This window comes from Euprymna scolopes, chromosome 33, assembly GCF_053919585.1.
Source record: "Euprymna scolopes isolate OS-2025 chromosome 33, ASM5391958v1, whole genome shotgun sequence".
In the NCBI taxonomy this organism is placed as follows: Eukaryota; Metazoa; Mollusca; class Cephalopoda; order Sepiida; family Sepiolidae; genus Euprymna; species Euprymna scolopes.
Window position 1 is genome coordinate 49,147,845 of NC_136514.1, and position 144,179 is coordinate 49,292,023.

The following is a 144,179-nucleotide window of genomic DNA, read 5'->3' on the forward strand; positions in this document are numbered from 1 at the left end:
ATCTCGTGAAAATCTGTCGAAAGTTTTAGGCAGACATACAAACATACATAATTGTGCTTTAAACAGAAATATTAATTTCGAATGCACCCCTGTCATAACAAAGAGCCTACTGTTCATTTTATATGTCCGGGCTTTTGGCTTGTGTGGTAATAAAACTTCTCAAATGCACTTGAGATGTTAGGCTGTGTAAATTGTTAACTTCGGTCAAAATTGCCTATTCTTTCTTTCATCGGATTATTTTGATTACCGATGTTCATGGAAGAGATTCCAATACAAAACCTATCTAAGAACACTGCCAGGCACATAAAGTACTTTCATATGAAATTTCATAAAAATCGGCCCAGCCATTTTCAAGTCCATAGGGAATGAACTCACACACAGACAAAGTCTCTTTTTTCTAAGAATAGAGAAAAGATAAATGGATTTTAAAAAGTGCATTATTCAATTGCAAACCTTTTTTATTGAATAAACCTTCTACTTTTTTTGTTTTATTGCAGGCCCCCTTTTACCAAATTCTGACACAAGTGATAAAAGTTGGCTGTAAAGGAGCAATTTGGTTATCTGAAAGAATCTAAATTTTTCTAAGAAAACAAAAGAGAAAGGTGAAAACTTATAAAAAATTTGTTCTGAATAAAAAAAAATCTGAAAAAAAATTTTTTTTCTCTTTTGATTTTTCCTTTTTTTTTCTCTTTTTTTTTCTGCTCTTTTATTTAAAATTAATTAAAACAAATATTTGACGAAAATTTCATGAAAAATTAAATTAATTTTCCTATAAAATGTTGTAAAACTTTCTTTTAAGTGTTTATAATAATAATAATAATAATAATAATAATAATAACAAAAACAAAAAACAACACATAAATTCAATTTGAAATAATTAAATAAATCAACCCCAATAAATAAATAATACAAATTAAATTAAATAAATAATTTAGCAATATTGTTAAAGTCAAGATTGTCTATTCATTTTGAGTTCCGGTTTCTGCGGAGCAGGTGAATCATCGGTGACCAATCAAATATATTTTTTTTATCTTTTTATTCAGTTTTCTCTTTTTGTTTGTCTTTTGTCTTTCTTTTAAATTTAAAAAGGATTATTTTAAAATTTGATCTGTCATCACTGGAAATGCCTGATTGGCACAGATCATAGCAAATGGTCCAGAACTGTCTGTTATGTTCACTGCATTTCTTCTATTTTCCCACCCGGTGCTACAAGATCAGGCTGTCTGGAGATATCAGTTTCCCAACCTAAAATGCACCAAACATTAATGTTGTTTTTTTTTTTTTCTTTATGTTTGCAAAACTCAATCATGCTTTGCAAAGTCAAAAACAAAAACAACAATTTTCTTTTACAACTCAGAATAAATATTTAAATATGACTGGATTGGATATGAAATAACTAAAAAGGATTGATATGCCATAAAACAAAACAACTATTTCCACAGATTCTTTTACATAAACTTGAAGAAATTTTTTATTGTGTGTATTCCAATTTGATATATCATAAACCAATTCAGAATGGTGTTTACAACTGTTTCAATGCACTAAAAAAAGAGTTTTGCATCAATCACTCCCGAATCAAATTGGAAGTCAGCTAAATGAACAGCAGCAAGAGAAAGTCATCCAAAACGATCAAAGATGCAAACATCAGCAGGTAAGGTTTTAGCCGCTGTATTTTGGGATGCGCAAGGTATTTTGTTCATCTGTTGCCTTGAAAAAGGAAAAATCATTAATAGCAAATATATATTTTTATTCAATTCAATTTAATTTATTCGGCATAAGGTAAAACATTACATGTTTTGTCGCTGTTAAGAAGGGTATGGAAAGAGGAAGAAAAAAGTGAACAGAGAGGGAGGGACGCTGTGAATTTAGACGATCGGAAATACAGTTAACTAGGATTTATCCAATTTCGCTTGAATTAATCTATTGTTTGTGTGGTGACAACCTCTAGTGGCAATCTATTCCAGGGAGCCGATATACGGATGAAAATATGGCTTTGGTTCAATTTAGCCGAAATCTCCAATGAAATAGCTTCAGGTCATGTCATCTCAGACCACATTCGAGTGCCGGAGTGAAGAGAAGATCCAGAGGGAGGTTGTAATGGTCATGAAGAAGGTTATAGGCCAAAATTAGGTCATTTCTCAGTCTTTGGTGCTCCAGCAAAAAAAAGGTTCAGCTGTTGCAAACAGATCTTGTAAGGAAGGTTACGAAAACCTCACACCGACCACGTCGCCAGCTTCTACACTTTATTATTTATTAGTGTGTTTGAAGGAAGAAATCCCTATAAATAGTAATAAAAAAAAAAAATGTGCCCTTTCACCAAGACAATGCACCGTGTCACAAGACGATTGCAAAACTACACAAATTGTACTTCGAACTTCTTCCACATCCACTCTATCCTCCAGATCAGACTTCAGCATCTACTAGCTTTTTATAGACATTAAAAGAATCCATAGCCCTTGAGCCCCTGGAGGGGCATAAGCTATCTACAATTTTTGTAGATGTTTTTGTAGCGAGGAGTTCTTTTTACAGGGTGAGGGTGCTGGCCCCACGCCCAACCTTCCCAGAAGGTACATACAGCGCCTAGCCTTCCCAAATGATCACCCATCTGGTACTGGCCAGGCTCAACGTTGCTTAACTTCGGTGATCTGGTGAGAACTGGTGTGTCAACGTGATTGTGCCGTACACCTTAAAAGAATGCTACAAGGAAAAAGATAGAGCTCCATTTCAATTAAAAAAAAAATAATAAAAAAAGTGATATCAGAAACTGAGGCACATTTAGAGGTCAAACACAAATCTTTCTACAAAAGAAGCCATTGAATTGTTAGAGAAGCGTTGGAATCGATGTTGATGAATGAAATCGAATTTTGCATAAAAATTGTTTTATTACTAAATAGCAGAACTACCCGGCATTACCCAGGGCAAAAGTGTAACATAACTTTTACTCCTTTTTATTTCCCCCACACTTGTTTTTCCCCTCCTATCTTTTTTCTTTACCTAGCCCATTTCTCTCTCTGGACATACACAGACACACACACATAATTTGAGGCAGCATAATGGAAATAACTGTGAAAACTGGAAAGAAACTCAATGCCTACTAGACACTATCCTCGGGTGTCTTCCGTCTCTCTGTAAAAGGGGCTTGTCAGAGCCCTGACATGAGGATACTTCTCATTGGAAGTGAACCCCTGACCAAATATTCAAATAAAACATGGTGTGCTGTCTCCTCAAGCTATCTAGTACGTTCCTTAGGTTGCGAATGGAGACATCTCCTGTACTAACAGAGGGCAGCTTCTAATACCAAATCAGAAGTGGACAATGAGGAATTAATAAAAAATGAATAAAAATAAATTTACATACTGGCAGGCTGGCACCCATGATAAAAAGGGACCCTTAACCTGTTTATACACCAGATGGGAAGAGGTAAGTAATGGTGTAAACCTTCTCCTCTGGAAATGGCACTATAGCCATGACAAAGGCCAACCAGGGTCAGTCATTAGGCCTTGATATAAGAAATCTTAGGCCATACTGCCACCATCTGTACTCACACCACTACCTCAGGAATTTCTAGAACTGGATGATAAGCAGTTGGCGTTGAAAGAAAAGCTATGTAAAACCATTGAGTAGGTTCAGAGAATGGGGCTGGAGGAAAGACCGAAGCTACCAAAAGTATAATGAAAGCTATAACGGCAGCAATAAAAAGGGTGAATGTTGTTCTCCAGGAACCTGTGCCATATAACACATCTCTCATGGAGTTGAACTGTATATTTTATGCTGTAGGAATCCACATTATAAAAAAACGGTCCCTAATTTCCAACAGCTAAAATAATGAGAGCTCAGAGCAAAAAAAACAAAAAAAAAACAAAAAAACACCATGCTGGAAACAGAAGCTTCAGAATCATCTGAACAGTTGCAGAAAGAAATTGTCTGAAATAAAACAATTACTTGTCGCCCCTGCAGTGCAGGGGCGGTTGGAAAACGCAACCTACAGTCTCAGTGAAAAATATGGCAAAAAGGTGTCTGAAATAGAATTCCTTTTCTCAGAAAAGGGTTTTCTTGTTCTTGTTCTGCTTTTTCTTCTTTGAAGTATAGAGTGTCTGAAATAAAATTGCTTTTCTCACAAAAGGTTGTCAGCTTTCTTCTTCTTCTTCTTCTTCTTCTTCTTCTTCTTCTTCTTCTTCCTTCTGAAATAATATTCCTTTTTTCTGAAAAAGGGACGAAGAAAATATATCAAAGTTGACGAGTCTCTCGTTCAACAGCTTAAAATAATAATGGTGACAGGCTCTGCCACAGTATTTTTTTCTTTAAATGGTGTATTTTGGAACACCAATTTCAATCGCTCCAATTTACGTCGGTTCATCGACGGAGCCTGGAAAACGAGTCTTTCTTGGAATAAATATTTTCCGGAACTGATTTGAAAAAGGGCGCAAGAACCATCAAGCAATGATGATGGATACTACTAAAAGACACCAAACAAAGAGAGAGAGAAAGAGAGAAAGAAATGTCTGCAAGGACTTATATGACAAAAAGAGAGAGAGAGAGAGAGTGACGCATGCACGCACACACACATTCGCCAGCTGAAAAGGGCCCCTCTGTACGTACGACTACTGGACAACAGGGCCAAGATGAGAAGGTAGGGGGTAAAATGAATGCTATAGCTAACCAAAAATGCTGACACCCACTTCCTTTTGCATCGATAAAGGCTACTATGACTACATCGATAAAAAAATAAAGTTCCGACAACATTTGTATATAGTGTCCAGACAACCAGTTTTGTTGCTCCAAGATGAATTTTGCTTAGGGCTTTTTTTTTTTTTTTTTTTTTTTTTTAATTACATTTTCACCCCAAACAAGGCAAATTGCCACTTTGGTGTAGGGGGCTGCTATCAGGGGCAACAATTACTGGGGTACTATGTAGGGATTTGGGCAGCAAGATGTTGGTTCACGTTACACTTGAACTTCTGCACGTCAGTACTGTTGGGGAAGCAGGGACCTGGAATGGAATTCCAGAGTCTAGCGGTTCTGAGGAAGAAACTATTGGAGTAAAAAGATCTTTTACATCTAGGGATCTCTACAGTGTGGGGGTGGGATTTAGCAGCCTGTCGGATTTGTCGAGGGTGCTCACGTCGTGGGGCACAAGTGATTGCAGTTCGTCAGAGCATTCACCACTAAAATACTTGTAGAAAAGGCAGAGGGATGCAACATTTCGTCGATGGGACAGAGGTTGAAGCTTAGATGCCAGTTCAGGGCCTATCAGGTTTGCAACTCTCTTTTGAACCTTGTCAAGGAGCGAGAGACTAGTAGCAGACGCACCAGCCCAGATGTGACAGCAATACTCCAGACATGGGCGAATGGTTGCCTTATAGAGATACAGGATACTTTCGGGTGTTAGTAGTTTTCTAGCACGGTAGAGAGAGCCCACCTTTCTTGCAGCGGCCCTGGCAATGCCTTCAATGTAATTGTTCCAACTCATGTTTCCTGTGAACGTTAGGCCAAGGAGTTTGAAAGATGTACTCTCAGATAAAGAGTCGTTGGCCATTGCTATAGGTGGTAGAGAGGGTTTCTTGTAATTATTGAATGAAACTAGTTTAGTCTTGGCAGCATTGAACGCGACCAACCACTTTTGTCCCCATTCCACCACAGATTGGAGGTCTTCCTCTAGTGTTTCTGTCATTTCTTTAGAAATGTGTTCATTCGTCTTCCTGTCGTGCCTGCCATAGAGTGTAGTGTCATCAGCATATATACCCATCTCAGAGGCAATTTTGTCGGGGAGGTCATTTATGAATATCAGGAACAAAAGAGGTCCAAGGATAGAACCCTGGGGCACCCCCGCATTTATATCATATTGTTTAGATGTATGACCGTCGAGGACAACCTGGACTTTTCTCTTATCTAAGAAGGATTTAATTATGTTAAGTATTCTACCAGTGATACCGTATGATCTAATTTTCCTGAGGAGACCCTCATGCCATACCCTGTCAAAAGCCTTAGATATATCTAGAGCTACTGCTCTGCTCTGCCCTCCCCTGCTTTGTCCAGTGAATGGTATATACGTTCAGAGATCACAGTTAGGATGTCTGCTGTGGAACGGGCTTGTCTAAATCCATATTGTTTGTCAGTCAGAAGTTTAGCATCTGTAAGATGATGGACTAGGGCATGGTTAATTAAGGTCTCAAATATTTTGGCAAAAAGTGGGAGGAGGCTAATGGGGCGATAATTTGATGGGTCAGTCCTTTTGTCAGAATTCTTGATTACTGGTACAACAGAAGCAGTTTTCCAACAGCCCGGAAAGCAAGCTTCATTAAGGCATTTGTTGTAGAGTTTGAAGAGAACTAGAGCTACTTCGGCTAAGCACTTTTTTAATAGCACAGCTGGGATGAGATCGAGTCCACATGCTTTTGAAGTGTCAAGGTTTTTATGATAGCATGCACCTGAGCAGGGGTGGTTTTCAGACCGTCTAGTGTGGCGTCTGTCTGCATAGGAAAGTCAGGTAGGGGGTGGTTGAAAGGGTCCAGTGTGGAGTTTGAGGCAAACCGACTGGCAAGCATGTTAGCCTTGTCGGTTGCTGAGGAGACAACCTCGTGATTGTTGGTTAGTGGGGGAATTGTTGATTGCCCATTATTTACTACACTGTTGTAGATTTTCCAGAAGTCTCGAGTTCCTAGTTTTTGTGCTTCGATGCGCTTTTTAGTGGTTTCCGTAAATTCTCTCTTAGCTGTCGCTATTTCTTTCTTAACGTTATTTCTAGCTTCTATATACTTCAGTCTATTTGAACTGGACTTATGTCGGTTAAACCTACGGTATGCATGCTGCTGTTGAGCAATGGCAGTTGCACAAGTCGACGTAACCATTGGGGAGAGTGGGGCTTACTATAAAATTTCCGCATGGGAACATGCGCTTCGATTGCAGTTTTGAACCAGTTAGTGGTCTCGTTTGCACATTGTTCAGCAGGGAGAGAAAAAATATTTCTCCATGGGGCATCTCTAATTAGTTCCCTGATGGCTTCCCAGTCAGCCTTTTTATAGTAGCTTGTTGTTTTGAGCACTGGCTCTTCAGTTTTGGCTCTAGAGTTTAGGGCGATTTCAATCATTATCACTGCATGATCAGCGTTCCCGAGTGAGCTGTGGGCCTTCGTTATGCAATCATCGGGAACTGTGGTCAAAAAATGATCTAGAAGTGATGCGTGTTGTTCTTCCTGGTCAGGGAAACGTAACAATTTGTGATAGGGATTGAGATATAGTGAAGCTATGAGTTGTGCTGCCTGCTGCATCTGTGTAAGTAGATAATCCAAGCCAGTTTTTGTGGTGGACATTAAAGTCACCAAATACATGTATTTGTGCGCTAGTGTCGAGGGACAGTGTTTTGCTTGGTTGTCTTCCTTGTAGCCTTGCCAGACCACGTATTTATAAACTTTTTCATTTGAAAGAAGGCAAATTTCCACTGAGATGTAAAGGGTTGACTAATTAGGGTTCCGATTTAGAGAGGGCAACCTAAGTGGGAACTGTTGGTCCAATTATGTTTGATAAAATTTAATTTTTGTATATTTCATTTGTTCTGGATTTCTCAGTGTTTAGCATGAATACTAAAGAAATTACTGTTTAATTATGAGCAGACAATTCTTTTTTTTCTAAATCCTGTTTAGAAATTAATTTTCTAAATTTCGTGCATGGTCGATTATTCTACGCTTAAATGCAGTTTTACTATTTGTGTTCGACAAATTACGTCATGACAAATGTATGACAAAGCACGGCTGATATTCTGTATTCATATGATATTTAGGCATGGAAAATCAAGGCATGACAAACTGCACGCCTGTGGAACTCTGTTCCATCTGCCTGCTTCCCACCGGACTACAACTTGGATGTCTTCAAGTCCAACGTTAACAAATTTCTAATGAACCGCCCCCTTAAGTAAACACTTCATCAAATCTCCATACTAACGTAATGTACTTGCAATAACCCTTATCCCTGAGTGGCTTCCCGGCCTTGATAAGTGGTGATCACTGTGTAAAAAAAAAAAAAAAAAAAATTGTTTATGCTTTTTTTTATTTTTGCTAAAAGTTTTTTTTTTTTTTTTTTTTTTTCAGATAAAACAAAATGGTGTGTGCTTCTAACAGTAAATGTTAGTGATATTTATTGGGGTGTGCTTCTAACCCCAATAAATATCACTAACATTTACTGGGTGGGTTTCGTACACCATTTTGTGTTATTTCTTATTTTGAAGTGATTATCAAGTTTTCAAAGACATCGCAGCCATCTTTTCTTGTTCACTGGCAGCCTTCAACGTTACTCGTTTTTCGGACCAAATAAACATTTTACATTAAATAAAAACACTAAACACTTATCCAGCTAGGTAGAAAATAACTTCTTTTGCCTTTGATAACATTTATTTGTTATAAATTGTTTTTTTTGACAACTTTTTTGAATCTTTGTGTATAGTAAAACAAACCCAATTCTCCCATATCATCAGTCTGCAAAAAAGTTGTTTATTTTTTTTTACAAAGATTTTTAACGTAACAAACAAAAAATAATAAAAATAGGATACCAGTCCGTCCAAATTTAAATCGGTCGCTTCTTGGTGTTTTTGAATAAAGAATCTCAGGTTGCTTGAATGACGTGCTTAAATATAACACGAATAGAGATTCAGCAGAAGCCATTTGTCGCGCCTTAATTATTAATAAATGATTAGTAAAAACTTAGTTAAATGTTAGAAAACAGTAAAAACAACTTCAAAAATTGAACAGTAATTTAAAATATTTAGTAATAATCTAAGAATTTGATGTTCAAACAATAAACATTTTACATTGTGAGGAAGGGAATGTGCCATATCGTACAACAAGAAAAATATAAAATTTGACCAATGGCGCTAAAGTTTAAAAAATCGTTGGCGCAAACACAATTTGCAAAAACAACCATGATTAATGATGGAACCATATCCGGTTTCCTAACTAATCCGGTTTTGTCCGATGAAACCGGGTAGGAAGTAAAGTTGCTCTTTTATTTAAAATTAATCAAAACAAATATTTGACGAAAATTTCATGAAAAATTAAATTAATTTTCCTATAAAATGTTGTAAAACTTTCTTTTAAGTGTTTTTATTTTATTAATAATAATAATGATAATAATAATAATAAAAACAAAAACAACAACAAAAAAAAACAACAACACATAAATTCCATTTGAAATAATTAAATAAATTAACCCCAATAATATAAATTAAATTAAATAAATAATTTAGCAATATTGTTAAAGTCAAGCTTGTCTATTCATTTTGAGTTCCGGTTTCTGCGGAGCAGGTGAATCATTGGTGACCACCCAAATATAGTTCCTTCTAATTCGTGATTATTTTCCTTAATGTTTTTAATTTTTATAATAATTGAAAGTAGGCGAAGTTTTGACGCAAATACTCAAACTATTTTATCTGTTTTTTTCCAGAATGGCTTCATTTTTTTTTATGTTAATATTTTAAAAAAACAAATTTCCTGTTATTATAACATTTTATTATAAATAAAAATTCCATCAAAGAGACGGACTTATTTGAATAGTTGATTGAAAAAAAAAAATAATCTCACATTTTCAATTATAAAATAAATATTTATAATCATAAAAAATACGGTTATGATAAAGATTAATTAGTAGGAAACATTTGACTTGACACCGGTGTCTCATCTACTCCGCAGAAACCGGAACTCAAAATAGCTAACTTTAAAAATATTTTATATACATACAAAAAAAAAAAAAAAAAAATCAATATTGATATTATCTTTGTATTAAAAATTATTGCATATAAATAGCTTTCAAAACCTTCACTCTTGATATGAATTTTCTAAAAATTTTCAAGCCAGTTTAAATTTTTCAGATTTGATTATTTTTTTTACATTCGCTTAATTTTACAGTATTGCATTTTAAAAGAATAAATTTTTTTTTTTTTAAACCACGTAGAGACGAGAGACGCGCATTTCCTAGAATTGTCTTGAAGACCCCCCCCCCTCCAATAACATTAACAAAGAAAAAAGGAAAAACGCTTTCGCCATTTTGTAACCCGGTTTGGGGAGACCGGAAGTTCCGGTCAGGTCCTCTTGTTTGCTATAACACATAGTACATCACCATTGTAACCTTGGAAAGAAGGAAATACAAAAGAAGATGGGATTTACACTATTGCATCGGCCTTTAAAAATCAACCAAAAAAAGAAAACATCAACTTAAATTTAATTTTTTAAAATTTTCTTTAAATTTGTATTATTTTTCAAAATACCCACTCAAATCCGTCAGAAACTGAATAACTAAAAAACAAAACAAATTGGCGGTGTTCAAAAAATATCAACGAATACCACTACTACTAATAATAATCGTCATTGTTATTAGTAAATATTAAATAAAAACTCCATCATTCATAATTATTTATTGCTTGATTATTTATTATCTTAATTTAATTTAATTTATTTAAAATCCAAACAATCTTAGATTATTTATTATTTCTATATAAAAAAAAATAAGTTGAAAACTGTCAAAGGTCACACAAAAAGCGGGAGATATTTTATCGTTTTTGTGGCGCTTTTTTCTTTTTTTGAATTATTTCTCTTTTATTATTAAATGCATGTTTATTTTTCTTTCTTTTGCTGTCAAAAGTTAAGAATTTCAAGTTATAAAAGTACTTAAAAAGTGTGGAAACAAAAAGAAATAATATAAAGCAATCTAATTCCTGTTTTGATATTTTTTGTGTGTAACTAAATGGAATCGACCGATTTGAAGAAGATGACTTAAAATTGGTGAGTATAAAAAGTTTTCATTTCATTTTCATGAACTTTATAATTAATATGTTATTAATTTCAAATCAAATGCATCAATAATATATATATATATATATATATATATATATATATATATATATATATATAATAGTAATAATAATTTACGCTTTGTTTTATTTTTATTTTTGATGTTAAATATAAAGGTGTTAATGCACTTACTGATCCGCGCTATATTTAAAATCGTATTTCCAACTTTAATTAAAGTTTTATGCTATGTTTTTTTTTTTATTTTTTTTATTTAATTGTAAGGTTAAAGTACAGAATAGGTACAAAACACCCTCCCCATGTTAAGAACGGCTTTTAAAATAACGTTATTATTTCAGCACGGATCAATAAGTGCACTAGTACCGATATAAAGATACTGTAAAAAAAAAATGTTGTTATCTTGAACTTTTTAACTTTAAGATGGCTGCCATTAAAACAGCATTATCTTAACAAAATTAGTTCTAGTTTTATAAAAGTTTGGTTTGATTAATACGTTAATAACCAAACATTACCTTAAATTATAAAACTAGAGCTAAAGCAATTCTACAGAATACAGATCGTGCTGAAATGGTAACAGTATTTATTTAGAAATCTATTCGTAACATGAGGGGGGGGGCAAGCGTTTTTGAACTATTCTAACAATTTAATAAATAAAAGATACCGTAATCCGGGCATTTTGCATTATAGACAACAAAACAGGCATAAACAAATAAATGTCACGGTGACATTTATTGGGTGGACTGGATTTCTATCGATATATATATATTGTTTTTATTTTAGATTTTTAAACAATTATCGAGATATTCATGATGATCGTCTTAAATCAGCCATTTTAGTATTTGTTAATATACAGTTGACAAATCGATTGGGTTTGTATTACTGTACACATAGATTCGAAAAAGTTGTTAAAAAACAAAGTACTACTTATTGATCCGTGCTGAAATAACGTTATTATTTAAAAAGCCATTCTTAACATGGGGAGGGGAAGGTGTTTTGTACCTATTCTATAATTTAACCTGATAATTGAATAAAGAGAAACATTAAAAAAAAAAACTTGAATTAAACTTGGAAATACGATTTAAAAAATAGCGCCGATCAGTAAGTGCACTAACTTTTCGAATCTGTACAGTAATACAAACCCCAAACCCCAAATTTATTACTATTTAAAAAGTAATTTTACAGAAAATTGGGTAAAATCGCATTTTTCTAAGACGAGGCTTGGTTCTTTTCTGTTGTTCTTGCCCTTCGGACTAAGATACAAGTCTTATTATCTGTTTTTCAAATGTAGCGCCGCTGGCGCTACACTTTTTTGGTCTCGTAGTGTTTGTCGGTATATTTGAAAAGGGCAAATGGCGGCGAGCTCGGTGTTGGATGCGTCAAGTTTGTGAAAATTAGTTAAAACTAAAAAACTGTACAAAATACTGTTAGAAACTCAATATATGCTATCGTGACATAGGCTGACAGATATTCGGTGGATTTCTAAACTCATTTTCCCAAAATTAACGTATCCAACAGCGAGCTCGCCACCATTTGTCTTTTTCAAATATACCGATAAACACTGCATGTTTTTTTTTTTTTTTTTTTTTTTTTTTTTTTTTTTTTTTTTTTTTTTTTTCGAACGGATTAAACATTTTTCATTAAACGAAAATTTAAGTAAATATTACCTTACGCTATAACAGAACACCGACCACGCTATTTTTTTTATTTATTTTATTTTTTTTTTTGTTTACGTTTGCATGGCATGAGACCCTGGACCTTGGGGCTATATTGTGCCATTTCACCGCCTTCGGCAGTGTTTTTCTTTTATGATACGCTCGCGTGCGAACGGGCGTAGTGAAGTGTCTTATCATATCGCATAGGAATCTTGGCATGCCGGAATCTTCAAGCGGTCATTTCAAATTAAAAAAGAAAAAAGTGGTTTATTTATATTTTTTTTTTTTTTTTTTTTTTTTTAGATTAGGTCCACCTCCGCAATTTTCTTTTAAATGACAACTTGGAGAAGTTTTCTACTATGCTGAATACGGAAATCGCATTGAAATTTTGCAGAATTAAGTAGTTATCGAGATATAAAAAGTTGTGTTATGCATTGTATTCTTTGGCAGCCATCGTTTTTACGCGCGGGCGCGTGCTCCATAAACAAATCTACTTGCGTAACAAAGATGGCCGCCAAATAATACAATGCATAATACAACTTTTTATATCTCGATAACTAATTATTTCTGCAAGGTTTCAAGGCGATTTTCGTATTCAGCATGGCCGAAAACCTATAAAAGTCGTCATTTAAAAGAAAATTGTGCAGGTGGTGAGGTGGACCTAATCTGAAAATTTACCTTTATTTTGTCTTAATTGATCTAAAAAGAAAAAAAAAGTATTAACGAGAGGTTTACAAAAACATAACCACCAGACATTTTTATATTTTTCGGTACTTGCTTGTACAGTTTAGTCAAGACATTAAAAAATGGAGATATCGGAAAAAGGTTATATTGTACGTATCTGTTTTGGACTGAAGATCTCCGAAAAAATTTTTAATTTGATCAAGTAGTTTTTATTTTACAGCAGAAAAACACGTTTTTATGGGAGCGCGTTGAGGGAGGCGGAGGCGCTTATACAGTTTAGTCAAGACATTAAAAAATGAAAATATTAAAAAAAAAAGTTATATATTGTACGTACTCGTTATAGTCTGAAGTTCTCTGAAAAAAAATTTCACTTAATTTTCATCAAGTAGTTTTTATTTTACAGTGAAAAAACAATTTGTTATGATAGCGAGCAAAAGGTTCGATTTTTAGGAGAAAAGCTAGTATTAAAGATGGGGAGGGAGTGTCGGCGCTTTAAATGGAATTATCTCCCTTTGGCGTGTTCAACAAATTTCGGGGGTTGTATTACTGTACACATAGATTCGAAAAAGTTGTCAAAAAACAAATATATAACAAATAAATGTTATCAAAGGCAAGATAAGTTACTTTTCTACCTAACTGGATATATTTCATGTTTTTATTCAATGTAACATGTTTATTCAGCTCGAAAAGCATACAGTCTTTACCGATGTATTGGAAAATTCAAAATGGCACCCGACCCGACACACTCTTTAACACTGTAAGTTCAGGAAAAGATGTTATAAATAATAAACTAGACAAAATACTGTTAGAAATTCGCTCATTATATGTTACCGTGACATGAGTTGACATATATTCGGTGTTTTCTTGATAGTATTTTGTCTAGTTTATTATTTATAGCACCTTTTCCCAAACTTACCATGTTAAAGAGAGTGTCGGGCGCCATTTTGAATTTTCCAATACATCGGTAAACGCTGCATGTTTTTCGAGCTGAATAAACATGTTACATTGAATAAAAACAAAAAAATGTATCCAGTTTGGTAGAAAAGTAACTTATTTTGCTTTTAATAACATTTATTTGTTATATATTTGTTTTTCGACAAATTTTTCGAATCTACGTGTACAGTAATACAAACCTTGTCTTGATTAAACAGTACAAGTGCCGAAGATTTCATGAAAAACTTTACCGTTTTCATTAATTAAATCAAAACATGCCCAATTAAACAATTATGTATATATGTTCTCTTTCACTTTCTTTATTTACTTTTTTCATGGGTCTTTCCGAAAGTTTATCTGGTTTAATCTTTTTGTTATTTATTTCTAACTTCGGTCAGAGTTTAAAATACTGATTTCTCCCTTGCATTTTAATGGCAGGTGCGTGAAATAAAATAGCGTCTCCAGTTTCGGTGATAAAGTGTAGAACTACCATTTTTTTTTTTATTCAAAAATAGAAAATAAAAATTTCAATTGTTCCAAAAACTTTTTTCCCAAAGCTTAATGGAAATTTTTATAATTACCATATTTTTCATGATCATTAGGCATCTCCAAAAGTCACCACAGAATTAACCCTCCTATAGGTGTGTATCAGAAAGTGGCCATTAAAAATTATGATCAGAAATTTAATAATCCAACTTACTATTTTTCGAAGTTTATAACTAATTGAAAAATGTAATTATAACCCTAACTTTTTTTCAATTAAAGGAGCAAAGACCAAAATTTTAAAAAATAACAGGTTTAATAGCAAATTATGCAATATTTGTTTTTTAAAGCGGTTTTAAAAAAAAAATATTAAAAAAACAATCAACATATTTTGACTTGCTTATAAATATATATATATATATATAATTGCCAAAAAATCACTTACTTAAAAAAATATACTATTAAATGGGTAGTTCCATTCTTCATTGAGAATTTATCCATATTTATATTTTAAATTCCATGTATTTTTGAAACAAAACGATTTTTTAAAGCGAGGGTCGTAGAAAATCGCATTTTCGCAACATGTTTTGCGCAAAGCTGTAAAGAGCTGCTGCTGCTAAGATGAAATTTATGAAATACGGATTCGTCCAAGGGACATGTATCTTTTTTATTGCGTGTGTTAACCAAAATTAGTATTTTTCATCATGCATAGTTAAAAAGGAAACGCAAGTTTTTTTCCCTAGAACGAAAAATCTGCTTCATCGATTTTTAAAATTCTTTTAATGAAATATACAAGTTTTTGATTGATATATTTTAATACTTCTTTATCACTAAATTTTTTATTTTTAAATATCTAAAAAAAGAAAACAATCAATGAAATAGAAATATTTGCTGTCAGCGTCTGGTATTTACTTGATGTAAGCATAGCATGAGCTTTCATTTAAAAAAAAAAAAATTGTGTTTTTTTAAAAAAAAAAAATGGTTTTACACTTTGGACTTTTTAAATTTCCAAAAAACTATTTTTTTTAATTTTTTTTTTTTTTAAATTAAAAAATCAATAAAGAAAATATTCTATCTTCAATTTGTGATATATAAAACTTTGGTACATAAATTATTAAAATTTTAATAGATGTTTCAAAATGAGGGGGTGAATTGAAAAAAATAAAACGTTTCTCTAAAATATTATATTTGGTTTATTGGAAAGAGCATAAAATTTCACATTGGCCCTGAAAATATTGTAAAAATTTGAACCAATAGAAAAATTTTGATAGATTTTTAAAGTCTAAAAATTGAAAAATATTTAACTCGTAAAATTCTATTGATTTTATTACGTAAAAAAATGTCTGCATGAAAGCACGCCGGCATTTTGTAAACACTTTTTAAAAAAAATATTTCTATTATTTTTAAAACAACTTTAATAGTTTATTTTGGAGGTATATTCTATACAGAAAATAAACAACCCACTTTAAAAAGAGAAATTACAAGTTTTTTATATTTTATTCACAGTTTTCTGTTAGGGGTGTCAAAAATTCCTCCAAATCTCCTATATGTAAAACAGTGTAACGTTTATTAATAAATGAATATTATCAGTATAACGTTTATACCATTTAAAAGAAGGGCAAAATAACGTAGTAATAATTAAAAAAAATTTTTTTTCATCCTACGAAAATAATGAAATTGCGAGACGAAAATCGTGTTTACATAATTGGCGCTTTAAAATAACGTCCCCATGTACGAGGGGCGTGCAATAAGTAATGCCCCTGACCCACTTCCCATAGCAGTAGAGCAACGAAACTTGGCACAGTTATTAGTCTTTCTCTACATAGGAACCGCCCAGAGTTGTGTATTTCTCCCATTGTTTGATCCAGCTCTGGAGACTGTTTTTGTAGAACATCCCAGGTTGGTCCTCCAACCACGACGTGACTTCAGAAATCAAGGCTGCATCATCTGGGAAACGCTTTACGTTCAAAAACAACTTCATGGTTGGGGAAGAGGTGAAAGTCAGAGGGTGCAAGGTCAGAAGAGTAGGGAGGATTTCATAACCACATGCCTGTGCTTCTGATCTGGCGACCTGCGAGTTGTGGACCGGAGTGTTGTCCTGAAGGAGGAGGGTACCTTTGCTGATCTTGCCCCGCCTTTTGATTTTGATAGCTTCCCTTAATTTCCTCAAAAGTGAAACATAATAGGCTCCTGTAATTGTGGTACCTTTTGCCAGGAAATCTGTCATAACTACTCCGTCCTGGTCCCAGAAGACTGTGAGCATGACCTTGCCAGCGGAAGGCTGCACCCTTGTCTTCTTTGGAGGTGGTGAGTCTAAGTGCTTCCACTGCATTGACTGGGCTTTGTTCTCTGGATCATAGTGATGGACCCAGGTTTCATCCTGTGTAATCAGTCTTTTGAAAAACTTTGACTCATCTTCTTGGCACATCTCCAAATTCATCCTCGAGTACTTGACGCGTTCTCACTTCTGGAATGGTGTGAGCAATCTGGAAATCCATCTGGCAGACACCTTATGCAAATGGGCATGAATGATAGTTTCCACAGACCCTGTATTAATCTTGACATCTTGGGCTATTTGGCGAATAGTAATGCACCGATCTTCCAAAATGGTAGCCTCAACTTGGACAGATGCCTCATCAATGGCAGAAGGGGGAGGCGACCAGGTCTTGGAGCTATTTCCACAAACTTCCGACCATGTTTGAATTCACGATGCCAGCGTTTTACAAGGTCATATGATGGGGCATTATCACCATAAGTTTCTTTCATTTCATCAAAAGTCTCCTGTGGTGTGCGTCCTTTCAAATACAAAAACCAGATCACTGCTCGACATTCAACAGGCTCCATTTCACACCTTACTCAGTTCAAACACCTGTAAAACAGAAACCACAATTAGTTCAGAGCTGTAATTTGCCACATAACTCGTAGAGATATAAATCCTTGCACATGCAAAATTTCAGCTAAATCAGACAACTGGAAGTGGGTCAGGGGCATTACTTATTGCACACCCCTCGTAGTAAGCATTTCGAACATGAAAACATAGCCGTGTTTAATAAATCTAGAAAAAATCAACTAATGGTCAGATTTTCGATACATATCCATTTTAGAATGCAATTTCATGCAGTTTCCGTAAAATATATGAGAGGAAATTTTTTTTTTTTTTTTTTTTTTTTAGTGCATGCCCCCCTTCCCATATTTATTTTTTTCGAAATTTGAACAAAATATATTTAAATCTATTGAAATTTGTATTTATGACACACAAGAGTTCAAATAAGTAAAGCATTTATTTTAAAAAATTTAAATACACATATTGAACAAAAACTTACCTTGAAGTTGCAATTAAAAGAATGATATAAATTTAATATTGTTTTTTTTTTTTTTTAATAGCGATTTTTCTAATTAATATATACTATAATCAGTTTAATTGCCAAGAAAAAGGAACTTCCTAAAAATTAATTAATTTTTGAAAGATTAAAACGATTAAAATTCCATTATTTAAAAATGTTCCGTTAATTGTGTTTAAATTTCTTTTTTAAGTGTAAAGTTTTAATTTAAAGATGACTCTTGTCTGCTATTTTATTGCCAGATTAAAACCGATTTGAAAATATTATTGCACAAATATTAAGCATTTTGTAGCCCCCCCCCTCATATTTTGTTTGTCTCTTTTTTACCTAACAAAATATGGAAGCCGGTAGTTAACCGAATGAACATTCAGTAAAACCGTATTTCATATTTAATATACAAATGTTTAATATTATTAATCATTAAACTGTAAATCTTAAAACTTAACAAAATTATAACAAAGATTAATTACAGCTTGAAGATAAACAAGTTTAAAAAAAATGATTTTAGAATATAAATATGGATAAATTCTGAACAATGAAGAATGGAACGAAACATTCAATAGTATTTTTCATAGGTAAGTGATTTTTTTTATAACCGAAGTAAAATTTCGTTGATTTTCTTCAAATCTTTTTTAAAGAAAACCAATTAAAAAAAATCAAATTGCATAATTGGCTATTAAACCTGTTATTTTTTTTTAAATTTGGTCTTTGCTCCTTTAATTGAAAAAAAAATTAGGGTTTGAATTACATTTTTCAAGTAGTTATAAGTTTGTAAAAAATAGGAGGTCGAATTATTCAATTTGTTTTTCATGCATTCTTAAGATCGGTTTCTGACATTGCTAGTATCTTGGTGGCCATGGTTACATGGGAGGAGAGGAGGGTTAAAACTGTGGCGCGAATGTTGGAATTTTTAGTGAATTTTTGACACCCCTAACACAAAATTGTGAATAAAATATAAAAAAAAAATTGTAATTTCTCTTTTTAAAGTGGGTTGTTTAGTTTCTTTATAGAATATACTTCCCAAATAAATTATTAAAGTTGTTTAATAAATAATAGAAATATTATTTTTTATTTTTTTAAAAAAGTGTTTACAAAGTGCCTGCGTGCATTCATGCAGCCATATTTTTTTTTTTTTACGTAATGAACCAATTTAATTTTACCAGTTAAATGTTTTTCAATTTTTAAACTTAAAAAATCTATCAAAATTGTTCAATTTTTACGATATCTTCAGGTTCAGTGTGAAGTTTTATGCTCTTTCCAATAAACCGAATATAATATTCTAGACAAGCGTTTTCTTTTAAAACTCAACCCCCTCCCCCCATTTTGAAATGTCTATTCAAATGAAAATAATTAATTTTCTCACCTCAAATTTATATATCACAAATTGAAGATAAAAGATCAATAAATAAAATAAGCTAGTTTAAAACAAAACAAAAAAAAGTTATTTGCAAATTTACCTGTAAAGTCCAAAGTTTAAAACCTTTTTTAAAAACCACGTGGAATTTTTTTTTTTTTTAAAGTGAAACCTTATAATCTTGTTATATTGTCCAGAAAATTTCATACAATTATGACAATTTTTTCTATTTCATTCAATGGTTTTTTTAGTTATTTAAAAAAAAAAAAAATTCACTCCATAAAGAAGAAATAAAATGTATTAAATCAAAAACTCTTGTATTTCTTTGAGAGAAGAAAACAATCAAATTCGTCAAGTGTTTTTTTTTTTTTTTTTTTAAGGCAAAAACTGATAAGTAAAATGTTATAAGTTTTCAACTACGGTGACATTTTTTCACGCACAAGGCCTGACGGCCCACAAATATGTGTTGTTTTTACGTTTTATAGCCCTTTTATCCATCCGTATTTCAAAACGGGAAGAAAGGCAAGAAAACACCGGCTTATTAACACTGGTTAATGCTTACGTAATGGCGGTCTTTTCAAATAGCTGTTTGAAAAAATTCTTTTATTTAAAAAAATACATGAAATATAAAATATAAATATGGATAAATTCTCATAAATGAAGAATGGAAGCATCCATTGATTAGTATTTCATGTAGGTAAGTGATTTTTTTTTTTTGAATTTATATTTATTATATTTAGATTAAGTTAAAATTTGTTGAATTTCATAAAATCTTTACAGAAAACCGATACAAAAATAAAAATATTGTATAATTTTCAATAAAACCTTTTATTATTTAAAAGTTTGGTTTTTGCTCCTTTTATTGGGAAAAAATTAGGGTTTAAATTACATTATTCATCTTATTATAAGCTTCGAAAAATAGCGAGTCTAATTAATCACTTCTTTTTTAATGGCGACTTCCACGTTGTAGGTACCTAGAGCACATTGACCAGATTTTTCAAAAACTTGATTATTTAATGACTTTTAACGTGGGATCACTTTTAAATTATAACGTTTTATTAAATTGATACCCAACTTTTTGGCCAATAAGCGGGCGCCGCCACAACAACTTTCGCCCCGCCACCGCCTAAATCTAAACATCTTTTTATCTTTTACAAAAACATTTGAATTCTTTCATTTTCTTTTCGTTATTCCTTATAAATTTTTCTTTTACACCAAACAAAAAAAAAATAGCTTTTCCTTGTTTTAAGTCTCATTAGAAAAATATAAATTTCTTTGCAATCCATTTTTTTACAGAGTATTTTTCACCGTGTCACGTGACACCTTAATAAGGAGAGTTTTGTTGTTGATTGATGAAAAGTGGGGCATCAATTTAATAGAACGTTATAATTTAAAAGTGATCCCTCATGTTAAAAGTCATTAAATAAACTAAAAAAAAAATTGTTTCTGCTAATATGAAAGTTAAGTCTGTTATTGACGATAATCTGCAGAAAAAATAAAACGTGAAAAGGAATTAATTTTACGGCAGGGGAGAAAGCTCGTTCAGGTCTGCCAAATAAACATTTATTTTGGTGCTTTTACACTAGGAGAACAAAATTTTGTAGTCGATAAATGGAGTCTTTTAGATAAAAAAAACAATGGTTTCTACTGATTTTTGGTCAATTCTAATAAATTATGATGTTAGCTTCCAAATTATGCTGTCGAAATTACCTGAATATTACTAATTTTCTACCTTATCGATTTTCGTAATTTTTGGCTATAATCATCTTAAAAATACGAGGAATACGTAGATATCATTGTTTTCATGTGAAATTCAGTTTTATGATTTCTGAAATTTTGTTCTGATAGTGTAGAAGCGCCTTTATTTTTTGTATATTTGATTTTTATTTTGACATTGTTTTTCTGCTTATTGGCTTCACTGCACAATCCTCCAAATCCAATTATCTCCTTTAAGTTATACAGGAAAAATATAGTTGCTGTCTTTATAAACAACCTGAGAAAGGCTAACCTACAAAAGAAAGATAACTCCAGTTCCAAATTTTCTTATTTGGTTTTCTTCAAGATCAGCATCCCCTGTGTTTGTGATACTACCAAGCTCACGGTTGGTGAAAATGGGAAATCTGGGTAACCAAGAGAAAAGACTGGAGTGCTGCAAAGTACAATGTCCCTTGGATGGTACATAATTCTTTTCTGCACTTGTTGTAAAACCTGGATCGGGCAAAAATAATTTTCTAACCATCTTTGCAACTAACTGGGGAATTAGTGGAACAGGAGCAGTATTTTTGAAGCAGGAGATACCCTGTCCCCCTCTCTACTCCAATCAGGTTGGATGATCAAACGCAGTCTTTTACTGAATCAACAAGGACTTTCTTTGAAGCTGCAAAAAGGGTGGAAAGGTGTGAGTCTTAGTAAAACTTTTGGTGTGGTTTGATCAACTCGCAACATGGTTGCATCACAGGGCTCACGGCACACGCCCAGCCAAGTTGGTTTAGTAAGTCAAGCCATGACAGCACGCTAGAGAGGTCAGTTGGTTGTAGAAAATTCTCGACAGCGGACAGAATTTTGTTGGATGGTGCCACACGAGTAGGCGTGATCATTAGGCCAATGAACTCAACTGTGTCTTTGCAAAATGGAAATTTTTCATTCACAACAATTGCTTTCAAAGCGCACAATGACAAGAAGTCTCAAACATGAAAGAAATGTTCTTCAATGGTATCGTCATTCAGGAGAGTATCATCAACAATTTTAACCTTGCAGTGAACTTCTTCAATGATTGCATAACGTCTGGTATATGCATTACCGAACGCAAAAAAAACCCTGTGGCATGCAGCAATACATGTACCTGCCCCACTCTGTAATGAATGTTGGTGAGGAGTCATAATTCAGGTTGTAAGTCAACAGTGAAAGCCATCAACAGCATCAATGGCTGACTTCTTTGTACCAGGTGGTACTTGAGAGGCTAGCTGAAATGGAGAAGCAATGTAGTAAGTTTCTCCAAGGCATTGCTCATTCAGACGCTGGAAATCAAGTCTTATGAGGAGTTCCATCAGTCTTGGACACAACAACCATAGGGCTACACCACGTCACTTTGGGGTATGCTGAAAACGAATATCACATTTTAGTTTGGCACAAACAAGTGGTTGTTTGTCCACATATTAAGCAATGTAATTCTTTATTTTATCAGTGGTGACCATTTCTGTACATGCATACTTTTTTAATTAAAAAATATGCGTGAGCTTGCATGTACACCACTGATAACATATTACATTGCTTAATATCCAGAAAACTACTTGTTTGCAGCAAAAATATGTGCGCAATTGCGTGTATAGAAATGGTCCCCACTGATAACATAAGGAATTACATTGCTTAATAATCGGAAAACTACTTATTTGCGGCAAAAAATATGTACGCTTACACACGTGCAGAATTGGTCACCATTAATAACAAGGAATTACGCATATCTGTATATATATTTTTCTTTATTTTTGTTCTTCAATGTCCGTGTGTCTTTATTGAAAGATGAAAGCAGAAAGAAACAAACAAAAAAAAAAACTTTTAGCCCAAAAGCAAACAATATGCACCCACCCCCTCACTGCGTGGCTAGAAAGTGGGTTCTCATTTTAAGTTAAATTTATATGGAAAAGTGATCAATCACATTTTGAAAAGTAATTTCTTCATATCATAAAAACTATTTCTCTGTGACGGAAACGATTAGCAGATTCGTTTTTAGCGCAACAAAATCTACAAGAAAAATATATTTTCATCTTCTAGGGTAGGACGGAAAATTTTACCAAAAAAACAAAAAAAAAAACCACCTTGTTTGTACAGAAAATAGTTTTAATTAAACTATTTTCTGCCAAAAGCTAGAGTTTAACTGATCCAGCTTTGCATAATCAAAACAAGTGAAAAGGTGTCACGCAAAAGTTCTATGGAAGCTGAAAATGTCAGAAAGTCAATTTTATTTTAAAATTTATTGAGGAATTGAAAGATTATACCTTAATTTTTGTATTTTTAAAGATTATAAAAAAATATTGATTAATTTAGGTAATCATATTTGTTGTAATAAAAAAAGAAGTGGGTGTTTAATTAGAATATTTATTTACTTTTTTACAAGATGACTCGATTTATTCTCAAACATGTTGTAATGAACAATTAAGGTAAAAGTGCATTTAAGTGTGAAAAAAAAATCAAATTACTGATTACACTGACAATTTATTCATTGAAAAAATAAACAAAAACAATTTATTAATAAAGAGAATACAGTGAGTAGTATGCAAATTCTGTTTCCTTTTTATTCATTTTTTTAATTTTATTTAGAATTTCCCCATCTGTATTTGTCTAAAATCAGTCATGATTGAAAATAATACTAGTTTTTAAAATTATTTTTTTAGTGATCCTCGATTTCAATGAAAATTTTTTTTTTAGTATTATAAAAAAAAAATTTCTGGCGCTGATGCTTACACCATCATGCATACAAGAAAAATATATTACATTTTGTGAGAATTGTTATTAAAATAAAAAATATTTTCAATTATATCTATCTATCTATCTATCTATATATATATATATATATATATATATATATATATACTAGCATTTCAGCCCGGCATTGCCCGAGTGTCTGGAGGTGTATGTTGAGCAAAAAAAAAAAAAGTGGTAGCAGGAAGGCAGGCTCGAACCCATACTGCGAAGAAGGAAAAAAACGTGACGTCTTTGCTGTAATGACCGCCGTCAAACCGGAACTGATGTAGGTTTAAATTAAGGCTAGACAATCGAAAAGAGAGGATGACTTTCGACAATATCGGCGAAAAGCGACCGCTTCCTGTAGAAAAGTGCCCACTTCAAGGTGAAGAAATTAATGTTTTTAGCCATTTTTTTTGATATTTGTCGCCTGAAGGGTCGAGCTTAAAAACGATACTGATCTTGTGAAAATCCGTCACCTCTGTCGAAAGTTTTAGGCACACATACATACATTTATATCTTAGTAGCTCAAATTTTCGACTCAAACCGATTAAAAAGTTTGCCCTATCTCTGAATACCTTTTATATAAAACTTCAAATGTTTAGACCAGAAATTGTCTGAGTAATTTGGTAGAGACCGCAGCAGTCAATTTAAAAAAAACAAACTTTGACCCCTATTATGACCCCTTAACATTTATTGTTTTGGGCTCAAACCAAGTTATTAAGTTAGATCCATGTCCAAGGAACCTATATCTAAAATTTCAATTTTTTCGACCCAAAATTGTCGGAGGAGTTTGGTAGAGTTCTGAAAGGTCAAATTGTTGAACTTTAACCTCTTAACAGCCAAATTTCTGGCCGAAAACCAGATTACAAAGATTTTTCCAAATCTCCATACCCTGTATTTCGAGTCTGTAGACTGAAAATTGACAGAGTTATTGTGTCGGGAAATGTAGAGAGACAGACACACACACTTTTATAGATATATAGATTATAACAATAAGAAATGTTTGTATTCAAAATTGAGAATTGAATTTATTTTATTTACTATTTTAACTGCATTTCATTTGTCTATTCTGGTTCGCATTTTTGATTTCTAGTCTTCTTACACTGTCAACAGGAAAACGAGGCTATAAACAGGGAGACAAAAGGCCCATCATTTTTTTCTTACAGGGCTCTACATTGCGAGTGAAGCAGTCGCACTTGCGACTGATTTTTCATAGTGGCGACTAGAAATAATGAAACGCTTATCTTTTGGCGATTGTATTTCTTTCACTGACAATCTTCCAAAGCTCACTGATGAGTGCAAAAATCTTTTGAACCTTTTTTTTATTTAATAAAACAAAGTTAACTTATTTAAAAGTTTAATAGAACAATATGCTCTTAACGAAGGCTTTTTAAAAAAATATCTGAAGAAATTAGAATGTTTATACCTTCAAGTATCAACATAAAATTTGTTGGAAATTTAGAATTTACACTTATTAAAAAATATACAGAAAAATCTTTATTGATGTACATACTCGTCACGGAACAAAGATGTCATATTCTAAAAATCATGTGGTTTGGCTAGTAAACAAAAATATTTAGTTGTCAAAGGTCAACTAAAAATAAACTTGTCCATAGAGACCTGTCTTACAATTGCTTGAATTTTTTGAGAAAAATTACAATATCATTGCATTTTACAATTTCTTTCTGTTTGTTATTGATGTTATAAAACTTTGTTATTGAAGGCACCTTGTAACAAAGTTTTATAACATTAATAACAAACAGAAAGAAATTGTAAAATGCGATATTGTAATTTTTCTCAAACAAAACATTCAAGTAATTGTAAGACATGTACATCAATAAAGATTTTTCTGTATATTTTTTAATAAGTGTAAATTCTAAATCTACAACAAATTTTATGTTGATACTTGAAGGTATAAACATTCTGATTTCTTCAGATATTTTTTTAAAAAGCCTTCGTTAAGAGCATATTGTTCTATTAAACTTTTAAATAAAAAAAAAGGTTCAAAAGATTTTTGCACTCATCGGTGAGCTTTGGAAGATTGTCAGTGAAAGAAATACAATCGCCAAAAGATAAGCGTTTCATTATTTCTAGTCGCCACTTTGAAAAATCAGTCGCAAGTGCGACTGCTTCACTCGCAATGTAGAGCCCTGTAAGAAAAAAATGATGGGCCTTTTGTCTCCCTGTTTATAGCCTCGTTTTCCTGTTGACAGTGTAAGAAGACTAGAAATCAAAAATGCGAACCAGAACTGACAAATGAAATGCAGTTTAAATAGTAAATAAAATAAATTCAATTCTCAATTTTGAATACAAACATTTCTTATTGTTATAATCTATATATCTATAAAAGTGTGTGTGTGTGTCTGTCTGTGTACATTTCCCGACACAATAACTCTGTCAATTTTCAGTCTACAGACTCGAAATTTGATATACAGGGTATGGAGATTTGGGAAAATCTTTGTAATCGGGTTTTGGCCAGAAATTTGGCTAAGGGGTTGAAGTTCAACAATTTGACCTTTCAGAACTCTACCAAACTCCTCCGACAATTTTGGGTCGAAACAATTGAAATTTTAGATATAGGTTTCTTAGACATGGATCTAACTTAATAACTTGATTTGAGCCCAAAACAATAAATGTTAAGGGGTCATAGTTAAAAAAAATTTGACCTCTGCAGTCTCTACCAAATTACTCAGACAATTTCTGGTCTAAACATTTGAAATTTTATATAAAGCGTATTTAGAGATAGGGCGAGCTTTTTAATCGGTTTGAGTCGAAAATTTGAGCTACCAATATATAAATGTATGTATGTATGTTTGCATGTCTGCCTAAAACTTTCGACAGAGGTGACCTAATTTTACAAGATCAGTATCGTTTTTAAGCTCGACCTTTCAGACGACGAATATTGAAAAATTGGCTAAAAACATTAATTTCTTCACCTTGAAGTGGGCACTTTTCTACAGGGAGTGGTTGCTTTTTTAGCCGATATTGTCGAAAGTCATCCCCTCTTTTCGATTGTCTAGCCTTAATTTAAACCTACGTCACTTCTGGTTTGGCGGTGGTCGTAACAGCAAAGACGTTACGTTTTTTTCCCATTCTTTTCCTCCTTCGCGGAATGGGTTTGAGCTTGCCTTCCTACTACCACTTTTTTTTTTTTTGCTAAAGATACTCCTCCAAATAGCCGGGCAACGCCAGGCTGAAATGCTAGTTTTGAATAAATTCACAAATTAAATTTAAAGTGTTATAATTAATAAAAGAAATCAGTCTTATTTTCTTTTGGTTGTGCTTTTTTTTTTTTTTAATACTAAATAATCTCATGTGTAATTATTAAAACCAAAAAAACTATAAATTCATGTATAATTAAATGTGTGAGGAGGGGCGGAGGTATATGGAGTTTGTCCCAGAAATTTAAGATATTAAAACTCACTTTATACATATTTTTTCGGAAATTAAACTTATTGATCAAAGGGAGGTAATGTATTTTACTATCACAATTGTGAAATTAGTCAAAATTTAAGGTATAAAACACAAATGAAATAGTATTTTTTAAAAGTATTTACACATGAATTCATAGTTTTTTTTTTTCTGTAGTAATTACTTGTGAAATTATTAAAATTGAAAAAAAAAGCGCAACTGAAAGAAAATAAAACAAAACAGCAGCAATAATAATAATTATAATAATAATAATAATAATCCTTTTGAAATAATGTTACTACTTATTCTAATAATTGTCATTGCAAGCTAAATTTTCCATGCTTTTTGGGTATTACCTATCATTTCTTGTGGCATTTTTTTTACAATTTTTTTTTTTGTCTATAAAATTACTAGAGAATTATATAAAAGGAACTTTGTATATGCGTTTGTTCCCTATGGACTACTAAGTGGTTGGGCTCTTTTTTTTTTTTTTTTTTTTAGATTTCACACAAATGTACTTTATATGCCTGGCTGTGTTCTTAGATAGGTTTTACATTGGTATGTTTTAAATAAGTATCAATGATGGGGAAAACCTGATGAAAGACGGAATAAGCAATTTTTTTTTTTTTTTTTTGACTTAAGTTAACGCCTTATAGATCTTAACATTACAAATGCATTTGAGAAGTTTTATTTCCGCAGAAGGAAGAATGAGTGTTTCTGTTTAGAGCACAACTGAACCATAATACTTGACTTTTGTATTTTAGACTTTAATTCAAGCCATTATCATCACAAGTAGAAAGGGCTAGCACATAGAATCAACAGTAGGTTCTTTGATATGACGGGTGCGTTTGAAATGAATGTTTCTGTTTAGAGCACAATGGAACCATAATACTTGACTTTTGCATTTTAAACTTTAATTCAAGCCATTATATAAAATAATTTTATAAAATCAACATTAGGTTCTCTACAGTGCAATTACAATCTATTGTGAACTAAGTCACTGAGGGGAGGCATGTGAAGCTTCCTCCAGTTGCACCATGGTGGGTCGCCAATTAGAGGAGGTAATCGAGCGATTTGATTGAAAAGTGGGTAATTTCACTGATTTTGATGATAAAATATGGTGGGGCTCAACATTTCTTGAGCATTCAATACTGGGCAATGTCGGGTCTTGTTGCTAGTACAGGGTGGGCCAAAATAAGGGTCCTATCTTTAAATATAATCATTTATATATATATGTATATATATAGGACCCCTATTTTGGCCCACCCTGTATATAATATAAATATTTTAGCGTTGGATCATTTTCTCATATAAATTTAATGTAAAATTATCACCACAGGTAAATGTAAAGTTTAGGTGACTTTTTGGTACTTGTCTGGTTCAAAAACCAGACAAGATTTTCAGCCTTTTCCAACTGTTTATATGAACAGCCAAAAGATGCAGAAGTGTCTATCCAATCACGAGGAGAATAAGCCAGACAAGTTAAATTTTAAATTGATTAAATCGTGTCAATGATTTCTAACAGAAGAAAGAATGAAAAATATAAGGGATTTTGTTATGTAATTCTCTGTTGACATTGACAAAAGTCTGTTTTGTCTGGTTCAAAAGCGCTACTACTAGTGCCCCCTCCCTTTTTTTTGTTTTCATTTTTATTTTTTTATGGGGAAGCATTATTTACAATAGCCAACAACAACAACAATAAAAAAAAAAGCAGTAAAGAAGTAAATATACAACAAATAAATGTTACCAAAGGCAAACTAAGTTACTCTTCTGCTTATATAGATAAGTTTTTTTTTGTGTTTAACTTATTTTAAAGTGTTATTTTTACTTAAAAACAAAGGTAGTGTAAAGTCTGTTGACTTTGAAAAAAAAAAAAAAAATTTGAAGAATTGGATTCACTCTAAACTTATGCTGAAAAGTAAAGAAAGTTTAAAGTAGATATCTCTGATTAGATTTGGACAGATTGAAAGATTGTGACTTTAAACTATTCATGGAGCATTTTTTAACAACCTAGACCTAATCAAGATTTCCTGATTCTATTTGTTTTCAATTCAGTTCAGCCTTAACTATAGTAACGACGATGCTGTTTCGTCTCTACTGCCTGATTTAATTTAGTTTCTAATATCACTTTCACTGTATTAGATTTTAGGTTGAGTCGCACTAAAGGTTATATGGCCCCAACACGAATTCCCAATTATAGAACCCATCATTTCTTCATATTATTTGGATTCTTCGGACTACTGTTCTCATCTTCATATGCTGGATGACAATCACTTACTAGGTAAACCAAATATAATGGTAATGATGATTTGACAGAGCAGGGCTTTACATTGCGAGTGAAACAGTCGCATTTGCGAGTGATTTTTCAAAGTGGCGACTAGAAATAATAAAACGCTTATCTTTTGGCGATTGCATTTCTTTCACTGACAATCTTCCAAAGCTCACTACTCAGTCAGGGCTCTATGAAAAAACTTATCTTTAGTTGACCTTTGACAACTAAATATTTTCGTTTACTAGCCAAACCTACATGATTTTTAGAATATGACATGTTCGATCTGTGACAAGTATGTACATTATAAAGATTTTTTTTGCGTATTTTTTTAACAAGTGTGATTCTAAATATACAACAAATTTTATGTGGATGCTTGAAGGTATGAACATTCTAATTTCTTCAGATATATTTTTAACAGCCTTCGTTAATAATAAAAAAGTGTTTTGTTTTATTAAACTTTTATTGTTTAAATAATTTAACTTTGTTCGTTTTATATATTAAAAAAGAAGCTGGAAGATTTTTAGTGAAAAAAAAACAATCGCCAAAAGATCAGTGTTTCATTATTTCTAATCGCCACTTTTAAAATCACTCGTAAATGCAACTATTTCACTCGCAATGTAGAGCCCTGTGTGTGAAAATATCTTTTCAACCTTTTTTTTTTTTTTTTTTAATAAAACGAAAAAAGTTGAATTTAAACAGTAAAAGTTTAATAGAACAATATAGTCTTTTTTAACGATGGCTGTTTAAAAAATATCTGAAGAAATTAGAATGTTTATACCTTCAAGTATCAACATAAAATTTGTTGTATATTTAGAATTACACTTATTAAAAAAAAAAAATACAAAAAAATATTTATGATGTACATACTTGTCACAGAACAAAGATGTCATATTCTAAAAATCATGTAGGTTTGGCTAGTAAACGAAAATATTTAGTTGTCAAAGGTCAACTAAAAATAAATTTGTCCATAGAGCCTTGCAGAGGGTTATTATATTGGCAACTATTGTAATATATGCATGTGTTCTACTTTCAACGACGTTATTGTAGATTGAAGTAGTGGTAGAATAGGAACCATTATTCTTTTAGGGTTTGTTTTTGTGGATTATATATCAATCCCCAAATTTTTGCTATATATGGAAATGCCCACCATTTTGTAAACAGATGTTGAACTGAAGATAATGCTGATGATAGATGAAAGATTTCCCGAAATATTACAATACGGATCTTCCTTCTGACCATGCTGACACAAGTAAGAACATAATACATGTAAAATAATATTTATATCATACGTATAAAGGTAAATCGGCAAAGCTTGTTCCACCGTTATCTTGCTTTATTTCAGTTTGGGTTTATCCGTTACACCTCTGCACTGTATTGCCGTCTATAAATTTAAATTTCCTTTTAAATGAAAGGTTTGTCTCTCTTCTAATTTGATAATTGAAAAAATTAATCACAGCAAAATAGACCCCCACCCACAGATGGTGTCATTAAGAACTGAATAACTCCCCCCCCCCCCCGGGACAATTATCATCACTTATTTCTTGGAAATCCCCTCTGACTAGCCTTTATAAAGTTATATTCTTCTTCAATGCCCATTGCAATTCCTTTGGTCTCTTGTCTTTGATTACTTCTCCTAAAGAAACCTTACCAAAACATTTAAAGCCACTTAATCTACTCTTTAGACTACTTGACCCCTCTTGAATGCGGGTTCCGTATTTCTTGTGATAACAAGCTACCAATTAAAATAACTTGACATTGTCCGTTTATAGTAGTCATAAAAATCCTATATTTTTTTTTCATACTGTAACATATTCTAATGGATGCTTAGAGCTGAATTATCCTGAATCTTAGACTTTATATATTTCAGCTTATTTATTTTTGGTTAAATCTTCCATGGAGAATTTCTCAAAATTGCATTTTATCTGTTCTAATCAAGTTTTTTTATTTAAAAATTTTTTTTTTTTTAAACAACTCTTTTATTCTTTTTGCTTATTAGTTGTCATATTTTAAATCTTTTGGTAAAATTCCAGGTGTTGCTTACCATATACAAGAACTGATGTAATTATGTCTTTAAAGAAGTCATGTTTTTTTTATCTTCAACAAAGTGAATAATATAATGAATGTTTATGAATAGACTCTCATTCATGTGGCAGTTTTAAAAAACTTTGAAGTTTACACATCTTAAAGATCAAGTAATTCATTAAATGTGACTGCATAATCAGAAAGAGCACATCATCTTTCATAAGAGCATTAAGTTTTATGAGAATAATTTTAAAAATAAGTGAATGGTGGAGGAATTACCAAATTTCGTTGTCCCACTTTTTAAAAGGAAAAATCTTCATGTAAAACACAAATTTTGGCGGTTTAAATTCTTATAACTTGTGAATCACTAATGGAAGTTGTAAAATTCCAACAAGTTTCGGTTTTTATCCTGCTCTTGTCACTCAAGTTGATAAAATAACAATTAGCGAAAAAAGAAAATCAACTTGTAATGCTACTTAAAGTCAGGCTTAGACCTAATGACCACAGGGAAATTCAATTTAAACGGTATTTTTGCACTTTGCACACTGGATTTCTGTAAATGTTGGCTCGGGCTTGACCGGCAGCTGACATAAGCTGGTAGAATATGCAGAGTACTGATCAAATTGATCAGCCAATGAAAAGGCAATAAAAGCATGCTTAACCGATAAAAATTTAGAACAGACGACTTTTAATAAATTGGAAGAAAAATATTTAGTTTTTAATCATGCACAAATTTAATCAATCCAACCCTAACCATAAAAAAAAATAACAATGTTTCTATTTTATTTAAAACAAAAAAAGTTTTAAAAAATATTTATTTTGAAACTTCCAGTAGGTAGTATTTTAATTTGTTTTTCCATTTAAAAAAAAAAAAAAAAAAAAAAAAAAAACATTATTGTAATTAATCTGATAAATATTTACTTTTTGTTTCCTAGTTTTTTAAATTTGATCAATGCTCGGCATATTCTGGCAACTGCTGGTCGAGCCTGAACCAACATCATGGAAATCCAGTGCGTAAAGTGCAAAAGTACCTTGAAGAGTATAGAGAGATGCATGCAAAACAGGGGTTTTTGATCGTATGGCCACGTTAAAAGAATGGATGAGTGTTTCTGTGTTAGTAGATAAAGAACAATTTATGTCGGATGCTTAGTTGACACAAAACCCAGAAAGACATGAGAGGAAGTAATAAAGATGGACTTGAAAGAAAGAGGGATAAAAACCTGGGCAAAATAAATTAATTTGAAAATTTATAAAAGCCATTCAATACATGCCAGCTTTTAAAATGGTTGTTAAATTGAATAGGATGATGATTATGCTAGTCTTTTTTGTACGTTAAAAAAAGTACTCTTCCCCTTCAAATTATTGACAATGTATTTTATTTAACAATTTTTTTTTATGGAAATTACACTAGACAATGCATGAAACCACTATATATAATATATATATATATATATATATATATATATATATATATATATATATATATATACACATGCAGAAAAGCTTTGGGAGGGGGGAATTTACTAATCAAGGAAAAAGCAAATTCCGAAATCAAATATAAATATTGTTATTTAATCCCAAGCAATTTTATTTTAATGTTGAACTCTGTATGAACTGTCTGCATGAGCTATTTTCCATATTTATATCATGTTTTTTTTTTAAATTTTGTGACTACAAATCAAAACTTTCTGTTTCGTCCGATATAGCAATTTTTTTAGCGTGACTTTTGGATTATTTTGCTAACAGTTTTTCCTCTGACGAGAAGAATTTGCATTCTTTGAAACTCCACGGATTAAGGAGCACCAAGCTACCAGCTTTGGAGTATTCTGCCGGATAATAAAAACTATTTGTAAATTTTTACTTTACATCTCTGTTCTTCTTCTTATACACACACACAAAGCACTTTGTCATGTGTAATTCATTCCCTATGGACTCCAAAATGGCTGGCCAATTTTTTTATGAAATTTAACACAAATATACTTTAGTCTGGAAGTGTTCTTAAATAGGGTTTGTATCAGAATGTCTCTGATTAGCATGGAAAACTGATAATCGAAAAATCTTATTGGAGAAAGAACAGACCGATGGTGAACAAAGTTAACACCTTATAAAGCCTAACTCATTTGTATGTATTTGTGAAGTTTTATCACTGCACAAGCAGAAAAGCCCAGTGTATAAAATCAACACTATATTCTTTGATAAGACAGAAGTGCATTGACTTTTGACTTTGAAATGTTAATTTAAGTCATTATGTAAAAAATAATTTTATAAAATCAACAGAAGCTTCTCTACAGTGCAATGAAGACGACCATATGTTATGTACATGTAAGTCACTATGGGAAGGCATATGAAGTTTCCTCTCAGTTCATTGCAGTGGATCCCGAACTAGAACAGATAACAGGGTTTTACATTGCAAGTGATTTTTCAAAGTGGCGACTAGAAATAATGAAATGCTTATCTTTTGGCAATTGTATTTCTTTTACTGACAATCTTCCAAAGCTCATTACTGAATGAAAAATATCTTTTCAACTTTTTTTTTTTTTTTGTTTATATAAAACGAACAAAGTTAAATTATTTAAACAATAAAAGTTTAATAGAAATTTTTTTTTTTTTTTTTTTTTTAACAAAGGCTGTTTAAAAAATATCTGAAGAAATTAGAATGTCTATACATCCAAGTTCCAACATAAAATTTGTTGTTTATTTAGAATTACACTTATTAAAAGAAAACACAGAAAAATCTTTATGATGTACGTACTCGTCACAGAACTAGAATGTCATATTCTAAAAATCATGTGGGTTTGGCTATAATTTTCTATTTGGCTAGTAAACAAAAATATTTAGTCATCAAAGGTCAATTAAAGATAAGTTTGTTCATAGAGCTCTGGACAATTAATGTATTTGATTGAAAAATGTGCAATTTTACCAATTTTGACAGTATGGAAGGTATTGTATGGGAAACATTTGTTGGTCCGCATTCAATCCCGGGCAACATTGGGTTTACCTGCTAGTGTGTATCTTAGCCTTCAGGCCACAATCATGGTGTATCTGTTCTTATACTAAGCTTCACCTTTTCTGTCTCCAGTCAGTGGCGGAGAAATCCTTCATGATTGAGACAATTCTTTTGTTTCTATCCAGAGTACCCCCCCCCCTTTTTTTTTTTTTTTTTTGAGATGGATTTTCCCCACATTAAAAACCGACCTTGTGTCTAATTCTGCTTTTGTGGGGAGGCAAGTAAATAGTAATATATATATATTAGCGATGAGAAGATTCCAATATTTTTCCCGATTTTGTACTAAATTCCTGGTTCTGATACAATTACTGGTTCCGATTCTTTATAAATCTCTAAATATTTAACTATATAATGGTTATTTTTCCCTCCGATTAATGTAAAAGCACATGTTAAATGTGCAGATATTTTCTCAAACGTAAAAATACTCTTGTTAGGGGTTGAACTATAGATTTTAGTTTTACTAGTAAAAATCAAATTAAAATTAAAAGAATCGTTTTTGGCATTGGAAAATAGGCACAAATTTTTTCAATACTTATTCTGGTACCCTCAAAGTTGCGATTTATACAATCCCCGATTACGGTTAATCATCCCAATACTTATATATTTCAAGATCCCGAACTAGCCAACAAGTATTAAATGGATAGATTCAGGCCTAGAAAACAATTCTTCCACCTTTTATCGGAAACATTGCTCATGAAATGTGAGGATTAAAGGATAAAATAATAGAAGCAAGAGTTATAAGGCTGCCAAAAGTAAATTTAAGGTCAACTTTATCTTTAACTGACCCTAGATCCCCCCCCCCGTTTTTCTCTTTGATGTACACATTTTATTTTTACTTCCAGATCTAAAATGAAAGGTCTTGAAAGTCCTGTGAAAAAGCGGGCTCGCTTGTCCCTAAAGAAGCGCGAGTCTATTTCTGATTCATCACTAAGGAGCTCCAGTGTTTCTTCAACTGCGTTGAGTCCCGTTTCCAATTCGTCGCTAACCCCAAATGTCTCGTGTACACCAGATTCTACAAATTCCTTTGCTGCCTTCAATAATATAAATGCTGCCACGACAACCACCACTCCAACCTCCTCCTCCTCGTCTGTTGACATCACAACTCCGGCGACATCTTCTGTTTTGACGACAACCTCGACGACTTCTACACCAGTTGCGACTTTAGCGTCCCAACAGACTGAAACTCCGAAGAAAACGTAAGTTTATAAATTGTACTCTATAAAATTTACTGTTCGATCCATCGGGTTAAATACGGGCTTTTTGTATAGTAAGGTGAAATACTCGGACTCTGACTCTGTCATCATCGTATTGTGTGAATCCGAAGATTCTATTGTTAGCATTGGTTTCCCCGATATTTTTCTATTAAGAATTCTTTCTAGAAAGACATTGGGTATTTATGGGAGGGAGCATGTGAAGATTGCTGACATCCTAAGTGAAAATTATTCTTGTGGTACGAGCTGGATTTGAACTTGGAACAACCAGCTTGCCAGTCTGTGCCGTTAACCACTTGATCACCGTCACCTCTCTCTGACTAGTAGGTAAAAGATAAATAAACAAATAACCTGTTGTTGAGTCCTTACGTCTATTGTTGTTGTTGTGAATTCAAACAGTTTTAATTTTTGTTTACCATGTTTATTTATTTTGGAACATGCGTATATTTACATGTAATTACTTGACTGTTTAAATGCGTTGGCCACCTGTTCACGATGTGAACATACACGTGTATTTATCATCTGTGATCGTTCCCTACATGTTGTTCTGGCCTAAGGCAGCCTATCAATTCTCCAATGAAAATCTATCAAAAGTTCTCCATCCTAAACAAAAGAACACTTATTTTTATTAGAATCTTTTGAGTTGAGTAATTATTGTATTCACTCTTTTTTTTTTTTACTGTTATCTTCATAGTTGTTGTTGTTTCATCATGTTCTGGCCAACTCATCCTCTAGCCTTCTATGGTTCCAGGTGAGCATTGTCTGAAGATAGCGGTTTCAATCCTACCCAAAGTCGGCCAGAGGCTTACTTGGCCAAAAACGTGGTAAGACAACAGCAACTATCGAAGGCAGTGGTTACTGTGAATATAGTTACAAGACTCAGCATTCCTGCCCTGCCGCGATTAATCACCTGGAGAAGGCCAGAGGATGACTTGGCCAAAACGTGAAACAACAACTATGAAGATGAGGATAACAATCCGCAAAAAAAAAGTGAATGCAAAAGAACACGCGTCCAATTGATTAACAATAATTTTTATTATTTTTAAAAAACCACCTGCCTGACCACTCTCTGGAAAACCAACTGCCTGCTCTTCAAATGTTCCACGCCCCAATTTCAGAGGAGGTGGCTGGCTATAACAGCCTCTCTTTCTATTCTCCTGAAATCTCATCACCTTTGACTGGTTCTGGCCCTTTATTAGTGGTCACTGTTTGTTTTCCCCGGAGTTAACTGTTCCAGACATCTACTGAAGATAATATCTAAGACTGCCTCCATCCCTGGGGCTTATGTGCAAATAACTCTGGATATTATTTTTCTCACAAAGGCGATCCGATCCCATTCACTGAAATACTTATTTTTCAGACAAAGAATATCCTTTTGGGTGTCTTGCTGATCAGAGATATTTACAGTTTTCTGCATTCTCCTTTTCCTCTGGTCAAGCATCTATCATTGCAACATACACATGCACCAGCAAAAAATGCGATACACATTTTTGCATCAGTCTTTGACATGTACTGCCTTGCACACGTCTCTCTGACCAAATCTCAAACCTAACCATCCATGTAAGATGCAAGACCACCAGCATCACAAAGACTCTTCTGGAACGGAAACTTTGTTGGTTTAGTCACGTTCCCTGATGCTTTGAAGAGGAATTATCTGCAAGTTGGTAGCCCAATCATACTGTTAGCTGGAATAAGCACAGAGGCAGTCAAATTGAGACCTGAATTGAAGACAGTTATGGAGCTAGTGGTTGGCCCTTGCATTTTTTTTTTGTCTTTGTCACTGGAACCAGGAATACCTGATCCCAATTGAAATGAATGATTCTCGTCTTGCGGAAGTACCCTACTTTGACAAGCTTCTGGGACTGACCTTCACTCCAGATCTGAAATAAAGACTTGCATCAAATCTGTTTCCAAGGTTGCTGGTTGGATCATTCTATCACTCCAGAAGGTATTGCACTCCTGGTCCAACCCTCTACCGGTATAAGAGCCAAATATGTCCTAAGATGGAGTAATGTTGCCACATCTGGGAAGGAGCTGCTCAGAATCCTTTTCTGCCTGGACAGGGTATAAAACAGACTTCAAAATCTGGTGGGCAGTATCCTTTTCTCCTCCCTGCTACCTCTTTCTCATAGAAGAAACTTTAATATAGTCAGTTATTTCATATTATATTGTACCAATTATATGGTCATGATTTCAAAAGTAAAAAGGTAATCTCCAAAAATACCGTTAGGGCTTACAACATGGCCGCCAGAAGAGTCACGTGATCCGGTTGATCCAAAACATGAATCGCCGTATTACGAAACCGGAAAACGCAAATTTAAAGCAAACTTTGACAAACAAGCATAATAATTAAGTACAAAAACAGTTTTTCAATATCATAATAATAAATAATTTATTTAGAACGGTCATTTAATTTTTTGTTGAGAAACAATCACAGTTTGTTTGTTTTTTAAATGTTTACAAAATGTCTACGAACGTGCGTAGACATTTTGTAAACATTGTTTTTAAAAAATAAAAAATAATACTTCTATTATGTTTTAAACGACTGTAATAGTTTATTTTGGAAGTATATTTCATAAAGAAAATTGACAACCCACTTTAAAAACAGAAATTACGAGTTTTATATATTTTATTCACAGTTTTTTGTTGGGGGTGTCAAAAATTCCGCCTAAAATTCTGATACACCTAGTTGACCACTTGTTTGTTCTGAATAAAATACTTTTTATAAACACTGTTTTAACTAAAAACAACCTAAGATTGTTTCTCAAAGTTTGCCTATTTTTATAACAACATTATATCAACAAAAAATTAAATACAAACAAATTGTGATTGTTTGTCAAAGTTTGCCTTCAAGGCTGCGTTTTCCATTTGCACGATTCATGTTTTGGATCAACCGGATTACGTGACTCTTCTGGCGGCCATGTTGTAAGTCCTAACAGTATTTTTGGAGATTACCAGTAAAAAATATATTTGATTTGAGTGCCATCAGATAGAATCGAAACCAAAGCACAAGACAGTTTCATGGTTGAAACCGTCTCCAAGTTAAGCAAAGACTGAAGTTTATTTATACCCAATATGGTTGGGTTGTGGAAAGGAGTGTGAATTTTATTAAATACAAGCTAATTTCCATGGTAACATTTCTGTCTGCCTGTTGTAGATTTGTTGGTCTGTCACAATTATGTAAAAAAAACAAAACAAACATTTTAGTTGATCATTTTAGTTAGAAGGGGCAATCCCCTTGCTAAACACGCATATTTATTGGACGCAACTTATTTTAGACTCGCTCAAATATCTGTTTAAGAACCCTTTTTAGTTTCTGCTAATCTTTTGTTTGAAATAACGTTGTTGTCGTCTGTCACGCTTACGTCCTACCTCAACAGGGTACAAAACCAACTTCGAAATATAGTGGTCATTGTCCTTTTCTCCTCCTTACTACCTCTTTCTCATACAAAAAACTTTGCGAATTTATCTCTGCATTATCATTTTCATGGCAGATGTTCACTGAGCTTCATTCTATGGTTTCTGTCCTCTAAGGAATTCACGGCAAACACTCGACTAGCTACAACCACTCAGCAATTTTAATCTATATTTGTGCCAAGAAGTAAACGAAAATTCTATGAACAAAGTTTTTTTTTCTCCAGAACTGTTAAACACAATTCTGCGGAGCTACTTCCCAACTGACTATAACATGGTTGTTTTAAAGTCCAACATGAACAGGTTCTTGATGAGCCATCCGCTAAAATAAATGAACTCCTCCAATTTCCACCACCAACGATCCTCATGGTGTTGTTTTACCTAATACCCAACTCTCGACTGACTGACTGATAATCCCCATGTACGTTTCTATTTATATCAGGGTGTATGTGTGGGGGCTGTAATTCCCGTTAACTGCTCGCATCCAAAATACACTCCCTGACCTCTTGCAACGCAGATGCACGCTCTGTCAACAGAAGTACTGAGTTTGATCTATGTCATTGGCAACCTTTATTGACCCCTTTGCACTTCCTGGCACAAACATGTTGCGTTCAACTCAGTATCACATTAATCGCTCTATTCATGTCATGGATTCCATAACACTATTGATGTAGAACATCAACACACACTAACAGCAATATATTTTGAGGATTGCTCAAATCTTAAAAGGTAAAATATAAAAACTAATAATAATTATACAGTTACTTTTTTTTTTTTTTTTTGTAGTGAAAACAACTCAACAAAAAAAAACACCTAGCAAGTGTAGCGTACAAAATAATCAACTGATAATATTAGTCTGTGTCCTCTTTGTTGAACTATGCAAACTTTAAAGTTTTATATTATTATTTTTATATATATATATATATATATATATATATATATACACCATTCGGTGCGGACCCGACCATGGAAGATCAAATAATAAACATAAATTTATAACCAAAAGATTCGACCTTGATCGCCCTTTGGGGCCCGTGGTGCAGTTGATAGGCGTTGAATCTCTATGGTTCCAGGTGAGAATTGTTTGAAGATAGCGGTTTCAATCCTACCCAAAGCCGGCCGAAGGCTTACTTGGCCAAAACGTGGTGAGACGACAACTACTATGGAATGCAGTTAGGAGATTCGAAGTTCCTTTCCGTCGTTACCACCTGACGAAGGCCAGAGGAATAGTTGGCCGAAATGTTGTGAAACAACTATTTAAAGTTTTAAAATAATAATATTACCTGTAGTGCTATCAAAATGTGACTTTGGATTAGCTTAAAATAAAATAACTAAAAAATAACTCCCTTCTGATGTAAACTGAAGCTGCCCCCCCCCCCCAAAAAAAATACATGTACAATTATTATTAGTTTTTATATCTTATCTTTTAAGATTTGAGCAATCCCCAAAATATATCGCTGTTAATGTGTGTTGATGGTCTACACCACTAGTGCTATGGAGATTTTATTTTAAAAATCTTTTTAAAGCTTAACCCTATCCAAACTTCTCGACTTCAAACACTTATGTATTGGATTAGGATTTTAACTTTTTTTTCTACTTTTTTTTTTTTCTCAGAGATTCATTACGAGGCAAAGATAATGACACTGGCTTTGAGAATGATGTCATTAGTATAAATTCCGATGATGTTTATGAATCTATGCCAATTGTCGCAGCTTTGGAAAACTTGGGTAAGTATAATGTTTTTTTTTTTTTTCCTTACTAATCTAAGGACATTATATAATTCCACATTTAATAGCTGTTTTTTAAGACATAAACCAGTTTTATTATCCAATAAGTAAAAAAAAAATAAAAATAAAACTATATAGATATATAAATCTATATTGAATTGATTTGAAGTCATGTAACATGCCTATAAAATCGAAAATAGATTTTTTTCCAAAACTTCTTTTTAAAACAGTTGAATCATTATGGAAGGAAACACAAGTTATTGTTTCAAAATATAATCTTTATTTACAGTGAAAGAAATGCATGTAGACGGTGGTGTGTGTGTGTGGAGGGGGGCACATTTTGGTGTGTAATACTAAGTATCCCAAACCCAAATTTTATTTGTTTATTTGGATTGTTCAGACTACTATTCTCATTTTGAGTGTTATACGCACTATATTTCAGTAGATGTAACGTCTGACTTTCTGCAGGTGTATCTTGTCGAACTTGGGAATGTTTGCCTGAGAGACTTTTGTTTTGAATGCCATGTCTTTTGTGTGTATTTTGTTGGTGGAAAAAGAAGAAAGAACTGCTGCTTATGTGAAGAGTGAACGTCTTCATCGTTAGTGAGAACAAAATAATCCGACTTGAGTGTGTTCTTTCAACTCAAATTGATTTACGTGACTAAAATAATAATTTATTACCTAAATACATCTTTCAATCGTGCAAATTATAAATATATATTTTTAAAAAATATCTTAATAGGATGTAATTGTTTTTTATCGTTAACATTTTAATCATTTGAAATATATTTAGATTTAAAAATGAAAGTAATTAACGCTTCGTGAGTACAGCTTCTTTCATGTATGGTTATTTTTGATTTTCTATTTTTCTATTCGCCTACAAGGCATGCTGAGACGTAAGGGGCTACTATGAATTAAGTCAAATTTATCAAGGCATCCTAAGGTGGGAAGTTGTGCAGCAAGATGCTTGTTCACAATACACTTTAAATGTCTGCATTTATGAGAGGGAAAACAGAGCAGGAAAAGAATTCCCAAGTTTGACCAGAATCTAATTCACCTTATGTCATGAACTTGCTGATCTCTCGACGTAATGGGGTTAAAAAGGTTACTTTTTTGCTTCTCTTCCTTCAAAATATGTCTTAAAACAATGAAACCATCCATCATTTGTTGAATATGTATCAAGATAATCTTATTGATGGCAATGAGGATGAAGTAAGCAGAATATTTTATCTAGATGCCTATAGACAAATGTTACCTATATGACCAGAAGAATAACATCCTACACCTTTTTTTTTTTTTTTCTTTTTCTTTTAATCCTCCCGACAAAAGGAGAATGGACCTGTAAATTCACCCTTGTCCGTTCGTTTGTCCGCACTTTTTTCAATAACTACGTCTTGGAATTTTTAAAAAATTTTGCACAAACATTAAACATGATATGAGTAAAATAGTAACAGAACAGATTTTCCGGAAAAGCTTTGGCGGCCCAGCACGCTTCCGCTGCGTTTTATTATTTCTAGTTGGCACTTAGAAAAATTACTCACATATGTGATTGTTTCACTTGCAACGTAAAGCCTTGCATATTGTTATAAGCTTCCTACAACAGATTTCGGGTTTGTATTACTGTACACATAGATTCGAAAAAGTTGTCAAAAAACAAATATATAACAAATAAATGTTATCAAAGGCAAGATAAGTTACTTTTCTACCAAACTGGATATATTTTTGGTGTTTTTATTCAATGTAACATGTTTATTCAGCTCGAAAACCATACAGTGTTTACCGATGTATTGGAACATTCAAGATGGCGTCTTATTCTCTCTTTAACACGGTAAGTGTGGGATAAGATGATATAAATAAAAAACCTGATAAAATACTGTTAGAAAATCGCTCAATATATGTTACCGTGACATAGGTTGACATATATTCGGCGGGTTTTTAATAGTATTTTGTATAGTTTTTTATTTATAACACCTTTTTCCATACTTACCGTGTTAAAGAGGGTGTGAGACGCCATCTTGAATTTTCGAATACATCGGTAAACACTATGTTTTTCGAGCTGAATAAATATGTTACATTGAATAAAAACACGAAAAATATATCCAGTTTGGTAGAAAAGTAACTTATCTTGCCTTTGATAACATTTATTTATTATATATTTGTTTTTTGACAACTTTTTCGAATCTATGTGTACAGTAATACAAACCCCGAATTTTTTTTAAAGGATTTTATATCTTGGCCTCTCGTATAATTCAAGTAGATATAATGATGGACACAAAAATGGTCAAATTCTTTTGTTGAGATTTGAACTTTTTGAAGGCCATTCGTTTGACTACTCGGTGACTGGCTCTGAGTTGGACAACAGTATCTGTGGATGAATGGGCTTTTATGATCCATATACCATAATCATTCATTTCTCCCTCTTGTTTAGTGCCGTAGAACATTCAGGTGCTTGTTTACATTCGTGATCAAACCAATGCAATCCAGGTGAAAACATTAGGAAGTACTTGCATGGCATGTCGAAATTATGACGCCCAAAAATTATGGAAAATGAATCCATAGAAAAACAATTATAAGAAAATATAAGGTGCTTGTGTAGACTGGTGATCTTTTTAAACTAACACATTTCAGGTGAAAACATTATTACCTACTTAATGTGTCATGGTGAAATTAGTATAAACTCTAAAAATTACAAAAAATGATCACAACTAAAAATAGAATTTATCAAGTTTTATCGTGGAAATATTGTGTGATTTAAATCATTCGCAGATGCGATTGTTTCACTCACAACGTAAAGCTTTGTTTATTTTTGTCCCCCCCCTCCCCCATCCTAGATAACACGTGTTTTCTGAATAGTGTGCTGCAGATCTTGGAGGTACATGCCAAGATTTATTCAGGGACTCGATGAATTGTGCTATAAGGTTTCAAGTGTATTTCAAGAGATAACCTTCGACTTAAATTGACAAATTAAGGATCCGCTAGTTTTGAATCAATGGATTTCAGAATGTAATTGTAGCTTTTTTTTTTTTTTTTTAACCTATATCTTACGCATTTTCTGTCGGATCATTTTTTTTGTAATTTTTGGAATTTATACTAATTTCGACATAACGCATAAGTATGTAATGTTTTCACTTGAAATGCCTTCATTTAAAAGATCACCAATATGAACAAGCACCTACATTTGTATCTGATAAAAGGCATGTTGGTGTAAACCTAAGCTTTCTGTGGTTTGTGTGGAAAATCCTGATGACGTGTAGGAGTCGGGTCATATTGTTTATCAGGGCTCTATGGACAAATTTATCTTTAGCTGGCCTTTGACAACTAAATATTTTTGTTTACTAACCAAATAGAAAAGTTACTAGCCAAACCTGTATGATTTTTGGAATATGACATCTTAGTTTCATGACAAGTATGTACATAAGTTTTTCTGTATTTTTTTTTTTTAATAAGTGCAATTCTAAATATGCACCAAATTTAATGATGAGATTTGTATAAACATTCTTCTTCAGATGTTTTTAAGAAGCCTTCGTTAAAAAAAACAAAGTGTATTCTATTAAAGCTTTTATTGTTTAAATAATTTGTTTTTGCTTGTTTTATTAAAAAAAGTTGAATAGATATTTTTTAACTCGGTAATAAGCTTTGGAAGATTGTTGGAGAAAGAAATACAATTACCAAAAGATAAGCGTTTTATTATTTCTAGTTGGAAAAATCATTTGCAAATGTGATTGTTTCACTCGCAACGTAAAACCTTGTTTATTTTTGTCTCTTTTTTTCCCCCCTTCTAGATAACACCTGTTTTCTGAACAGTGTGCTGCAGATCTTGAGGTACACGCCAAGGTTTATTCATGGACTCGATGAATTGTGCTATAAGGTTTCAAGTGTCAAGAAAGGTAGACAGGTGGAAAGTACCAGATCCTGCAGTGAGGTCAGTTTATCATGTCATTGTGAGCTTTCTGGGCACTTATTCAATTTTACCCCAATTATTAAAAAGTTTATAAAAATAAATTAAAAAAAAAAGACACAAAAATTTTATTCTGTACTTGCATGTTAGATTAAAAAAAAAAAGAAAAATTTATTAAGTATCCCCCCCCCCCCCTACACACGTTAACAGTGAAATGTCTCTTCCGTCATTTTCAGCTTACATTAAGGTCAATGTCCAGGGGGACATAATTCAAAGTTTAAATATGCAGTTATGATTATGGCTATGACAGCAGAATATTCTTTCCATTGTTTTAGCTCTCGAGTATATATCAGACACAGTAAGACACAGTTAATCATCCAAGAACTACATTACTTTATATAAAAGCATATAAGATATCAACGGATACACACAGGAGAGTCAAAACAATGAAAAGAATATGCTGTTGTCCTAGCCCTAGTTATGATAATAGCGGCTAGAAATTCTTATCATAGTCAGCTAATGTACAAGGCAAATCAGTTCCTTCACTTTTATTGTTCTTTAGTATTTCTGTTTTGAAACGATTTATTGAATTCAAATATAAGAAAAGGACATTATTGAAAAGTATACAATAAAATTAACAAAATTATAAAAAGATAAAAATGATGAGAATAATCGAAATAGTATTTCGACAAGATAGAGATGAAAAAGGAACAAACCAGGTTATGTCTATCAATGTTTCGTCTTTATTGTAAGACTTCTTCTGGATGAATAAATTGAAGAAAATAAAATACCAGTACAATATTTGAAAATATATTTGTTGTAAGAAGGATGACTTTATTCAATTTTAGAACAGATAAAAATAACACAATTAGTCTTTATTTGCACTTTTTGTTAAAAAATAAAAAATTAAAGTTTTTTTGTTGAAATTTTATAAGAAATATGTTTTATGAAATTATAAAAATAAGTTTTTTTTTTCTTTAATTCTATTTTGTTTTTGTTTTCTTTTTTAGGAAGGAACCATTTCTTGTCAAGTCTGGGAAATGACACTTGCCATCTCTGAAGTAAGTACACATGCATCTAATGATTTCAGGTTATCTTGCGCTTACTAATATTTGCCTGGTGTAATATCATGTGGATTCAATATGTGTAAACTTAATGTTAGAATGATAAATTTCCACCTAAGGTTAAAAATTGATAGTGTGGAAGTTTTACAATTAGAATTCAAGCAAGAGCTACGTATTTTGACAGTAATGTCACAGTCAAAAATCCACTAGTCTTAACATGGAGAAACAGCAAAAAAAAAAAATATCTAAGCTTCATCCTGAACCATCTTAGGCTTATTTGCTACGATGAAGTAAAGCTTATCTCGATCCTAGTCTAACATAGCCGGGGTGTTCTTAAATTCTCAGTTTGTATGTGTCCTTGCTAACCTAGCTGCTCTCTCTCCCTCTCTCTGCCTATTCAGTTGTAAGAAAAAGATATGGTTCCTTTTCTGATGCACTATGTAAAACTGAATAAGCAGAGAGAAAGAGTGAGCGAGCACAGTTAGGTTATAATGGCTGCAGCTCCCCGCTTTTGAGTTAATACTTTGAAAACATTGACAACTTAGATTCTTTGTTCTCCCCAAGGCCACCTCGATATATGACAACTTTACTGTTGATATTTTGCAAAATGCATTTCGAGTTTCTTACAGAGGATTCTGGGCAAGTTTGAACTCCTAAAATGTAAGATTCTGTATTAAACTGTTTTTCTGATTTCAAATTATATACAAAGTAAAGCTGTAGACCACATTTCAGCACACAAACTACTATAATACTATGAACCACTGTGTGTACTTTCCATAGCCTGAACTACATGACACATTAACCCCCCCCCCAAGACTGGAGACCTCACATCGTAACAAAAGGGAGATAAATCTTTTCTGAAAACTGAAAATCTTTGCCATTTAGCAAGACTAATTGTTTTCAGAAATTGTTTTCATTAACAAATTCTGGTGCTACCAGATCAGGCTGTCTGAAGATATTGGCTTCCTGAGACGAAACGCACCTAACATTGATGCGTTTTGTTTATCTACTTCCTTTTGCAAAACTTAATTATGTTCTGCACCCCCCCCCCCCCCTCCCATCTTTCTTTTTCTATTTCCCCTTTCTCTTATCTTCCCTACTTCCTGACTGGTTTCCCAACTCAAACTGTACCAAACATTAATACTGTAACCCTTTTTCCCTCTCACATAGCAAAACTCATTCATATTCTGCTGGGCAGAGAACAAAACGATAAAATCCACTATAAAACCACCAAACCAAATGCTAAAACTAGTGATTGAAGATATTAGTTTGGCACGAAAACAATATTTTCTCACATGTTACATATATAATGACTATCCTGGGTGTCCGAGTGTTTGGAGGTGTGTATTGAGCAAAAAAAAAAAAAGAGTGCTAGTAGGCAGGCAGGTTTGAACCCGTACCGTGAAGGAGAAAAAGAATGTGACCCCCCCCCCCCAAAAAAAAAAAAAAAACGTGTTTTCTTTGCCGCTGCATCCATTGCTAAACTGGAAGTGACGTTTGTCAAAATTAAGGCTAGTCAATCGAAAAGAGTAGATGACTTTTGAAAATATCGGTAAAAAAAGTGACCCTCTCCTTGTAGAAAAGTGCCCAGTCGAGGGTGAAGGAATTAATGTTTTTGGCCAATTTTTCGATATTTGTTGTCTGAGACGTCGAACTTCAAAATGATACTGATATTGTGAAAATCCATTGCCTCTGTTGAAAGTTTAAGGCAGACATACAAATATACATACATACATTTAAATTGACAGTTAAGATTTATATTATAGATTTCTGAATTCATTGAGATATATATATATATATAGCCATGTTTATCATTTTGAAGCGCGTTTTTTGCTCTATCGAATGGTGCTATTCGTTATCGTCAATCTCGTCCTTCACTTTTTGTAGGCTTTTTGACAGCATGGACAAAATTCAAATCCACATGACTTTCTTGTTCCAGTTCAAACTAGGGCGAAAAGCTGGTGAGACAGCCTGTGATATCAATGATGCGTTTCGCCCAGGAACCACTAATGAACCTGTCGTTCAAGGAATTTTGCAATAGTGACAAAAGCCTCAAAGATGAAGACGTCTAGGCTGGCCAACTGCGGTTGATAACAAACATTTGAAAGCCTTAATTGAAGCCAATCCTTGCAAAACCACACAAGAAGTTGCTGTTGAACTTGAGGTCAACCACTCAACTGTCGTTCGCCATTTAAAGCAAGTAGGGAAGTCAAAAAAGTTGGATAAATGGGCGCCACATGAATTGAACAATTATCAAAAAAAAATCATCATTTTAAGGAATCATCTATGTTCTTCTGTGCAACAAAAACGATCCATTTCTTGAGCAGATTGTGAGGTGTGATAAGAAGTGGATCCTCTATGACAAACGATGATGTTCGGTGCAGTGGTTGGATGCCGAAGAAGCTCTACAACACTTCCTGGAGCTGAAATTGCACCAAAAAAAGGTTATCGTGACTGTTTGGTGATCTGCAGCCGGTCTCCTCCATCACAGCTTCTTGAATCCGGGCAAAATGATTACAGCAGAGAAGTACTGCTGACAAATTGATGAAATGCACCAGGAGCTCTAACATATGTGCCCGAGATTGGTTAATATGAAGGGACCAATTCTCCTCTATGACAACGCTTGCCTGCATGTTGCTCAACTGAACCTGCAGAAGCTGAATAAGCTGGTCTACGAGACTCTTTCAACCACCAAATTTATAAAATCTATATTCGGATCATCAGCAAGTTATATTGACTGTCCTACTGGCATAGCAGACCAGGAACAGGCTCATGACATTACTTTTGATAATGGGAGATGAGTCAGTTGTAGAATCATGTCTGTTTATGGTAATATCTGCTATGGTGTGTTAATAAACCAAAGCAGTTGAAATACCATGTGGCAAGAACAATAACTCCTAAATATCTCCATGGCGATTGTTGGAATATGAATCTCTCAAGAAGTTGGAAATATTTTGATCGCTTGTGGTTCCCGCACTGATGCTGCTAGATGACCAGAGTTTATTGCCGATTCTGTCACTGATAAGGGCATAAAATTGTTGACACAAATATTAGCATTTGAAAAGGAAATATAAGGAAGTGTTTCTTGTGTAATCAGTTTAAACTAAATAGGACCATAACATTAAAAAGATTCAGCTAGGTTTAAAGACGAGTAAAAAAAAAAAAAAAAAGAAAGAAAAACTATCTTTCATGGTCATAATCAAATTATACTTTTAAAAGCATTTCTTTTTTTTTTTAATTCATGCATCACAACTAGAATATTTTCAAATTTATAACAAAGAATACAAGAATCATTAAAGATGAATTAACTGTTAGGATCAATCTAAGAACAATTATTTCCCTTGGACGGAATAAGAGTGATCGCCCTTGGTTGGAGCGGTGAAAGGGAATCTGCCATGACACCTTGAGACACACACAGCTTTAACTCGAGACACTGCCATTGCACATCCAGTGTTTAAAAGTATAATTTCCATCTTAACTTGTTAAATAAATCAATTAATCGTTCCATATTGTTGTTACAATTTTTATGTGACATGACAAAATCTCTAAGTGGAAATTCCACAGCGAACTCTCTCATAAGTAATATATTGATGTTGGCATTCTGTGGATGTTCAATGTAAATGGAGACGTCCTGATAGTATTGTACCTCTTTTATTAAAACTTCAAAAGTATTTATCGAGGGACGGCTGGCGTAGCTCTGTCGTAAAATACGCTTAATATGATGTTTAAATTTATGCAGATTTCCTATATATTATTATAGTCAATTTTCTATCGATTCTTATATATTATAAAGTTGTGATTGCAAAAGTAAAAAAAATATATCCATATAACTTGGGTGTATCAGCTTGAACCAAAACTTATGAAGAAAAAAAAGAATATATATATATATATATATATATATATATATATATATAAACTTCCTTAGGCTATAATTGAAACAGAATCTAATACTTATGAGGAATTCTCGATAGAATTATTTATAAAAAAATAAAAAAAAATAGATGACTTGAGTGCCATCAGCTATAACCAAAACCTATGAAGAAAAAAAAAAAAAGAATATATATATATATATATATATATAAACTTCCTTTGGCTATAATTGAAACAGAATCCAATACTTATGAGGAATTCTTGATAGAATTATTTATAAAAAAAAAAAAAAAAAAAAAAAGAAATAGATGACTTGAGTGCCATCAGCTATAACCGAAACCAAAACTTATGAAGAATTCTTGGTAAAATTATTTATAACAACTGTCATTCGAAAGAAAAAGATGTAAGTGTGACACACAAAATAACACATACGCACACACGATCGTATTAATATAGAGTAACAAAGTCTTCGTGTTAAGTCATTTTAAAACATCTTTTATGCATCACAACTAAAAAATGTTTTCATGTTTATAACAAAATTCATTTTTTTTTTTTAATGTCTTTATTAAGTCTTGCTGTCAAGTTTTTTTAAAAAAATTTTTTACATGAGGGTCACCACTTATCAAGGCCCGAAGGCCACTCAGGGATAACGGTTATTGCGTGTACAGTAATCAATGAGATAGTATTGTAGTAATCATTAGTATTGGGGGTTTTGATTGTGTCTTACTTAAGGGAGCAGTTTGTCAGGAGTTTGTTTATGTTGGACTTGAAGACGTCTAAGTTGTAGCATTTATATTTTATTTAAAAACTAGTAGAGTGACCCGATGTTTGCTGGGATTGAACGATGGTCAACAAATGTTTCACAGTCCCATATTTTTATTTTCACTGAAATCAGTGAAATTGCCCATTTTTTTCAATCAAATTGATTGCTTGCTCTAGTTGGGGACCCATCACAGTGCACTAGGAGGAAGCTTAACATGCTTCCTGGCAGTGACTTAGTTCACAATACATTGTAGTCTACATTGCACTGTAGAGAACCCACTGTTGATTTTATAAAATTTTTTTTATATATAATGGCTTGAATTAAAGTTTAAAATGCAAAAGTCAAGCAACATGGTTCAATTGTGCTCTAAACAGAAACATTAATTTTGAACGTGCCCCTGTTATATGAAAGAAACTACGTTTAATTTTATATGCCTACCTTATTGTTTGTGCAGTGATAATGGCTTGAATTTAAGCTTAAAATGAAAAAGTCAAGTATCATGGTGCCATTGTGCTTTAAACAGAAATCTTCATTTCGATCGCATCTTTGTCAAATTGGAGAACCTACTGTTGATTTTATATGCTGGACCTCTCTGTGTGATTATAAAATTTCTCAAATGCACTTTTGACATTAGGCTGTGTAAGGCGTTAACTTTCGTCAAAATCGCCTATGACTTTCATCAGATTTTTTTCGACTACCGATACTTATCAAAGGCATTCTGATAAGAACACTGCCATGCACATAAAGTACCTTCGTGTGAAATTTGAAAAATCAGCCCAGCCATTTTTGAATCCAAAGGAAACGAACTTGCACACAAAGTTCCTTTTATATATTAGTAGAGAAGAAATAGATACTAGCTTTCTGTGGCATTTTTGCTAGGAGCAAACCATGGTGTCTATTCTTGTGCTATGCTTCAATTTTTATGTCCAAAGTTAGTGAAGTTTGAGGCAATCCCAAGTACTTCTCTTTGTGTCTAACTCTGCCCTTGTGGGTAGGCAATATATACAGACAAGCTACACACTTGCGCTGCATTGTTTAGGAGACCTCCTGATGCAATATTTTACCTGTATAAGAGCCAAATATGTCCTAAAATGGAGTACTGTTGCCGTATCTGAACAGCTGCTCTAAGTACCTATCCTGCCTTGATAGTTCACAACTGGCTCCGAAATTTAGTAGATGATGTTCGTCTAGCTACAACCACTATCAACAATTTCTCCCATTCTCTATCTATGCCTAAATCTAAACACAGACTCCATGAACAAAGCTTTTTTTTTTTCTCTATAACTGCTTATTTGTGGAACTCTTTTTCGCTGGACTGTTTTCCAACTGACTACAATATGGTTGTCTTCAAGTCCAATGTAAACAAGTTTTTGTTTAATCATCTCCTTAATCAAATTCTACCCAATTTCCACTACTAACGATCACTACACTGTTGTCTCAGTGACCACCATACACTCATTAACTCTTATTCTTGAGTGGCCTTCAGGCCTTGATAAGTGATGACTCCCTTAAAAAAAAATAGTTAACATTAATGTATTATTTTATAATTTTCAAGTTTTATATTTAAGTTTTTTGCAAAGTTTTAACTTTTCTTTTTTGCTTTGACAGATGTTTAAACAGATGAGTGCACTTGAGAAAAAGATGCAAGGTCTGTCCAATGTTTCATCCACAAATATTGCTCTGAAACCCGAGAAACTTCAGCAAGTTGTTCGGTAAGTTGTCAATTTTCACTTCAGATTGTATGAAGAGTATTAGAAATTTATGTTTCTGAATTTTTTTGAGATGACGATTGGTAATTTTTATTTGGATTATTCAGACTACTGTTCTCATCTTTATTGTTATACTAGTATTTCAGCCCGGCGTTGCCTGCGTGTTTGGATTTTTTTTTTTTTTTTTTGTAAATTTTTTTTTTACAAGGTGGTCACCACTTATCAAGGCCCGGAAGGCACTCAGGGATAAGGGTTATTACGTGTACAGTACATTAGTGTTGAGATTTGATAAAGTGGGTGGTTCATCAGGAATTTGTTTATGTTAGACTTGAAGACATCCAGGTTGTAGTCAGGTGGGAAACAGGTAGACTGAACAGAGTTTCACAGGCGTACACTTCTAAGAAAGAAGCTTTGTTCATGGAATCTACGTTTTGGTTTTGGCACAGATAAAGAGTGGGGAAAAGTTTTTACAGTGGTTTCAGCTAGACGGGTGTTTTTTGTCAAAGATCGGTGGGGGATGACCAGGGATTGGAGCTCAGACGAGCGTATGTTGAGCAAAAAAAAAAAAAAAAGGAAAAAAGCGGTCAATTTTTTAAACTTTGACCCCTATTATGACCCCTTAACATTTATTGTTTTGGGCTCAAATCAAGTTATTAAGTTAGATCTGCTAGTTCACTAATAAGAGCCATTGTCATGATACATAAGAAGTCTGGAGAGGTTATATTAGCTGAAACATCGAAAGAATAACAATAAAAAAAAAGATTAGTTTGAAGAATTCAAATAAAACATTAAAAAATTCCTTTATTTTTGTTGTTGGCATAAAATAATTTTGAATAGGATTTTATGTCTTCAAATTTCCGTTGCTTATTTTAATTATTCAGACTATATTCACAGTGTCTCATGTGATGTAATACTCCATCTTCTTAAATTGCATCTTTTTAAACTCTGGAACTGCAACAGAATTTTAAGGGTTATTCCAGCCCAATTCATCCAGCCCCGACACACCCCCTCTTGGATTTTTTTCATATTTACACCATACAAACTTTGGGTTAAAACTAAGAGAAATCTGCAATTTCAGCCCAGTTGGATTTCAGGAACATATTTTTTTTCACAGTTGGTTTCGGCCTGGAAATCAAAAATTGCTATCTCATGACGTAGAATTTTCGACTCCCGGCGTTTTACAAAATTTGCATTTTTGTTGCAAAAAATAAAGCTCTGGAGCTAAATATTCACACATATAAGGTTTTGAGGGCAAGGAATCCAAAAATCATGGTTAGAAAGATGGCAAATGAGAGGAAGTACCTTATTTTTACCATTTTAGGTGGTGCCGCAGCACTTTTTTAGAGCTTGTTTGGGGCGATATTTTATTGAGAAAAAAACATAACTGTGGTGCTTTGCCAGACTTCTCCTTTGGATTTTTAAAGTGACAATGGGTTGGAAATTACAAAAATCAAATAAAACCTTTCGGCATATTTGACATTTCCAGACACTAAAGCCTCAAAATTGGCATTTTTATAAAAATTTAAGGATTTTTTGGTGAATTTGGCAACAATCTAATCTTAAGTTATGATCAATATCTAGAGCTGAAAAAAGACTTGGATCGGCTCATTATAGCCCATTTTCATAATATAATGTCAAATTACATCATATAAAAGGATATGGACCCCTACTTCACAGTCAAAATGGACAAAAAAATAGTCGAAAATAAAAGACTGATGCATAATCTAGTTTATCATAAGAAAAACTGTCAAACAAATATAAAACAGACATTTGTTATAACTCCAACTATCGACTTAATCTGTCAAAATAGTTCTGAGTCTTATTTTTCTCCTCCTTGGTGATGAAATATGTTCTACCATTCACTGAAATACTTGGGGTCTGCACTCTCATAACGACCTTGCTTAGTGGAATATAGCCTCTATCCCTATTAGTTGGCCAGTGGAATTGATGTGATGGTCCATGTGGATGCAGGAATTTGCAAGTAAGATCTTTCTCTTCCCTGTTGACACTCTCAATCAATGCTAACCACCAATACCCATCAAAAATGCAAGTAATGTAGTCATTGCATTTGAGCAACTCCAGAGTTTCATCTAGCGGCGTAGGCATGTCCAGGAAAGAATGGTCGATAAAGATCGTTGTGTCAGCACTCAGTTGCTTGCCCTGAATAGTAAACTGAGAAGTTGGTTTGAAATAGTGACAGCTCCTTGTACCAGGCACAGTATCTCCCAGTTTATATCTCATTTGAAGTTTCTCTCGAACTGAAACCATGTCTTCTTTGTCGATCTTTAGAAACATGATACCAGTGATCGATGATCTGCAAAAGTCTGCAACAGCATGAAAAGTGAGTATTTGGTCTTTTATTGGCCTTTGCAAGCTGGCACGGAGAACTTTGCGTTTGACAGCCCCACCAATTACATCACAGGGTGATTTGCCATGGCTAGTTGCAAAAAATGCCCAAGTTGCATCAATTCCAAAATCTGATGAGTGATGGCAAAGGTTAATAAATGCTTTGAAGTTTTTATATTGGGCAGCACAGCCATCGCTGAAGTACTCTACACTCTTGATCCAGGGAAATTTCTCTTTGATGTACAACATCACCATTCTTTGCAGTTCATGCACAAAACAGGTGTCATGCTCAAGGTCATCTGAAATGATGCATAATGAGATCTGTTGAAGTTTACCATTGTTATCTTTGTAATAAATTACCACTGGATGTATGGTACACTGGTCTTTGTTCCAGTGATATCCCTGGATCTCATCTTGCACCACGTAGTGATAATTTTCCGCAAAGTCCAAGAGAAGTATACATTCGGTCTCAGTTATTTCTTCTCTTCTCTTTTTTAGATACTGCGCTTGGCTCTTTGCTGTGAAGGAATGGGTCGTTAGATTATCAACATTGTATACCAATATCTCTATGAAGTAATCTACATCAGCCATCTGTGTCCGTAGCATTGTCCTATCCACACTCTCCCACTGACTATATGACATCTCACTGTCAATTTCCAATTTTGTAAATTTATGATTTTTTGACACTATATGATAGGTTAAAAATATTCAGGAAGCTGGAAGATCTGAGCAAAAAATCGCATTTTCAGAAAGATATAGACGAAAGTTTTAAAAGTTGGATCAAAATACTGTGGTATTTTGAGGGTTAAAATGTTTCTGAAGAAGTTTTCTAATAAAAATTGTTGGATTGAGATAGTACTAAAAGTTTAAGATTTTTACCATCCTATTACTAGTTTCTTATTAAAAAAATAGCATACTTTTATCATAACTTGGTGTTTTCAACCCTTATCAATTAATTTTGAAGACTGTAGGCCTGTGAAATTGTTGAAATTGTTATCAGAACTTTTTAGTATCTGGCTTACTTGCAAATTTATTCCAAAATTAAGGTATGATGTCAGTTTAGCAAATGTCTAAATTAATTATTACATCTAATAGGGAAGGGAATATTTTTCATTATCATCGAAAATAGACCTGACTTTCAACAGAAACTGTGAGTGAACGGAACAAGAACTTTTTAACATTTTTGGTCCAGCGGTAATTTATTGTGTCTAGAAAAAATATATGAAAAAAAAAAATGCATTACCATATCAGCCACACCCTTTTTTATTGGATTTTGGGGCATGTGGGTAAAAAATCCAAAAACCCTTAATATCTCTATAAGGATTCACTTTTTAGCAAATCTGATGCCATTTTTGGATTCCTTGGGTCAAAATACTTACCTGTGCAAATTTTCAGAGCCATAGGATCTTTCAATCAGAAAATATTCAAAGAAATGACATCACAAAATTTATCCCGGGCGCCACATTATGCAGCAAAAACGAAAACAAAAAATGCTCTAAATCGGAAACCGCTTGGAATTAGATGCTCAAATTTTCAGGATTTCTTAGTTTCTATATTGTCTATCTGCACAGCAAATTACAGCCAAATCTGAGGGTATGGGTATTTTTTGTCCATTTTGACTGTGAAGTAGGGGTCCATATCCTTTTATATGATGTAATTTGACATTATATTATGAAAATGGGCTATAATGGGTCGATCCAAGTCTTTTTTCAGCTCTAGATATTGATCATAACTTAAGATTAGATTGTTGCCAAATTCACCAAAAAATCCTTAAATTTTTATAAAAATGCCAATTTTGAGGCTTTAGTGTCTGGAAATGTCAAATATGCCGAAAGGTTTTATTTGATTTTTGTAATTTCCAACCCATTGTCACTTTAAAAATCCAAATGAGAAGTCTGGGAAAGCACCACAGTTATGTTTTTTTCTCAATAAAATATCGCCCCAAACAAGCTCTAAAAAAGTGCTGCGGCACCACCTAAAATGGTAAAAATAAGGTACTTCCTCTCATTTGCCATCTTTCTAACCATGATTTTTGGATTCCTTGCCCTCAAAACCTTATATGTGTGAATATTTAGCTCCAGAGCTTTATTTTTTGCAACAAAAATGCAAATTTTGTAAAACGCCGGGGGTCGAAAATTCTACGTCATGAGATAGCAATTTTTGATTTCCAGGCCGAAACCAACTGTGAAAAAAAATATGTTCCTGAAATCCAACTGGGCTGAAATTGCAGATTTCTCTTAGTTTTAACCCAAAGTTTGTATGGTGTAAATATGAAAAAAATCCAAGAGGGGGTGTGTCGGGGCTGGATGAATTGGGCTGGAATAACCCATAAGCCAAACTTGTTATTTGGATGGGGGGGGGGGTTAGATTGTTTTCATGAGGTCAGCCATGTCTGGGTAGAAATTTTGATTTATGTTTATTACCTGAAGAAGGTCTTGTATTAAATTAAGTGATCCGAATGTCCCATTGTCACAATGTAGCATCCACATGCTTTTATAAGTATTTTCATGCAATATACTCTGACGAACTTCCTGCACCCCCCCACCTTTCCTCCGATCTACATTACCATGACCAAACCGACTAGCAGCAAAATCCCACCCCTTCACTGTAGAGATCCCCAGATGCTGGAATATTTTCTACTCTTTCTCCTGACTGCTTGCTTTTGGCGTTCCTTCCCTGCTCCCTATTTCTTGACTAGTAACATGTAGAAATTTAAATGTAATGTGAATACTTTGCTGCACAATTCCCCACTTAGGATGTCCTTTTTAAATCTGATCACTAACAACAGTATTTCCTTAACTCTATGGCAACGTACTATGTTTATGGTGAAAAAAATTGTCCATCATCATCGTCCGCATCATCATTTTTAAAGAGTGTTTTTCTGAAGCTATTTCTATAGGGATGCTTTTTTTTTTTAATCCATTTCATCTTGTGTATTGAAATGTTTTTGAAGTGACATAAATAAGTAATAAAACAATTTAGAAATAATAGGGGTCAAATTTAAAAAAAATTACCTTTTTTTTTGCTCAGCATACACCTCTAAACACCCGGGCAACGCCGGGCACCCATGCTAGTAAGTAATAAAACAATTTAGAAAGTCAAATAAAATTGAACTCTTATTTCATTTATTTTTTGTCTTTTGCAGAAAATTAAATTCCATGTTTGAAGGCAGCTCTCAACATGACGCACAGGAATTCCTGCAATTCATTCTCTACCAGTTGCAAGAAGCGGAGAAACAAATGAAAAAATGCAGCCACGAAGCTCGCCAAAACATTAGCAGAACCCCAACCGTATCATCATCATCAACCACAAATACTACCACTGTGACATCAACATCATCTTCCCTTGGTCCAAATCTCAATAACAATTGTACCACAAACAGCACCACCATTGCCAGTACAGCTACCACGGATGTCATCATGTCAACCCCTACTTTTACCACGTCTACTACGATCACCGCCTCAAGTAATAGTGCTCCTTCAATTAGCAAAGAGACTGTAACAGTTCTCGGTAACTGTACTAAGTCTTCAGACAACAGTATTAGTTTGTTAAAAACGTGTGACTCCAATTCCCTCCAAATGCCCCGTTCAGAAATATTACCCAGCACACCGACCCCACTCCAGAACTCTAACTCCTTAACTTCTGTTGGCAGCAATCGTAGTTTAAATTCTCATTTGGTGACGACATCTACAGAAAGTAAGAAAATTGCAAAGGATTCATATATTAGTCATAACGGCAACCACACTGCGAACGGTGTGCTTCCGAACTTGGACACTGCTTACCTAGATTGTGCTCTCGTCAACGGACGTACTGAAAAAGTAATAAACAACCCAAGTGCATCCGTTAAGATGAATCAGTGCACCCCGTCACCACCGTCAAAGCCTCCTTCTAATCGTGCCTCATCCTGTGCCACGCCCGTCTCTCTTAAGGTTGGCAGCACCCTCCCTTGTTTTGAAAATGAGAGTTCTTTATCACTTGGAATCCTGACTAATGGTATGAGCAAGAATCAGGCGAAGCAGATACAAAATGCTGTTGTTAAGCTCGAGAAGTGTGACCAGGTTTGCAGTAGTCCGCAGAAGTCTGTTAATGCTTACTATGCGATCGAGTGTCTAAACACGGGGCGGATGATCAATGGCAAAAAGAAAGATTTTGTTGAGCAGCTCTTCCTTGGGACCATCCTGTCACGGACACGGTGTCTGGAATGTGAAAAAGCCAGTGAGAAACATGAAGAGTTCCTTGAGGTCCTCGTTCCTCTCAAAAAGGCAGCTTACAATTCGAAAAATAGTGACGGCGAGGGGAGTGATCTTGAGAACGAAGGTAAGAGCTTTTTTTTTTTTGTACTTGCACAGTTTAATCAAGACATTAAAAAATGAAAATCTTATATAAATTTTCCTAGTGTGTGTGTGTGTGACACGGTTTATCTCAGCCTACAGGCAACCCACATAGGCAAGTAAGGTACCAAAATGAATCTTATGACCGAGCGGGTGTTTTAGTGATATTTATATCCATGTTTGGTGTATGGAAATGCAAAAAAATAACGATTTACTAAACAACGTTTTATTTACTGGATATTTTTCTGGTACAAGGACTCAAGTTTGCCCAGCTAACATTATATATAAATTCTTAATGCTGCAATATTTTAAGTTATTTTAAGTAAAAATCCATGATTTTTCCCGGCTTTGCTTTGAAATAATATTGTCTGTGTTCTATATCATATGCATTGTCAACAATCCATAAAAATGATTAAGAACTTGTTAAATTGACTAAATAAATAAAAAATCAAATAAGACGTAATTAAGTAAACAGAAGACACAAAAAAACAGAATTAACAGGCGACGTTGTAAGCAAAATATTATCAGCCCTAGCATGGCAAAGAGCATCACTTTTAACTCTGTCTATATCACCCAAGTAAAATGCAACATTCCCGCTATGATTTATGAAGGTGTCAACAACGAAAAAGTTGCTATGGTAACCAACAGCTAATCAGAAGGAACCGTCACTCACGTTCCTTACTAATTCTGAGGACTTTTGAACACCAGTAATTTTATTTGTTTTAATGAATGAAAATTTAAAAATTTTATTTCAAAATATAGTTGAGAAGGCGACCTAGGAACTGTAAAAATTCAAATAAAAAAGCTTTGACTTTAAAAAATACCAAAAAATAAAAACTTACTTTTATAATTTCACTAGCGAGGGGTACCCGGCATTGCCCGGGTGTTTGGAGGTGTGTGTGTGGAAACTCTGGGGGGTGGGGGTTAAAAAAATGTTTTGGTAGGTAAGTATGAGGATCGAACCCGAACCGTTGAGGCAAAGTTGTAAATTAAAGTGTGAAAAAAAAAAAAAAAGTGCAACGTTAACCATTGCCCCACCACGAGATGCTAACGGAAACACGTTTGAATTTATTTAATTACTTGGATTTGGCAGGTGGCCGTTTTAATGAGTTAATGAGGTCAAGTTTGACTGCAGGATAGTATTTAATTTACTGTGGAACGCTTTTTTTTATTTTTATTTTCCCAAGATATTATAAAAAAGACTAACCCACATGCTGCGAGCAACAAATGTTGAATATTTATCTTCCCGAAAGCGAGCAAATTAAATAGACAGGTGAGATTCGTTAACTGTGAGATATTACGATTTATATGTGATATAAAAAGTTGTTAGGCGAGCGACCGCTTCTCTGAAAAAAGCCTTTTGTAGACATACAGAAAAAGCGAACACACATACATACATACATTTTCGCTTTTATATATATAGATAAACATATTTCTTATAAAATTTGAAATAAAATAAAACCTTGTTATTTTTATCTGTATAGTTTTGTTAATTTTTATTGTATATTTCTAATGTCCTTTTCTTATATTAGATTTCAATAAATCACTTAACAATAGAAATACTGAAAAAACAATAAGTGAGGAAACTGATTTGCCTTGTTATCGTTTCTGGTAACAGCCACATCAGAAGTTAGAAAAAATGTTAGCTGACTATAACCGATTTGTCTAATTAGTGCTAGTTCCAAAATCCAAAATAAAGAAAAATATTTATGACGTACGTTCCTGTGACAGAAAGAAAATATTGTACGCGTAAAATCGCATGTATTGATCAAGTAGTTTTATGTTCATGAAAAAATAATTTAAAGTTAATTTAAATTTTCGAAAATCCCTCATTCCATCTTTCAAAAATTTCAAATATTTATGATCATCTCACTTGCCTTGCAAAATGATGTTGAGAGCTTGTCTATCATTATTTTGCCAATTTTTATTGTTTTAAATAAATTTTTTCTTATGTAAATTTTTTTTCTTTTTTCTAGATTCGCCTGAGCGAAATAACACCTTAATAAGTTTTATCTCCTCTTTCTCTGAAGTTGAGAAACTGCAGGGCGACAACAAGTATTACTGCGACAGTTGTTGCAATTATGTTGAGGCGGATCGATCGCTTCACTATGAAACCTTGCCAGACATCCTCACAGTTCATCTAAAGAGATTCTCTGCTTCTTCAGAGTAAGTTTCTTCTTTTTTTTTTTATTACATTTTTTACAAATTATTTACATAAGACAAGTAGTAATACTAACTCACTCCTCCCCACACTTACCTACCAACCCAGAAAAACTTTTGTTTGTACACTAGAAACCTTCAATCCTCGATTGGGGATGGGGAATCACAATCATTTGTTTTGATGGTTATCTCTCCTGTTGTGTCGATCTCTCCCTCTACTCTGTCGCCTTTTGTAGGCGATCTCTCCCTCTACTCTGTCGCCTTTTGTCGACGATCTCTCCCTCGCCTGTGTCGCCTTTTGTCGGCGATCTCTCCCTTTTTTGTGTCGCCTTTTGTCGGCCCTCTCTCCCTCTCCTGTTCTGCCTTTTGTCGGCGATTTCTCCCTCTACTCTGTCGCCTTTTGTCGGCGATCTCTCCCTCTACTCTGTCGCCTTTTGTCGGCGATCTCTTCCTCTCATGTGTCGCCTTTTGTCGGCGATCTCTCCCTCTACTCTGTCGCCTTTTGTCGGCGATCTCTCCCTCTACTCTGTCGCCTTTTATCGGCGATCTCTCCCTCTACTTTGTCGTCGCTCTCTCCCTCTACCCTGTCGCCTTTTGTCGGCGATCTCTCCCTCTCCTGTGTCGCCTTTTGTCGGCGATCTCTCCCTCTACTCTGGCGCCTTTTATCGGGGATCTCTCCCTCTACTCTGTCGCCTTTTGTCGGCGATCTCTCCCTCTCCTGTGTTGCCTTTTGTCGGCAATCTCTCCCTCTACTCTGTCGCCTTTTGTCGGTGATCTCTCCCTCTACTCTTTCGCCTTTTGTCGGCGATCTCTCCCTCTACCCTGTCGCCTTTTGTCGGCGATATCTCCCTCTATTCTGTCGCCTTTTGTCGGCGATGTCTCCCTCTACCCTGTCGCCTTTTGTCGGCGATGTCTCCCTCTACCCTGTCGCCTTTTGTCGGCGATGTCTCCCTCTGCTGTGTCGCCTTTTGTCGGCGATCTCTCCCTCTACTTTGTCGGCGATCTCTCCCCCTCCTGTGTCGCCTTTTGTAGGCGATCTCTCCCTCTACTTTGTCGGTGATCTCTCCCTCTACTCTGTCGCCTTTTGTCGGCGATCTCTCCCTCTACTGTGTCGCCTTTTGTCGGCGATCTCTCCCTCTACTCTGTCGCCTTTTGTCGGCGATCTCTCCCTCTACTCTGTCGCCTTTTGTCGGCGATCTCTCCCTCTCCTGTGTCGCCTTTTGTCGGCGATCTCTCACTCTACTCTGTCGCCTTTTGTCGGCGATCTCTCCCTCTACTCTGTCGCCTTTTGTCGGCGATCTCTCCCTCTACACTGTCGCCTTTTGTCGGCGATCTCTACCTCTACTCTGTCGCCTTTTGTCGGCGATCTCTCCCTCTCCTGTGTCGCTTTTTGTCGGCAATCTCTCCCTCTCCTTTGTCGGCGATCTCTCCCCCTACCCTGTCGCCTTTTGTCGGCGATCTCTCCCTCTACCCTGTCGCCTTTTTTTCGGCTATATCTCCCTCTATTCTGTCGCCTTTTGTCGGCGATCTCTCCCTCTACCCTGTCGCCTTTTGTCGGCGATCTCTCCCTCTACCCTGTCGCCTTTTGTGGGCGATGTCTCCATCTTCTGTGTCGCCTTTTGTCGGCGATCTCTCCGTCTTCTTTGTCGCCTTTTGTCGGCGATCTCTCCCACTCCTTTGTCGACGATCTCTCCCTCTCCTTTGTCGCCTTTAGTCAGCGATCTCTCCCTCTACTTTGTCGGCGATCTCTCCCTCTACTTTGTCGGCGATCTCTCCCCCTCCTGTGTCGCCTTTTGTCGGCGATCTCTCCCTCTACTCTGTCGCCTTTTGTCGGCGATCTCTCCCTCTCCTGTGTCGCCTTTTGTCGGCGATCTCTCCCTCTACTCTGTTGCCTTTTGTCGGCGATCTCTCCCTCTCCTGTGTCACTTTTTGTCATCTATCTCTCCCTCTCCTTTGTCGCCTTTTGTTGGCGATCTCTCCCTCTCCTGTGTGGCCTTTTGTCGGCGATCTCTCCCTCTCCTGTGTGGCCTTTTGTCGGCGATCTCTCCCTCTCATGTGTCGCCTTTTGTCGGCGATCTCTCCCTCTACTCTGTCGCCTTTTGTCGGCAATCTCTCCCTCTCTTTTGTGGCCTTTTGTCGGCGATCTCTCCCTCTACTCTGTCGCCTTTTGTCGGCGATCTCTCCCTCTACCCTGTCGCCTTTTGTCGGCGATCTCTCCCTCTCCTGTGTTGCCTTTTGTCGGCGATCTCTACCTCTCCTGTGTTGCCTTTTGTCGGCGATCTCTCCCTCTCCTGTGTTGCCTTTTGTCGGCGATCTCTCCCTCTCCTGTGTTGCCTTTTGTCGGCGATCTCTCCCTCTCCTGTGTTGCCTTTTGTCGGCGATCTCTCCCTCTCCTGTGTTGCCTTTTGTCGGCGATCTCTCCCTCTCCTGTGTTGCCTTTTGTCGGCGATCTCTCCCTCTACTCTGTCGCCTTTTATGGGCGATCTCTCCCTCTCCTTTGTCGGCGATCTCTCCCTCTCCTGTGTCGCCTTTTGTCGGCGATCTCTCCCTCTTCTGTGTCGCCTTTTGTCGGCGATCACTCCCTCTTCTGTGTCGCCTTTTGTTGGCGATCTCTCCCTCTCCTGTGTCGCCTTTTGTCGGCGATCTCTCCCTCTACTCGGTCGCCTTTTGTCGGCGATCTCTCCCTCTACTCGGTCGCCTTTTGTCGGCAATCTCTCCCTCACCTGTGTCGCCTTTTGTCGGCGATCTCTCCCTCTCCTATGTCGCCTTTTGTCGGCGATCTCTCCCTCTACCCTGTCGCCTTTTGTCGGCGATCTCTCCCTCTCCTGTGTCGCCTTTTGTCGGCGATCTCTCCTTCTACTCTGTCGCCTTTTATCGGCGATCTCTCCCTCTACTTTGTCGTCGATCTCTCCCTCTACTCTGTCGCCTTTTGTCGGCGACCTCTCCCTCTCCTGTGTTGCTTTTTGTCGGCGACGTCTCCCTCTGCTGTGTCGCCTTTTGTCGGCGATGTCTCACTCTGCTGTGTCGCCTTTTGTCGGCGATCTCTCCCTCTTCTGTGTCGCCTTTTGTCGGCGATCTCTCCCTCTTCTGTGTCGCCTTTTGTCGGCGATCTCTCACTCTTCTGTGTCGCCTTTTGTCGGCGATCTCTCCCTCTTCTGTGTCGCCTTTTGTCGGCGATTTCTCCCTCTCCTTTGTCGCCTTAAGTCGGCGATCTCTCCCTCTACTTTGTCGGCGATCTCTCCCCCTCCTGTGTCGCCTTTTGTCGGCGATCTCTCCCTCTACTTTGTCGGCGATCTCTCCCTCTACTCTGTCGCCTTTTGTCGGCGATCTCTCCCTCTCCTGTGTCGCCTTTTGTCGGCGATCTCTCCCTCTACTCTGTTGCCTTTTGTCGGCGATCTCTACCTCTACTCTGTCGCCTTTTGTCAGCGATCTCTCCCTCTACTCTGTCGCCTTTTGTCGGCGATCTATCCCTCTACTCTACTCTGTCGCCTTTTGTGGGCGATCTCTCCCTCTCCTGTGTCGCTTTTTGTCATCTATCTCTCCCTCTCCTTTGTCGCCTTTTGTTGGCGATCTCTCCCTCTCCTGTGTCGCCTTTTGTCGGCGATCTCTCCCTCTCATGTGTCGCCTTTTGTCGGCGATCTCTCCCTCTACTCTGTCGCCTTTTGTCGGCGATCTCTCCCTCTACCCTCTCGCCTTTTGTCGGCGATCTCTCCCTCTCCTGTGTTGCCTTTTGTCGGCGATCTGTCCCTCTACTCTGTCGCCTTTTATGGGCGATCTCTCCCTCTCCTTTGTCGGCGATCTCTCCCTCTACTCTGTCGCCTTTTGTCGGCGATCTCTCCCTCTACCCTGTCGCCTTTTGTCAGCGATGTCTCCCTCTCCTGTGTCGCCTTTTGATGGCGATCTCTCCCGCTTCTGTGTCGCCTTTTGTCGGCGATCTCTACCTCTTCTGTGTCGCCTTTTGTTGGCGATCTCTCCCTCTCCTTTGTCGCCTTTAGTCGGCGATCTCTCCCTCTGGTGTGTCGCCTTTAGTCGGCAATCTCTCCCTCTGGTGTGTCGCCTTTAGTTGGCGATCTCTCCCTCTGCTGTGTCGCCTTTAGTCGGCTATCTCTCCCTCTGCTGTGTCGCCTTTATTTGGCGATCTCTCCCTCTACTTTGTCAACGATCTCTCCCTCTACTCTGTCGCATTTTGTGGCGATCTCTCCCTCTACTCTGTCGCTTTTGTCGGCGATCTCTCCCTCTCATGTGTCGCCTTTTGTCGGCGATCTCTCCCTCTACTCTGTCGCCTTTTGTCGGCAATCTCTCGCTCTCCTGTGTTGCCTGTTGTCGGCGATCTCTCGCTCTCCTGTGTTGCCTGTTGTCGGCGATCTCTCCCTCTACTTTGTCGCCTTTTGTCGGCGATCTCTCCCTCTCCTGTGTCGCCTTTTGTCGGCAATCTCTCCCTATACTCTGTCACCTGTTGTCGGCGATCTCTCCCTCTTCTCTGTCGCCTTTTGTCGGCGATCTCTCCCTCTCCTGTGTCGCCTTTTGTCGGCGATCTCTCCCTCTCCTGTGTCGCCTTTTGTCGGAGATATCTCCCTCTATTCTGTCGCCTTTTGTCGGCGATCTCTTCCTCTACCCTGTCGCCTTTTGTCGGCGATGTCTCCCTCTGCTGTGTCGCCTTTTGTCGGCGATCTCTCCCTCTCCTTTGTCGGCGATCTCTCCCTCTCCTTTGTCGCCTTTAGTCGGCGATCTCTCCCTCTACTTTGTCGGCGATCTCTCCCCCTCCTGTGTCGCATTTTGTCGGCGATCTCTCCCTCTACTTTGTCGTCGATCTCTCCCTCTACTCTGTCGCCTTTTGTCGGCGACCTCTCCCTCTCCTGTGTTGCTTTTTGTCGGCGACCTCTCCCTCTCCTGTGTTGCTTTTTGTCAGCGACCTCTCCCTCTCCTGTGTTGCTTTTTGTCGGTGATGTCTCCCTCTGCTGTGTCGCCTTTTGTCGGCGATGTCTCACTCTGCTGTGTCGCCTTTTGTCGGCGATGTCTCACTCTGCTGTGTCGCCTTTTGTCGGCGATCTCTCCCTCGTCTGTGTCGCCTTTTGTCGGCGATCTCTCCCTCTTCTTTGTCGCCTTTTGTCAGCGATCTCTCCCTCTCCTTTGTCGGCGATCTCTCCCTCTTCTTTGTCGCCTTAAGTCGGCGATCTCTCCCTCTACTTTGTCGGCGATCTCTCCCCCTCCTGTGTCGCCTTTTGTCGGCGATCTCTCCCTCTACTCTGTGGCCTTTTGTCGGCGATCTCTCCCTCTCCTGTGTCGCCTTTTGTCGGCGATCTCTCCCTCTACTCTGTTGCATTTTGTCGGCGATCTCTCCCTCTACTCTGTCGCCTTTTGTCGGAGATCTCTCCCTCTACTCTGTCGCCTTTTGTCGGCGATCTATCCCTCTACTCTGTCGCCTTTTGTGGGCGATCTATCCCTCTACTCTGTCGCCTTTTGTGGGCGATCTCTCCCTCTCCTGTGTCGCTATTTGTCATCTATCTCTCCCTCTCCTTTGTCGCCTTTTGTTGGCGATCTCTCCCTCTCCTGAGTCGCCTTTTGGCGGCGATCTCTCCCTCTACTCTGTCGCCTTTTGGCGGCGATCTCTCCCTCTACTCTGTCGCCTTTTGTCGGCGATCTCTCCCTCTACTCTGTCGCCTTTTGTCGGCGATCTCTCCCTCGTCTGTGTCGCCTTTTGTCGGCGATCTCTCCCTCTTCTTTGTCGCCTTTTGTCGGCGATCTCTCCCTCTCCTTTGTCGGCGATCTCTCCCTCTTCTTTGTCGCCTTAAGTCGGCGATCTCTCCCTCTACTTTGTCGGCGATCTCTCCCCCTCCTGTGTCGCCTTTTGTCGGCGATCTCTCCCTCTACTCTGTGGCCTTTTGTCGGCGATCTCTCCCTCTCCTGTGTCGCCTTTTGTCGGCGATCTCTCCCTCTACTCTGTTGCATTTTGTCGGCGATCTCTCCCTCTACTCTGTCGCCTTTTGTCGGAGATCTCTCCCTCTACTCTGTCGCCTTTTGTCGGCGATCTATCCCTCTACTCTGTCGCCTTTTGTGGGCGATCTCTCCCTCTCCTGTGTCGCTTTTTGTCATCTATCTCTCCCTCTCCTTTGTCGCCTTTTGTTGGCGATCTCTCCCTCTCCTGAGTCGCCTTTTGGCGGCGATCTCTGCCTCTCATGTGTCGCCTTTTGTCGGCGATCTCTCCCTCTACTCTGTCGCCTTTTGTCGGCAATCTCTCCCTCTCTTTTGTCGCCTTTTGTCGGCGATCTCTCCCTCTACTCTGTCGCCTTTTGTCGGCGATCTCTCCCTTTACCCTGTCGCCTTTTGTCGGCGATCTCTCCCTCTCCTGTGTTGCCTTTTGTCGGCGATCTCTACCTCTCCTGTGTTGCCTTTTGTCGGCGATCTCTCCCTCTCCTGTGTTGGCTTTTATCGGCGATCTCTCCCTCTACTCTGTCGCTTTTTATGGGCGATCTCTCCCTCTCCTTTGTCGGCGATCTCTCCCTCTACTCTGTCGCCTTTTGTCGGCGATCTCTCCCTCTCCTGTGTCGCCTTTTGTCGGCAATCTCTCCCTCTCCTGTGTCGCCTTTTGTCGGCGATCTCTCCCTCTTCTGTGTCGCCTTTTGTCGGCGATCTCTACCTCTTCTGTGTCGCCTTTTGTTGGCGATCTCTCCCTCTCCTGTGTCGCCTTTTGTCGGCGATCTCTCCCTCTACTCGGTCGCCTTTTGTCGGCAATCTCCCCTCTCCTTTGTCGCCTTTTGTCGGCGATCTCTCCTTCTCCTATGTCGCCTTTTGTCGGCGATCTCTCCCTCTACCCTGTCGCCTTTTGTCGGCGATCTCTCCCTCTACCCTGTCGCCTTTTGTCGGCGATCTCTCCCTCTCCTGTGTCGCCTTTTATCGTCGATCTCTCCTTCTACTCTGTCGCCTTTTATCGGCGATCTCTCCCTCTACTTTGTCGTCGATCTCTCCCTCTACTCTGTCGCCTTTTGTCGGCGACCTCTCCCTCTCCTGTGTTGCTTTTTGTCGGCGATGTCTCCCTCTGCTGTGTCGCCTTTTGTCGGCGATGTCTCACTCTGCTGTGTCGCCTTTTGTCGGCGATCTCTCCCTCTTCTGTGTCGCCTTTTGTCGGCTATCTCTCCCTCTTCTTTGTCGCCTTTTGTCGGCGATCTCTCCCTCTCCTTTGTCGGCGATCTCTCCCTCTCCTTTGTCGCCTTAAGTCGGCGATCTCTCCCTCTACTTTGTCGGCGATCTCTCCCCCTCCTGTGTCGCCTTTTGTCGGCGATCTCTCCCTCTACTTTGTCGGCGATCTCTCCCTCTACTCTGTCGCCTTTTGTCGGCGATCTCTCCCTCTCCTGTGTCGCCTTTTGTCGGCGATCTCTCCCTCTACTCTGTTGCCTTTTGTTGGCGATCTCTACCTCTACTCTGTCGCCTTTTGTCGGCGATCTCTCCCTCTATTCTGTCGCCTTTTGTCGGCGATCTCTCCCTCTATTCTGTCGCCTTTTGTCGGCGATCTCTCCCTCTATTCTGTCGCCTTTTGTCGGTGATCTCTCCCTCTCCTGTGTCGCCTTTTGTCGGCGATCTCCCCTTCTACTCTGTCGCCTTTTATCGGCGATCTCTCCCTTTACTCTGTGGCCTTTTGTCGGCGATCTATCCCTCTACTCTGTCGCCTTTTGTGGGCGATCTCTCCCTCTCCTGTGTCGCTTTTTGTCATCTATCTCTGCCTCTCCTGTGTCGCCTTTTGTCGGCGATCTCTGCCTCTCCTGTGTCGCCTTTTGTCGGCGATCTCTGCCTCTCCTGTGTCGCCTTTTGTCGGCGATCTCTGCCTCTCCTGTGTCGCCTTTTGTCGGCGATCTCTGCCTCTCATGTGTCGCCTTTTGTCGGCGATCTCTCCCTCTACTCTGTCGCCTTTTGTCGGCAATCTCTCCCTCTCTTTTGTCGCCTTTTGTCGGCGATCTCTCCCTCTACTCTGTCGCCTTTTGTCGGCGATCTCTCCCTCTACCCTGTCGCCTTTTGTCGGCGATCTCTCCCTCTCCTGTGTTGCCTTTTGTCGGCGATCTCTACCTCTCCTGTGTTGCCTTTTGTCGGCGATCTCTCCCTCTCCTGTGTTGCCTTTTGTCGGCGATCTCTCCCTCTCCTGTGTTGCCTTTTGTCGGCGATCTCTCCCTCTCCTGTGTTGCCTTTTTTCGGCGATGTCTCCCTCTACTCTGTCGCCTTTTATGGGCGATCTCTCCCTCTCCTTTGTCTGCGATCTCTCCCTCTACTCTGTCGCCTTTTGTCGGCGATCTCTCACACTCCTGTGTCGCCTTTTGTCGGCAATCTCTCCCTCTCCTGTGTCGCCTTTTGTCGGCGATCTCTCCCTCTTCTGTGTCGCCTTTTGTCGGCGATCTCTACCTCTTCTGTGTCGCCTTTTGTTGGCGATCTCTCCCTCTCCTGTGTCGCCTTTTGTCGGCGATCTCTCCCTCTCCTGTGTCGCCTTTTATCGTCGATCTCTCCTTCTACTCTGTCGCCTTTTATCGGCGATCTCTCCCTCTACTTTGTCGTCGATCTCTCCCTCTACTCTGTCGCCTTTTGTCGGCGACCTCTCCCTCTCCTGTGTTGCTTTTTGTCGGCGATGTCTCCCTCTGCTGTGTCGCCTTTTGTCGGCGATGTCTCACTCTGCTGTGTCGCCTTTTGTCGGCGATCTCTCCCTCTTCTGTGTCGCCTTTTGTCGGCTATCTCTCCCTCTTCTTTGTCGCCTTTTGTCGGCGATCTCTCCCTCTCCTTTGTCGGCGATCTCTCCCTCTCCTTTGTCGCCTTAAGTCGGCGATCTCTCCCTCTACTTTGTCGGCGATCTCTCCCCCTCCTGTGTCGCCTTTTGTCGGCGATCTCTCCCTCTACTTTGTCGGCGATCTCTCCCTCTACTCTGTCGCCTTTTGTCGGCGATCTCTCCCTCTCCTGTGTCGCCTTTTGTCGGCGATCTCTCCCTCTACTCTGTTGCCTTTTGTTGGCGATCTCTACCTCTACTCTGTCGCCTTTTGTCGGCGATCTCTCCCTCTATTCTGTCGCCTTTTGTCGGCGATCTCTCCCTCTATTCTGTCGCCTTTTGTCGGCGATCTCTCCCTCTATTCTGTCGCCTTTTGTCGGTGATCTCTCCCTCTCCTGTGTCGCCTTTTGTCGGCGATCTCCCCTTCTACTCTGTCGCCTTTTATCGGCGATCTCTCCCTTTACTCTGTGGCCTTTTGTCGGCGATCTATCCCTCTACTCTGTCGCCTTTTGTGGGCGATCTCTCCCTCTCCTGTGTCGCTTTTTGTCATCTATCTCTGCCTCTCCTGTGTCGCCTTTTGTCGGCGATCTCTGCCTCTCCTGTGTCGCCTTTTGTCGGCGATCTCTGCCTCTCCTGTGTCGCCTTTTGTCGGCGATCTCTGCCTCTCCTGTGTCGCCTTTTGTCGGCGATCTCTGCCTCTCCTGTGTCGCCTTTTGTCGGCGATCTCTGCCTCTCATGTGTCGCCTTTTGTCGGCGATCTCTCCCTCTACTCTGTCGCCTTTTGTCGGCAATCTCTCCCTCTCTTTTGTCGCCTTTTGTCGGCGATCTCTCCCTCTACTCTGTCGCCTTTTGTCGGCGATCTCTCCCTCTACCCTGTCGCCTTTTGTCGGCGATCTCTCCCTCTCCTGTGTTGCCTTTTGTCGGCGATCTCTACCTCTCCTGTGTTGCCTTTTGTCGGCGATCTCTCCCTCTCCTGTGTTGCCTTTTGTCGGCGATCTCTCCCTCTCCTGTGTTGCCTTTTGTCGGCGATCTCTCCCTCTCCTGTGTTGCCTTTTTTCGGCGATGTCTCCCTCTACTCTGTCGCCTTTTATGGGCGATCTCTCCCTCTCCTTTGTCTGCGATCTCTCCCTCTACTCTGTCGCCTTTTGTCGGCGATCTCTCACACTCCTGTGTCGCCTTTTGTCGGCAATCTCTCCCTCTCCTGTGTCGCCTTTTGTCGGCGATCTCTCCCTCTTCTGTGTCGCCTTTTGTCGGCGATCTCTACCTCTTCTGTGTCGCCTTTTGTTGGCGATCTCTCCCTCTCCTGTGTCGCCTTTTGTCGGCGATCTCTCCCTCTACTCGGTCGCCTTTTGTCGGCAATCTCTCCCTCTCCTGTGTCGCCTTTTGTCGGCGATCTCTCCCTCTCCTATGTCGCCTTTTGTCGGCGATCTCTCCCTCTACCCTGTCGCCTTTTGTCGGCGATCTCTCCCTCTCCTGTGTCGCGTTTTGTCGGCGATCTCCCCTTCTACTCTGTCGCCTTTTATCGGCGATCTCTCCCTCTACTTTGTCGTCGATCTCTCCCTCTACTCTGTCGCCTTTTGTCGGCGACCTCTCCCTCTTCTGTGTTGCTTTTTGTCGGCGATGTCTCCCTCTCCTGTGTTGCTTTTTGTCGGCGATGTCTCCCTCTGCTGTGTCGCCTTTTGTCGGCGATGTCTCACTCTGCTGTGTCGCCTTTTGTCGGCGATCTCTCCCTCTTCTGTGTCGCCTTTTGTCGGCGATCTCTCCCTCTTCTTTGTCGCCTTTTGTCGGCGATCTCTCCCTCTCCTTTGTCGGCGATCTCTCCCTCTCCTTTGTCGCCTTAAGTCGGCGATCTCTCCCTCTACTTTGTCGGCGATCTCTCCCCCTCCTGTGTCGCCTTTTGTCGGCGATCTCTCCCTCTACTTTGTCGGCGATCTCTCCCTCTACTCTGTCGCCTTTTGTCAGCGATCTCTCCCTCCCCTGTGTCGCCTTTTGTCGGCGATCTCTACCTCTACTCTGTCGCCTTTTGTCGGCGATCTCTCCCTCTCCTGTGTTGCCTTTTGTCGGCGATCTCTCCCTCTCCTATGTCGCCTTTTGTCTCTTTACCCTGTCGCCTTTTGTCGGAGATATCTCCCTCTATTCTGTCGTCTTTTGTCGGCGATCTCTTCCTCTACCCTGTCGCCTTTTGTCGGCGATGTCTCCCTCTGCCCTGTCCCCTTTTGTCGGCGATGTCTCCCTCTACCCTGTCGCCTTTTGTCGGCGATGTCTCCCTCTACCCTGTCGCCTTTTGTCGGCGATGTCTCCCTCTACCCTGTCGCCTTTTGTCGGCGATGTCTCCCTCTACCCTGTCGCCTTTTGTCGGCGATGTCTCCCTCTGCTGTGTCGCCTTTTGTCGGCGATCTCTCCCTCTCCTTTGTCGGCAATCTCTCCCTCTCCTTTGTCGCCTTTAGTCGGCGATCTCTCCCTCTACTCTGTCGCCTTTTGTCGGCGATCTCTCCCTCTCCTGTGTTGCCTTTTGTCGGCAATCTCTCCTTCTACTCTGTCGCCTTTTGTCGGCGATCTCTCCCTCTACTCTGTCGCCTTTTGTCGGCGATCTCTCCCTCTACTCTGTCACCTTTTGTCGGCGATCTCTCCCTCTACCCTGTCGCCTTTTGTCGGCGATGTCTCCCTCTCCTGTGTCGCTTTTTGTCGGCGATCTCTCCCTCTCCTGTGTCGCTTTTTGTCGGCGATCTCTCCCTCTCCTGTGGCGCCTTTTGTCGGCGATCTCTCCCTCTATTCTGTCGCCTTTTGTCGGCGATCTCTCCCTCTATTCTGTCGCCTTTTGTCGGCGATCTCTCCCTCTATTCTGTCGCCTTTTGTCGGTGATCTCTCCCTCTATTCGGTCGCCTTTTGTCGGCGATGTCTCCCTCTACCCTGTCGCCTTTTGTTGGCGATGTCTCCCTCTACCCTGTCGCCTTTTGTCGGCGATGTCTCCCTCTACCCTGTCGCCTTTTGTCGGCGATGTCTCCCTCTACCCTGTCGCCTTTTGTCGGCGATGTCTCCCTCTACCCTGTCGGCGATGTCTCCCTCTGCTGTGTCGCCTTTTGTCGGCGATCTCTCCCTCTTCTGTGTCGCCTTTAGTCGGCGATCTCTCCCTCTGGTGTGTCGCCTTTAGTCGGCGATCTCTCCCTCTGGTGTGTCGCCTTTAGTCGGCGATCTCTCCCTCTGGTGTGTCGCCTTTAGTCGACGATCTCTCCCTCTGCTGTGTCGCCTTTAGTCGGCGATCTCTCCCTCTGCTGTATCGCCTTTAGTTGGCGATCTCTCCCTCTGCTGTGTCGCCTTTTGTCGGCGATCTCTCTCTCTCCTGTGTCGCCTTTTGTCAGTGATTTCTCCCTCTGCTGTGTCGCCTTTTGGCGGCGATCCCTCCTGTGGCGCCTTTTGGTTAGCGATTACTCCCTCTCCTGTGTGGCCTTTTGTAGGCGATCCCTCCTGGGTGGCCTATTGTTGGCGATCCCTCTTGTGTGGCCTTTTTTTGGCGATCCCTCCTGTGGGGCCTTTTTTTGTCGATCCCTCCTGTTAGGCCTTTTGTTGGCGATCCCTACTGTGTGGCCTTTTGTTGGCGATCCCTCCTGTGTGGCCTTTGTTGGCGATGACTTCCTCTTCTGTGTCGCCTTTTGTCGGCGATCTCTCCCTGTCTTTTGGTTATATTTTTTCACTTTGTCCTGGTTTGATGGTGTTTTATGCCGGCGTCATGGTGAGCCCCATCTTTCACCCCACACAGGCGTCATGATCCTTTCTGGCATCCAGATTAAATGGTGATCTATCTTTGCACTCTTGTTTCATGGTGATCCCTCCTGACGTCCCTCTCTGATGGTGATCCCTCATGGCGTTCCGGTCTCATGGTGATCCCTGCCGGCGTCCTGGTCTCATGGTGATCCCTGCCGGCGTCCTGGTCTCACTCATGGTGATCCCTGCCGGCGTCCTGGTCTGATGATGATCCCTGCCGGCGTCCCGGTCTGATGGTGATCCTTTCCTTGCCTTGTGAATTGATGGTGTCGCCTTTTGTGGGCTACCTCTCCCCGTGTCGACTTTTGATTGCTACCTCACCCCGTGTCGCCTTTTGATGGTTATGTCTCCCTCTCCTGCGGCGCCTTTTTATGATGTTTCCCTCTCCTGCGGCGCGTGTTTATGGTGACGTTTCCCTCTCCCGCGTCGCATTTTGATGGTTATGTCTCCCTCTCCCGCGTCGCCTTTTGATGGTTATGTCTCCCTCTCCCGCGTCGCCTTTTGATGGTGATGTCTCCCTCTCCCGTGTCGCCTTTTGATGGTGATGTCTCCCTCTCCCGTGTCGCCTTTTGATGGAGATGTCTCCCTCTCCCGCGTCGCCTTTTGATTGTAATATCTCCCTCTCCCGCGTCGCCTTTTGATGGTGATGTCTCCCTCTCCCGCATAGCCTTTTGATGGTGATGTGTCCCTCTCCCGCGTCGCCTTTTGATGGTGATGTGTCCCTCTCCCGCGTCGCCTTTTGATGGTGATGTGTCCCTCTCCCGCGTCGCCTTTTGATGGTGATGTGTCCCTCTCCCGCGTCGCCTTTTGATGGTGATGTGTCCCTCTCCCGCGTCGCCTTTTGATGGTGATGTCTCCCTCTCCCGCGTCGCCTTTTGATGGTGATGTGTCCCTCTCCCGCGTAGCCTTTTGATGGTGATGTGTCCCTCTCACGCGTCGCCTTTTGATGGTGATGTGTCCCTCTCCCGCGTCGCCTTTTGATGGTGATGTGTCACTCTCCCGCGTCGCCTTTTGATGGTGATGTGTCCCTCTCCCGCGTCGCCTTTTGATGGTGATGTGTCCCACTCCCGCGTCGCCTTTTGATGGTGATGTGTCCCACTCCCGCGTCGCCTTTTGATGGTGATGTGTCCCTCTCCCGCGTCGCCTTTTGATGGTGATGTGTCCCTCTCCCGCGTCGCCTTTTGATGGTGATGTGTCCCTCTCCCGCGTCGCCTTTTGATGGTGATGTGTCCCTCTCCCGCGTCGCCTTTTGATGGTGATGTGTCCCTCTCCCGCGTCGCCTTTTGATGGTGATGCGTCCCTCTCCCGCGTCGCCTTTTGATGGTGATGCGTCCCTCTCCCGCGTCGCCTTTTGATGGTGATGCGTCCCTCTCCCGCGTCGCCTTTTGATGGTGATGTGTCCCTCTCCCGCGTCGCCTTTTGATGGTGATGTCTCCCTCTCCAACGTCCCGGTCCGATGGTGATCCCTGCCTGCATCCTGGTCCGATGGTGATCCCTCCCGGCGTCCCAGTTCGATGGTGATCCCTGCCGGCATCCCGGTCCGATGGTGATCCCTGCCGGCATCCCGGTCCGATGGTGATCCCTGCTGGCGTTCCGGTCTGATGGTGATCCCTGCCGGCGTCCCGGTCTGATGGTGATCCCTGCCGGCGTCCCGGTCTGATGGTGATCCCTGCCGGCGTCCCGGTGTGATGGTGATCCCTGCCGGCGTCCCGGTCTGATGGTGATCCCTACCGGCGTCCCGGGCTGATGGTGATCCCTCCCGGCAACCCGGTCTGATGGTTATCCCTCCCGGCGTCCCGGTCTGATGGTGATCCCTGCCGGGGTCCCGGTCTGATGGTGATCACTGCCGGCGTCCCGGTCTGATGTTGATCCCTCCCTGCGTCCTGGTCTGATGATGATCCCTGCCGGCATCCTGGTCTGATGGTGATCCCTGCCGGCGTCCCGGTGTGATGGTGATCCCTGCCGGCGTCCCGGTCTGATGGTGATCCCTCACGGCGTCCCGGTCTGATGATGATCCCTGCCGGCGTCCCGGTCTGATGGTGATCCCTGCCGGCGTCGCGGTCTGATGGTGATCCCTGCCGGCGTCGCGGTCTGATGGTGATCCCTGCCGGCGTCGCGGTCTGATGGTGATCCCTGCCGGCGTCGCGGTCTGATGGTGATCCCTGCCGGCGTCGCGGTCTGATGGTGATCCCTGCCGGCGTCCCGGTGTGATGGTGATCCCTGCCGGCGTCCCGGTGTGATGGTGATCCCTGCCGGCGTCCCGGTGTGATGGTGATCCCTGCCGGCGTCCCGGTGTGATGGTGATCCCTGCCGGCGTCCCGGTGTGATGGTGATCCCTGCCGGCGTCCCGGTCTGATGGTGATCTCTCCCGGCATCCCGGTCTGATTATGATCCCTGCCGGCATCCCGGTCCGATTATGATCCCTACCGGCATCCCGGTCCGATGGTGATCCTTTCCTTTCCTTGTGAATTGATAGTGTCGCCTTTCGTGGGCTAGCTCTCCCCGTGTCGACTTTTGATTGCTACCTCACCCCGTGTCGCCTTTTGATGGTTATGTCTCCCTCTCCCGCATCGCCTTTTGATGGTTATGTCTCCCTCTCCCGCGTCGCCTTTTGATGGTGATGTGTCCCTCTCCCGCGTCGCCTTTTGATGGTGATGTGTCCCTCTCCCGCGTCGCCTTTTGATGGTGATGTGTCCCTCTCCTGCGTCGCCTTTTGATGATGATGTGTCCCTCTCCCGCGTAGCCTTTTGATGGTGATGTGTCACTCTCCCGCATAGCCTTTTGATGGTGATGTCTCCCTCTCCTGCGTCGCCTTTTGATGGTGATGTGTCCCTCTCCCGCGTCGCCTTTTGATGGTGATGTGTCCCTCTCCCGCGTCGCCTTTTGATGGTGATGTCTCCCTCTCCAACGTCCCGGTCCGATGGTGATCCCTGCCTGCATCCTGGTCCGATGGTGATCCCTCCCAGCGTCCCAGTCCGATGGTGATCCCTGCCGGCATCCCGGTCCGATGGTGATCCCTGCCGGCATCCCGGTCCGATGGTGATCCCTGCCGGCATCCCGGTCCGATGGTGATCCCTGCCGGCATCCCGGTCCGATGGTGATCCCTGCCGGCATCCCGGTCCGATGGTGATCCCTCCTGGCGTCCCGGTCTGATGATGATCCCTGCTGGCATCCCGGTCCGATGGTGATCACTGCTGGCGTTCCGGTCTGATGGTTATCCCTGCCGGCGTCCCGGTCTGATGGTGATCCCTGCCGGCGTCCCGGTCTGATGGTGATCCCTGCCGGGGTCCCGGTCTGATGGTGATCCCTCCCGGCGTCCCGGTCTGATGGTGATCCCTGCCGGCGTCCCGGTCTGATGGTGATCCCTCCCAGCATCCCGGTGTGATGGTGATCCCTGCCGGCATCCCGGTGTGATGGTGATCCCTGCCGGCATCCCGGTGTGATGGTGATCCCTGCTGGCATCCCGGTCGGATGGTGATCCCTCCCGGCGTTCCGGTCTGATGGTGATCCCTGCCGGCGTCCCGGTCTGATGGTGATCCCTGCCGGCGTCCCGGTCTGATGGTGATCACTGCCGGCGTCCCGGTCTGATGTTGATCCCTCCCTGCGTCCCGGTCTGATGTTGATCCCTCCCTGCGTCCTGGTCTGATGATGATCCCTGCCGGCATCCCGGTCTGATGGTGATCCCTGCCGGCGTCCCGGTGTGATGGTGATCCCTGCCGGCGTCCCGGTGTGATGGTGATCCCTGCCGGCGTCCCGGTGTGATGGTGATCCCTGCCGGCGTCCCGGTGTGATGGTGATCCCTGCCGGCGTCCCGGTGTGATGGTTATCCCTGCCGGCGTCCCGGTGTGATGGTGATCCCTGCCGGCGTCCCGGTCTGATAGTGATCCCTGCCGGCGTTCCGGTCTGATGGTGATCCCTGCCGGCGTCCTGGTCTGATGGTGATCCCTGCCGGCGTCCTGGTCTGATGGTGATCCCTCCCGGCATCCCGGTCTGATTATGATCCCTGCCGGCATCCCGGTCCGATGGTGATCCTTTCCTTTCCTTGTGAATTGATAGTGTCGCCTTTCGTGGGCTAGCTCTCCCCGTGTCGACTTTTGATTGCTACCTCACCCCGTGTCGCCTTTTGATGGTGATGTCTCCCTCTCCTGCGTCGCCTTTTGATGGTGATGTCTCCCTCTCCCGCGTCGCCTTTTGATGATGATGTCTCCCTCTCCCGCATCGCCTTTTGATGGTTATGTCTCCCTCTCCCGCGTCGCCTTTTGATGGTTATGTCTCCCTCTCCCGCGTCGCCTTTTGATGGTGATGTGTCCCTCTCCCGCGTCGCCTTTTGATGGTGATGTGTCCCTCTCCCGCGTCGCCTTTTGATGGTGATGTGTCCCTCTCCCGCGTCGCCTTTTGATGGTGATGTGTCCCTCTCCCGCGTCGCCTTTTGATGGTGATGTGTCCCTCTCCCGCGTCGCCTTTTGATGGTGATGTGTCCCTCTCCCGCGTCGCCTTTTGATGGTGATGTGTCCCTCTCCCGCGTCGCCTTTTGATGGTGATGTGTCCCTCTCCCGCGTCGCCTTTTGATGGTGATGTGTCCCTCTCCCGCGTAGCCTTTTTATGGTGATATGTCACTCTCCCGCATAGCCTTTTGATGGTGATGTCTCCCTCTCCCGCGTCGCCTTTTGATGGTGATGTGTCCCTCTCCCGCGTCGCCTTTCGATGGTGGTCCCTCCCTCTCTTTTGGTTATTTTTTTTCTCTTTGTCCCGGTTTGATGGTGTTTTATTCCAGTATTAAGGCGTCCAGATTAAAGGGTGATCCCTCCTGGTGATCTGGTTTGATGGTGGTCCCCCATGGCGTCCCGGTCTGATGTTGATCTCTCCCAGTTTCCCGGTTTGATTGTGATCCTTGCCTGCGTCCCGGTCTGATGGTGATCCCTGCCTGCGTCCCGGCTGATGGTGATCCCTGCCTGCGTCCCGGCTGATGGTGATCCCTGCCTGCATCCCGGTCTGATGGTGATCCCTGCCGGCGTCCGGGTCTGATGGTTATCCTTTCCTTGCCTTCTGGATTGATGGTGATTCCTTCCTGTGTCCCAGTGTTATGTGCAATCCTCTTTCTGATCCCCTCTGTGCTCAAGGGTTGTAAGGTGATCTCCTCCGTACGTCATGGTTGTATGGTGCTCGCTCTCACCTCCATGTTATGCTATTTAATGGTTCTCCTTCTTTCTCTCATGATGCGTCACTGTTTTAATTTTATTTTCCCCTTTTTTATTTTAGACTAGGCTTGATGTGTAAAATCAACGACCATGTGGATGTCCCATTATCTTTACCCTGTCTTCTCTACAAATGCCACACAAACTGCTGCCGACAAGATCACAAGTAAGTAAGCTGTAAAATAGAAACTCTTGTAACATTTTTGGGGTGGCTTTTTAACAATTATTTCACTTTAATTAAAAAAAAAAAAAGGAAAAAGAAATTTAGCTTGAGAATTTTAATCTGGTGCGTAAATTTCATTTGAAGGGGAAGACTTTTTTTTTTACTAGTAATCTTCGTTTTTTTGTGTAATGACTTTGATGATTTAAAATCTGCAGTGAAACTAGTTTCATGTTGTTTGGGCTGATGTATAAAATCTACTTTTTCTGCTTGCTGATCTGCAACATACATGATTTATTTTTCTGATTAAAAGTCAAACCTACATAATATACCGATACGACAAAGACAAAATTGATAATTTTTTATATTCTTACATTTTAGGAACCTTTGAAGTATTAATAGCAACAAAGTTTAATGACTAGCTTTTTGTTTACTATAAATGGCTTTACGAGTTGGACATCATGTATGGCTGAAAAGCGATAAAATAGTGGAAGAAAATGACCCGTATCATGATAATTAAAACAAAATATCAGAAAACTTTATTTTAAATTATAGGATTGTTACTGTTTCTAGTCACAGAGTTTGCAAATTGTAATAATTCATAGGCAGAAGCAAAGAAAGATATTCTTATCACAGAGAAAATCACTGTATGCGACTGTGGCTAACGTGCATCTGTAATATCCAGCAATTAGAGATGATTCAAAGACTGGTTACTTGAATTCTGCAAGGATGATGGGATTTGCCCTACAGAAGCCAACTTTAGAAGTATAACCTTTTCTCTAGAGTGTGTGCCGAGCATGTGCGGAAGCGCACAATCATATGTGTTGGGCTTACCTGCGGCGAAAAGCGAACCCAGAACCTTTTGATTCCAAATCAAGTCTACTAATGAGCTACATCCATCTTAACCCAAAGTGGTGATTTAGTTTCACCTAACGGCTATAAATGCAAGCCAAGAAGTCATTCGAGGGTGGTTAAAAAATATTGCTCTGATAATGTCTCGCATTACTGCATTTTGTCTCGTGGTGTGTCGATTCAACGAGATTGTTTGATGTTGCTCGGGAACATTGTGTCAACGATATTATTCGGTGGCGTGGTGATTTGGCGATATTGTTGGCGACGGTGTTGCTCAGGAACGTGTGTTGATTCAGCGATATTGTTTAATGGCGTGGTGTGTTCATTTGGCAGTATTGTTTGGGATTGCGTGTACGAATTTGTTCATGACCGTGCCGTCACTTGTGATATAAATATGTATATATTTTTGGTCACCCCGCTTTATCGGAGAGGGATGTACGTTTTCGGTGGCGTCCGTGCATTCGTTAATCCGGACGATTGCCAGATAACCATTCGTTAGTTTTTCCAGAAATTTTGCCACAAATTGTATTTCATTAAATAGATATGCACGGTGAAAAACATTTTTATGCGAAAATTCCTGTTGCATCCTCAGGGGCTCAAAAGAGGTTAAAAATGCCCGAAAATGGCCGAAAATGACACATTATGCCTCATAACTTTTGATCCATGTTTTTTGCATTCTCTTCTTTGTGAAGCGACAGAGCACTGATATGTACTGCTGATTTCATATGATCCAGATGAGAGCTGCTTTCTTAATCAAGTTTCCTGGACCTTGGAATAGACTGCTAGATGTAGTAAATGCACCAACAGTACAAGTACAGCAATTATAAACAGTTGCTAGGCCACTGTATCCTCTTCTGTGTAACTATATTTTTTTCAAGATTTCAACATATACAACAACGCTGGTTAGTGAAAATGCTATTTGTGAATTTTTGATGTTTTTTTTTATCAATGTTTAACTGTAGGCATGTGTTGTGCAACATCTTTTGTTGGTGTGTATGAATGGCAGACATTAGCGGTGGTAGATGTTTGGCTATAAGAAGAGGGGGGGGGGCAGAAAAGTGAAAATCTCTGTCCAGGGTCTGACCGCTGAAGACATTAAATTAACTAATTTAAAGTTTTGTCATACTGAATTGGTCGCACAACATTAAAACGTACGATAAACTCGATAATTTCATAAATTCTATTTTTACTTTTAATTATTTTTCTACTGGATCATTTTTTGTGACGTTTCGAATTGATACGAATTTTTCCATGATATGCAAGTATGCAATAATGTTTCTAAACTGAAATGTGTTAGTTTAAAAGATCAAATTACTCAAGCATTTTCTTGTAATTATTTTTCTATTGACTAATTTGAAAGTCATAATTTCCATACAACACGTAAGTACTTCATAATATTTTCACCTGAAATGCGTTTAAAAAAAATCACTAATATCAATATAAGCATGTTGCGTTGTTATCTCTAATAAGGGATTAGAAGAGATGACGTATATTATATATTTGTTGTATCATAAAGGGGATCGTGTGTGATCGTCTAGTGGTCCAGTCTCTGAAATGATATGTTCATATGCTGTTGTGTGTGTGCATGTGTGGTACATTTATTTTTTAACATACCTTCTGCGTCTTGGATGTTGGTCCATCTAGAATCATCTCGTCTTGGAAGGGAGACTTGTACTCGTTTTAGACGAATATTCATTCATGCCAATACGATGAATTAATTTGTTTTATAGTTTCTATTTCACTTTCCAGATATCTCGCAGAATGATGGAAAGTGAATCTGGCTTGTGTGGTTTGTTTTGGTCTCGTTTCTACACATGTCAGCACCCCCCCCCCCCCCCCCCCTGCAGTGAATGGGAGGAGACAACAGTGAAGCCGTCCGTCCTCTTTTACGCTCAAACCAAATCTCTACGATTCAGCTAACCTGATCACGTGACTCACACGCAATCTGATCAGCTGATCTTGACTTCCGGTCAACATGTCTACAATATAATTTACACACCTCCCTCTCTCTCGATCTATTCTCTAACAAGCAAGCAACATTTCCTTTTTGTTGCATTTACTAAAAAAAAAAAAAAAAAAATTGTCAAGGGGAGATAACTTATAATTTTATTATCTCCCTTTACATTAACATGTTCTGCTGATAAATGTTTTTAATATAAAGACTCTTCCAAAATTAATGCCTCTGTTTTTATTCCATTGAAATGGATTAGAGGGATCGCAAATTGCATTTTTATGATGACTGAACTTATGCATTCATGATCTGAAAGTTTCATCTTTCTGTCGCAGATATTGATGGTGAGAGACTCTTAAGAAAGCAACTCCTTTATCTTTATTTTCATGGCAAGTGCTCGACTGAGCTTCAATCTATGGTCTCCCCTCGCCAAACTTTCACAAGAAACACCCGTCTAGCTGAAAGCACTATCAATAATTCCCCCTACTCTTTATCTGTGCCTAAACCTAAACGTAGATTCGATGAAAAAAGCTTCTTTCTTAGAAATGCATGCCTGTGGAACTGTCTTTTGTTTTCCTGCTTTCCAGCTGACTACAATCTGATTGTCTTCAAGTCCAATGTAAACAAGTTCTTGATGAGCTGTTCCACTTAAGTTAACAAATTTACCGAATTTCCATTACTAAAAATTACTATATTGTTCAATTGACTACTGTACACTCTTAACCCTTATCCTCAAGTGGTCTTTGGGCCTTGATAAATGGTAATGCCTATGTAAACAAAAAAAAAACAAAAAACAAAAATCTCCTGTCGTGGACGTGCGTCAGCAGATGCGTCATTGAATTCCTAACAAAAGTACATTGAGAATAATGGTGACTATGTAAAAAAAATAATTTCCGCCTTTGTAGCTCTTCAACTTTTTGAGTTAAAAAAAAAAAAAGAAGAAAAAGGCTTTACTTTTCAGAACGACCCTTGTATATAGAACTTTTCAAATCTGTAAGCACGATATTTTGACGAAACAACTGCCACCACTTCTTTTTCGGCATCTCTACATTCTCGTTTCTCTTGTCTTTCCAGGTACACTTTATTTGGTATCATTACTCATGCTGGTTACACCATTTCATCTGGACATTACGTTGCTTACGTGAAAACTTCGGCCAGTGCCTTGACGTGGCACTTTCCTTCGAATGGCCAGCGAGAGGGAGAATCCTCCAACGCTGATGTGTACTTGCCAGGTTCCGACATGCAGCAGGATGATGACGTGTTTTGGTTGGAATGTGACGACAGCTCTGTGCGTGTTTTTACTGAAGAGGATTTTCTTGAGCGTTTATCATCTGAGGGTCTCCTTACGGGCACACCCTATTTGCTTTTTTATCATAAATCACCCATGAGTCGATCCTTTTAAGGCACGAAAACTCTACTGTTGGATGTGTTTATTTTCTATTTCTAAAAGAAAAACAACAAAAAAAAAAAAATGATTTTTGTTTTTTTTTTTCTTTTTTTCCCTGTTTTATGTATTTAAAACTTCTGCTTTGTATTAGTTTTACTGTTACTTCATTTTTTATTATGTTTCAATTGGAAGAAAATTGCTTAGTCGTTCGATGGCAAATGTAAAAAAAAAAAAAGGTTATTGTCCGAAATTCTCCTATATTAAAAAGCAAAAAACAAAATTTGTATGAATGTATGTGCTTGTGACAAAAAGAAAAAAAAATCACATAAATTGATCAAGTAGTTTTATTTTTTATAAAGGAAACCATTTTTAAGTGAATTTGAGTTTTTTTTTTTTTCTAATGCCTCTCCCTCCCCTTGTTAAGAATGGCTTTCTAAGATCTTACAAATTTGGAATTATCTCCCTTGTTCCTTTAGAATTTAGTTTTCAAGATGGTGTTGCAAAATCATTGCTCATATTTTTCTTATTTAAAAATAAAACTTGATCAATATACAGTGTAACCCGGATATAAGAGACTTATTCACAGATCACTGCAGCTCTCTTATATCCGGGTCATACTGTACATTAACACAGGCTGTAATTTGAGACCAGAGAAAATCTCTCTTATATTAGTTTCCTCCTTATGTTCAGGTCTCTTATATCCTGGTTACACTATATGAATTTTGGTGTATGATATTTTCTTTCTGTTGCGGAAATTATGGAGATCATGCAGATTGTTCTTTATTTTTTGGTTTTTAATATCGGGAGAATTCTGGACAAGCACACACAAAGAAATTCTTTTCTTTTAGTTAAAACGTTTCAAAGCTTTTTGTTTGATATTGAAAAGATGTGTGATGAAAAAAAATCATTTGTGTATGCGTGTACGAATCATTAATCAGTACGTGTGTGCATACACTTCATGAAACAATGTAAGAGTGTATATGTGTGCATTGCTCATCTTTTTCATTTTTTCCAATTTTCATCTCGTCTATCTGGCCCCATCTAGTCTTAATTTGTCACTCTGATAAATCTATATGTCTGTGTGTATATATATATATATATATATATATATATATATATATAAGTTCTGGTGTGTGGTTAACCTGAATTAAAACTAATATTTCTTCAAAAGTGCTCAATGAGTGTAGAGCTTTTATATAAATAAAATGATATACCATAATTTGGAGAAATTGTGCCAACTAGCTAAAAGTGCTCTTTTGGCAACCATGCATATGAAAAGCACTTTTTTTTTAGTTGGTGCAATTACCCCAAAGTATGGTAAACATAATGAGTCTACATGGATCGATCAATATTTTAACGTTTTTTTTTTTTTTTTTTTTTTTTTTTTTCCATGCCTCATCAGAACTCCGATTGATTCTTAAAATGAATTTTGCTGTCCGAAAATGACAACAAAAATAAAATTTTCCCTGAATTCTACAAACAAGCGGCAAATGGAACTCATTACTTATCCATTTTAAATTTCATCTATCCTTGTCTGGCGCCCTGGTTAGGTTATCTATGTACTTTCTAGGTCATCCTAGTTGTCCCCCTCCCCCCTTTAGCCCTTAGGTCTGTTATTTTAATTACCGAAAGAGTAATTTATTGGTCTGAGTCATTAAGCATGTCGTAGGTTTGCAGACAAAAAAATTTTAATGAGTGATTTGGTTTAAATTTATAATATATATATATATATATATATATATATAATCTGATTGCTATATTATTTGACCCGAAATTCGCTATTTAACTTTTTCTATTTCTCTAAGTATATTTTTTAAAAATTATTTGCTTGGTTAAATTTATTATCTGTAGTTTCAATCAAACTAGTTTCTTCCTTTTAAACTAAATCATACACCTGTATAAATGAGTAAACCTAATCAGAACTAGATAAATAAGATGCAATGAAATATATATATATATAGAGATCAGTTAAAACTTGTATAAATGTTAACATCTGCCAGCGTCCACGCAGTCATCACCTTGTACATACACTTACATGCCCACTTTTAACATTCATGCATAACCCCTCTTTATATACAGACAACTATATATATATATATATATATATATATCATCAATATACAGTACTGTTTTGCTGTATCAGCTCATCAGTGTGGCTAGACTTGTACCCATCCTTAGCCAGGGATTGAACCTATAACCATCTAGTTGAGTCTGCAGTTCTAACCTCCGACTCGTGGGATCGGTGCTGGTAAACGATCTCATCAAATGACCATTCATGTAGACATCCGCCTATCGCTTTTACAGTGCTCAACCTGTTATCAACAAACAAACAGTTTCACATCAATGCCAATTAAGCAGCGGGTGAAATCATTTTATGAAAGTGCTATACCCAAGGAGCAGAGGCTTATACAACATATATGTGCACAGGTACATACACTCATGCATACATTCATACATATATATATATATATATATGTATGTATATATATAGTTTAAAATTTTAATGTTAAGCTAAGTATATTTTATTATTTATTATTACTGTGGATCTAAATGATGTTGCTGACTAGGCATCTAGAAATTTGCATGTATTATGCAGTTGTGACATTAGCAGTTTTAACTTCAAATATGAAAAAAAAAAATTAGTTCTGCTCAAACAACTGGCAATATGGAAACATTTTTAGAATTATGCCCCTCCCCTTCCAAATCAAAGTCAATAAGAGGAATAACTTGTGTTTTATACAAGAAGATAACAAGTTTCATTCCTTACAACTAAAATGTTATTTCTTTTTCTGTATAAGTTAAAAAAATATGCAAACAAATCAAAAGTAAAAACTAAAATGACTTCAGTGTATCTCATGCCAAACTGCGTCAGTGCAGCATCACATGAAACTTCAACTTCTCAGAATTGAGAGCCAAGCCAGCAAATCATTCACACACAAATGACTAGATATGCTTTTGGACAGATCTTTATCCTTTTTTTTAATTAATTATTGTTATAATGTTAACATAAGCCGTTTTAATTATTTATTATAAGTTTCTTTGAATTCACAAAAAAAATATATAACTTAAGAGTTCTGAGTTTACCTTTAAGAAAAACATCTTTATACATAGTATTCCTAATGTTTTGTAAAAATATATAAATGCTGAACATTTATTAAATTTTATATATATGTATAGTTTTGGGATGATGAATCGGAATGGGGAATCGGAAAAAAAATGTCTTTTTTCTGATGCCAAAAAACGATTCCTTTATCTTTTTTATTTGATTTTGTTTAAAACAATATCTTACACTGCTGATAATGATTGAATGATACTGACTTTTAAACTATCAGCAAGACCAAATACGTTTCAGAAAATATCTGCACGTTTAACATGTTTTTTATGGTATTGGGAAAAATAACAATTCTATAGTTTAAATATTTAGAGATTTATAAACAATCTGAATCAGGAATTTAGTACGGAATCGATAAACATCTCTCTACTATTCTATAAAAGTCACTTTGTATGTGCGAGTTCCTTCCTCATAGATTCAGCCGTTTCTGAACCTCTTTGTCAAATTTCTTACAAAGCTAATTTATATATCTGGCAGTGTTCTTTAAATGTTTTGTACAGAAATTCATCTGATAAGTATTGAAAATCCAAAAAATCTGATCTTAAAAATAACTTCTCTCTTTTATAGATAAAAAAACAATTTTTATATGGGAATATTTTACGTTACATTGGCCAAGGGAAATAATAAAATCTCAGCAAATCATTTCTTTAAAAAAAAATAAAAATCAGTTTTATTGTCATTTGGAGATATAGCTCAGTGGTAAAGCATTCAACTACAGATTGAATGATCCCCCTCCCGTACAAGCCTGGATGTACCTTACCATTTTATTTGAATTTTTTTTTATTAATGAATTCAATTTATGATAAAAGAAGAGGTACCATTTTAAAATCGCTGCAAATCCTATACATATTTTAAAACTAATCATTAATCAGAAGTGACTTTTCCAGGGCATTCGTCGTCAAGCCCAAATATCAGCTGATGTGATATTGTCAACAAAAACGACGGAATTTGATAAACGACATTATCGTCATTATGATTGTATTTTTCTAATTAGTCCACTGGGCAAATTATTCCTTGTAGTATATAATATTCAATAGAGGATTGATTCTATGATAATACATATACAATCTGCATAAATTAAAATATGTTTGTTGTACGACCGGGCAATGCTGGGCTGCCATCTAGTATATATATATATATATATATTTATTTTGACGGATTGAGTGTTGCTATTTCTTCTGAGGAGTTAAGAGCAAAATAGATTCACTAGTTGATATAATAATTAAGTGATTGATTTTGCGCTATGAAACATACTGTCAAGAATTGTAAATGTCAACTGAATTAAAGGAATAAATTATAAGATGGTCAACATCATGAACTTTGGAATATAGTCTTTTGTCATTTATTCATTATATATTCATTTTTATACTATGAAAAGGTTAGTAATTGCAATTAAGAATAGGAAATTGGATCAAATTTTGGTAACTTGTCTTCTTCCTAAGATTAAGGGTGGTGGAGTTTGATCAACACTGCTGGGGAGCCATGATGTAATACACTGTTTTGTTTTTAAATCCCCGAAACAGTGTTTCATGGTAAACAACTGATGATCCCTTTAAAAATAAAAAAAAATTGGTATTATAGTAAATTTGAGAGAGTTGATGCAGTGATTGCAGGCGATTAAATGACTTACTGACTAGATGTTTTTTTTAACGAATGATAAAAAGTAAATTTTTGTATAGTTTCAAATGTTAAAAACTTCAAAGACTATATATATATATATATATATATATATTAGATAGTGATAGCGTGACAGATTTCATTCTCCAGTTTAATCACTGCTGGTCTACCCTCATTTGATGATCCTTGCTGCCATGGTTGAGATGAAATAAATTATGAGAAGTAGCTAACTAGTTGTGTTGACTTCTTTCTTAATTCTTTAAGATGAGGCTTCATAATTTGTGTATTCATTCTTTTTTGGACTATTATCCTCCTTTTCATACTTGTTGTTTTTACCATGTTTCGACCAACTCCTCCTCTGGCCTTCTTAAGGTGATTAACCGTGACAGGATAGCAATGCTGAATCTTGTAACTGATTGCTTTTCATAGTTGTTGTCTCGCTTCATTTTGGCCAACTAATCCTCTGGCCTTCTTGGGTACCATTATCTTCAGACAATGCTCACCTGGAACTGCAGAAACTCAATGCCTCTATTCACTGTGCTGCGAGCCCTGAAAAGCCATCAAGGTATGATTTTATGGTCTTATAAACAAAAGAAACCTGCACTATCTTGCTCTTCATATTTAGCAATAAAAAAGTTCAATGGGAATTGTTATTAGTATTGAAGTTTTTATTTTTATTAAAATCTTTCGTGTTTAATTATCTTTTTGTTTTTTAACATTTTGGATCAAGGTTGTAGAAATGGAAATTATAAGGTCAGACTCGTATCCAACTCTGACTCCTTATTTTTACGTTTTCTAATATTCAAACTGTTGATTCTTTGGAGATCTTGACTCCAACTCGTAGAATTATGAATCTGACCGAATGTCTTCTAAAATCTCTGACTCTGACACGTTTTTAGAATAAATGTAGTCTGAGTTGCTTGTTTCACTTAGAATCAGACTAATGTCTGTATGGTTTTGATAAAAATGTTCATCAAATTTGAAAATTTGAAGCCATTTTTCTCCAATATTAGATTTTATTTGACAGTTTATAAATTCTTTGCTTTATTTATTTATTTTTTTTTTTTTAACATCTTTAGGAAAAAAAAGGCTGGCAACATAGAGAATTACTAATGTGTATTTTATTTCCTTTAAGAGTTGTTTCTTTTCTAAGACTTCAGTTTTGCCTAACATTACATTTTAACAGAGGAAAGTTGGGTGTTGATACTCTTTTCCCAGCCTTTTAAGGAAAGGGAATCAAACTTCCACAACAATTTGAAGAAGGCACGGAGAGTATTTATCTTCTCTCTAGGATTTTAGACTCAAGGTTATGTATGTTTTGATGAAATGTTTCTGAGGAATGAACAGGACTCAAACTTGGTACACCCAGGTTTTCTATTCGTGTCAATAAATCACAAGCCCTAGACAAAATAACCGTCATTTTTATGTATATATATAAAAAAAAAACAGTTATATCAGATCAAAACATTCATTTTGATCTGATATAACTGTTTTAGTGAATTGGGTGCAATTTAACTATAGTGTGTCTTTGAAAAAATACATTTCAGAAAAAAAAAAAAAAACATTATGTACTTACATCTGCCAGAATTAGTATAAATTCCGAAAATTATGAAAAATGGTCCAGTATAAAAAGATTATAAGTAAAAACAGAATTTTTCGAAGTTATAATTTCACTGTAAATTGATCCTTTGGAATATCTAAATCAGGGGGAGATAACTGCATTCTACCGATTACACTATCTTTCAGGTTGGCCATCTTGCATCTTTTCAATAATACTGCACACTTTTTCCGAAAATTAGCTCTTTTACTGGACAATTTTTTTTGTAATATTTTTAAATTTATACTAATTTTGACATGACACATAAGTACGTAATGTTTTTCCCTGAAATATCTTTGAAATTACACGACAATACTCTAAAGTAAAAGTTGAACCATTAATTGAACTGTTTTTTTTTTTTCTCTCCATATTTTAGCACAAGTCAGTTTTTTATTTATAAGATAGTATGCTCTCCTTATCTGTTTAAAAAAAAGCATTCTATTGCTGTGATATAAATGTACAAATCAAAAACAAATGAGCAGCATTTACAGTTTAAAACAGTATATTTCTAACTTCAGACCATTTCCATTCTTATTTCAATATTAAACATGGAGCTTCCTCAAACTCACGGATATACCTTTTGCGAAAAAGTAACTATTACTGTTTTTTTGGGTTATAGTCAAGATGTAGTACCTGTTTTCTTCTCAGCTAGAGCAGGTGAAATACTTTCAGATTAATACAATTTTTAGAGGCAATTATTGTCCATTAATGTCCATGTGACATCCAGAAATGACCACACCCCACATTTATCTCAACTTAAGTGTCATATTCTGTCTTCATAATAAGATAGCTAAATTACTACTATCACAAATTTGCTCCTCTCACATGCAGAACTTTGATTGACCAATCGGTCTTTAGTATTACTGAGACCCCCCCCCTCCAAAAAAACAAAAAAACAAAAACAAACAAACAAAACTCTTTAACATTTATGTCTCTTGTCTAATGTTTTGAGGGTTTTTAATACATACATCGGATGGGTTGTAAAAAAAAAAAAAAAAAAAAAATCAAATATTTTTACGGATTCTGCAGACATAAGAAATTGACTTGACCATTCGTCCTCATTATGCTACAATGAAGGTGCTGCTTACAGACGTTAAATTTCACTCCTGATACCATTAAAAAAAAATATAAAGTTTTCTTGAGGGTAGGGGAGGGGGAGGGGGAGTAAAAATGAAGTATTTAATGATTTTTCTTTTCTTATAAGTTTCCTTCATTATCAGTGGACGAGATCATGTGACATTTTTCATTTCATTGTATATGACATTACACTTACATATTTCCATACATTTTTTTTTTAAACTTTCATTTGTAAATTATCTCCCTTTCATTACTTCAGTGGCTCAAATGTATCCAGACTGGCAAAAAATAAGGTGCTTGTTAAGATAGTCGGCAGATCGATTATTTTTACATATGTTGTTTTAAGCAAAAACAACAGTACTTATTTATCATATCGAAAACAGTAACATATCCAAAAATTACGAAAATTCATCAAGTAGAAAATTATTTATAGTTAAAAGTAATTTTGACAGAAAAATGGGGGAAATTGCATTTTCCCTACATATGAACACCTCGAAGATTGCAAATACAGAGGACATACTTATCTCCCTTTTTGTCACTTTAGTGGCTAATGCTTTGTTTTAGCTGATAGTGATACTTTAAAAAAAATTTTTTTTTTTTTTTTTTTAATAGCAGTTATTCTAGTTCATAAATTTGTGCAAATCTTTGGATATATCACTATTTTCGACATGACGAGTAAGCACTTAAGCACTGTTGTTTTGGCTTAAAACTACATATTTTAAAAAAAAATTGGTTTGTCAACTGTATCTTAAGCACCAAAAATAAAAAAAATAATTTGTCATATCTAAACATTCTTTGTAATGTTTAAAAATTTTTTTTTTTTTTTTTTTTTTTTTTACAAATATTTAAAAAAAAAAAAAAAAAAAAAAAAAAAGTGAAAGCACTCTGAGAGCATAGACTTGCAAGATTTACAAATGATCATCCATGACCAGTTGATTAATTATTGTTTTAGTTACAAATTATTGATTGGTGTTTGTTATTGTACTTTCTCATTGCTTCAAAACTTTGTATTGGATCTACCTATATAGTGCTTTATCTTTTAAAAGTTTGTTTTTCTCTCCCATTGAATCCAAAAGATTGTAGGATTTGTATCGGATTTAGTCCGATCGATTGATATATGTACATAATCTGGTCAACTGATACACGGTCGTGTTTTTTAAGAGTACAATTCAACCATAATACTTGACTTTTGCTGACACTTTAATTCTGATTGAAAATAGCTATGGCTATTTAAATTTACAGAGGAGTTTGAAGTCTTTTTACTTTCAATTCCAAAATAATTTCTTGTTAGAATTGACTGTAATTCTTGGCTTATAAACTTAATTTCTGGCCAGAGTTAATGTTGCATCCAGCAATTCAGAACCACTTTTGAAATGCAAAAACTAAGATTAAGGTGTAGTATCTGTTCTTAATCAGTTTTAATACTTCTATATTGAGGTAATTTTTATTTTTTATCTTAATCTAGAGTGTCCTCCTTTCTTTTTGTGAAGCTTGATTTTTTCCTCACATTAAAACCTTATTTTGGTACTAACGTTGTCCTTGTGGGGAGGAAAATAAATAGGGAGTACAAAGAAAACACTATTTTGAGACTTTTTACCCCTATTAAAATGGCTGCAATAGTGATTTCTGGTGCTTTATTTAGGATTAAACCTATTTTAAAAACTACATGGCAAAAAAAAAAAAAAAAAAAAAAAAAAATCTTCATTATGTTATTCATCTGTTACAGAACAAAGATGTCATATTCCAAAAATCACAAATTGATCAAGTATTTGTTTTAAATAGAAATCTTTTTTATGATTTTTTTTTATTTTATTTTAAAGAAATTGTAGACATTACCGTGCTGATTTTGATCTCGATAGTTTGAATTGAGTTGTCTCCCCCCTTATTTAGTAAACATGGCAGATGAAAACATCTCCCTTTGTCATAAAATGTAATTTTATTAGTTAAATACCACTTGATCAATTTACATGCTTTTTGAAATATGACATCATTCCATGATGGGTGTGCACACCATAAGGGTTTTTTTTTTGTAAGATTTTCATGTATTTTTGTTTTGAAAATAGGTTTAATGCTTAAATAAGTGCTTAATTTGTTTAATGATTGTATAAATTTCAAAAGTGGTCTTGAAGTCTTGCATCAAACATATTTAATGGCTATGATTAAATTTATTTTAGGATCAAAATACTTAATTTTGGTCTTTAAAAAAAAATTGTGCTTTTATTTATTTATTTATTTAATTTTTTTTCAATGCTGCCACTATTGTAGTTTGAAACAGAAAAATTTTTTCATAAATACAAAAAATTGTTAAAACTTTAAATATGGAGAAAAAACATCACTGTAAATAAACTATGCATAAAAAAAGTTTGGAGTATACATCAATTGCAACGTTCATGCATGACAGCAGTTCGGAAAAAAATTGATGGAAATCATAAGTTCTTGTAACAATAATTAGCAAAAATGTATAAATCAGGCATGGTCCACCAATGGAGATGTTTGAAAAAAAAAAAAAAAATATATGGTGCTTATGCAGTTTGGCAATGATATTAGAAAAAAAAAAAAACAAAAACAAAAAAAAACGAAGATAAAGAAAAATCTCTATTATATATGTGCCTGTTATGAAACAAAGTTCTCATAAAAGAAAAATCGCTTAATTTGATCAAATAGCTTTTTTTTTTTTTTTTTTTTTTTTTTTTTTTTATAGAGGAAATTTATATATTTTTTAACAGGAAAATCAAATTTTAGTCAGACACCTTGTGTCGAAGCCATCTAAGCAATTTTAGCCACAAGGAGGAGGGGGGCACAAAGGGACATAACTATGTAATTTGTGAAGTTTACCAAAATTTGACTATTTAAGTATTTCTTTTTTTCTTTTTTTTTTCTTTTTTTTTTTTTTTTTTTTAAATCGTTTTAGAATTTATTAATAAAATTGTTTGAATTTCATGTGTATTTTGTCAAACTTCAAGAATTAGATGGAGTTATCTCACCTGGCGCCCTCCATTTTGTAGCCAAAATTGCCAAGATGGCTTCGTCACGAGGCATCGGACTAAAATTTGATTTTCCTCTGTTAAAAAATATAAAAATTTCCTCTGTAAATAAAAAAAAACCAAAAAACTATTTGATCAAATTAAGCGATTTTTTTTTTTTTTTTTTTACGAGAGCTTTGTTTCATAACAGGCACATATATAAAAAATATTTTAAAATAAACCTACTTGATCAAATTAAGCTTCTTTTTTTTTCTTTTATAAGAACTTCAGGTACTTGTACAGTTTAATGAAGACATTAAAAAATGAAAATATCGAAAAAAAGTTATATTGTACGTATCCATTTTGGACTAAAGTTCTCCGAAGAAACAATTTCACTTAATTCGATTGAGTTGTTTTTATTTTTTTACAGGGGAAAAATATGCGCGAGCTCAAGGTAGCTATGTTTGGATTTTTAGAACATGCCACGGGGAGATATCTCGATCTAAAGTGCTGACACTCCCCTCCCCATGTTAAATCATAAGCTTTTCTTCCTAAAAATCGGAACATGGCTACCTTTTTGTCAGTATCATAACAAATTGTTTTCTCGCTGGAAAAAAAAAAAAAAAATACTTGATCAAATTAAGCAAATTTTTTTCAGAGAACTTCATTCCATAATGGGTACGTACAATATAATTTTTTTTTGTTCGATATTTTCATTTTTTTAGTGTCTTGATTAAACTGTATAAGTACCAAACTTCATTCTATAATGGGTACATACATAATAGTTTTTTCTTTTTTTTTTTTTTTTCATCTTCGTTTTTTAATATCTTTGTTAAACTATATAAGCTCCAAAAATACAGGGTGATTCAAGTCTCCATACAAATAAATAAAGAAACTGTTTTTTTAAATTTTTTTTTTAGTATAAATTAATATAATTAAATAACAGACATTAAAATTCACAAAACGTTTTGCTACAGTATCACGTGTTATGTTGATTCCATGTTTTCTGTTGAATTCTTCAGCAATCTTGCGGCTACTTCCTGACATCAATATGATTTCAATTCATTGTTGTTTGGTCAATAACATCTTTAGGATACCTAAAAACAAAAAGTAATAGAAATAAAAATTATAACTAAACAATAAATAATTTATTTATTTGTATACAGATTTTTGAATCACCAAAAAATTTTTTATATAGACTTATTGAATCACCCTGTATATATTAGCAGAGATGTTGACCCACTTGACATTTGTAGACAGATGTAGGTATTTAAAACCTAGTTCAATCAGGTGAGTCAATCAAGACATCCGCCAATTTCAGAAGAGCGAATCACCTATATACTTGAGAAGGGCCGAAGAGCACATTGACTAAATAACAGTACAAACATCGGCATCCGAATAAAAAAAAACAATGTAAATATCCATTTTTATTCTTTTTTTTTTTTTTTTTTTGTGTAAAAATTCTGACAAATATTTGTTGCTTTTTTTTTTTTTATTTGTTTAATTAAAGAGTTATTGATTACTAATTGACTTGCTCGGTTTGGCCCGGGTGTCAAATTTGTTGGACGTAAATTTATTTTTATATTCAAAATTTACATAAATGACCACTGGGCTATGGAAATTGGAAATAATTTTGACAGTTAAATTGAATTTTTATTTTTTCATCAAATGATCTTTAAAATGTTTAAACAACATTAGTGCCCAAACATTTACTTAAAAAAAAAAAAAAAAAAAAAGTTTGGGTAATGGATGAGGATGGGTGCACCAAAAAAATGGCTGCATTTATCTTCTATTATGCAAATCTGTAAAAATGTTAATCTTTTTTCTTCTATATCTGATAAGCAGACTCTAGTGGTCCCAAATGACATTGAATGTTAATTTTGATGATATTTTATTTTTTACTAGCAGATTTACCTGGCATTTTCAGGGATTAAATGTAATGTGAAATTCCTTAAAAAAAAAAAAAAAAAAAAAAAAATGAAGTAAAGAAACTGAAATATGTGCATGCGAGTATTATGTTTTATATAAACAGTTCACTTCTTGGAGGTAAAAAAAAAAAAAAAAATATTTGAGCTGAGATCGAAACCAAAACCTAAAAACATTGAGTCAAGTAGAGATAACCATTAGGCCAGCTTGCTACGATCTTAAAAAATGTTTTCAAACCTACTTATTCTTAACATAAGGAAGCTGTCATGTGAACGATTCACACATGCTCAGTCATGAAACAATTGACAAACAGATAAAAATCTGACCCCCCCCCCAAGTACCAATTTTTCAATTTTGACCTTTTAGCAGCCCTTTTTTCCAGATGAAAACTGATTAAAAAAAAAAGAAGACTTTTCCACATGTCTGAATATTCTATATATGAAATTTCAAATGTGTAGATAAAAAATTTGTTGAGAAGTGTCCACACACACACACACTTTTGGAGATATATACATATATATGGAAAACATTACATTTTGGTCTTAGCCAAAAGGCAAATAGACTATACAAAATGTTTTTATGATTTGGCATTTTGAAATGAATAAAAAAAAATCTGATTGTATCTTATATTTTAATGGGCATCAGTTCTTTTGTCATAAAAGACTGTCCTCCTAGGAATTACCTCTTCTTTTTTTAAAGGTGTGGAACTTATCCATCCAGATATTACATCCTCTTTTTAGGAAGGAGGAAATGCAGTATCTATTCTGGATTTATGAGACCATTTTCCCAAGGACAACCTTCTTATTTTGGGTGGGGGTAGTGGACTATCTATTCTCTATCATGAAATCATCCATCCAGGCATTAAATTTTTTTTTTTTTTTGTGGTGGGGTGTAGAACTAGGTACTCTTTATTTGTCATGATATCATCCTTTCAATCATTGCTTCCTCCTTGTGAGTAGAGGGGGGGGACAGTGTATTATATGTTTGTTCAACATACTCTTTTCCCAGCTTAACAAAAATATGCTAGTTCCCTATAAAGTAAAATGACCCACCAGACAATGTTCTGTAGATACAACTAGTTTATATATGGTGAAGTGATCAGCTGCAGATGTGTAAGCTATACAAATGTATTTATACGGCATAATCGTGTTGACGCACCGGTTCTCCTCAGATCACCGAAGTTAAACAATGTTGAGCCTGGTTAATACCAGATGGGTGACCATTTGGGAATTCTAGGTGCTGTATGAGTTCTCTGCTTATCTTGGCATTTGTTTCCAGTCGTCCTGTATATACACTTCACTTGCCACTGGTATTTAACAATGTCGAATCAGGAGAGGTGTGGTTGGAGATTGCGCACATCCTGTCACAAAAATTTCACGTGCAGGTACCCCTTTGGGGATATCCATAGTCTGTCAAAGACTGAAGGAGACCTTTTTATATATATATATATATATATATATATATATATATATATATATTTTACTAGCTGTACATATCCGGCATTGCCAGGTAAAGAAACATTGCTAGGCAGAAGATTTAGTCACATACTATATAAAATACACCAAATATACTAAGTTATGATTCTCTTGAAAGTTGATCATATTTTTGGAAGCAGGAAACATAGCCATCTTCATCTATGAAATTCAAACAGGAAAATAAAATCTCATAGCTTAAAGGGAAATAACTCATAATTTCTGTTTTTAAACGCAGCTGATGTTATAGTTATACTAATAATTACAAATAAATGAAATAAAAAAATAAATCAACTTTATATAATAAAATAGAATACTTAAAACAATTCTGTTACTAATTTCCAATAAAAATTCAGAGCTAATTATTAAAACAGATTTTCTTTAATGCAATATGCAAATGAGATAATCTCTTGAATGTTGATTCCTTTTGAATAAATAGTATATAAATAGAAATAATGCAGGAATAAAACTAGAAGAGTCCGTTTTCAGTATTAAAATCTATTTGGGAAACTATACCTTTTGTTATATATTAACCAAATTGTGAACAGACAGACAGGAAAACGACTTTATTATAATATATATATATATATATATATATATATATATATATATATATATATATATATAGCATTGGATATGTTTTAAAGCATTAATCTAATCCCATTCCTTTCAACTGAGCTTTTTAATGTCATTTTCATAAAGTTCATCCATTTTCTTTGTGAGTTAAAAACCTAAATCGGTAAACTACTTGTATGATTTTGAAAAAGTTTTAAGGAGATAGTAATCTTTTAATCTCCGATATCTGGAGAATATGATGGACTAGCCTAGGTACCCGACGTTGCCTGGGTGTTTGGAGGTGTGTGTTGAGCAAAAAAAAAAAAAAAAAAATAGTGGCAGGCAGGCCTGAACCCATACCGCAAAGGAGGAAAAGAATGTGGAAAAAAAAAAAAAATGACGTCGGAAGCTGGGGATGACTTTTGAAAATATCAGCGAAAAAAAAAAAAGAAGCACTCCCCTCCCCGTAGAAAGGTGCCCAGTTAAGGGTAAAGGAATTAATGTTTTTTAGCCGATTTTTTGATATTTGTCGTCGGAAGGGTTGAGCTTCAAAATGATACCGTGTTGCCTCTGTCAAAAGTTTTAGGCAGATATACAAACATTTATATTATAGATGATGGATAATTTTGCAGGCATTTTTTTGTTAAAGATCTTTGTCCTTATCTCCTTTTATTTGTCCTTCCCACAATCGTCTCTGCACCCCCCCCTCTTTTACTCTTCTTCTCTCTCCCATTTACCTTTTCTCTCTCCAACTCCTCTCTCACTTCTTTCTCTCCCTAATTCTTTTTCATTTTCATAGCCCACCTTCCATAATTAAAAACATGAAATAAAATGAAGGTAATTATTAAAAAATTGTCTTTTTATTATTTAAAAAAAAAAGAAAAAGTGCACCCATCCTTGTGTGTAAATAATTGGGATAACAATTACTTGAAAAAATTAAAAACAAAAATGAATTGCAAAAAAAATTAACTTAAAAAAAGTGCTCCTCCACTCTCAAACATTTAACCTGTAAATAATTGAAGGAGAGGGGGTTGTAATTAAATGAGATTTTCACTTTTTTGTTTTCTTTCTTCTTTTTTTTTTTTTTTAATAGTAATTTTTACTTATATATTTTATTTTGTATATTTATCTGACTTTGTTGTGGTTATAGTTTTGTTGTTTTTTTTACTTTGTTGTTGTTTTTTGTATTTCTTTTATACTTTTATTTTATTTTTTGAATTCTCACTTTTAATGCAATCTTCATTTTTTTTGTTTATATTCTTTTTTTCCATTTCATTGTTTCATTGTGTTGTATTATATTCCCCCTTCTTCTAAATGATACTCTTTTTGATGGTAATTTCATGGCTTCTATTGCTCCAATTAATTCACTCCTCCACCCACCAAAAAAAAAAAAAAACAAACAAAAAAAAGACATGATAATAAAATTGTTACATCTTATCGGCAAAATTTCTAGATTAAAAAAAAGATAATAAAACAAAAAAAAATCTTCATGATTTGTAAAATGTGAGGTTAGAAAGAACGATCACGTGCGAATTTATATTTTTAAATAAACAGATATTTATTTATTAAAAAAAAATATATTGTTTAAAAAAAAAAAAAAAAATCCTGATGAAGGCTTTTTTATAAGCTGAAAATTTGAAACTTTAAATAAATAAATATCTGTTTATTTAAAAAAAAAATACAAATTCTCACGTGATATTAACAATCTTACATATATACTTTTTATTTGTTTTACATAAATATGAATATGTCACTACACATTCATGAGCATGTTTTGATCAGCCATGCTTTAGTACATAACAGACTAAACTTTTGTATAAACAATATCATCTGAAGAGGTCTCTAGTTACTTGTAAATGGCTGAATGAAATATGCTAATGAATGTGTAGTGACATATAAATGCTTATGTAAAACAAATAAAAAGTATATCTTGCCCTACTTTGGTATTCAGCACTCTGGTCTGAACCTCGTTAAAACTTCATTGATTGCTTTACCTCTGGAAAATATTAACCTAGTATTAGATGTGTGTTTATTATAGTAATAATTTAAAAATTATTATAGTGTAATATATATATATATATATATATATATATATATATATTATTATTATTTCAACCTCGAGTGTATTAACTTAAATCATTACAAGTTGTTTCAATAGACGGGATAAAGATTTTCCACCTATGATTAAAGTTAAAATAAAAAGGAAAGATATTGTTTTACATATGGATATTAAAAGCCAGGAGAGTGGGAGTAAGGGATAAAGAAGGGAGGAGGGGAAAGGGGAGAAAAGACACTAAAAAATAAAATAAAAAAGATAAAATATATATATATACTATCATTTCATCCCGGCGTTGCCCGGATGTTTGGTGGTGTATGTTGAGCAAAAAAAAAAAAAAAAGAAAAGAAAAAAAAAGTGGTCAATTTTTTAAAACTTTGACCCCTATTATGACCCCAATACATTTATTGTTTTGGGCTCAAATCAAGTTATTAAGTTAGATCCATGTCCAAGGAACGTATATCTAAAATTTCAAGTGTTTAGATCTAAAATTGTTGGAGGAGTTTGGTAGAGTTCTCAAAGGTCAAACGTTGAACTTTGACCCCTTTACAGCCAAATTTCTGACCGAAAACCGATCACATCGATTTTCCCAAATCTCAGTACCCTGTATATCAAATTTCGAGTCTGTAGACTTAAAATTGACAGAGTTATTGCGTAGGGAAATGTACACACACAGACAGACACACAGACACGTACACTTTTATAGATATATAGAGAGATAGATACATAAATTAAGTTAAAATTTTGTAAAGTTATAAATATAAGACAGCAAGACATGGGGAGAGGGGAAAAGAATAAAAGGAATCAAATTTGAGCATGTCAAAAAAGGTTTGCTGTATTTTGAACAGTGATTTGCGTATGTCAATGATAATGTAGATGGAAAATCTTTATCCTGTCTATTGAAACAACTTGTAATGAATTAAGTTAATCCACTTGAGGTTGAAATAATAAAAAAAACATTTAGCTCTACTAACGTATTGAGCACTCTTTATCCTTGTTTTTTACCAAATATACCTCATATACACACACACACACAAGCCATTTTAGTTTGTTGAAACTGGCAAAAGTTATAGCCTGTTGACTTAGAATGAATGCTTTATGCCAGATTGATAGTTGGATATTTTTTTTCCCAACTAACTTGTGGTACGTCTTTTACTTTTGCGTCAGTTTCCCACTACGGCAAATCTGTGATAATGTATTTTTTGTCTCCACTTGGCACGATCACAGGTTTGGTCTGGGTGAAAGCTGGTCTTACCAACAAAATTGTGCAGGACTTTTGTCTATTTCCTCATCAGCTTTCCTCTCGGTAGCTTCCTGGTGACTTGTAATGCAAAGAAGAGTTTTACGATGGCATTGTTATTGATCCTCAGGACATGTCCAAAACATCTTCCCTCATCTTGCCCTTGATTTGTGCAATGCCGTAGTGCCTTGGAATATGATCGCGCAGTATACTTACTGAGATCCAGATCCATTTTTGTTTCCATAACGTTGAATCTTTGTTCCACTTTCCTACCTTCTTCGTTGTCAGTAAGCACTTGGAGCTGTACAAAGCGATGGCTTTCATAACAATCTGAAAGATCGTAAACTTCAGACGGTCGCTGATCTAATGTTTACAGCTGATGTTGGTGTGCGATTTTTAGCCATATATGCTATATATATATATATGGACTTTATTTCTAAATTCAAAATGGCGTAATGTAAACATATTATAAGCTTCTCTTCCAATTTTTGGATTTTTAATCATGTCAAAACGCACTTTATTTTCCTTTTGACGGATTAATTGTTACTATTTCTTCTGATGAGTTATGGGCAAAATAGATTCACTGATTAATATAATAATTAAGTGATTGATTTTCTGCCACGAAACAGATACTGTCAAGAATTGTAAATGTCAACTGAATTAAAGGAATAAATTGTAAGATGGTCAACATCATGAACTTTGGAAGATAGACTTTTGTTATTCATTCATTATATTGCTCTGTAATTACATTGAGCTTTTTAAATAAGGATTGGTATGTATTCTAAGGAAATAATGTATATTTCCACAGAAATATATATATATATACCGAGATGAATTAGATCAGATTAAACAATCTTGTGATTTCAAGTCTTACAAAATATTTTTGGGAGGTAATATTTTTATATAAGACAATCCCAGCTAAACAAAATTGCTTAATATATTAGATGGAGGAAGTTAAAAATAAGTTTTTTATATTTAAATTTCTTTCAGAAAATATAATTTTCAAAACAAAAATTTATTGTTTGAACAAGGAATACAACATTTAAAGTACTTCCTTAATCCATGGATTTTCGATGTAGTGCTCATCTCCTCAGAGGAAAGTCATTGACAAAATATTTGTTCTGATTTTATATGATTTTGCTATTTAGCACATACATTGAAAATATATTAAAGATATATTAAAGATTAAAATCTTCTAAAGGGACATAGAGAAGGAAAAATGGATTGAAACAATAAAAGGAGATGAGCATTACATCGAAAATCCATGGATTTATGAAGTGCTTTAAATGTAATACAACATTTGAAGCACTTTCTTGTTCAAACAATAAATTTTTGTTTTGAAAATTATATTTTCTGAAAGAGATTTAAATATAAACCTGCAATTTTATATATATATATATATATATATATATATATATATATATATATATATATATGAAAACATAATTTTGTAGACCTATTAGTCGCAATACGAAGCTATATTGTAATGGATAAATTTTGAAAAGTAATAAATGACCAACTGAGAAAATATTATATTTGGAACTTGGAGAATTATTATACTACACTATATATGTACATATATATATATATATATGTACGACATAATCGCGTTGACACACCGGTTCTTGTCAGATCACCGAAGTTAAGCAACATTGAGCCTGGCTAGTACCAGATGGGTGACAATTTGGAAATTCTAGGCGCTGTATGTGCTTTCCACTTATTTCGGCATTGTTTCCAGTCGTCCTGAACCTCCATTTGCCACTGGTATTCAACAATGTCGACTCAGGAGAGGTGTTGTTGGAGATTGCGCAACTCTTGCCACAAAAATTTCACATGCAGGCACTCTTACAGTGGGTATCCATAGTTTGTCAAGACTGAAGGAAGCCATTATATATATATATATATATATATATATATATATATATATCAGTTGTATAATTTTCTGGTACTAGTGCAGATTGTGAACTGGACGTATCTAAGCGTCTGCTCGGCTTTGCATGGAACATGATGTCAACTGCTGTATTATGGTGAGTGTCACTGATCGAATCTTAACAAGAGTACAAAACAGAAAATATCAAAATAATAAATGAAAATCATCTGCAGTTGTTTGTCCAACATTGCTGTTAGTCTCCATGATTCACATGTAACAACTAGTTTTATTTTTCTCTTCCAATATTTATCTGAATGTTGTCTGCTCGTTGCCGCGTTGTGATTGGCTGATCGGCGTCTTACGTCAGGTTACAGACAAATCCAAATAGTTGAAGTCATGTTCTGGGCAAAGCCAAGCGGACGCTTACATACGTCTGGTTCACAATCTTCACAAGTAAAACATTATTAGCTACATATGTGCATACATGTTTTAGCTGTGATTTCTTTTGAAATCGAACATTATCAGAACACTAGTTTTTACTGTGTTCAAATATGAATGTATAAGTTTTTTTGTATTCTATTTTTTTTTTCCTGGCAAAATGTCTAAGAGGCCTTTGTAAATAAGAATCATTTTACACATCACCCATCTTTGTAAAAATTTTCAGGGCTCACTTCCTTCCTCCTTGAAAAAACAAAAATACAAAAAATAAAGAAAAAATCCGTACATTGTATGAACGTGGGATGTGAAGAAAATACTGTATACCAAAAATCACATAAATTGATCAAGTAGTTTTTTTTTTTTTTTATTATTTTTTTTTTAAAAAAAAGAAAATCAAAATAACAATCTATGATCTCTCGATACCATTTTGCAGTATAATGGGGATAATTACAAATAATTCAAACTCTTGTAAGATTTTAGAAAACTCTTCTTAACACGAAGGGGAGGCGTTCAAATTCTTAGTGATCGCTTAAAAATGGTTTTCACTATAAAAATAAAACAGCTGGATGAATTTACATAATTTTAGGCGCACAATATGCATATCATAAAGATTTTTTTTTTTTTTTTTTTCAGTGAGGGGGGGGGCGGTTATTGATTAGCAATAAATTTTCTATTAACTACTCCCCTTTCCACTCCTGGAAATGTTCTCTACAAAAAAGAAAAGTTTAGGCTTTATTTCTACAAATATTTCGACTACATCTGTGCAGACATGTTTCGGCTAAAGCCTTTTCCAAGATTGTCGGACTGAATTGATTGTAGTCATGTTTACAAAGCAACCATTATTATAATCAACTTGATGAAACTTGGCAAAAGCTTTTGATAAAACGTCTGCAAAATATTTGTATAAAATAAAAACCTATGCTAATGTTTCATATTTTTACTTGTTATTGAGCATTAAAAAAACACACACAATACCAGATTGAGTTTAAAAAAAAAAAAAAAAAAAGAATTTTTTTTTAAACATTAATTTTCTTCCTTTGAAGATTGTAACGCTGGGTATGAGCAGCCAAACCAGCTGCCAACATTGCCCTGCTTTTTATTGAAACCAACCGAGAGCTCTTTTTAGTATCCTCACTGTTCCCTTAAACAACTGTCTGGATCTCTTTTGCATTTGGATCACCAGGAATATTAGTTAGGTAGGACTTCATGTTCTTCTTCATAACCTCTGTGGCACCTATAATAACTGGTATGATTGATATCTCCCTAAGATTCCAGTTTCTTTTCATATCATACATGAGACCTTAAATATACTTGTGGTTATTATAACTACATTGTAATAATTTTTACCCCTTACAAGTTGTCACACTGACAAAAATAAAATGGTGTTCCCTAAAATCCTGTGGACAAGTCTCCCAGATTTGCCACACGTTCAGCTTCTTTCGAACAGTTACAAATCTTTTTGCCTTCTTACAACAGCTGTTTATCATTGATTTCTCATTGGTAGCAGCTGATGAGTTTCTCTGGAATTTGAGTCGCAATATACCTTCTTCCCCTTTTCAGTACTCTTCACGCCTTATCAGTAAAGAATTGGATGCACCTCTTCCTTCCTGATATTTCCATTCTCGTTCACTCTTCATGAACGTTTTGTGTGATACTAACTAATGCTCGTTACATTGCGGTTATTATTGCTGTTAGGGCAAAGATGTCATGAGATGTTTCTTGCATATCTATACTGGCAGTTTCTTCATCATAATTACTTGCTGTCACTGTTGCTGTTGCAATTGTTATATCTATTTTTTTGTGGTCGTTTAAACACACACACCCATATATTTATAAAATATATATGGTGATTAAGCTACACTGAATATTCCGCGTTTCATCCACTCTAGGAGTCTTATGCATATATATATATATATATATATATATATGCACACACATTTTAACCAGTGTGAAGAAAAAATAATTCCCTATTTTTCAGCAGGGAAACCACAATGAAGATCGTTAATTTTCAACTTAAAAAATTTTCCCAGATAAAAACATTAAGCACATTAAAAAATATTTTTTTAAATATATTAGTAGAATCCCGGGATACGGCATTAAAAATGAGTAACAAAATGCAGTACAGTATGTAATACACATGCATATAATCAAATAACATTATAAATAACACTGTAACCTGAAGCCGGAACAAAAAACATTGTATTCCACATTGTAACCTAAAAGAACTGTAACCTAGGGCCACCGTATCCCGGGGTTCTACAGTATATATAAAACTCACAAAATTAATTTAATGAAAGTACTTTTTAGAATAAAAAAAATGAAGACATTCAAAAGAATTGAATTTTCCAATAAAACCCAAAGTACGAAATTACTCCCCCCCTCAATATCTTTATCCATCTTTTTTTTCTTTTTTTTTTTTTTTGTTTAAAAACATTCGTGCCATCGTTTCACATTTTTAATGTACATATAAGTATTTTGTGTATTCCTGATGAAGATCCCACCTTTTCATGAAACCAGTTTTCTTTATTTCTTATTTATGATTTCACTTGTAAAGTTAAAAAAAAAAAAATAAGACAAATGTGGCCAGTGTTTATTTTTAACATCTACAGTGCAACTCCCACATCCCTATCTATTTATCTATCAATTTAGGTTTTATTTATACAAATATTTCGGCTACATATGTGAAGACATGTTTCAGCTAAAGCCTTTTTCAAAAGACGACATTGTTGGACCGAAGTGATTGTAGCCATGTTTACAAAGCAACCATTACTATATTTCCGCTTGATGAGACCTTTACCTTGGAAACGGCTTTAGGCAAAACATCTGCAAATATGTAATCAAAATATTTATATACAATAAAACATACTAATATATATTTCATATTCCGACTTGTTATTGAACACTATTACACAGAGTTAATCACAGGATTAACTCCTCTTAACAAAACGTTCTTTCTCTCTCTTTACACACACACACACACACACACAAAGACATTGCCCAATTACTTTAGCAAGAGCAAAAACATTTTTTATTTATACTATTATACAATTATATATTGATTAGCCATCTATACCAATGGTTTCTGAGGTTATAAAGAAATCAAACTTGTAGGTTTGAATATCACTGAATCCTAATCTGTAATAACTGGATATTTTTAATAACCTTTGAAACTGCTGGTACAGATGGTTAATCAATATATAACTGTATTGTATTATCATGCATACACGTATATGTATGTATGTATATATATATCTTCTGGCTTGAGGTAGTTGCTTGTCTAGCTGCACTGATGAGCTGTGAAACAGTACTGTACATGGATGACTATATATATGTATATTTAATTATTTATTTGAGGGTAAATTTATGTTTGGTCGCTACAAACAGCTATCTGTTTCAGTCAATAAGACTTCGTCAGGCGATCCTGAACCATTCGATGCCATAGAAAATATTTTCTATGGCGTCGAATGACGAAGTCTCATTGACTGAAACAGATGGCAGTTTTTAGTGACCAAATGTAACTGTTTACCCTCGAATAAATAATAAAAAAAAATATTTTGCTCTTGTTATTGAACACTATCTAACAACCTCGTTCTATTCATTAGTACCTACTTTTGAATATCTCCAACCTGAATTTATATATATATATATATATATATATATATATAATCCACATATTACACCCCTTAAACTGTAAAAGGAACAAAAGTCTTTAAAGTTGTGAGAATTTTGTTCTTTTTACAGTTGACAGGGCATATATGTTAAAATATGATAGCTCTAGTATCAAACTATTGGATAAATTTTTTGTTATAATTTGAAATATAAATATACAGACAAGAGAGAGTGTATGTGTTTATATATATATATATATATAGATATATATATATATATATAAAATGGGTTAATAAATTCCAACGAAAGAAAGATGTATATTTAAATAAGGGAGTAGTCACCAACAATGTGTATTTTTTAACATTATTTTATTATTCCGTGTCTTGGTTTTTCATTGAGAATTATGTTTGGATCATTGTAATAATGTTTTTAAGTCATTGAAATCGTTTACGTACGTTTCAGACGGTCTGATGCGTCCTCGTCAGAAATTATTTTCTGACGAGGACGCATCAGACCGTCTGAAACGTACGTAAACGATTTCAATGACAAATAATTTCTGACGAGGACGCATCAGACCGTCTGAAACGTACGTAAACGATTTCAATGACTTAAAAACAATGATCCAAACATAATTCTCAATGAAAAACCAAGACACGGAATAATAAAATAATGTTAAAAAATACACATTGTTGGTGACTACTCCCTTATTTAGATATATATAATATACATATATATACACATATACATTATAATGCACAATAAAGTAGTCTGAAAGTCTCATGGAACTAAAGTGCAGAATGTTTATAACTGCACATTGGAAGAAAACCTACTCGGTGACCTCTCACTCACCTTTATTTTATTTTTCTACAAAATGTTTTAATTCTCTTACTTATGGTAATGTTCCGATAGAGGAACAATTTATTTTAAATGATTTTTTTTCTTGTCTCTTAACCGCCATTTTGCATATTACTGCATTGTTTCAATACTGAGGTTGCACTATAGATAAAAAAAAAATTATTTTCATTATTTATTTGTCTTTTTAGGATTCTGGCTCACTATGTCCAATTAAAAGACAAAATAAAATTTTATAATCAAACATTTCCATCTTTTTCAAAAAGTTTTTTTCTTCACTAACAAAATTGGGGAAATGTTTATCTTCTGATTAAAGTTAAAATCTATCTTGAAAAATGCATCTTTTGTTAAAATTAAAGTCGAAGGTGCAGATATGATTACAATCTTGTGTATGTTAATCAGACTAATGACCTCTATCCGGCTTTATTTTATTTTTTGTCTCTTTCTACATTTACCATCTTTACGTTTTCATATTCGGGGTTTTGCAATTTTTAATCATTTTAACTCATTTCTTACAAATAACTCATCTATATATATATATAAGCGAAAATGTATGTATGTATGTTCGCTTTTTGTGTATGTCTGCAAAAGGCTTTTTTTCCGGCGGGTTCTCGAGGCTGTCGCTCATTCTTAAACTTTTTATATCATGGCAAAATCATAATATCTATGAGTTAACAATGGGGATCGCCTGTCTATTTAATTTGCCCGACTTTGAAAAGCTAAATATTCTACATTCTTGGATCGCCGCGTGTGAATTTGGCTTTTTCGGATAATAAAAGCGAAACTAATTCCGAGCTGGCGTCATTGTGGTCACGATCGCCGGGAAGGTCCAAAAGCAATCAACTTTGATCAATGTGGAGTTTCTCCTTATATCAGACAATTGTTATTATTCAATTTGTACAAGCCTCTTTAAATGGGGAGCTGATCCACCCCCCCCCCCCATCATCTTGGGGAAGCTAAAACTGTCCTGCCTTAAAACAAAGTAAACAAACCCCAAAAAGCTACCCCACAATAAATAAAAAATGGCGTGATGGTTGACCTAGAAAACCACACATTCATGTTTGTTTAACCACTTGCTTTTTAAAAAGTTTAATTTAACGCTTCCTCACTTCTCTGCCCGCGTAGCATCGTGGTAAGTTGTCCGGCTATTCTCTTCAAGGCTTCGGGTTCGAGCCTACCTCCTTCCAAATTTTTTTTTCTTTTACACCTGGGCAACGCCGGGCACCCCGATAGTCTATAATATAAATCTCACCTATCTGTTTAAATGTATGTATGTATGTATGTATGTATGTATGTTTCGCAAAAACCTTTGACAGTGGCGACGGATCCTCACGAGATCGGTATTGTTTTGAAACTCGACCTTTCAGATAAATATTGAAAAATGGGCCAAAAACAAATATTGAAAAATGGGCCAAAAACATTAATTCCTTCACCCTCAACTGGGCACTTTTCTCCAAGGAGGGGTCGCTTTTTTTGCCGATATTTTCAAAAGTCATCGCCTCTTTTTGATTGTCTAGCATTAATTTAAACCTACTTCACTTCCATTTTGGCAATGGGTGCAACAGCTAAGGCGTCACGTTTTGTTTTTTTTTCACTTTCTTTTTCTCCTTCGTGGTACGGGTTTGAACCTGCCTGCTTACTACCACTTTTTTTTTTGCTCAACACACACCTCCAAACACCCGGGCAATGCCAGGCACCCAAGCTAGTTTAAAATATAAAAGACAAAATATTAAGATCTTCACTGGAGTCATTCACATGTGTGTTCTCTGGTTTTGTTTTTGTAGTGGAATTTTGCCTTAAAAAAGAAAAATTATACTAAGAAAAATTATACTTAGTATAATTTTTTCTTAGTATAATTTTTTTAGTGTAATTTTTAAATTCAGATGAACGTATCTCGGCTCAAACAAAAATTTATTGATTGAAATAAGCACCATGAGAATCAATACACTTTTGCCAACACGAAACAAGTGTATTTATGCCAGTAACATAAAAATCGTGCGTTCTGGTGGTGATGAAGTGCCTGAAGGCGTTTTTAATATCGCTTAGGTTTTTGAAGCATTTCTCATGCAGAAAGTTATTGAGATGCTTGAAAAAGTGGTAGTCAGTAGGTGAGAGGTCTGGAGAGTATGGCGGATGAAGCAGAACTTTGTAGCCCAATTCATTCAACTTCTTCAAGTTCGGTTTAGCAACGTGTGGTCGAGTATTGTCGTAGAAGAGAATTGGGCCTTTTTTATTGACTAATGCTGGGTGTTGTTGAAGTTTCTAATGCATTTCATCTATTTGTTGACAGTACTTCACCGCCGTAATGGTTTCACTTGCATGAAAAAATCTAATGAATGAGTCTGGTCAGAGGACACCAAACAATCCGCATGACCTCCTTTTGGTGCAACTCTGGCTTTGTGATGTGTTGTGGAGCTTCGTCAACATCTAACCATTGAGCTGAGCGTTGCCGGTTCTAGTAAAGAACCCACTTTTCATCGCAAGTTATACTCTGGTCGAGTAACGGGTCTTTCTCGTTGTGTAAAAGAAGGGAAGATGGCACTTCATAATGCCATTTCTTTTAGTTGTCAATTTATGAGGCACCAAGTGTTTTTTTGCCTTTCCAATATCTTTCAAGTGGTTGGAAATCATTGTACAGAATGCCCAAAAAGTCACTGAAGATTTGAAAATCTTCGTCATTTTAACATTAATGATTGTTTTTTTTCTCTTTCAGATATTTTACAAACAATATTTCGGAAAATCATTATGGATAAGTTTAGCATTGAACAACATACGCAAGTTGTGGAATTGTTCTATCAAAATCAGGCAATTTCTTGGCGACAACATTATTTCTTGCTATGGCAATGCCAAATGGCCACCATGTCTCCCAGAGTTGACTAGCTCTGATTTTTTTTCTTGTCTTAAAGAAAGATGTTAACAAACCTCAAACCCTGCAAGATTTGAAGGCAAACATCAGGAATGAATTAAATTACAATCCAGAGATTCTGCAATCTGTCATGAATAATGTTTAGGAAAAAGCACAAATATGCAAAGATGAAAATGGGCAACATTTAAAAGACATTATTTTTCATGAATGAAAATTGATTAAATTTTGCATTAAAAAGAAAAAAAAAATTCTCTATATCTTAGTCAGATTGTGTTAAAATTACAGAAAGATCTCATCAAAAATAAAGAATCTATTTAAGTTCAAAACCCGTCAGTGACTTTTTGGACACCCTGTATATGTTACGTCGAATTCAGAAACAAGTTATCGAACAGTTGTGAATGGATTGGCTTTGACTAAGGCTCTTGATTGATTGTTGTTGCTGATCACTGCACTCATCATCTTCAAGGCTCTCGTCGTCGTCGCCACAAAATTTCTGAAACCGTCATTGTGCTGTGACAATAATATTGACATCCCCACCTCCAAATAATCCAAACCATGTTAAGGAATTTAAAAAAAAAAAAAAAAAAGAAGGAATTTATATTTAGAATTAGTTTAGGAGTAGTTTTAGGAGTGGCAATTAGTTTGCTAGTTATGGAAAATTTACAGTCTTGAGTTTGCAACAGTTGAGGAGAGTTTCCAGTTGGACACAGTAGAAAGCATATAGCTGGAAGCAGATTGAGAGGAGCTGATGTCAACTGATGAATATGATGATTTCGACAGAGGATAATTAGAGGGTCGTTTTCCGCGATTGTGTCACACAACACACATAGAGCCTAACTGCGATCCACAGATTTTTTTCTGTGGTTTCTTTTGAGTTGTTTTATTTTTGTTTATACTTGTGAACCAGTGCACCTCCTCGGCAATTGCCGATGGGCGAAATGACCACATGATGAGAAGAGAAAATGACCATAGACACAGTGTTAAGGTTGGCATTTGCTGTGGAGGGCACATTACACAACATTACAGCAATGTGCCCATAGCTAAAAAATGTATACAAGTGCATGCATGTCTACATAAGTAATTTATGTGCACCTACATTAAAAGAGAAGACTATAAAGCCAACACTAGAATATAAAGACGTAAGCGAAAAAAAGAAAAAACACAGATTATTGTAGTAATATCGTATGGTGTTGGATTATGTAGAAAGAGATTTCTAATAAAAATTGATTTAACATGTTCAAAGGAAGTTACGTCACGAACAGGAAGTTGCCATGACAGAATAAGCTAGTATAATCTTTCTCTTAGTTTCTATACAGGGTAGAATGATAAAATTATCACCCTAGAAAAAACAACATGATTCTATTTCCGTTTGATGAAAACTGTTTTTCTCTTGTTTTTTTTTTTCTTGTTGCAAACCATCTACCAGTTAGCCAGTTGTGTACAAATCCCAAGAGCGATAGGAGCCTTCTATCATGTCTTAAAGTGACACAATGTTCAGTGAACGAGATCGGAGATGTGCCGCTGTACAACTCATACTCTCTACCAATTCAAGTCATGACAACAGGACCATTGCCAGCACCCTCAAAATGCATCGCTGAATAACAGGGACGTGCCCAGGACGATGAAAACAGTTTTCGTCCACGGTTATGGTCTTTGGTGTGTTTTCAAGTGAGGGCCACATCATGCCACCTCACATCTTTGGTGTTGACTTTCAAACCTACTTCAAAGTGTACCTGGATGTGCTGAAGAGTGTGGTAACCCCCTGATGTAATTAGGTGGCCGTTGCAGACCCTGGGTGTGGTAGCAAGACTCAGTGCCGGCTCACAAGTCCAAAAAGACCCAGGCTTGGCTTCAGAAGGAATGTTTCAACTTTGTACCCTTTTCTAACTGGTCACCCTCTTCCCACGACTACTTTGTTTGGTCATATGTTGAGAACATCACCAACATGACATCCCACAACACCAAAGCCAGCCTGATCGCTGCCATCTGCCGAGTATTTGAGACTAAATGTGGCTGCATTGAAAGATGTTTTTTTTAAATTTTTTTTTTTTTACACAGTGATCACCACTTATCAAGGGTCATTGCAAGTACATTACGTTAGTGTGGAGATTTGATGAAGTGTTTACTTAAGGGGGCGGTTCATTAGGAATTTGTTAATGTTGGACTTGAAGACATCCAAGTTGTAGTCAGGTGAGAAGCAGGCAGACGGAACAGCTCTACTACATAAGTTACGTGAAGTGATTTTTTTTTTTTTTTTTTAATAAAGCTTTTAAAATGAAGCTGTATTGTTGTTTTCTTTAGAGGGGATAATTTTATCGTTCCACCTTGTAGAACAGCCATTCTTTTTGGAGATTACCCCCAAAAGGGGATCCCCACTGTAATAATTGAATGAGGCAATTTTATGCTTGTATATTCATTATCACCCTTCATCTCTTTTGTTAATGATGAGATTGTTGAGGATGCAATGCAAAAAGTGTTTTTTAAAATATTTCATCTGATGTTGCTGTTTTGTTAAACGTGAAACTCTAACAAAAATACACTGTCTTGGTTTCCGAAACTAGGATTAAATGTATTATTATTCATCGGATTACTGTTCTCATCTTGAGTGTGATTTTCACAATGTTTCGGTCGATATAACTTCCGACCTTCTTCAAGTGCATCTTGTCGAACTCAGGAATGTTTCTGTCGAACTCGGGAATTTGGACGGAATTTCGAGCAGAACCTTTTATTTACTTCATGGGGGTAGCGTCCTCTAACCCGTGGCTCAGTGCTTAGAGTACTGGGAAAACCCAATTGTAAAAGTGATATTCTCCTGAAGGTTGAAGGTTCAATCCTCAGTGTGGGCGACTGAAATATACAATTGCGAATTACTTAGAATCTCTATCCACTCATGGCTGATGGAACAAGAACACACTACCCCCGGGAAGTAAATAAAAGGTTCCGCTCGAAATTCCGTCCAAATTCCTGAGTTTGACAGAAACATTTCCGAGTTCAACAAGATACACCTGAAGAAGGTCGGAGGTTATATCGACCGAAACGTTGTGAAAATCATACTCAAGATGAGAACAGTAGCCCGATGAATAATAATACAAATAATGAATCCTCATCTCAAAAATTCAGAAATGTCATAGGATTAAAATGTTGAATCTGTTCTGTCCAAAGCTAATATCATCGAATCCAGCTGCAAGATCACAGATCAGACCTGTTATTTGAATATCCTAATTTCTGGGGAACAATTATATTTGCATAATTTTTATTTAATTATTTGGACTATTATTTTCATCTTCTAGTTGTTGTTTTTACAACGTTTCGGCCAATTATTCCTCTGGCCTTCGTCAGGTTAACCGCGACGGGATAGGAATGTCGAATCCTTCAACTACATCCACAGCAATAGCTGTTGTCATCTTACCACGATTTGGTCAACTAATCCTCTGACTGGCTTTGGGTGGGACCAAAACTGCTACCTCTAGACAATGCTCATCTGGAAATAATTCCAAAGTAATTTAATAATTATATTTGTGTTTCTCCATATATTTGATACTATCGATGTTTTACTCACCTTGAAGTGTTGGGAAGTGGAAGAAAAAGGGGAATATATGAAAAGAAGCGGAAATAGCGTTTCTGAATTTTGGAGATGAGGATTGGTTATTCATATTATTTGTATTCATCGGACTACTGTTCTCATCTTGAGTGCTATTTTCACAACGTTTCGGTCGATTATAACCTCCGACCTTCTTCAGGTGTATCTTGTGAAACTCAGGAATGTTTCTGTTGAACTCAGGAATTTGGACGTAATTTTGAACAGAACCTCTTTATTACTTGTTCTTTCAACCATGACTCTATACAGGTCATAAGTAATTCGCAACTGTATTTTTAGGTCGCCCACACTGAAAATCGAACCTTCAACCTTCAGGAAAAAGTCATTTTTACAATTGATTTTTCCAAGTACTCTAACTACTGCACCAAGGGTTCTCAGTTTGGGCGACTGAAAAATACAATTGTGAATTACTTAGGACCTCTATCCAGTCCAATAGGCATCTCTTGTCTGTGTGATAAAGATATTTCGTTCTTGTCTTTATAGTGGGTATTATAACTCCCAGCAAGCGCCAGGTTACCTGAGAGGGCGAGTGAAACAAAAGATAACACTGCGATTTAATGTTATTGAAATTATGTTTAATGTTATTAAATATTTCAATAACAGAAGAATGTGATAAGATAAATATTGAAACAATAGCAGATTTTAAAGCTGCAATAAAATATTTAAAAGATAAATATTTATAACAATAACAGTTGAAATTTAGTTCAACAAAATAAACAAAAGGATTGACTAAATTTAGTTAAAAAAAAAAACAAGGATGACCTTTGATGTAAGACTTACGTAGAAAGAAACGGTTATTATATATACACGTAAAACGAGAGAGAGACAGACAGAGAGTTAGTTTTATCAGAGACTAGACTGGACCAGACTGGAATCGGTCAATATATTTTTACGTCCATGAAAGCGTATTCAGGCGTATATAGCAGGATGTAGAATGCAGAGAGAATGTTTGCAAACTCTGAGGGAAGGCAGAAAGTCATATGTAAAATATATAACCTGATAATTGGCGTTTCTTTTGGAAGGAAGAATTTTCATTCACAGCATGTTACAGAACTTCAAGTCAAAGACAACCGCTGAAGAAATGGAACCAGATGAACCGAAGGTTAGTGGTCCGGTATTGAACATCCATAGTGTATAAGTACACGCTGTTATACGCCGTAATGTTATTATTGTCATTTACGTTTGTACACGTTTTATGAACTGTAATTAAATGTATAACACGCATACATGCACCCACACAGACACTATACACTATGACTACGAAATTCCTACAGCCACATACCTAGAAAAGTGGGCTATGAAGCCTGACATAGTTATATGGGACAAGGAGAAAGTGGCAACCCTATTTAAAGTAAGCGTCCCTAATGATGCTGGCCTTAACAGAGCAGAGAGGGAGAAAATAAAAAAATACCAAGGACTTACGTACAATATGAAAAGAAACTGGCATCTTAAGAAGGTATCAATCATACCAGTCATTATAGGAGCAACCGGGCTAATGAAAAAAAACTTCAAAAACTATCTGGCGAATATACCCGGTGAACCAAGTGCAAAAAATACATATACTAGCACTTAAAGGGACGGTTAGAATCTTGAAAAGATCTCTCAGTTAGAGTAATTAATGGGAGAATGCTTGCATCTGGTAGAATGCCCCATCCCCAGGAAAAACAAAGTGATAAGAAAATGAAAACAGAAGAGACAGACAGAAGTATGCATTTTATGTATATAGAAAAGAGAACATATCCATATATATATATTAATACGATAGTGTGTGTGTTCTTTTATGTGTCACGCTTACATCCGGGTCGTTTAATTGTCATGTTCTTCATTTTTGTCATGAATAATTTTATCAAGAATTCTTCATAAGTTTTGGTTTCAGTTTCAATTATGTCTGAAGAAACTCAAGTTTATATATATATATATATATTTTATCATAAGTTTTTATTTCGGTTTTGATTCAAGTTAATGCACTTAAGTCATATGGATATATTTTTTTTATTTTTGAAATCGCAACTTTATAACATATGAAAATCGATAGAACATTAACTCTGTAATAATATATACGAAATCTGCAAGAATTAAAATATATTTAAACATACTTTACAACCAGGTTTTACCGGGCGTTCGTGCTAACTTAGATAAATACTTTTGCAGTTTTAACAAAAAAGCTACAATAATATCAGAGCGTCTCCATATACAATGAACATCTACAGAATGCAAACATCATTATATGACATATGAATGAGTCCCCTGTAGAAATTTCACAGGTCTCGCTAGTACATATATTAAAATATATATGCGAAATATGAACAAGGTTTGTGTGTGTGTATATATATATGTATATATATATATTATTTTCCACAGCCAAACCAACGCCGCAGCCCACAAGAGCAAAGAAAGCCAACAAACCAGAATTCCAAGACTCGAGTTTCGCCCTCATTTGGGCTCATCAGTTAGACACATCTGAGCTCAGGAGTTGAAATACGGACCTCTTGCATGCTAGGCGAGCACTCTACCAACTGAGCAAATACGCCACACACACAAGAATGTCTATTAACTCACACAGATCAAGTAACCCGCGGAACAGATTCGACAGTGGAAAGAACCTACCTCATATCGAACAAGGCATAAGGAATCAAACCAACTTTAACCAACTTTAACTTCCGGTTTGTTGGCTTTCTTGGCTCTTGTGGGCTGCGACGTTGGTTTGACTGTGGGAAATAATTATATATTCTCTCACACTTTCTGAATATATATATATATATATATATATATATATATATATAAAACATGTTCATATTTAGCGCAGTGGTATATATATATATATATATATATATATATATATATATATATATATATATATATATATTCTTGGAAGCTTTTTAACCTTTAAAACTATATAAAAAAAAAATTATTTTTATCATTCGTTAGAAAACTATTTAGTCACCTGCAACCACTACATTAACTTGCTCTCTCGAATTCATTATAGTACCAGTAATAATTTATTTTTTAAGGGATCATCAGTAGTTTACAATAAAACACTGTTTCGGGGATTTAATATATATATATATATATATATATATATATATATATATATATATATATATATATATATATACACCACTATGCTATTTGACATTGTATACAATGTTTTATATATATATATATATATATATATATATATATATATATATATATATATATATATATATATACCACTACGCTAAATATGAACATTACACGAACCATTCGACACCAGAGGACACAACTGGCTATGCTACATACACTTCATGTATGCACACATACACTACACATCACTTACATCTAGTGATGGGACGATTCCGATACAATTACCGATTGTGATTCCGATTCTTTATAAATCTCTAAATATTTAAATATATAGTTGTATTTTTCTCTGATTACCGTAACGGTCCTGGATATGACCTAAAACTATATCCGATGGTGACGCCCCAGCTTGCAGGCCTTGGGAAATGTGGAGCCACCCTTTAATTGCCATTGCTCCCAGGTCCACTCTGACCCGGAGTGGTAGTACCTGTTAGGGTCCCAACTATGGATTAAATAGAATCCGACTTAAAAAACAAATATACTCCATTAAAAAATCGTTCCTCAAAATAACTAGATTCGGCATTAAATAACCTGAAAAAGGTTGATATGCCGTAAAACAAAAACAACCAACGAACCAACCGATTACCGTAAGAATACACATGTTAAATGTGCAGATATTTTCCTAAACGTTAAAAACGTTATTTTTGCTTCACTGGTGGTTTTAAATCAATAAATATTTATTTTTTCATTATTACCAGCAATGGAAGAATCGTTTTGGCATTTTTACGATTCCGATACCTTAAAATATTCCAATTTTTCCGATTCTGATTAATCGTCCCAATACTACACATCTAGTGACTTCATGCCTTGTCTGGAGCGATTTCCATAAAAAAAACGTCTTTAAACAAGAAATCTGTGATTATTTCCAACAACATCGTGTTGAATAATAGGATACCCTCGAACCACCGAAGACAAGCAACGTTGATTCTGGTTTGTATTTAGATAGATAATTGTTTTGTAGTACTATAATAGTTGCTATAAGCAATCGCTCTGCTAACATAGGTGTGTAATTTGCAGAAGCTTATTGCCGTTCAAATTCTAGAGTCGATCAATGAGTCTAATGAGAAATCAATGATGTTTCTGAACTTTTAAGATCCATTACTTGGATTATTTCGATTCTTTGAACTACGGTTCTAACAGAGTGCAGACGTGCGTATAGCGGCTGTATGCAAATGCTGAGCTGTGTCTGAAGTGACGCCGTAGCGACGAAGAAAAGAAAAAGGTGCAAAAAGAAGAACGTGGGTGAAGACTGAGGATAACGTTTTATTCAGGAAAGAACCCGCAAATAAATGTTGTTTAAAAAAAAAAAAATGGGTCGAGTTATTACTTGTCTTCTGTCCTTTGCGACGTACTCTGCGACAACGTGTTGGGTCCCAAGTGTCTGCGTATTAACGCGCGTGTAAACGTGTGTAACGTTACACTGCTCCCATCGTGAGTGTCATTTTCAGTGTTTTGGTTGATATAAACTCCAACCTTCCTCAGGTGTATCTTGTCGAACTCAGGAATAATTCTGTCATACTCGGAAATCTGGAAGAATTTTTGAACAGAACTCCTTATTAAATCTACAGGAGTAGCATGCGCTCATTTCATCAGCTAAGTTGAGGTTTGGTTTGGTTTAGTTGTTTTGTTTTACGGCATATCAACCCTTTTCGTGTTATTTAATGCCGAATCGTTATTTTGGAAAAAGTATTCATGTTGCGTCCAGTTATTTTGTAGAAGGTTTTTATTCTTCAAGGTCTTTGTATCTTCAATCGCTAGTTTTATTTGGTTGTTTTAAATTGGGTTTTATAATTTTTGTCACATTACCCTGCAGAACACGAGTTTTGCAATGGGAGAGGGAAAAGTGTCACAATATTAATGTTTGGTACATTTTAAGTTAGGAAACCAGTCAGGAAGTGGGGGAGGTAGAAAGGGAAAGGGGAAATGAGAAGAAGGAAAGGTGGGGGGGGGGGAGGGTATTTTTTTTTTTTTTTTTTGCAGGACATAATTAAGTTTTGCAAAAGCAAGCGGATAAACAAAACGCATCAATGTTAGGTGCATTTCGTCTCAGGAAGCCAATATCTTCAGACAGCCTGATCTGATATCACCAGATGCATGTTGAGAGTCGACTCCGTGAGGATTGAACCCACAAACTCTAGAAGAGCGTAATTTTTACAACTAAATTTTACCAAGTACTCTATCTACCACGTCACGAGTCTTTGCGCTGTGAAAATAACACTGAAGATGAGAAGATTAGTCCGAAGAATCCAAATTACACGATAAATCAATGAATAGCAATGATTGCCAAAACATGTTGAGAGTACTGGAAATCTGAAGAAACTTATCATTCCAGAGGACAGCACTAGGTTTATCAGAATTTTGAGGGAATGTTTGACACCCCTCACACAAAACTGCAAATAAAATATAAAAAAACTCGTAATTTCTCTTTTTAAAGTGGGTTGTTTATTTTCTTTATGGAATATACTTCCAAAATAAACTATTAAAGTTGTTTTTTACGTAATGAAATCAATTGAATTTTACGAGTTAAATATTTTTCAATTTTTACACTTTAAAAATCTATCAAAATTTTTCTATTGGTTAATTTTTTACGATATTTTTAGGGTCAATGTGAAATTTTATGCCCTTTCCAATAAACCAAATATAATATTTTAGACAAACTTTTTTTTTTTTAAAATTCACCCCCCCATTTTGAAATGTCTATTAAAATTTTAATAATTTATGTACCAAAATTTTATATATCACAAATTGAAGATAAAAGATCAATAAATAATATATTGTAATTTAAAACAAAAAAAGAATAGTTTTTTTTTTAAATTTACCTGTGAGATCCAAAGTGTAAAACCATTTAAAAAAAAAAAACACGTTGAATTTTTTTTTTAAGTTAAAGCTTATGTTATGCTTAGAATGACAAGTAAATATGGGATGCTTACAACAATCTTTCTATTTCATAAAATGTTTTCTTTTTATATATAAAAAACAAAAAATTCAGTCAATAAAGAAGTATTAAAATATATCAATCAAAAATTCATGTATTTCATTAAGAGAATAAAAAAAAAATTAAAAAATCGGTCAACTGTTTTTTGTTTAGCAATAAAAACTTATAAGTGAATAATTTCCGTTTTTTAAGTACAGAGGACCGAAATACTAAATTTTGGTTTACAGCACGCATTAAAAAGGCATATAAATTATATCCCTTCTATGCGCTGCATTATAAAGGCGAATAAAATCAGACTTGTTTCCCTTTATTTGAACAGTTTAAAAAAAATAAGTTCGCGTTTGTTTTTAATCCTTGTTTAAAAAGTGTTTTATTTAAAAAGGACATGGAATATAAGTATAAATATGGATAAATTCTTAATGAACAATTGAACTACTCATCGAATAGTAGTTTTTATAGGTAAGTATTTTTTTGGAATTTATATATATTTTTCATAATTGAAGAAAGTAAAATTTCGTCGTTTTTTTTTTAAAAACAAATATTGCATAATTTGCTATTAAACCTGTTGTTTTTTTTTTTTTTAATTTTGGTTTTTGCCCCTTCAATTAAAAAAAAAATTAGGGGTTGAATTACATTTTTCAAGAATTTATAAGCTTCGAAAGACAGTAAGTCTAATTATTCCATTGTTTACCGCGAATTTTTACTGACGATTCCTGACACTGCTAGGACAGCACTGTTTATTATCGGCGAGCGATCTCTGATAATGATTTTCTTAAATTCTTACCGAATGAATAATGTTCAAATATGGCTGCTAACTATTCAAAGTTTAATTAAAAATCCTTTTTAATGGCTGACTGCAATTTTATATATTCTAGCAGTAAAAATACAATCAGCACCACCCCCTCAATCAATCGAAACAAAAAAAGAGAAAAAATTTTAACGGAATTGAAAGAAAGAAGAATTTTGATAAATGTTATCGTTTTAGATTAAAAGGCTTTATTTCAACGTGTGGGCATTTCAAGAAAAAGTTTCCCGTTTTTTAACGACAACCGGTAAACAAATTAATGAATGAGATTTATCTGCGCACGCATGCAAATTCGCTAAGGAAGTCATCTTGACTTTTTCTGTCCGCTTGAAAATACAGTTTTTAAAGAAAGGCCACTTTTCTGTCATCCTAAGGGCGATAATTAAAATAAATATCCATCGAAGGTGCGAAAATTGAAAGAGCAGAAAAAAAATTGAATTTTTATCTCACGCAATAAGTGAATTATACATAAACAAATGATTAAATGAGAAATGCAATTCGACTTAAAAGAGAAAAAGAAAGACGAAACAGAGGATATATCTTGTAACAAAGTCGCATTTATTTGTTCACAATTTGATTAATACGTACAAAAGATACGGTGTTTCACTAATTAATTTTCATATTGAAAACGGACTGGTCAGTGTACTTTCGTCATCAACAATCGGTCCGACAAAAACCGGACCATTTTGATGACCTTTTTTTTGCTGTTGGAATGATGCAAAATGTTCTGTGTAGCCCTAGGAGGTCCACCCTCCCAGGTCTTGCTTCCCGGCTTTCGGGAGGAGCAAGTTTATCGCTTGTTGTCTGAGGCGCTCCCACCGGGGAATGCCGACGGCGTTACTAAGGTATAGTTTTGCAGGGCTGAAGTGCTCCTGGAGCATTGACTTATTTTCCCACCTTCTGATCTTGTGTCACATGCTCTCGCGTAAATATCGAACTTTTACACACTTTCACTTTAGAATGATTTCTATATATATTATTTATCTCTAATATAAATCTCACTTGTTTGTTTAAATGTATGTATGTATGTATGCATGCTTCGCAAAAACTTTCGACAGAGGCGACGGATTTTCACGAGATCAGTATCGTTTTGAAGCTCGACTCTTCGGGCGACAAATATAGAAAAATTGGCCCAAAACATTAATTCCTTCTCCCCCAACTGGACACTTTTTTACAGGGAGGGGTCGCTTTTTTTCGCTGATATTTTCAAAAGTCATCCCCTTTTTTCGATTGTCTAGCCTTAATTTCAACCTACGTCACTTCCGGTTTGGCGATAGGCGCAACAGCTAACACGTCACTTTTCTTTTTCATTTTCTTTTTCTCCTTCGCGGTACGGGTCCGAGCTTGCCTGTCTACTACCACTTTTTTGTGCTCGCAATTTTCCTTTTTTTTTTTTTTTTGGCTCAACCAACACCCTTATACACACACCTCCAATTTCTTTTCCGCATTCACGTCACAGGTTCGAGCCTGTCTGCCTACTACAACTTTTTTTTTTTTTGCTCAACACACCTACAAAATCCGGGCAATGGCGAGCGCCCAGGTTAGTTCAAAAAAAATCCACATTTTAAAAGTAACTTCATTTGCATATTACATTAAAGAAAACCTGTTTAAATAATTATTTCCATGTTTAGAATTGTTTGTGTTATTCTAAAAATAAAGTATAAATCGGTCTCAGGGACTGTATTTACTCTACTATATATTATATAAAGTTGATTTATTTAATTTATTTTTAATTTAGTTTATATTTTATTTAATTTACTTTCAATTATTATTACCGATACTAGCTGCCTTTAATAATAGTGTATTTAAATCATGACAGTTATTTCCCCTTTAAGCCGTGATAATTATTTTCCGTTTAATTTTCATAGACGAAAATAGATGCTTTATACTTTCAAAAATCGAACATGTGGTTCACTTTTAAGAAAATCGTAAGAAGTTAGGATATTCGATGTATCTTAAATAGTATATGACTAAATCCTCCGCCCTCAAATATGTTTCAATCTGGCAAATTCGGGTAGATACAGCTAGTATATATATATATATATATATATATATATATATATATAAGAGAGAGAGAGAGAGAGAGAGAGAGAGAGAGAGAGATAGTCTTGTAAGTTTTTTAACCTTTAAAATTATATAAAAAATTATTTAATTTTTATATTTTTATCATTCGTTCGAAAACTATTTAGTCAGTAAGTAATTTAATTACCTGCAATCAATGCATCAACTTACTCTCTCGAATTCACTATAGTACTAATGTAAATTTAAGGGATCATCAGTTGTTTACCATAAAATACTGTTTCGGGGATTTAAAAATAAAACAGTATATTAAAACATGGCTCCCGAGAATTGTTGATTAAACACCACCTCCCTTAATCTCAAGAACCAAAAATATGTTACAGATATTAGATCTAGTTTCCAACTCTTGATTAATTTGGTTAGCCTATTCATGTTATAAAAATGCCTTCTTTACTTGTGAGATTCGTCTGTTGCCAAATTCAAGATGGATATATTTTTTAATGTACCAGTCCTGTATTTATAAGATTAGGATTAATCCATTTGGCTACTTATCACCCTCACTATGATTAGTACTTTATATATTTACATTCTTATTTATTTAAAATTAAATATATATATATATATATATATATATTTATATACACACACATTTTTTGTATATAATAATTTTATACATATTAGTTTAGGATTTCCTTTATTAACATATTCTGGTTAATTTTATCCGATTCAATATATATATATATATATATATATATATATATATATATATATATATATATATATATAATATCCGAAACAGATATATGGTAAACAGCTGATGTTTTCCGATTTCTATTTTCTATATAACAATTTAAGTTAAGGTTTCTTTTTCACTACTAATAGTTAAATTATGAATTTTCTAGCGATAAGTTGGTTTATGTGAGTACTGAGTTTGCGATATGTTGAGCTTAGTATCCCTTGGAATTTAAACTGCAATTATTATTATTAATGAAGTAATCTTTTCATAGTCTACAACGTGCCCGAGGCATTTCACTTCGGCTCGGCAAAATTCGCTATTTGACAAGTTTATAGTTAAGTTGGCTGCCCGCGACCTTTGAAACACCTTCCAACATGTCACTATATATCACTGTATTTATGTTTGTTACTCCATCGAGACACGCGTCCATCAATCTTACAAACGTCGTCTGAGAATTTCCCTTTCCGAATAGCATTACTCGATATTAATATGCTCTATCAGGGGTGACAAATACTAATATTTGTTTGGCCCGCTCTGTTAATATCCCTTAAGGATGTCTCATTTAGAGACATATTTTGTCCGTTCTATTCTGTCTATACAGCTGTCTACTCTAGGAAGGGTGCAAATCGGTCCTGGTGGGTCCATTTAATCTACAATAATCATTATAGAATTGCACTGCACCGTCAGGTTTGTCCACTAGTACGCACGATGACGCCCATTCACTCTTCTACTCCTTTCTCTCCAAGCGAGTGATGTTACAAGATTTGTCCGCTCTAGGTCTCATTTTGTCAACGGGACCAGGCTGTTTCTTCGACGAGTGTCCTAGTTGATGAGAGGATCCAATCGAATAGGCTGATTCAACAGGAGGGTCCATTGCCTGCGCCCTCGATTAGATATATCTTTCACCATCACTCACGTGGGAGGGTCCCTCTTCCTCTTGTTTCATTTGCATAACCAAGGGGTTTTCCCAAATGTCATTTCGTATAAGTAAAAGAAATAAACTGATTATCTTTTGAGGATAACCAAGTCTCCTAACAACAATTAATGGTTACTTGAATTCGTATCCATATTATCTTGTTTTTACTATCCAAAGAAACTCATAATATCTGGCCTATATTTCGGGTGATTCAAAAATAACTTGACCAGCCAAGAAATAAGATTACTTGTTTTTCTTAACAAGGGTGGCATTGAGATGGAACTTGTCAAACTGACATTTTTTTTCGAGATATCTTTATAATCCAAGGCGTCAACTTTTTCAGCTAGTTTGCTTTTAATGGCTGTTGGTGTCAACCCCCAATTACCATGGAAAAGGACAGCTTTCCCCTTTATCAGTTCATTATATCCAAATAATTTTGTGTATATTAAATCAATAATAATGCTCTTTCTTTACACCATGGTCACCATCATCCTCATCATTGTTACATCCAACGACAATTTCACACTCTTGTACTTCAACATATACTCTATTTCTTCCCTCGGTACTGCTAGTTTTCTTGTACTTATGCGATAGGGGTGTTGCTGTTTTGATTTAATATCGCGTACTGCTGCGTTTGTGCACCTAGGTGCGTCTGAGAATGATCCTTATATTCCGATAATATTGCTTTTCATTTCCGCCCTTCTCCCGGGGGTAGATATGAAAACTTGAACTCCAAGTTTCTCAAAATCGCCAATTTACTCAATTTAATAGGCGATCCTTTTTCTATGTAAGCTTCTCTCTCGGAAGAGACGTGCCCCACAGTTTCACTGTATCATGGTGCAGCTAGCAATAATTTTTCCTCCATCCGCCTGAATTATTTTGTCATCATATTGATATAATATATTTCCGTAAGTTTAAAATAGAGTGCTTTACAAATCTTGCATATTGCTGGTTCCGTATCGCATCTTAACATTTTTTAAACCAGTCTCTATCGCTTTTTTTTTTTTTTTTACATGGGGGTCACCACTTGTCAAGGCCCGAAGCCCACTCAGGGATAAGGGTTATTGCGTGTACAGTAATCAATGAGATAGTATTGTAGTAATCATTAGTATTAGGGGTTTTGATAGTATCTTATATAAGGATGCGATTTGTCAGGAATTTGTTTATGTTGGACTTGAAGGCGTCCAAGTTGTAGTCAGGTGAAAAACAGGCAAGCGGCAGAGAGTTTCACTGTCGCGCAGTTCTAAGAAAGAAGCTTTGCTCATGGAATCTACAATTGGATTTAGGCACAGATAAAGAGTGGGGGAAATTTTTGACAGTAGTTTCAGCCAGACGGGTGTTTCTCGTGAAAGATTGGCGAGGGGGGACCAGAGATTGGAGTTCAGACGAGTACCTGCCATGGAAATAACGATAAAATAAAGACAGGCTCGCAACGTTTCTTCTATGGGAGAGAGATTGCAGGGAAGAGAAAAGGGTATCCCCCATTAAACCACGAAGTCTATTTTGTACTCTGTCAAGGCAGGATAGGCTGTTTTTAGCAGCTCCTGCCCAGATGTGACAGCAGTACTCCATCCTTGGACGTACTTGGCTTTTATACAGATTAGAGAATTGCATCAGTAGTGAGATATCTTCTGGAGCGGTAGAAGGATCCCACCATTTTCCCAGCGTCCCTGGCGACATATTTGATGTGCTTGTTCCATTTCAGATCAGGAGTAAAGGTCAAACTCAGAAGCTTGTCAAAACATGGAGCCTCCCCAAGACGAGAGCCATCCATTTCAATTGATGCCAGATGGGGATCAGAGCGTTGATGATGTAAAGATAGAAGCTTGGTTTTGGATGAATTAAAAGTGACCAGCCACCTCTTCCCCCATTGTACCACGTGCTCAAGATCAGAGGAGAGAGAATTAGAGAGAACTTTGTCATTTACGGCCTTTGATGTGTTGTCATAGATGGTCGTGTCATCAGCATAGATATCAACGAATGATTTAAGTATGTGTTTTGGGAGATCATTGATGTAGATCAGGAAGAGAGTTGAGACCAGAATGGACCCCTGAGGGACTCCAGCATTAATACTGTGGGCCTCTGATTTCTGCCCATTAACCACTACTCTTATGAACCTATCAGAGAGAAATGATTTAATGATTGAGAAAACATTTCCAGTAATACCGTAGCAGGAAATCTTGTGAAGTAGGCCCTTATGCCTTTATCGAAGGCCTTTGATATGTCAAGAGCAATTGCCCTGGAAAAGAAACCTTTATCAAGAGATTCACTAATCCTATGTGATATAGCCGTTAGCACATCTGCTGTAGATCTTGCAGAGCGGAAACCATATTGCATGCCACTAAGAAGGTTGTTTCTGTTGAGGTGGTTGACTACTTCTTTATTTAATATGGATTCCAACAATTTACTCATGACACAGAGGAGACTTATTTGCGCAAATCCTCGCTGTGCAAACCGAAAAACCCATTAGCATTGCATCTACGTCTACTACCCTTCTCTCCAGGGTTCAAAAATAGTCTTCAACGTAATAGACCCCGCAACGTCAATCAACCTCTCTCTCGTCGCCGTAATGTTACATAACTGTGCCTGTACTTTAATGGTATGTGCTCTGACGAACTGGTAGGACTTGTGGTCCATCGACATAGATACCCCAGACCCACCTGATAAGCAGCAAATTCCCACTCCTTTCATTGTAGATATCCCTAGATTTTGAAAAGCCTTCTACTCCAATAGTTTCTTCGTTTGAACTGCTAGACTTTGGAATTCCACCTCGGTTTCCTACTTCTGACTATACAAACTTTATTTTTATTTTCATATTGTTTTTATTTTTTTTTTTACTCCAAGCTTCTTTTTAATATATATCTTCTCTATCTATCTATCTTCTTCTATCTATCTTCTTCTATCTATCTTCTTCTTCTATCTATCTATCTTCTATATAAATAAAATGAACTCATTTTTTCCCGTCTGATTTTGACATTAATAGGATTAAAAATCAAGATATTTCATGCAAATATAATATGCACAAACGGCAGAACAATATCTGAGGTGTGTTATAGGCTTATTATTTCTCAAATTCCTCGATAATCTTAGATTTCTATACTTTTTCTGCTGAGAAGTCACGGCCAAAATCGGTTAAGATCAATGGAAGTGGTAAAATATTTTCTCTCTAATAAATTCCTCCTCCCCCTGCCACCACTTAACACCGTTTGGGGATCGTTCACAAGGAACAGTTGAGAACACCGGTTTGGCTTCGTAGTTCTTTCATGTGAAGTTATTAAAAATCACTAAACTAAGCTGCAGTGCTCTGTGGCGTAGTGGTTAGCGTGCTGGACAATTCACATTATATTTTCACGTTCGCGCCGACCTACCGTAGTCGTTTTTTTTTTTTCCCCTAAACAACTGGAATGGACTTTTCTTGGTGGCCGAACTGTTAACGTTGCAGATGTTTTTTTTTGTTTTTTTTCACACTTTATTTTCCTACTTTTACTCATGACTCCGGGTTTGATCCTTCCTACTTACCTACCATAACATTTTTTTAAACTCCCCCCCCCCGTCCCGGAAACAAACACTCGGGCAATGCCGGGTACCCCCGCTAGTATATATATATAAGTAAAAATAAAATAAAAATACAAACGATAGTTGACGTTATGTTATTTGAGAAGGAAAACGGACAATTAATAAAATAGTAATCAACGTTTCGTCCCTATTAAAGGGGACATCATCAGGATTTCGTAGGAAAAATGTAGAAGAAAAAACTCGCATGTGGTCCGTAATCGTTTTTCTTCTACATTTTTCCAACGAAATCCTGATGATGTCCCCTTAAATAGGGACGAAACGTTGATTACTATTTTATTAATTCTCCGTTTTCCTTCTCAAATAACATATATAAGTTCCCATTCTGGCCGCCATCTTTTCTTTGGATTATTTTTTATGGGTAGCTAAATCGATGTCTTTCCTCGTGTAAGTTTCACGGAATATCTCTTCTTAGGTCTCCGTCGACAAACATCTCGTTGAAAGATAATCATGGGTAACAGAAAAACAATAACGAAAAAAAAAAAAAAAAAAAAAAGTAACACGGGTAAATATCTAGTACCAGTGAAATAGAAGAAAGGCGTCTAAAATTAAATAAACCGATTAAAAGCATTTAAAAGATATTAGTTACATCCCCTTGCCAAATATTTGCCAGGTTATTTTTTTATTTTTTATTTTTTTCGGGGGGGGGGGGGAACAAAAAAAAACAAAACTGACGATCATTTTTTTTTCATTCTTATTCATCTCAAACAAGATGTATTGCCACTTACACATAAGAAGCTACTATTTGGAACAATATCTGCAAGGACACTATCTAGGGAGTTAAGCAGTAGAGAGATGTTCACATTACGTTTAAATTTCTGCAAGTTTGTACAGTCAGAGAAGTAGGAAACCGAGAGGGAATTTCAAAGTCTAGCAGTTCGAGGGAAGGAACTATTAGAGTTTGCGGAATCTAGCGACTTATACAATGAAAAGGGGTGGAAATTTGTTGCTTATCAGGTGAGTTGGGAGTATCTATGTCGAGGGAGCACAAATGCTACCAGTTCGTCAGAGCAGATCCCATTAAAGTACGTATAAAACAGGCACAGCTATGTAACATTGCGGCGATGAGACAGAGGTTGAAGCTTGGTTGACGTTGCGGGATCTATTACGTTGAAAACTCCATTTTAGAACCCTGGCGAGAAGGGTAGTAGACGTAGATGCAATGCTAATGGGGTTTTCGGTTTGCACAGCGAGCATTTTCGCAAAGCGATAGAGACTGGTTCCAAAAATGTTAAGATGCGATACGGAATCAGCAATAAGCAAGATTTGTAAAGTACTCTATTTTAAACTTACTCGCACAGCATGCGTTATCTATTTTTATGGCTGACGAATAGACGATTACAAGCCAGAAGAAGGCTGGAACAAAGAACCGATGTTAGAGTACTCTATTGGCCAGCATTTAAGCACGCACACACACACACACACATATATATATATATATATATATATATATATATATATATATATATATATATATATATATATATATATATATACTAGCAGGGAAACCCGGCGTTGTCCAGGATTGAATGATGATCAACAAATGTTTCACACTCCTATATTTTTAGTCATCAAAATCGGTGAAATCGCCCATTTTTCAATCAAATCGTTAGGTTGCCTGGTATAGTTGGGAACACATTGCGGTGCAATGAAAAGAGGCTTCACGTGGTTTCTCGCAGTGACTTAGTCCACAATACATTGCAGTGTATATTGCACTGTAGAGAGCCTACTGTTGATTTTATGAAATTATTTTTTTATATATATAAGGCTTTAATTAAAGTTTGATATGCAAAAGTCAAGTATCATGTTTCAGTTGTGCTCTCAATATAAACATCGATTTCGAACGCACCTCTGTTATTTCAAAGAACCTACTGTTGATTTTATACGTCGAGCTTTTTGGCTTGTGCGGTAACAAAACTTTTCAAATGCACTTGTGATGTTAGGCTGTGTAAGGTACTAACTTGAGTCAAAATCGGCTGCTCCATCTTTCATTGGATTATTTCAGTTATCGATTATCGATACTTATCGAAGACATTTCGATACAAGACCTATCTAAGAACACTGCCAGGCACATAAAGTACCTTCCTTTCATAACAATCAGCCCAGGTATTTGTAATGGTTACGGAGGGCGCATGGCGGAAATTCTTCAGGGTTTAAATGTATTATAATGCTTTTATTGGGGTCGAAAAACTTTTTCAGCCGCCATATTACTTCCTATTTACTTGCCTCCCCACGAGGACAGTGTTAAACACATTGTCGGTTTTTAATGTAGAGAAGCATTCATTACTAAAAACGAAATGATGAAATATAAAAGCAAGTAAAAAAACAAAAAACAAAACAAAAAACAAATTAAAAAAACAATTCAAAGAATTAAAGAAAGACAAAATTCAAAGAAATTTCAAACATTTATTATTATAAACATAACGAAGAAGTGAAAATAAGTAAATAAATAAATAATTGCAAGCTAAGGCAAGAGAAATCAACGTAAAAAGGGTCAATAATGGTAGGAGCACCGGTGACATATGTTACGTGACCTAACTGATCAGATTTTTCAGAACGAGGCTCGTCTACGGGATCTACTTATCTAAGCTGCGCCAAGGTTTATTTTTACGACCTACCCCAGCGTAATAAAAACACCCCCAACTACCCCATGTTAAGAATGGCTTTCGGAATAAACACCCTCCCCAACCTCCCCATGTTAAGAACGGCTTTCATGGTTGGGGGTGTTTATTCCGAAAGCCGTTCTTAACATGGGGTGTTTGGGGTGTTTATAATACGCTGGGGCACGTCGTAAAAATTTACAAAAAAAAAAAAACAAAAACAAAAAAACTAACAGAATTAAAAAAATTAAAACAAAAATAACGAAGAAGAATCGAGTCTATCTCTGTTTTTATTACTTTTTTGTTTTGTTTTTATTATTATTTTATTATTATTTTTTTATTACTCCAAGAAATATTGTTAAAATAAAAATAAAAAAAAAAATTGTAATTAACTAACAAATAAAAAGCGAAACATTTTTTGGCGCGAAAGATGCCGTGTGTTAAAAAAACTTATTTTTAATTTTTTAAAATTTTTACTTCAACAATTAATAAAGACTTGTTCTTTTGTTTTGGTTTATATTTTTTTGTTGTTTTTTTTTCTTTTTACTGAATAAACGCTTCAAAATAAATCAAACCATTAACAACTTAGCCTGCTAGGTAGAAAAATCGATTTTGCCCTTTTAAAAACAACAGTATATAAATATTAATATTTTAAAAAATATTATGCGGTATGTAGTCCCGTTTTTGAATAGAATAAACACTTTAACATAAGTGAAACCACTAACAACTTAGCCAGTTAGGTAGAAAACGGACACTTAGAAAATCGATTTTATTTAAAAAAAAAAAAAAAAAAAAAAAAAGACAGTAAACAAGTAAAAATATTTTTAAAAAATATTATGGAGAGTATAGTCTCTTTTAAAAGCAATATCTCCTTCAAGAACGGCCATGAATGTGTTTTCAATCGATACTTATTCAATAAGGGACCAGTTTTCCCACCTAACAAAAAGAGACGAGTTTTCCGGGTACGATTTTTCCGGGTACGGGTTTTCTTAAATTCGTCCAATCTCATGACTGGAAATTCGTCACACTACTGTCCAAACTCGCGATTCTCAATTCGCTTTTGTCTTCGAAAAACAAGCTTTTTATAGTATCTCATTTGCATGTGAGGTAATGAGAAATTTCGTTGGCACTTCTGCATGTCAATGACATGAGGCGTCCGAGATGAGTTATCAACCCCTGTTCTTTGAATGCCCTCTATCGGCCGTTCTGTGAACCTCAAATATAAACAAGTGTCTCCGAGAACGCAAAAATATATAATAACGAAATAAAAGAACAAGAAAATATATGACACTCAAAACATTTATTGTAGAAAAAAAATGTATCAAAATATAATTTTAAAGTTTTAGTAGTATTTCTTTCATGAGTGATTTATAAATGAAAATAAAAAATAAACATTTAAAAAACATGAAACATTTATAGATTGTTTTTAAAATTATTTGTTTTTATTTTACAGTATACAAGTGTAATTTTAGTTTGTCAATGTATCAAAATATACTTTAAAAAACATGAAACATTTATAGAGGTTTAAGAATATATATTTTTTGTACAGAAAGATTGTTTTTGTTTTGTTTTTTTTTCACAATAAGAATGTATAAATATATATCAAAAGAAAAGTATGAGTTATCGATCCTGTTCTAGGCTGACAAACGCCCTCTACCGGCCATTCTTGGAACTAAAATGCACGCATTCGCCTCATGTCATTGAAATGCAGAAGTGCCATTTTGTTATTTAATGAGGCCCACCAGCAAATAATTACAACCAACACCCATTGTACTTAAAGAAATTTTTTTTCTATGACCGGACAAAATCAGAGGTTTATACTAATTTTAAATTATTATTATTTGCTTAGGAACGGCAACCAATCACTTAATCACAACGTGCGTTGAGTTACGCAAGATCGTGCGTGCATTTTTTTTTTTTACAAGGAAATAATCACTTATTAAGGCCAGGAGGCCACTCGGGGATAAGGGTTATTGCGTGTACAGTAATCAATGGGATAATATCGTAGTAATCGCTAGTAATGGAGATCTGATAATGTGTCTTACTTAAGGAGGTGCTTCAACAGGAATTTGTTTATGTTGGACTTGAAGACATCCAAGTTGTAGTCAAGTAGGAAACAGGCTAACGGAAGAGAGTTCCACAAGCGTGGAATTTCTAAGAAAGAAACTTTGTTCATGGAATCTCCGTTTTGATTTAGGCACAGATAAAGAGTGGGGAAAATTACTGACAGTGGTTTCAGTTACACGGGTGTTTATCGTGAAAGATTGACGAGGATGGGGGGGACCAGAGATTGGAGCTCAGACGTTTGTGTTTTCTTTAACTTATGATTCTAACTTGGAAAAATAAATGGTACTAGTGCACTTATTGATCCGTGCTGAAATAATAACGTTATTATTTAAAAAGTCATTCTTAACATGGGGAGGGGAGGGTGTTTTGTACCTATTCTATACTTTAACCTTACAATTGAATAAAAAAACCCAAAACATATCATAAAACTTTAATTAAACTTTGAAATACGATTTAAAAAATAGCGCGGATCAGTAACTGCACCACTCACCAGCACCAAATAAATAAATAAATAAATGAGAAGTGAGCTTGTTGCTTTCACGAATGAAATAGCGAATAAAAGTCAGGGGGATAAAACTTACACCGGGTAAATAAAACGAACGCAGCGCGTCGAAAATGAAAATAAATCAACTCTCGCATTCCACTTTTAATGTAATGGACTAAAATCTCACCATTTAAAATCCAATCCTTAATGGAGACTCCACGTTTCGTATCACGGAGCGGAAGAAATTGCGAGGAAAGCGAAAGATGTCAGATCTAATTCCAAGCTGGATAAATTTAAGCGCATGCAACGCTAATAATGACCATTGGAGAACGAGAGGTTGGACTCGCGACGAATTTTACGAGACTTGTTAAGTAATAGATGTGTACACAACGCCACATGACGGCGAAACGCGGCACTAGGTAAAATACGCGCGAAAAGTTAGACCGACTGAGAATCAAGGATATTTTATTTTATTTGACCTGAATTAAAAAAAAAAAAATCAATCAAGTAAGGGAGACAATATGATTCGTGACGTAGCTTTCAGTTGATACGACTGTGTGTTTTAAGTGCACTGTATACGTCATAAAATTACAACCGAGGGTTCATATATCGTTTGATAGTCGATGGCGAGTTCTTTGAATTTTACGTTTCTGAATTTTTGAGATGAGATTCATATTATTCATATTATTTGGATATTCAGTCTCTATCCAGTTATGGCTGACAGAACGAGACCATGCTACCCCCATGAAGTGAATAAAGGATTCCGTTCGAAATTCCATCCAAATTCCCGAGTTCGACAGAAACATTTCTGAATTCGGCAAGATACACACGAAGAAGGTCGGAGGTTACATCGACCGAAAATGTAAAAATGACACTCAAGATGAGAACAGTAGTCCGAATGGTGCGATTTTTTAAAAAAAATCTTTCTTTCTTTCATTTTTTTTCGCTTTTACTTTTAAAAAAAATTTTGTTAAAAACATTTTCCTACCCAAACAGGAAACATTGCTATTGAAACACAAATGGGGTTACAGTTATTAGAAGCGAAATTAATCATGGTGATATTTTAAAGTAATAACAATACGAATAAAATAAATGACAATGGTTTGAAATGCCCTCTTTACAAACTAGCAAAAAAAAAAAAAAAAAAAAAAAAATGCGCCGATCTAATATTTTATTCTTTCTGTAACGGAGCTCGTATGAACGTGCGGGACAATATCAGCAGCTTGCGAAGATATTAGCAGCAGTAGCCAAAAACACATATGCAAATTAGGAAGTGTGCGTGGGCTTGCGTAACAAGAAAAAGAAAAAACAAAAACAAAGGACACCACGTGGTCGAAAGAAATAAAGTGCGCATCGAAAAAGATGAACGTGAAAAGTCGAAAACGAGAAATGGCTGGCTTCGACCAGCGTGAGGTTAGGAGAGAAAGAAAAACGCGACCAGGTGAGATGGACGTGTAGCTCCATGATGGTGGCGAGAGACTTTTAAGCTGGTGTCGAAACGGCAGGGTGTTGTTAATCTAATGGCAGACGAAATGAACAGTTAGAAAAAAAAAAAAAAGAAGCAGACATTCTTAGTAAAGTAACTGTAATAAATGCCTTTTGCTAAAATAGAAAAAAAGCCGAGTTGGATTTCCTGTCTATTATTTGTTTGTTTGTGTTTGGGAGGTTACATTTCTTCTTTTTCTTTATTGGTCCTCTGACTAAATGAGGGTGGACCTGTAAATTCACGCTCGTCTGTTTGTCCGTTCGTCTGTCCGCACTTTTCTCAATAACTACGCCTTGGAGTTTTTCGTAAATTTTGCACAAACATTAAGCATGATATGCGTAAAAAAGTAATAGAACGGAGTTTCCGGGAAAACTAGGGGTGTCTTTCGGGTTAAAATGGCTAAAATTGACATTTTTGTGCTTATTAAAAAAACTGATGCCTTGGATTTTTATAAAAATTTCTGAAAAGTTGTAACTAACTGATTTCTATATAATTTTGTTTGTCTATACTTCGCGATAACTTTTGGGTGTGCCCCAGGGGCTCTTTTAAGGCTAATAAAAACACTCCATTTTTTTTTTTTTTTAACTATTTTGCCATATTTATCCAAAATTTTCTGTGTATAGCTATTTATTAGCAGTTTTGCATGGTGCTGAACTTAAATTTAAATATGTTAATGCCTTGGGGCATTTTGAGGCTAAATGGGTGGGGGAGCAAATGATGGACTTAGCTATTTCTTCTTTTTTTGCATGGTGAAGAACTCAAATTTACATATCTAAGAGTTGTAAGTCATGTTTAGTTTCAGAACAGTTTCCGACGGTTAGTTGTTCTACACATATCCTGGAGGTGATTGGTTCTCAGTAGACGGTTCTTGAGTTGGAATCCGCAGAGTACAAAATTCTTCCCGTGTTGACACGAAAAAAACATATGCGAAGTTGCTACAGAAAAGGTTTAATTTTTATGGAGCAAATCTGGTTTCTGATTGCTTGGTGGTGCTAATGCAGAGAGTGATCCGCGCTATTTTTTAAATCGTATTTCCACGTTTAATTAAAGTTTTAGGTTATAGCCTATATATATATATATATATATATATATATATATATATATATATATATATATATATATATATATATATATATATATATATATATATATATATATATATATATATATATATATATATATATATATACACACACATACTTCAGAATAAAATTATGGACTGGAATTTGAAGTTTATGTTCTATAATTATAAAAATATTAAATATATTATTGCATTATATTTTTTTTATTAATAAACAGATCCACCGACCTATAATTTTTTTTTAACGGACTCATTATATGAATAAAGAAAATTGCTCCAGGAAATTGCCTACTTCGGACCATTACCTTGTGATGTGGATTACTCAAAATACAGTTTGGATCACTTTACAACACTGCTATCAAAGACATTCACTTCGGATTTTACCATGCAATTTGGATGTGATTTTTATATCCTTTTCATTAACTTCCATTACTCTATGATATTTAAATACTTAAAAAACTTTAAATTGTGATTTTCCATGTCTCACTGACTTTAGCAAATAAGGTGTAAACCAGTATAACTATTTGCTAATATTTTCTCCTCTGAAGAGATGGTAGACATCGAAATCCTATAGGATAAGGGGTTATAATATTTCAAATGTATTCTTTGTCTTACATAGAATAATAAAAATCTTTTGATTTGAAATTTAACCATTTCACGTCATAAATTTTTTAATTTATTGAATGACTAAAATTTGATTTATATATATATTTCTGTTCTCTAATTTCTTTCATATATATATATATATATATATATATATATATATATATATATATATATGATGAAAATAATGGAAATAGTATTCCGACAAAATAGAGAAATAAAAAGGAACAAACCGTATTATGTGTTCATCAACGTTTCGTCTTTATTTCATCCAGAGGAGGTCTCGAAATAAAGACGAAACGTTGATGAACACATCATAAGGTTTGTTCCTTTTTATTTCTCTCTCTCTCTAACTAACTATATATATATATATATATATATATATATATATATATATATATATATATATATGTTCTCCTACAGCCCACACCACTGTGGCGATCATCACTCAACCTAGAGATGGTGCACACCATTTTTCAATTTAATGTTGGGACTTTCCTGTACGCTCGGGCACCCACTTCGCGGGTACCCGAGAATACAGCAAAGTCCCATGCGAAGTATGGGTATTTCTGCTAGTAGACTTATAATTCCAGTCAATATTGTTTCTCTCTCTCTCTCTCTCTCTCTCTTTCTTTCTTTTATCTTTTTTTTTTCGTGATTTCCTATTTAAAAAGTATTCTAGTCAATATTGGTTTCCTCTCTCTATTTCTTAATCATATTATTTGTATTATTCGGACTACTGTTCTCATCTTGAGTGTCACTTTCCCAACATTTTGGCCAATGTAACCTCCAACCGTTATCATATGTATCTTGTCGAAATCGGGAATCTTTCTATCGAGCTCGGGAATCTTTCTGTTGAACTCTGAAATCGGGAAGGAATTTCGAACGGAACCCTTTCTTTAATTCACGGGATTAGCATGCTTTCGTTTCGTCACCCATGGCCAGGTAGAAATCGCAAGTAATTCGAAATTTTATTCTGAGTGTCGCCTGCAGCGAGGATTGAACCGTCAACCTCCAGACTTTTACTAAGTACTTTATTCATTGCGCCACAGGTCCTTGCGGACAATCTTAATACGAAGAAGAAAAGTCCTAATAATACAAATGACCAACCTTTATCTAAAATGCAATTCTGAATTTTTGAGATGTGATTAATCTTTCCCTCAGGTCTATTTTCATACTAATCTACATCTGGCCGGATAGTTAATTATCCCTCTTTTCCCCAAGTCCATTTTTTTTATACTAACCTACATCTGGCAAGATCTTTATTTAACACTCCTTCCCTCAGGTCTATTTTTAACTAACGTACAACAGGCCAGATTTTTTATTTATCCCTATTTTCTATCAGGTTCATTTTTTGAATTAACTTACATGTGGTCAGACATTTATTAATCTCGCGTTCCCTCAAGTCCATTTTTTAAAACTAACATACATTTGGTCACGTCTTTATTCATTCCACTTTCCCTCAGGTCTATTTTTTAAACTAACTTACACTTGCAATTCTAAATTTTTTTTAGATGAGATGTGAATGCTTGTGTTATGTTGATTTATCGGACTATTATTCTCATATTGGGTGTTATTAGCACAACGTTTCGGTCGCTGCAACCTGCGACCTTCTTCGGGTGTTGAGAACATGCTTCTTTTCCTACTAAGGAAAAAAAGGGGTTGCTCTGCATTTCGTAAAACACTTTTTTTTTCTCACGAATATTAACAATTAGTATAGATATCCCTAAAAATTGAGTCATGGCAAAGCCTTTAAAATATCTTAGTGATCCCTAAATATTCAACCTTCTTTACGATCTACGGACCCACTCTCAAACACACGGTTCAAATTCTTGCAATGCAGAGCCAACCCCATTTTTTCTTTTAATAGGAAAAGAAGCATGTTCTCAACACCCGAAGAAGGTTGCAGGTTGCAGCGACCGAAACCTTGTGCTAATAACACCCAAGATGAGAATAATAGTCCGATTAATCAACATAACACAAGCTTTATCTAAAATATTCAGAAATGCTCTATTTCTTAGTTTTCATTTTCTTTCTTTATTTCCATTATGTATTACCTGCTTTCTTTAAATATAATTCGTGCCAATATTAGTTCTCTTTCTATTTCTTTATTCTCCGTTATTTTTTCTTTCTTTCTTTCTTTCTTTCTTTCTTTCTAACATAAATGTTTTCCTTATTAAAAAAGATTAACCCCATCAATATTTTCCCTCTCTATTTCTTTCTTTCTTTCTTTTTACATCCCTGTTTTTCTATCACAAATGCTTCATTGCTTCCGGTTTCGTTCAGAAGACATTTCATAGAAAAAAATACGAAGAAAAGAATAGCACGTCCTATAAAACCTATTATTGTGCGATGGCGGCGTTTTGTAGCCTCTCCATTGTTTCATATGGACAACTCCTTCGCTTTCGGCCTGGTGCAATCGGTGAACAGGTTGGAAACGTTCGCGTCTCTTTTGTCGGGATTTCTTTCATGTCTCTTCCATTCTTTTCACCTCTTTATTATGTTTCTTTTCTCTTCATTGTCTACCTGTCTGTCATTCCACCCACTCTACAGTATGTCCGTATTTCAGGCTCCCGACACTCTTCTCATCTCTACCATGCCTTCGAATTTTTGTCTTTCTCCATTCCACAACGAAATAACAAATGTGTGTTGCATATTGTTTAATACGTACTATGGTTATTTATTTAGTTTTACTATTTATTTATTAATTTAGTTTTACTATTTATTTATTTATTTATTTAGTTTTATTATTTATTTATTTATTCATTTTTATTATTTATTTAGTTTTATTATTTATTTATTTATTTAGTTTTACTATTTATTTATTTATTTAGTTTTATTATTTATTTAATTATTTATTAATTTAGTTTTATTATTTATTTATTTATTTATTCAGTTTTATTATTTATTTATTTATTTAGTTTTATTATTTATTTATTTAGTTTTATTATTTATTTATTTATTTATTTAGTTTTACTATTTATTTATTCAGTTTTACTATTTATTTATTTATTTATTTATTTATTTAGTTTTACTATTTATTTATTTAGTTTTACTATTTATTTATTTATTTAGTTTTACTATTTATTTATTTAGTTTTACTATTTATTTATTTATTGATTTATTTATTTAGTTTTACTATTTATTTATTCAGTTTTACTATTTATTTATTTATTTAGTTTTACTATTTATTTATTTATTTAGTTTTACTATTTATTTATTCATTTAATTTTACTATTTATTTATTTATTTATTTAGTTTTACTATTTATTTATTTATTTAGTTTTACTATTTATTTATTCAGTTTTATTATTTATTTATTTATTTAATTTTACTATTTATTAATTTATTTAGTTTTACTATTTATTTATTTATTTATTTAGTTTTACTATTTATTTATTTAGTTTTACTATTTATTTATTTATTTAGTTTTACTATTTATTTATTAAGTTTTACTATTTATTTATTTAGTTTTACTATTTATTTATTTAGTTTTAGTATTAATTTATTTAGTTTTACTATTTATTTATTTATTTATTTATTTAGTATTACTATTTTTTTTATTTATTTAGTTTTACTATTTATTTATTTAGTTTTACTATTAATTTATTTAGTTTTACTATTTATTTATTTATTTACTTTTACTATTTATTTATTTAGTTTTACTATTTATTTATTTAGTTTTACTATTAATTTATTTAGTTTTACTATTTATTTATTTTGTTAGTTTTACTATTTATTTATTTATTTATTTAGTTTTACTATTTATTTATTTATTTAGTTTTACTATTTATTTATTATGTTTTACTATTTATTTATTTAATTTTACTATTTATTTATTTAGTTTTACTACTAATTAATTTAGTTTTACTATTTATTTATTTATTTAGTTGTACTATTTATTTATTTAGTTTTACTATTTATTTATTTAGTTTTACTATTAATTTATTATGTTTTACTATTTATTTTAATAGTTTTACTATTTATTTATTTAGTTTTACTATTTATTTATTTAGTTTTACTATTTATTTATTTAGTTTTACGATTTATTTATTTAGTTTTACTATTTATTTATTTATTTAGTTTTACTATTAATTTATTTATTTAGTTTTACTATTTATTTATTAAGTTTTACTATTTATTTATTTAGTTTTACTATTTATTTATTTATTTATTTATTTAGTTTTACGATTTATTTATTTAGTTTTACTATTTATTTATTTATTTAGTTTTATTATTATTTATTTAGTTGTACTATTTATTTATTCATTTAGTTTTAATATTTATTTATTTAGTTTTACGATTTATTTATTTCGTTTTACTATTTATTTATTTATTTATTTATTTAGTTTTACTATTTATTTATTGATTTAGTTTTACTATTTATTTATTTATTTAGTTTTACTATTTATTTATTTATTTAGTTTTACTATTTATTTATTTAGTTTTACGATTTATTTATTTAGTTTTACTATTTATTTATTTAGTTTTACTATTTATTTATTTAGTTTTCTATTTATTTATTTATTTATTTAGTTTTACAATTTATTTATTTAGTTTTACTATTTATTTTTTTATTTAGTTTTACTATTAATTTATTTAGTTTTACGATTTATTTATTTAGTTTTACTATTTATTTATTTATTTAGTTTTACTATTTATTTATTTAGTTGTGCTATTTATTTATTCATTTAGTTTTAATATTTATTTATTTAGTTTTACGATTTATTTATTTCGTTTTACTATTTATTTATTTAGTTTTACTATTTATTTATTTATTTAGTTTTACTATTTATTTATTTATTTAGTTTTACTATTTATTTATTTAGTTAGTTTTACTATTTATTTATTTAGTTTTACGATTTATTTATTTAGTTTTACTATTTATTTATTTATCTATTTAGTTTTACTATTTATTTATTTAGTTTTACTATTTATTTATTTATTTAGTTTTACTATTTATTTATTTAGTTTTACTATTTATTTATTTATTTAGTCTTACTATTTATTTTTTTATTTATTTAGTTTTACTATTTATTTATTTAGTTTTACGATTTATTTATTTAGTTTTCTATTTATTTGTCTATTTAGTTTTACTATTTATTTAGTTATTTTGTTTTACTATTTATTTATTAAGTTTTACTATTTATTGATTTAGTTTTACTATTTATTTATTTAGTTTTACTATTTATTTATTTATTTAGTTTTACTATTAATTTATTTAGTTTTACTATTTATTTATTTAGTTAGTTTTACTATTTATTTATTTATTTATTTAGTTTTACTATTTATTTATTTAGTTTTACTATTTATTTATTTAGTTTTACTATTTATTTATTTATTTAGTTTTACTATTTATTTATTTAGTTTTACTATTTATTTATTTATTTAGTTTTACTATTTATTTATTTATTTATTTATTTAGTATTACTATTTATTTATTTAGTTTTACTATTAATTTATTATGTTTTACTATTTATTTTAATAGTTTTACTATTTATTTATTTAGTTTTACTATTTATTTATTTAGTTTTACTATTTATTTATTTAGTTTTACGATTTATTTATTTAGTTTTACTATTTATTTATTTATTTAGTTTTACTATTAATTTATTTATTTAGTTTTACTATTTATTTATTAAGTTTTACTATTTATTTATTTAGTTTTACTATTTATTTATTTATTTATTTATTTAGTTTTACGATTTATTTATTTAGTTTTACTATTTATTTATTTATTTAGTTTTATTATTATTTATTTAGTTGTACTATTTATTTATTCATTTAGTTTTAATATTTATTTATTTAGTTTTACGATTTATTTATTTCGTTTTACTATTTATTTATTTATTTATTTATTTATTTAGTTTTACTATTTATTTATTGATTTAGTTTTACTATTTATTTATTTATTTAGTTTTACTATTTATTTATTTATTTAGTTTTACTATTTATTTATTTAGTTTTACGATTTATTTATTTAGTTTTACTATTTATTTATTTAGTTTTACTATTTATTTATTTAGTTTTCTATTTATTTATTTATTTATTTATTTAGTTTTACAATTTATTTATTTAGTTTTACTATTTATTTTTTTATTTAGTTTTACTATTAATTTATTTAGTTTTACGATTTATTTATTTAGTTTTACTATTTATTTATTTAGTTGTGCTATTTATTTATTCATTTAGTTTTAATATTTATTTATTTAGTTTTACGATTTATTTATTTCGTTTTACTATTTATTTATTTAGTTTTACTATTTATTTATTTATTTAGTTTTACTATTTATTTATTTATTTAGTTTTACTATTTATTTATTTAGTTAGTTTTACTATTTATTTATTTAGTTTTACGATTTATTTATTTAGTTTTACTATTTATTTATTTATCTATTTAGTTTTACTATTTATTTATTTAGTTTTACTATTTATTTATTTATTTAGTTTTACTATTTATTTATTTAGTTTTACTATTTATTTATTTATTTAGTCTTACTATTTATTTTTTTATTTATTTAGTTTTACTATTTATTTATTTAGTTTTACGATTTATTTATTTAGTTTTCTATTTATTTGTCTATTTAGTTTTACTATTTATTTAGTTATTTTGTTTTACTATTTATTTATTAAGTTTTACTATTTATTGATTTAGTTTTACTATTTATTTATTTAGTTTTACTATTTATTTATTTATTTAGTTTTACTATTAATTTATTTAGTTTTACTATTTATTTATTTAGTTAGTTTTACTATTTATTTATTTATTTATTTAGTTTTACTATTTATTTATTTAGTTTTACTATTTATTTATTTAGTTTTACTATTTATTTATTTATTTAGTTTTACTATTTATTTATTTAGTTTTACTATTTATTTATTTATTTAGTTTTACTATTTATTTATTTATTTATTTATTTAGTATTACTATTTATTTATTTAGTTTTACTATTTATTTAGTTAGTTATGAAGGTTTACTATTTATTTACTTATTTATTTAGTTTTACTATTTATTTATTTATTTTGTTTTACTATTTATTTATTTATTTTACTATTGTTTTATTTATTTAGTTTTACTATTTATTTATTTATTTATTTTTACTATTGATTTATTTATTTAGTTTTACTATGTATTTATTTATTTTTACTATTTATTTATTTAGTTTTACTATTTATTTATTTAGTATTACTATTTATTTATTTAGTTTTACTATTTATTTAGTTAGTTATGAAGGTTTACTATTTATTTATTTATTTAGTTTTACTCTTTATTTATTTATTTAGTTTTACTATTTATTTATTTATTTTTACTATTTTTTTATTTAGTTTGTTTTACTATTTATTTATTTATTTATTTTTACTGTTTATTTATTTTTTAATTTCACTATGTATTTATTTATTTAGTTTTACTATTTATTTAGTTTTACTATTTATTTATTTAGTTATACTATTTATTTTTTTTTTTTACTATTTATTTATTTATTTATTTAGTTTTACTATTTATTTAGTTAGTTAGTTATTTAGTTTCACTATTTATTTAGTTTCACAATTTATTTATTTATTTAGTTTTACTATTTATTTATTCATTTAGTTTTACTATTTGTTTATTTAGGTTTACTATTTATTCATTTATTTAGTTTTACTATTTATTTATTTATTTAGTTTTACTATTTATTTATGTATTTATTTAGTTAGTTTAACTATTTATTTATTTATTTAGTTAGTTTTACTATTTATTTATTTAGGTTTACTATTTATTTAGTTTTACTATTTATTTGGTTTTACTGTGCTTCTTTACGTATTATTCGTATTAATCAATGTTGAGCGCCTATTGAGATAACGTGAAGGCACCTATGCTGGTTATCGAAATCTGGGGATGGTTGTTATCGCTCAGATTGCAGGAAACACCATAGGCACAGGTTATTATCAGTGAACGATCGCTGCACAT

The 144,179-nt window shown here is 35.1% G+C and overlaps 2 protein-coding genes and 1 pseudogene across 2 annotated transcripts in view; all 3 read left to right on the plus strand.

The window, feature by feature from the left end:
- The window catches only part of LOC145258214 (NADPH-dependent 3-demethoxyubiquinone 3-hydroxylase, mitochondrial-like), a 53,842-nt gene extending 53,189 nt beyond the window's left edge, over nucleotides 1-653 (plus strand). The window contains exon 7 of the mRNA XM_080116156.1: nucleotides 498-653. Coding sequence (XP_079972282.1) covers nucleotides 498-575 — 78 coding nt within the window. The 3' untranslated portion in view covers nucleotides 576-653. The remainder of the gene's footprint in view (nucleotides 1-497) is intronic.
- A 9,882-nt stretch (nucleotides 654-10,535) lies between these two features.
- Nucleotides 10,536-83,102, plus strand: LOC145258215 (ubiquitin carboxyl-terminal hydrolase 1-like). Its single transcript, XM_080116157.1, has 10 exons — nucleotides 10,536-10,765; nucleotides 35,258-35,611; nucleotides 40,655-40,767; nucleotides 44,550-44,689; nucleotides 45,676-45,726; nucleotides 51,971-52,074; nucleotides 57,563-58,734; nucleotides 60,725-60,914; nucleotides 78,670-78,771; nucleotides 82,643-83,102. Exons 2-10 carry the CDS (start codon nucleotides 35,265-35,267, stop codon nucleotides 82,968-82,970), a joined length of 2,547 nt encoding a protein of 848 aa, XP_079972283.1. The 5' UTR covers nucleotides 10,536-10,765; nucleotides 35,258-35,264; the 3' UTR covers nucleotides 82,971-83,102.
- A 13,276-nt stretch (nucleotides 83,103-96,378) lies between these two features.
- On the plus strand, nucleotides 96,379-96,495 carry LOC145258604 (5S ribosomal RNA; annotated as a pseudogene).
- Nucleotides 96,496-144,179: the final 47,684 nt, after the last annotated feature.

Bases quoted from the DNA above. Each gene is read 5' to 3' on its own strand.
- LOC145258215 (XM_080116157.1), top strand. From the start codon at position 35,265: ATGAAAGGTCTTGAAAGTCCTGTGAAAAAGCGGGCTCGCTTGTCCCTA. The intron at 35,612-40,654 runs GTAAGTTTATAA...TTTTTTTCTCAG, and splicing joins ACTGAAACTCCGAAGAAAAC to AGATTCATTACGAGGCAAAG. The intron at 60,915-78,669 runs GTAAGTTTCTTC...TTTTTATTTTAG, and splicing joins AGATTCTCTGCTTCTTCAGA to ACTAGGCTTGATGTGTAAAA.